This window comes from Cuculus canorus, chromosome 24 (assembly GCF_017976375.1).
Source record: "Cuculus canorus isolate bCucCan1 chromosome 24, bCucCan1.pri, whole genome shotgun sequence".
Lineage (NCBI taxonomy): Eukaryota > Metazoa > Chordata > Aves > Cuculiformes > Cuculidae > Cuculus > Cuculus canorus.
The window spans coordinates 3902174-4031965 of record NC_071424.1 but is presented as its reverse complement, the minus strand read 5'-3'; the positions used below and the strand labels follow the sequence as shown (position 1 = coordinate 4031965).

Here is a 129792-nt window from a genome sequence, read left to right as displayed (position 1 = left end):
GAATTAATCCTGGGGAATGTGTATGGGAGCCCTGGGAGGAGAGAAGCTGAAGGCTCTGGTTATAAATTGCTGTAGAAAGAGTTGGGGCTCAGGCTTTCCACACAATCAGCCAGTAGCAGATTAAGCATCGGAATCTAAATAAATATTTACCCTCTAGTTCCTGGGCTCTATAAATAACCGGATGACACAGTTGCCCGTTGGTACTTTGGGATCGCTGCAGTGCGATTCGAGCAAGACGAGAGTATTCCCAAGCACGCAATCCGGCGCGTACCTGGCTGACCTGACACCGCACACAAACCCACGCTGCGTGCTGTCACTGCTGCTCCGTGCAAGTAAAGGTTAAACCTTGACAGAAGATAAATGGTCCTAATTAAAGAGCCTGCCGCTCCTCTAATCCACCTTGTGTCCTGCCCCCAAACCAGATCAAGCTCCTAATTAAATTACCAAAAAAAAAAAATAAATTAAGGCCACAATATTATTGAAGTATTTGCCTTTGGCCATTCAGATAGAGTTGACCTTAAACCAGAATCCAAGACCCGATGGCAATTGAGATCTAGATCTGCTATTGGAGACAATGACCTTATCTCTAAAACTGGGTCAAACTCTGAACCACTCAGAGTTTTATGAAAACAAAGGGTTTTCTGATTTCCAGGATAAGAAATGGGAGTGGGAAACCACACTTGTGTTTAAAAAATAAAGATGACGGAAACAAATCCCTCACTCTCAGGCAGTTTTTCCTTTATTCGGGATGTGTTTGAAGATTTGCAGCCCCTGGCTAGGATTCCGCACGCTCTCATTACAATGTCAGGGATACGCTGCCTCCCGCAGGGTTTGTTCCCATCCATTCATCCCACGCATCGTATCTACCGATATTTGAGATTCCACAAAGGATCTGGCTGCATCGACTCAAATGAATTGAAGGAAATGGACTTTGATCCATTTCCCAGCTGAAAGGGGAACATGTGCAGCAGTAAAACCCGATGATGGACACGAACGGGCTTTAGCACCTCTGGCAGCGGGAGCGCTGTTGTGGCACCGCTGTGAGAATAGCTTGCAAAGAGTTGACTACACCAGTGGAGTATTCTACTGGCAGCCAGAGATATGTGTTCTTCTCCAATTTATTCCTAATTCCCAGATCTCTCTGATTTTCCCCCTTCATAAATCGTGGTGGCACGGACACAAAGTCAGGAGAAGACAGCCCTGGAGGTACATCTACCAGCTAGACCATGAGATGAGCTTGTTCCAGCAGATGTGAACATTCTCACACGTATGAAGCTGGGCTCTGCTCTGCTTTGCTTTCCTGGCAGTCATACAGCTTTCTGGATCAAAGCTGGAGTCTGTCCAGATATCAAGAGCTCTGGCAGAGCAATTTCATGTCTGCACTCAATATACCATTCAGACGTACCCTTCTCATCAGATGGCTGCAGGGAATACTGCAGTAATTCAATGCCCTTGATGGGTCTCTGTTGTAAAAGGAGAAACCTCTTCTATTCAAGTTAAAAGACTTGATTCAGCACAAAGCAAGCAATAAATTCACTTTTCTACTTACACCAGTTGTTGAAGGACATCAACTCATAACACTGTCTTTATACAAGTTGCATTTCTAATTCAGAACTCCCTCTCTCCAAAATGCCCTCACATTTGTTTGAGCCACAGCTCTGCCCATCAACTTGTTCACCAGAATAGTCCAGGGAAGCGCCCTGGCATTTACCATGTGCTGATTGTGCTCCTCTGGGGGGATTTACACCCGTGATTTAGGTGGGGTTGTTATCCACTTGCTCTGCAGAACCTGGACAAAAGGTCAGAAAGCTGAAACTGGATGAGGTTTGCCTGGCTCAGATGTCACCCTCTATGAAGCATATGGCAGCACACAAGGAGCTCCAGATCTCTCACAACCCTTCTCTCCTTGCCATCTTCTTGCAAAAATCTGTAGCTAAACAATGGCAACGCATGCAATGACCACGGCTCAGCTGCCTTTGAGGCTATCTGAGGAGGCTATGAGCAACCTCAGCCAGTGGAAGGTGTTCCTGCCCATGGCGGTGGGGTTGGATCTGCATGGGCTTTAAGGTCTCTTCCCATCCAAACCATTCCATGCTTCTATGATTTCCTTCAAAATAAAGAAGTCCCACCACCAAGGACCCAAGCAGCCAGGGGTTGCTAAGGCAGCAGGATAGCTTTCTAAGATTAAATAAGTCGTTTAGATCAGATCTTGGGAAGAAATGTTTTCCTATGAGGGTGGGGAGGCCCTGGCCCAGGTTGCCCAGGGAAGTTGTGGCTGTTCCATCCCTGGAGGGGTTCAGGGCCAGGTTGGATGGGACTTGGAACCCCTGATCCAGTGGGAGGTGTCCCTGCCCATGGCAAAGGGTGGAACTGGGTGGGCTTTGAGGTCGCTTCAACCCAAACCACTCTATGATAATAATAACAGCAAGGTGAGAGCTGTTGACTCCAGAAAAGGACGTGCACTTCAGAACAAATAAATGAAAAACTCACATTTGTCATATCTTCCAAACGTTGCTGTTTCTCTTCCTTTTATGAAATCTCGGTTCTCTGGAGAATCTTTACCTTTATTGCCCCTTTGCTAGGAATTCCCTCCGGTCCCTGTGTGTCTTCACCTTTTCAGTTTTTATTTCTGCTACGACTGAAGAAACACAGAAGAAAAACACAGTTTTTATCCTAACAAAACCTTCTCAAAGCATTGTTTTGATCCTTTTGACAGATTCACAGTTCTCAGAAAAAAAGCACTTAGACCAAAAAGAAGCAGCCACTAAAGTTTTTCCTCCTACTACAAAGGGCATTCCTGTTAAAAGAACAACAAAACCACTTTGATATAAGTTTCTCAGCCAATATAATCTTGTGCTGAACCGTTTAATTAATGCAGGTTGAGCACTGGTGCTTCTCAGGTCTTGGGGAAGCCTTGAATTAATAAATTAGGGTGGAAAACTCCTTCTACTGAAAATCCAAGACAGCTGGTTCTTTTCTTCTTCATATTCACCACCAAGAGCAACCTTGCAGGCTGACTAATGCCTTCCCTAATGCTCGGACAAAGCTTGTTTCCAAGTGCTTCCTAAGCCAAGGGCTTGACAGACCCCTCAAACCTGGAAGAGCCCTTAGGAAGGAGGGTTCCTTCCTAAGAATGGGTGGGAAAATGTCTGAGAGTTTTTCTTGCACAAACTACAACTACGGGGCCAGAGGTTACCTCCTGCGTTTTTAAGGACCTCAGGTAAGCAAGTGCTGCCCCTCAGTTTCTGGCTTTCCTCTGCAAGTTCCAGCAGGAAAACCCTCTTCCCAGTTTTTCCATAACTGGTGAACATCGCACCGTCGCTAAAAAGCCTTGCCTGGCTGGAGATCCGCACCAGGGTAATTTAGGACACATCGGCACATGAAAGTGAACTTGATTTAAGTGAGAGCATCACTTGAAACTGCAATAGCTTTTCTCAATTAACTCCACATGTAGGAAAGACCTTGAAAAGCATTTTTAAACTGCTATATTTAGGCTTGATAAAACCCTTTGCGAACACTATTATTCTGGCTCACTTTAAACCAAATACTCCAACCTGACATTAATACAAGGGTTGCAACCATGACTTAGGAAGACATAACTAAGCAGCTGAATTGTGATAGCACTTAACCCACCGCAATACTACACCCTTCCAGGGACTTTGTATCATTGCTGCAGCTTTTTTTTTTTGTCTGATGCAAGGGCTGAGTCCTTTGAGGAGAAAAAAAGCCATTCCCAAGTATCATCGTCGCAGTGCCAGAAGCCCATCACCCCACCGTGTACTGTCCAATAAGAGTGGACAACACAGCTCAGCGTGGTCAGAGGTACCGCAGTTCTGTACTCTCACAAATTTGACTGCTGTGGGTCAAAATTAGTGCTGCCAAGCACTCTGGTTCAGCAGGTATTCCTGGTCGTGGTAGTTGAAGGCAAAATATTTAATGCCGCATTAGTGCCGGGCAGGGTCTGTGCATGTGGTTAATTAAAGAGGCTCAGCTAGAGAGCGGTAATTTGTTAAGCTGCATAACTTAATTGCTTGCAATCATCTGCCTATCCCCACGCTAAGCTGCTCCTAATGTGAAAGCAGGTGTTGAACTGTGTCCGTTAAAATTGATTCTTTTGGCTACTGAGGTGCAACATCTGCGTAGAGATAAGACTCAACCATTCCCCTTAAGGTTATCAAATGGGGGCAGCTCTGTACAGCAGCCCTCACCAGCTCTGCCGGTGAGGAAGGAGCAGTGCTACGAGAGGCTCCAGTAGTCAAAATTCACCCTGAAACTCAGCTTGGCCTTTTGGCTCAGAGTTGGCCGGGAATAGAACCTGGTGGGATGCAGAGACCTCAGCCATAGGTGAGCCCTTAGGGGTGTCAGGAGGGAGCAGGGTGTGCCTGGGCTGCAAGAAGTCAAAGACTGAGCCCATCCAAAAAACAAGGAGATTTTTCTGCTGTTCATCTCACAATCAGAGTTGTTTGTTCTGCCATTATAATCAGCCAAGACTGCGAAAAGGTCTTCTGCCTCACAGAAGGACCAGTGCCTCTGGATACAGCGGCGTTCCGCAGGCGAGGCTTTATAATATGCTGAAAACTGGGCTTAAATCCTAAGAAAGAGATGATTTAAAATTCCCTCTAGTGGAGAGAGGGTGGAAAATCAAGCTGCAAGATTTAGCTCACACAGCAATCCACATCCAAGTTTTGAGGGGCTGCAAGGTCTCCCTGCCCAGGGCCACCTCAGCCCATATGGAAACAAAAGACCCAAACAAGATGGGAATTCCTGTATCATTTCATATTATCCAGAATTTTTATTTTAACATAACTGAAAGCTTTTAAAGACAAGCTTTTATTCATTCCAACTAGTAGAGTCCAGAGGAGGCCACAGAGATGATCAGAGGGCTGGAGAACCTCTCGTATGAGGACAGGCTGAGAGAGTTGGGGTTGTTCAGCCTGGAGAAGAGAAGGCTCCGAGGAGACCTTAGAGCAGCTTCCAGTGCTGAAAGGGGCTCCAGGAAAGCTGGGGAGGGGCTCTGGATCAGAGAGTGCAGGGACAGGATGAGATGAAATGGGTTTCAGCTGAAAGAGGGGAGATTGAGATGAGATCTTGGGAAGAAATGTTTTCCTGTGAGGGTGGTGGGGCCCCGGAACAGGTTGCCCAGAGCAGTGGTGGCTGCCCCATCCCTGGAGGGGTTCCAGGCCAGGTTGGATGGGGCTTGGAGCCCCTGATCCAGTGGGAGGTGTCCCTGCCCATGGCAGTGGATTGAACCTAGATGGGCTTTGAGGGCCCTTCCAACCCAAACCGTTCTGTGATTATTTTTTTTTAATGACTTTTCATACTGAAAACTAAATGTTTTATTCTACAATGTCAAAGGCTGGCAGGATTGAGTTGCTCAGAAGATGCTGATTGCAATGAAGGTTCCTCCCCAGCCACTGCGTCCTTGTGGCAGCTCGGCGAGCACACTCATGCTTCCATCAGTGCCAGACAAACCAGGACGCCTTTATTACCGATGTAAATCAGAGAAGCTCCGCTGGCTTCCAAGGAACATTGCAGATTTATGCCGGGAGCTGACCCGGCATCTCTATTTTCAAAACTAGGGCAGATTGAAATATGCTGTTTTTCAATAATATATTCAGGTTAACAGGGCTTTTATATTTTAGCAATTAATCTTGCATGGACTGAGAACCTCTTGGGACAACGTGCAAAGGTTGCTAAGAAGAGGAAAACAAACACGGTTGTGTAACTCAGCTCTCCCGTGTCTTTTCTTTCATAAAAAGACATTGCAGTGATAGGGCAGCGATCAGAAACTCAGCAGTAACATTCCTTTAATGTAATCGGAAGCAAACCAAGACGCGGTATAGAAATGATTGTACTAAGAGGTAGCGTTACCTCATCTCGTATTACTGTAAAATGATTCAAACCAGAAATATTGAGCCATAAATCTGTAGTAACAGAGGAAAACCAATGCTGTGTTAAAGAAAGTCTTTCCGGTTTACTGCCAAATGCGTTCCCTCCGGCAGCATCTGCTCACATCCTGGAGGGGAGGCTTGGGGCATGAAACACGCATGTCTCCGTGTGATTGTGCGTGTGCTCACAGGGTATTTAAAATCACTCAGTATTCCAGCGCTGAGCCCTGGTTGGGGACACCAAAAGCTCTTCCCCAACCGGATTCTTGTCTTTCTGCACTCCCTCTCTGCCCAGCAGCCCCCCTGACAAACACCGTAACTGATGCTGTGCAGAAGGCCGGATAAGCAAGGTGTAGCACATCCTCTTGTTTGGGAAAGACATCTGCCTAGGCAATGGCATCCAGCCTACTGTCATCCAGTTTGGACAAACAGCTTTCACATTATCCCATTTTTCCATGCCCCTCCATACCTTCACTTATCCCTTTCTTTGCTCTCAAGCTTGAGTAGGACTGATGCATGACTTCTAGACCTGTCATTGCATCTGCTGTTTGTATTCTCTTTACTCTTCCTATTCCCTGTTCATGCAGCATCATCCCCAGCTTCACAGGTTTACCGAGAACCTTGTGATCGATCCTTAGTTTTTAATTCTTTGAATCATAGAATGGTTTGGGTTGGAGGGTCCTCAAAGCCCATCCAGTCCCACCCCCTGCCACGGGCAGGGACACCTCCCACTGGATCAGGGGCTCCAAGCCCCATCCAACCTGGCCTTGAACCCCTCCAGGGATGGGGCAGCCACCACTGCTCTGGGCAACCTGGGCCAGGGTGTCACCACACTCACAGGGAAACATTTCTTCCTAAGATCTCACCTCAATCTCCCCTCTTTTAGCTGAAAACTCTTTCATCTCATCCTCTCCCTGCACTTTCAGATCCAGAGCCCCTCTCCAGCTTTCCTGGATCCTCTTTCAGTCTTGGAAGCTGCTCTAAGGTCTCCTCGGAGCCTTCTCTTCTCCAGGCTGACCAACCCCAACTCTCTCAGCCTGTCTTCATATGGGAGGCGCTCCTCTGGATTCACTCCAACAGATCCGTGTCCTCCTTGTGCTGAGGGATCCAGAGGTGAACGCAGGGTTCCCATTGGGGTCTCACAAGAGCAGAGCAGTGGGACAGAATCCCCTCCCTTGCGCTGCTGCTCACGTTGCTTTGGATGCAGCCCAGGAGACGGCTGCCTTTCTGCATATTCTTCCAGCATATTACACTCTAAAACGGCCTGGGAATACAACTGCTAAATGCTTAGCAAACCAGTAATCACGGTTTTGTGCTCAAGCCCGGGGAAGGAAACACTACCAGCTAAAAACCTGTTAAACTATTTGCTTTCCGAGCAAGTTGCCAAAGCCTTGTGGAGGCACCGCGACGCAGCAATCTGCACATTGACCGCTTCGGCGGCGAAGTGGCTGAAACCATTCCATCACACACAGTAGCTGCATCGCTGCACGACAGAAGTTACCAGTCACAAATAACACCAGATTCCGAAAGGATATGCAGGTGGCTGCTGCTTGATTAATGGGTGCAGCATCTGTTATTTCAAAGTGGCACTTACACTCCATAAACACAGCACTGCAATAGCAGTGCATTGATTTATTCTAGCTGAAAATCTGTCCCTTTACACCGTTTTTTTTTTCTCTCTTTTGTTCACATCTCACATAAATAATTTCCTTGTGAGCCCAGTAAAACAGAAGATCTCGTGTTATAACAGTAATAGCACATTCTGCTAGGAACCAGCAATTCTACCCCTGGCCATGAAATTCAGGTAATGACCCGTAACTGAAGTAAATTAGTGTTCAATTTCCCATCGCTTGCAGACAGCTTTCTAATGGAAATTGATTTCTAGCTTTCTTCTTTTACATTTAACATGCTTGTGTAATGTCTTTATTTCAGATTCAAGCCGTTTCCAGTGCGTTTTAGCCAAAAGGCCAGCGGCCAGGCGACCACTGAAAGCATCTGGTGAGTGGATGTCGTGTTCAACGGTGCAGGAGAGACCGGCGTGGCAGGGAAGGTTGCATCCACGGAATTCTGTCCTGCACTCACACCCATGGATGCGCACTGGGACAGACCCTCAGGCGGAGTAAATCATCAGAGCTGACATCTACATAGCACACACCAAAGTCCTAGAACCATGGAATGGTTTGGGTTGGAAGGGACCTCAAAGCCCGTCCGGTTTCAACCCCTGCCATGGGCAGGGACACCTCCCACTGGATCAGGGGCTCCAAGCCCCATCCAACCTGGCCTGGAACCCCTCCAGGGATGGGGCAGCCACCACTGCTCTGGGCAGTCTGGGCCAGAGCCTCACCACCCTCAAGCAAAACATTTCCTCCTAAGATCTCATCTCAATCTCCCCTCTTTCATCTCAAAACCGTTTCATCTCAAAACCGTTGCATCTCATCCTATCCCTGCGCTCTCAGATCCAGAGCCCCTCCCCAGCTTTCCTGGAGCCCCTTTCAGTGTTGGAAGCTGCTCTAAGGTCTCCCCGCAGCCTTCTCTTCTCCAGGCTGAACAACTCCAAGTCTCAGCCTGTCCTCATGTAGAAGCTGCTCCAGCTCATAGATCATCTCCATGGCCTCCTCTGGACTCTCTCCAACAGCTCCATGCCCCTCCTATGCTGAGGACTCCAGAGCTGGATGTAGGACTCTAGTTGGAGTCTCACAAGAGTGGAGCAGAGGGGCAGAATTCCCTCCCTCACCTGCTGGTCCCACTGCTTTGGATGCAGCCTTTGCATCCTCTGTTACCAAGTCCTGCCGTCATGGAGCTGATCCCTTATGCACAACCTCTTATCCAATTACCACATTAATTTATGTGACACACTTTAATTACCCTTTCCCCTGCCCAATGCACTCCCAGACAGATCAAAGGGTTCTTCTCCGTCCCGTGTAGCCACTCTTGGCTCTAGAGGCCAGATCATTGTCCTTAAACCAAGCCCACAGCCTCAGAAGTCACACCTCGGTGTTTCTGGACCCAGCAGCTGGTCCTGCCCCCTGCAGGGTTTCTCAACCACCACCAGATCCCTTGTAACTCTTGCAGAACGTGGGGCTTTCTTGTGTAATCTGATCCAGCCACCACCGCACGCACACACACCCTTTTTCCTCCTATTTAGGTAAAACTCAGCCGTCAACTTCTTCATCGTAGAGCAGCACCAGCATCCGAGACAGAGGTGGTCTTGGATGTCCAACCCTTTGTCTCTGCGCGGGAGAGACAGGCAATAAGAGACGGTAAGGTTCTACAGCTCCTAACCCATTAAGTTATAATGGCTGAGAGATAAATCATAGGTTTATAAATGTTGTGTTGTTTTCAGCCCTCGGTTACCTCTGCAGCCTATCAGGTTTGTCTGGCAACTACGAAGGCGTTGGGAGGAGGGAAAAATCTACTTTTGCCATTTTCCTTCTTTTTGAAGTGTTATGGAGGAGCTCAGCTGGTGCCGTTTTACGCTTTAAAAGCAGGACTAACTGCTATTATTTTTCTCAGCGTTGGGTTGATTTTCTGGTTCCATAGATGCTTTAATAGCGCTATAAATTGTCTGGTAAAGGAATTGTTAGTTAGAGATGGTGTCTGGGGTATTTGTTCCTTACTGATGTGTAAATTGGCTTGTGCTGCTGGCGTGCAGTTCTAAAGATGAATGCTTTGTAGCATGATGATAATAATGACAATTAGCCTAGGACATAGCAAAGTGGTAATTGTGAATTAAAATCCCAAACAGAGTTGCCTGTGCAGATCACAACTCTCCTCATGTTCCCTTTTTATCTGACCAGCACTCAGAGTGCCAGGGACATTTCCCTCGGTGAGGGAATTTTCTGTGCCTGTTTCTCTCTTCTTGCATCGCTAAAACCAACATTTCCCGAGTGCATTTGCTCAGGAGCATTTTGTGTTTGTGCTGATAGCACAGAACTGCTCTGCTCCTGGTGAATCCTCTGCCTTAACTCCAATGAATGCTAATTTGGGTTGAATGCCTTAATGGATTCAAAGGGCAAGTGAAAAGAGGACAGAAGACAGAGTGGTAATGGTTTCAAGCTGAAAGAAGGGAGATTTAGGTTAGAAAACCGGGAAGAAATGCTTTCCTGTGAGGGTGGGGAAGCTCTGGTTTCCCAGAGCAGTGGTGGCTGCCCCATCCCTGGAGGGGTTCCAGGCCAGGTTGGATGGGGCTTGGAGCCCCTGATCCAGTGGGAGGTGTCCCTGCCCATGGCAGCGGTGAGACTGGATGGGTTTTGATGTCTCTTATCGATTCTATGAAGACTGTCAGGTTCAGAGTCCACTTGAGGACAACAGCAGAGGAGGTTTGAGATGAGAATAAATGCTAGATGTTATCCTTATCACAGCTGTCTTGTGTGGGAGCATCATGTAACTATTAAAGTAAATGCTCCTTCCTCTTATGCAAGAGGAAGACCATGAGCAACCAAGAAACTATTCTTATGCCCCAGCTTTGCAGAGGTGAGGATCCACCTCTGTCTGCTAAGGCTGCAGGGAGGGCTCAGCAAGGTTTGTTGAGCACTTAGAATTTGCTGTAAGGGTGTTGCCTTGTGATAGACTTTATTTAAAATAAAAATCCACGGTGAAAAATGAGATGAAGTCAGTCAGGATAGGAGTTTCTGGACATGATCTGTCTGGTTTTTCACATTCAGAATAGCATGCAGGGGAGAGATAACGGCTCTGCTGGGATGCGTAGCCTCGTGAACATACATTAAAGTTTGCATGCTGTCTGACCGGGGCAAGCAGAGAAGGAATGATAAAAGTGACGGCAGTCTTGTCTTCTGCAAATATAACCACCTCAGCTGAACCCTGCCACATGAGTATTGTATGAAATAGCAGGGGGGAGCCACTTTGCTGGGTAGATCAAGGAGAAAAACGTAACCATGATAGAAATAATTACCCCTATTTCGGAGATGGGCAGAGGGGAGGCAGCAGCAGAGCTGAACACAATCGTAAATACTTGCCTTCTGCATTAAAGACTGCAGGAGAATACGAGCAATTAGCCAAACAGCTTGAAAGATCAAAGTAGGAAAAAAAAATGTCCTTTAACAGTCATAAATAATTATTGTTTTTAACTTACAGAAGGCAAAAGGCTACTTCAAGCCACCAAGGAAGGATGTGGGCTTATACTGCTGGTTTTACTGTCCTGCCTCATGTTGGAGGTTTCCTTGGCTGGTTCATTAATCGAAAAGAAATCCCTGTTTGGTATGAGAAGCTGAAAAAACCTTCGTGGTGTCCATCCCGCAAAATATTCCCTGTTGCTTGGACTGTCCTGTACACTGGCATGGGGTAAGTTCTGCTCCCTTATCCTGCTGTTTCAGAGAAGGACATTTCAAACGCTCTTAGAGTCACAGAATCATGGAATGGTTTGGGTTGGAAGGGACCTCAAAGCCCATCCAGTTCCACCCCTGCCATGGGCAGGGACACCTCCCACTGGATCAGGGGCTCCAAGACCCATCCAACCTGGCCTGGAACCCCTCCAGGGATGGGGCAGCCACCACTGCTCTGGGCAACCTGGGCCAGGGCCTCCCAATCCTCACAGCAAAACATTTCTTCCTAAGATCTCATCTCAATCTCCCCCTTTTCAGCTGAAAACCATTCCCCCTTGTCCTCTCCCTGCAGTTCCTGATACAGAGCCCCTCCCCAGCTTTCCTGGAGCCTCTTTCAGTGTTGGAAGCTGCTCTAAGGTCTCCTTGGAGCCTCATCTTCTGCAGGCTGAACAACCCCAACCCTCTCAGCCTGTCCTCATACAGGAGGACCTCCAGCCCTCAGATCATCTTCACAGCCTTCCTGTTTGCTTTTGGGATATCCCTTGTGGCTAAATCAGCAGGGCACGTCAGATGTGCTTATTCCCAGGAGAGGAAGGACAGACTAAGCCAAATTGTGGGCTGAGTTCCTCAAATTCACGCTAGAGGCAATGCTTTTGGCCAGGGACACAGCCCATGGAGAACTGACATGACCCGCGCAGGTCTGGCACAGGCGATGGGTTTGAGAGCAGTGAGGGACGTGGATGCAGCCCCCATGCAAACACGACTTCCCTGCAAAAAAAACCCCCAATCTTACATGAGAAGAGTTTGTCTGTATGAAGGGTCTACTCACTGCAAATGCTGATGTGTTGCCCCTCTTCACAGCTACGCCTCCTACCTGATCTGGAACGACCTGGGTGGCTGCAGCAGCAAAGCCATCATCCCGCTTGGCCTCTACGGGGCTCAGCTGGCCTTGAACTGGGCTTGGCCTCCCCTCTTCTTTGGTGCACGTAACCTGAAGATGGTAATGTATGCTGCCATCCATTCATCTGCTGGAGGCTTCTTTGTCTGTGTCCCTGTCACAGTGGTTTTAGGGTCGTTTGGAGGTTTTTTCTAACGAGCATTATGCAACTGTAAAGAGAGCCGCAAGAAGAGCTTTTGCTCAGGTCTAGTTCATACTGCACGTGGCTCTAGACAATGGTATCAGTCCCTTGCACCCCTCACCCAGCTCTTGCCGTACAGATAGCTCGCCCCACCAGAGCAGGGTGGGAGATCAGGGAGTCGATAGTCCAACTACTGCATCTCCTAGTTAAGAATTCTGGGTTGGAGATAAAACCTTCTGGGAGACACACCCTGCGCGGCAAGCAGCAAGGTTAGCATCTCTGGGCAGGGGATATTAGCTGTGAGTGGCTTATCGAACAAATACAAGGCACTGTGCGCTATTGAGCCTGTTGGAGAATGGGCGTGAAGGCACAGCAGGGGGGGAGTTGTGGTATATTCAAAAAACACTTACCGCGGTGCCAAGGCCCAGAGATGACAGACAGAGACTTCTGTTTCCATCTGAATTTTTGCACTCTGTGGATGAAAGGTATATTTAGAATCATGAAATGTTTTGTGTTGGAAAGGACCTCAAAGCCCACCCAGTTCCACCCCCTGCCATGGGCAGGGACACCTCCCACTGGATCAGGGGCTCCAAGCCCCATCCAACCTGGCCGGGAACCCCTCCAGGGATGGGGCAGCCACCACTGCTCTGGGCAACCTGGGCCAGGGCCTCCCCACCCTCACAGCAAAACATTGCTCCCTAAGATCCCATCTCAGTTTCCCCTCTTTAAGCTGAAAACAATTCCCCTTCGTCCTTTCCCCACACTCCCTGATCCAGAGCCCCTCTCCAGCTTTCCTGGAGTCCCTTTCAGCACTGGAAGCTGCTCTAAGGTCTTCCTGTAGCCTGAACAACCCCAACTCTCTCAGCTTGTGCTCGTATGGAAGGTGCTCCAGCCCTTGGATGATCTCTGTGGCCTTCTCTGGACTCATTCTAACAGACTTCAGGAGGTTTGTTAGGTAACGATAGCCATCGGCCACAACACAAGCATGTTTCTGCTCCGCCTGCATAAGCGTTATCAGTAGACGCAGGCACTGATCATCATAAACAATGAATTAACCTGTGGAACTTGATGAACAAAGCAAATTAACATTAGTCTGAACTCCTGATGTGATACTTTCAGATCTCACTGATGAAAGTTTAGAGCCAAAGCCCTTGGGTTTAGAATCACTCCAGGTGACTTTTCAGTGCTAAATCTCCCCCAGTCCTATTCCATCTCATTGCCTTTAGCTGGGTAATTTATAGTCATGCCTGGGAAGACGACTGTGTGTTCCAAGAGCGCGTATACCAGACTCATTGTCTTCTCCTGCTCTCCAGGCCCTGGTCGACATCCTGTGCTTGGACAGCCTGGCGATAGGCATGATGTGCTCCTGGTACCGCATCAACAAGATAGCGGCGCTGCTGCTGGTGCCGTACCTGGGCTGGCTGGCCATGGCGACCTGCCTCACAATCCGCATCTGGAAGGATAACCCTGAGCAAAAACCAGGAAAGAGTGAATAAGAGCAGAACAGAAACGAAGGCGTTTTGTGAAACTAAACTCTGTTGATGTGAATCAAGATGTAATCATTTGGGGGATTCATTTTGAGACAGGCGTGTGAATGTGCCTCCTCCTCCTCCCACCTCATCGTGGTTGTGTAAAAGAAAGCTTTGCACTATGCACCCCTGTGTTTCTTTAAAGTAACCGTGCAACCTTATCCTGGCACCTGTTTTCTCCAGCACCGTTGAGGTTTGGGAGCCACAGCTCTTTAAGGACCTTAATGCTATCAGGTGAAATTCCATTAGCCAAACTAGGATCTCATGATACCGGTGTAACTCAGAGTAGTGACCCTGGACACCCCTTGAGCCTCTACCATTCCCCCAATGAGCAGAACTCATTCACATATGTGGTAAATCCTATCACCTCTTCTGGAACCAAACAAAAAATGCCCTTCTCTCATGCACACCAGTTTTTAAGAACTTACTTGATTTGTTGCTATTTGTGCTGTTGCTTCATTTTCATCTATCACCTGGTTCAGGCTTTGTACCATTAAATTTTTTATCTGTCACCTACGGAGCAAGCAGTAATCTGTCTTGTTCTGCTGGTGAAAGGAGACTGGGCACTTTGACTTCTATTTGTGGAGTATCGCACTTCTTGAGTTTCACGCTCCAAGATAAAGCAGCAATGATTAGAATGCAAATGCTTCTCCCAAGAGGAGATTTCTCTTTTCCAGCTCCCGGTGCTATTTCTCACCAGAAAAGGAAAAACTAACATCAGTGCCTTTGAAAAACCTTCGTGAAATTTAAAAACTTGCTCACATTGCCTCGAAGGTTGTAATTACGATTGGCAAAAAGCCTTATGCCAAGTCTGTCAGGTGCAGTACAGGCACCTCATCTCATAGTCTTCCCATTTCTGAATATTATTAATCAGGAAAGGTTCAAACACAAGTTGTTCTAGAGAACCCTACAATCACTAAGGCTGGAAAAGACCTCTAAAATCATCAAGTCAAACCGATGATGAGAAATAGGACCAAGCCATGACAGAATCGGACACAAAAGGTGCACAGAGTAGCCTTCCCCATCGTTTATTCTGACTCTTGCCTTTGATAAAGCCGAACCTGTTGCTGCCTACAGAGAATATTTACTATTATTTTGTAATTGATAGAAGCACTGGATGTGAAGGGAAGTGGGAAGTGGGTCTTCTTCCAGCTGACTGCAGATTGAGCTGCGCGGGTGCAAGGGGAGGGTGGGTAGGAGGGCTTAGCTCGGGCTGTAAAATAAATTGTATTTGCTTTTAATAAAAACAAGCCAATTCTGTGGGTACAATAAATAAATCCAAGTTATTCTTGTTTTACTGGTTGGGCATGAGGTTTGCAAAAGCTCAGGGCATCCTGTCTGGAGTCAGTGGTTTGTGCCACAGCTCCAAAGGGAGAAGGTCTGGCAGCCAGACTCATTCCTAGGTGTGTGACAGGAGTAAATCATAGAATCATAAAATCATGGAATGGTTTGGGTTGGAAGGGACCTCAAAGCCCATCCAGTTCCACCCCCTGCAATGGACAGGGACACCTCCCACTGGATCAGGGGCTTCAAGCCCCATCCAACCTATCCTTGAGCACCTCCAGGGATGGGGCAGCCACCACTGCTCTGGGCACCCTGTTCCAGGGCCTCCCCACCCTCACAGCAAAACATTTCTCTCTAAGATCTCATCCCAATCTCCCCTCTTTCAAATGAAAACCATTCCTCCTCATCCTCTCCCTGCCCTCCTGCTCCAGAGCCCCTCCCCAACTTTCCTGGAGCCCCTTTCAGCATTGGAAGCTGCTCTAAGGTCTCCTCAGAACCTTCTCTTCTCCAGGCTGAACAATCCCAACTCTCTCAGCCTGTCCTCATACAGGAGGCCCTCCAGCCATGGGCTGTGTGGGTTTTGAGCCTAAAGATCCTAAAATTTCCTTCAGCAGATTTAATTCCGTGGAGTTCAGAATGATTTAAGGCAGCTGAGCATCATTACTGCCGCCCTTTCCTGGTCAGCATGGGGAAGCCAGAAGGAATAGGGATGAGCAGAGCCATCTAGTGAAGCCAGGAGGGATAAAGCAAATCCTTACAGTGATTCCTGCTTTTGAATAGAAACATTATTTAAATCAAATTTGTGTTGGTAAGTGACTGCGGTTCAAACCTGCGACATTTTAATAACATTTCCTAATATAAATATATGGATACACATTTGATCAGCTTTCATAAATTAGATCTCTTTCCCCTTCTTACCTTTTTTTTCTGCAGGTAAAGGAAAACCTGGAATTAAGACTATCAATTTCTTTTGATCTTTTCGTGTTTCCCTCTCCATTTTCCCAGTTGCTGTGACTCGGCTGACTCGTTCTCATCTTGATTTCAGTTCCTTTTCCTTCCAGCAGGCAGCAAAAATATCAAATGTTCCTACACATAACATACATAATGGTTTGAAATCAATTGACAGAGATAAATTCACCAAAGCATCCTCTTCTATTAATATTTAAAGCACCATTTAGTATATTTGCTATTTAAACACATGGACTAAAACTCCTTGCATAAAAATAACTTTAATGACATTCCAAAGTCAGTCATCTAGAAAAGTTCTTAGTTACCTTGTGCAGTGCAGACCAAAATCAGCCCCTGACCGTGCAAATCGAGAGGGGTCCCGGTTTCCCATTAGCGCTGTGTAATGGGGTTTGTGCTCCTGGTCGCGCCATGGCTGGAAGAAGCCACACAAGTCTTGTTTGGATCCATCCCTGTGTTACAAACGGACCATAAGGAATTATAGAAAGGTTTGGGTTGGAAGGGACCTCAGAACCCATCCAGTTCCAACCCCTGCCATGGGCAGGGACACCTCCCACTGGATCAGGGGCTCCAAGCCCCATCCAACCTGGCCTGGAACCCCTCCAGGGATGGGGCAGCCACCACTGCTCTGGGCAACCTGTTCCAGGGCCTCCTCATCCTCACAGGAAAACATTTCTTCCCAAATATCTAACCTCAGTCTTCCCTCTTGCAGCTGAAAACCATTCCCCCTCATCCTCTCCCTGACCCAGAGCCCCTCCCCAGCTTTCCTGGAGACCCTTTCAGCACTGGAAGCTGCTCTACGGTCTCCCTGGAGCCTTCTCTTCTCCAGGCTGAACAACCCCAACTCTCTCAGCCTGTCCTCATACAGGCGGTGCTCTCAGCCCTTGGATCATCTCTGTGTCCTCTTCTGGATTCGCTCCAACAGCTCCGTGTCCTCCGTATGCTGAGGGCTCCAGAACTGGCCACAGGGCTCCAGGTGGGGTCTCACGAGAGCAGAGGGAAAAAACAAGAGAGAGATGTGCTAAAAATCCAAAGCACCAATCTGGTTTGTTAAAACCAGTGATATTGTGCTTCTGAGTGAGAAAAAGGATTTCACTTGAGGTCTGCTGGGCATGAGCTCAGGGGTCTCTTCCCTACCACACACCAGCTTCCTGAGTGGTCCTTTTTTTCCCAGGGGATCCAGAAAAAGTCCTGGTAAGTTTAGCTTGTGCATTAGCGAGGCGGCAGACAGGCTGGATCCCCTTAGCAGGCATGCAAGGTGTTTGTCCATAAATTACCTTGTGGAATGGACGCGATCTCCCAGCTGGTTTCAGGAACATTCATAACCCACGACGGGATGTGTTGCGGTCTACAAGAGTCAAGCGGTGACTCAGACAAAAGGCTGTGCATTAGCGAGAGCTTTCGTGGGGTTGTGGCATTTAGAGCGAGGAGCCACCTCACAGAGCACTGTGTCCAACCATGATCCCTCTCTTTGGACTTCAGCCAGTCTTTCCAGAAAGACGTATTTGATATTAAACTGATCGTTAAGGCTTGATCTTAGCCCAAAGGGCACATCCCCGGCTGCTGGATACACAGTATTTGTACATAAACAAAATCTTCCTGCTTTCAGGCCGGCCTCTTTCCCTAAGCCTTGTCTCATTCAATAATTTACAAGGTGTTCCAGAAAACACTCTGGCTTCAGGAATAAGGAACTTTAATTGATTTGCTGATGTCTGGAGCTATGTTAAAATACAGAGGGAAATGTCCGAGAGGATTTGCTGCTGTGCATGTGTAAACTTCAGAGAGCTGATGACGGGCCAGCAGCTCTCCCCACCACCCCTTCGTTAGCGCGAGGTGATGTGGGATATGAATTCCTGTGGGTTTTAAGCACCTGCAGTATGGTTGGGGCTGACCTTCCCCTTGAATTGCTCCCAATAAAGCTGCAGCAGAAGCTCAGCAGGAAGGAGGTGGTGCTGCTGCTTGGAGCTGTCATGAACTTCCAGTTGGGCTTTGATTAACCGGACAGCCAGCAGCACCTCTTCCCGGCTCCCCGGCAGCGTGGTACTGGGTGTGTGAGGGTTGGGGAGGTCCAGGCTTTAGCTGTGAAGATAAAACAGGCAAGGAGGGGAGAGCATCGCTTATCTCTGCCTCCACCACAGCTCCATTTCAGCCCTGGTGCAGTGGGGAGCTTCCACCCCAAGCAGAGGGATGTGGGTACCGTCCAGGTCAAATCTTTGGGGCTCTGCACAGCCAACACAGTGCTTCCTGCTCCTTCTTTTAAATCCTGGTATTGTGGTCCTGCAGCAGGAAGAGAGGGATGGGTGAGAGCCTGCAGGGGCGAGGGAAGGAAAGCTGCCTCTACACATCACTGTCAGAGTGTTTATTTATTTATCACGTAACGGTAGTTACAGCTGGAAAAAGCAGGAGGGGGATTGCTGCCAGACAATATATCCAGGGAGATGTTTTGTTAGTGCCACCAGCTGTCCCCTTGGAATAGAGAGCAAGTCTGAGCCGTGACTCACACAGCCAGGGTCTTATTTCACTCTCACATCTCTCCAAAAATGTTCCTCCAGCCCGAGAATGCAATAAAAGCCTCCTTTTTCCTAGCAAGGACTTTCGCAGTCAGGTCTCCTCTATTGTCCCTTCTGTGATTGGGAAATGGCAACAGCCAATTAACCTCAGGAAAGTAATTCCTGCTGCAATTAGAGGAACAGCACGCGACCTGCCTGGGAAACAGGTTGAGGGAATACAGTAATGTCTGTGTGAGATCCCTGTTTAAGATGGGGGAAGAAAGCCAATAGACTTTGGTCAGTTGTTCAGAGATGGCTCTAAAGTCAGTGGAGAAACTCTTCTGGATCAGACCTCACCATCCAATGCTCAATCAAAGCCAGAAAGCTTCTCCCAGAACAGGTTGTCGTCTTAAACCTTGCCCTTGCTGGCAGTGCAGACAGGTCTTCACATCTTACTGCAGCTCTGATGCCTTCAAGATCTACTCCGTCCCAATACTTTATCTGGCTCTATTCAGGCATTCTGGTCTCAATGTTGAAAAATCGAAGCCAGATCTGTTAAAACACAGGGAGAGAAACTGCCAGATGTTGCAGGACACATCTGTCAAGGGTTGAACAGCCTTTGACAGGAAAGCTTGGGTCTGTGCCACTGAGATGGAGTCAACTCTACATCCGATCCCATGGGATCCCATGGGGCAAGGTTGTGGTCACTCTTGGAGGTTTCCCCACACAAGAGAAGCAGCTGCTGAAGAGGATTACTTGCAAGGTAAGTAAGAAAGCGTCTGCACCAACCAGTTGTATCCAGGGTGTTGGGGACAAGAAGAGGCCATGGGGTTCTGCTGCAAACGAGCATCGTTTAGCCCTTGCCATGGGAGAGCAAACGGGAAGAGGCAGAGGGCTGATTTTCTTTCTCCCCGTGCAAGACCCGATGTGTGTGTAGACCTCTCGTGCTTGTTCTGTGGCCGAACAGCGATTCTGCTGTGCAGGGCTCTGTGAGCAGAACAAAATTCATGATCCTAAACCATTAGATCAGTGGAGAGAGGGGCAGGGTGCAGGGAAGCCTCAATAAAAGCCGCCGGTTGGCAAGCACGGGGATTTTAGTTAACCTAAGTGCCATTGGGAGGTTCTTTCCTGAGGGTAGTCAGGTGATTTTAGTCAACCTAAGTGCCATTGGGAGGTCCTTACGTGAGGGTAGTCACATCCCAGGCACCTCTCGGCACCTGTGTCCCAACTGAAGGAGCTGATGGAAAAAAAGTTTCCATCACTGGCTTCAGTTCTTCAGCCTGTGCACGCATGCACTTTGGGAGAGGTAGGGTCACTTAAAACCAACTAAACAAAAAGGATCAAAGCTTTCATCCCTATGGTTATAACGCAAAATATTAGATTGACAGCAACTTGGTGGTGTCTCTTTATATTTTTGGCAGAGGCAGACGCTGCAGGGGGGTGGCTCATGACTATTTAGTGCACTGCCCTAGATGGAGCTGTGAAGCAGCTGGGGAAGGGCTGGAGAGAGGTAGAGTCTCAGTGCTACATTCCCGAGATTAGATTAGAGCCTGGCCCTGCAGAGGGGCCAAGCCAGTGAAAGCTAAAGGCTGCAGGAAAGATGGGACCCTGGCCATCAAGAGCTTCCAAAAATAAAGAAAAGTGGGTCAGAGGGACTGAAGAGGGGTCAGAATGCTTCTTTAAACTCTAAGGGTAAGAAGGAAACAAGCTGTCACTCATTAGGAGAGGATTCCCATCCCCAAAAATGCTGCCTGAAATGTCAAAGGTGAGAGTAATTGGACAGGGGAGCTGGAATTTGAGCATAGTTACCATGCAAGAGGAAAACTACTACACCTGCCTTCCAGGAAAGAATTTTAAGCTTAAAAATAAATAAAAGTCTGTACCGTGAAAATGGAAGATATATGTTCCATGGATAGGATGTCTTAGAACTTGTTAAATCCTTGATCACACCGTTGACACAATCCTCTCCACGCCAGCTGTGTCAGTCACCAAATAAACAACTTCTCATCACTAGCAAACAGTGCGGGAGCACAGGGGGCTGCTCAGCCCCCAGAACGACTGCATTTCGGTGTTGTCACTAAGGAGATGCTACACAGGATATGGCAGCATGGAAAAGCGAGCGGTGGTTAGCAAGGGGGCTTGAAAGTGTAGCTAGAATTAATTATCTATGATAATATATTATTTATTAGGATCATAGAATCACGGAATGGTTTGGGTCAGTAGGGACCTTGAAGACCATCCAGTGCCAACCGCCCTTCCATGAGCAGGGAACACCTCCCACTATGATAATAAATTATCTGCCCAATGGCGTAGATTTATTTCCCTTAATGACAGTGCAGGCCCCTCTAAAGTCTCTAAAGAGCTGACTACAACTGTCACAAACACCAAGTTTGGCCTGAAACCAAGTATTCACACCTATTTGATTTCTACGGAACACAGTTTATGCTCCTCTAACTAAGTTTTCCACTAAGTACAGAATGAATACTCAATATTCCTACTTATCCAAGTCTTGATGACATCCAAGTCTTCTGAATTGAGTGTAGAACCCAAGATGCCGAAGATTCGATTTCCAATATGCTTTAGCTAAAACATGAGCTCTGCACAGCCACACATTTTCCATTTACTTTCGCTCTCATGGCACAGCAGGATTAGTCTCTTTGAAAGAGTCCCCAGGTTTTCGTTAGGCTTGACGCACGTGGGATTTATATAAACTTGAAATTATTTAAATTTAGAAGAATTGAAAGAATTCCACATAATTGTGAATTAAAAAAGAGACAACTCCCCCAACCCAAACGCATCAAACTCTTTTCGGAGGTGATGTGAAAGCCACATTATCCCCACACACCCTTCTAAGCTACCAGAGCTGCTTCAAGAAACCCACTTGATACAGCGCCGAGCAAACCAAACATCCCAGGCTCGTGTCAATAAAACCTTTAGAGTCCTTCTCATTTCTGTTTGTATGAAAGGCAGACTGCACACCGACATTAGCTTGGGCAATTCCCATTAAATACCTTCCCAGGATGTCTCCAGCACTCCGTCCTCGACATGCTGCTCCCACTGCATAACCGCACACACTCCACTTCTCCTCACACCTCCACCACAGTCTGTCCCATCCTTTGGCTCCAGCGCAATCGTTGATTCAACATCTGCATCTCCTGCAGCAGCAAAGGTGAAAGAAATGAAGAAAACCTGCAAGAATCGCTTAAACCAAGCAGTTTCCAAATACTCTCACCTAGCTCTGTGATGGGTCCCAGGGTGCCGGGCACTTCTCAAACGTTCAGACAATGGAGATTAAAAACACAGAACCCTGAGCAGATGTTCAGCACACGCATTTGGAACTGCCCTGCACCAGAAATACTGCCCCACTGTCAAATATCAGGCTGACTAAAAAAATCTAGGAGAAGGTTGTGGCTTGCATTTACACCGGTACGATCTTTACACCAACTTCAACAAGCAAGATTTCACCCTATTCAGCTCTTGTTTGCTGTGTTTCTGCATGGATGAGGAGGGTGGAAGGAAAGGTCTCCTGCTCCTTCACATGCTCCTGCTGCAAAGCTCCAGGTGGCCCATGAGGCCAAACCCAGAACAAAAGGGATTTTTCAGTAACCCAAATGGGCACTGCCCCTTTTCCCTCTTGCTGAAGCCAAAACAGTGGTCCTTCAAGGTCAGCAGGATAATAAACTGGCAAAAGAAGGGAGATGGAAAAGCTGCCAGCTCCGCATCTTGCCAGCTTTCTGTCACACTAATGGATAAATAGACACTCATGCTTCCAGGATTTTCCATCCATTGCTTAACCCGCCCACAGCGAAGTCGTCACTTAATTTTAAATTAAAAAGGGAGCAAGAGGGATTGTTAAAAAGACCTAGAGAAAGCAAGGGAAGGCGGCGACACCCGAGAGCCCTAGGTCATCCTACCCCATCCAGCCTCTATCCTTGCTGCTTTGTTCCATATTTAGCTCCCGACAACTGTGCCGAGTGCAGGAACTCCCAAGCTCTGTTTTTCCCTCCTCCTTCTGCTGTCTCCTCTCCCTTAGAGCTCTCAGAAATTGCTTTTTTTTTTCCCCCCCCCATTGTCCATAACTTAATATATTTCCCTATACTTAAGAAGATGGCAGAAAAGCAGGAGGAGCCCAGCAACACCCAGAACGGTGAACCTGACAACGCAGAGGAGGGCGAGGAGAAAAAGAAGAAGAAGTTGAAGCGGGAAGACCTGCCACCATTTGAAATCGTGACAGGGTAAGAGTTTTAGAGATAAATATGAGGGGGCAAGAGAGTGAAGTGCAGGTGGTCACAGGTCTCTGCCTCAGTTCTTAGGTTGGGTAATTAAAGGCAGCATCTTCAGCCAGCGCACTTCTGAATATTCCCAAGTGGTGTAAGAATGGCTTTCAGTATTGGGGGATTTTGTTAAAAGTTTTGCTGAGTTTTATAGAGCACAGATTTTGCTGAGTTTTACAGAGCACAGATTCACACCAAGCAGGCAGATGATTCTGTTTGTCTTCTACGAGTGGGTTTGTTTCTATAGCATTGATTGATCCCCTTACAGCACAAGCAGTCCCACTGCCCTGTGATGGGATCACTTGCCTGATGATACCGGGGTGGAAAGTATTGGCCCTTGATGAGCACTGAACATTGATTTCTTGGTGTGATCAATGGCTCTTGTCCGAAAGTTTCTCTATCTGTGGATTAGAAAAAAAATACCCCTGCTATGGCTGATTTGCTTTATGGACCTACGGGACAGATTTTTCAAGAGAGCTGAAAATCCACATTTTCAAGGGCTCCTCACCCACAGCTGGAAGCTGACTTTCTAAAAAGTCCAGCTTGCAGAAAGGCAGCAAAACAACAGACAGTTTTCAAGTCAACAAAGCAGCAAGCAGCTCCTTTTGCTCTAGTGAGCCTGGCTTTTGAAAAAGGCAGATAAAACAGAGATCTACTACGAAACTGAACTCTGTCAGACATAATTGATGGCTGCAACTAGAAAAAACTCTGTAATCTGCTATCTCCAAGCACTTCAAAACGCTCACTGTAGCAGCAGCAAGATGCCCTGTGTCATCCTTCCCATAGCAGTCACCAAAGCAGTGCTCGCAGCATGTAAACCAAACCCATGATTTCTTCCAGGTGCCTGAATATAAAGCTCAAACCAGACTCTAAAATCCCACTTAGAATCCTTCTGCCTGTGATGTGGTCACTGGTAAGAAAGATTCTGCAAATAAAATCGGGTTGGCATTTCTAAAAAGGATGCATGAAGCAGGACAGCAGCTCTGTCTGATCTCACGCAATTGGGTTAGGTTCCTGCACAGGGGTGAAAACATACATTTTCTTCTTGAAATTGTGTCTGCTCTGAAAAATCACTTCTTGGGGTGGGCGTGTTGAGGTCTCTGGCACACTGAATCATGGGGATATTAGAGGGCTGCTAGAGCAGGGACTGCTAAGAAAAGCACACCCCTCTGCTGGGAACGGAACCAGGACACCAGCATGATTTAGTGGGATGTCCCTGCCCATGGCAGGGGAGTTGGAACTGGATGATCTTTAAGGTCCCTTCCAACCCTAAATATTCTATGATTCTATGATTTACATACCTTAAGCTGATTTTCACTTTCTATATCTTGATACCAAGCAGGATAGAAGTTTAAGGCTCTGAAACAAAAGTATTCAGGCATCTAATGAGGGCTCATAGCGCTGTCAGTATGTGAGTATCCACACTGTCCCCATCACGTGCTTATAAATACCTGGTGAATTCCTGCAGGAATCATGACCAAATCCCCTCTAATTATTTGTTTATGACTAATGTGCTGGCTAGTAAAGGTGAGAATGAGGAAGTACAGCAGAAACTCTGAAGGACCTTGAAAGAGATATAAAAAAATCCAGCAATTTTTACCTTTGGTTAAGTGAGTTCAGGCTGTGCCTCACTCTGCTGTGATCACTGTTTGGATTTCTCTAATTGTTTACAAGTTTTCAGCCAGTAAAGCCAGTTATGTGAATTATGAGAGAACACATAACTGCAATGGTGGAAGTACTTAAATTCAATTACATCGCATTTCAGTTTTAGCCCTTGGATTAGGGACATCTTAAGAGACACAGCCAAGTTTTCAAGCTGTTGCTTATAACTCCAAGGAGCCTGGTTTACACAAAAAGTACTGGGAACCTATTCACTCTGTTTAAGAACATTAACCTCTTTTTTGTCAACATTTGGCTCAACCAGTCCTGGATAAATACAAGCCCCATCTGTGTACGTTTCATGACATTTAAGTAGACTCATTTATTTACTCTTTCCCCAGGGTGTAAAAAGGAGGCTCCTCCTAGCAGAGAGAAATCCTTGATTCCTTTTACCACTGATCATTATACACTTCCTCTATTCAATGAACGTGTTTCTTTGTGAATAGCTGTCCAAGAGCAAGCAAGGGGACACACTTTTATCAGCTCAAATAGCCTGAGATAATTGTATTAATAATCCCTGAACAAATATTTAAATCTAAAGTCTATGTCCTACCACTTTACAGCATCTTTTAGATAATCCCACATTTTTATTCTCTCATCAGAAGCCCTCACTCTGTGCCCACCCAGCAGCCAGTAGTGCTGGGGTCTCGCCAAGCAGCCACTGTTTTCCTCCAGCCTAAATTAAAGGTGCATTGTTGGTTCGGTCTGGAACCATTCCTACAGACAGGCTTCTGCCTTAAAGTTTCAACCTTTTTCCTCCTGATATGATCTAACAGACAGCAAAACACTTAGCTACCCAGGACAAACCCTTCGATAAATTAGGTTTGAGGCATTTAGACAACCCCTAAAAATCACTGCTTAGTGAGGATCTTCAAAGTAGTAGAAGAACGATAATTTCAACTTTTCTCTTCCAAGCTGTGTGACCTCCTGCGTCCTCTTGTTGGAGCAGGTGATGAGTAAGAGCATTGTGACAGTTCAGTGCCTGTAAACAACTTTTAAAAGAACCTTTCATGTACGTAAAAGTTACCTGCAAGCCTTACACTGAATATGATGCCTTTACTGAAAGGGTAAATGACAAGAAAATGTGACTAATTGCAGGAAAAAAAAACCCAAAACCAGAAAAACAATTAGCCTAGTCACTCAAATATCTGATATTTGTACATTCTAATAGATTGTGAAATCACATTCAAGATGGCACAACTTTTATGTTCAGCATTTATAGCAGTACAGCTTCCTGTATAAGAAAATATGAGAATGGAAGTCGCACCTCCTAGGCATATTTTGCTAGAATTATCTTTCCTCAATGTTGGAACAAAGGAAAAAAGGGTAAAATAGAGATAATATTAATATTTGTACACTACCTGTCATTCAAAGATGGGAAAATGGGCTTGCTAGGAATTTGTCATTGACTCAGAAATAGGCTGTTTGAAACTAGACTTGAGTTTCCAAAGAAGTTGGCTTACTCAGCCGCAGCAGTTCACACGGCTTTTTCAGGGATATGTTTTGATGCTCACTTGTTTGCGAAGAGTTCTAATCTACCAAAATCAACAAGACAATTACGATACTTCCCTTTGCAACTAGTTACGAGGGTCATCGGCCAAGCATGCTGTAACTCAGAGGTGAGATTATGCAGCGTAGAGAATTGAAGTATGCATGGAGTGTTGAGGGACATATGGTTTGTTCTTGCCCAGTCATTCATTGCTTATTCACTTGCTACGGGGCTTTGCAGTTACTCACAAGACTGGAGACACCTTGCCCAAGTCCCCACTGCTGGGCAGAGCCACATAGCAAGGACTCAGCCAAACCCTGTCAGGAACAGAAGTTTACAACTTGCACTTGTGCCGAAATGTCCTCCCAGCTCTGGTTTCTGTGGGATTACGCTGATCCTCACTAAGTAGCAAAAACAGCTCACTGGCTGCCTGTGTATCCATGACCCTCAGATTTTCCAAGCGCAGTCAGCCACTTATAGGCTTGGAAATTCCTTTAGCTTTGTTTGTACTGTTTATCAGAAACTTATTAATTAAGCTGATGCACATTCCATGTTGCTAGGAGGACAGATTTAGGTGAACATCCCAGATAATCCTAGTTAGATACCAAGATGATAAGCAATAAAATCCATCTAGAAGACCTGATTAAATACACCTCTGAGTCAATGCATCCTGGAGGAGATGGCTGCTATTTGAACAGTCCATCGAAACACGCAGACTCCATCTCGCCACTGATGGAACCGCTTCTCAGTCAAGAGAGATAAATCAGGAACAAGTGACTCTGATGTGCTGCATTTAAATTCATGACATTCCTTTAAAGCGACTTATTGTAGCCTTACAAACCTAGCTGGGAAACAAGGCAACGGGTGGCTTGTGTCAGACCCAACATAGCTGGACTCCAAAGAAATCATTAATTAAAGAATCGTTAACCAAAGAACCACTCATTATCTAGGATATAAAGCAGGAAAAGCACTATTCTCTGAAGCATGTGATTTCTTTTTTTTGTCTCAAAGAACAAGAGAAAGGTGTTCAGGGAATGAGGGGCACTATGCGAAACTGGAGTCTGATCATGCTCTTAAATAAATCAGTATAAGTCCCATAATTGATGTGAAAGCAAATAAGGCTCATTTAAACGGGTAACTTTAAGTTACCTAACGTAAGGGAACAGAGGTCAAGATGTTAAGAAAAAGAAATTAAAATAATCCTTCTGGGTAGTTTAGGATTTGTGCATGTTTCCCTTACTTAGGCTTGTGCAAACTCCAAGCAAACCACAGAAGCACAGACCTAACCATACCCAAACAGCATGATTCATTCGTTCATTAATCAAAATAAAAGTCTGTGTCCGCACTACTGCTTCCCACCCCTCATTAATACACTGCCAGCTAAAACAGTAATAGCACGGAAGGCTCCCAGATGGGCTTTTCCATCGTTTAAGTCCTGTCTTGTGCAGATCTCCTCTAAGTAGAATTGAACAATGTAAGGCTTTCATTATATCATTTAAGCAGCAGCTGAAATTCTGCTTCTAGTAAAATTTTTAAAGCTGAACTTGTTCTCTAAGCTTCCACTGTCACGAATTGGTATGTGAAAAGAATTGCAGTGGTCCCAGACTGACAGCAACAATGGATATTCCAGTGCAGATGCTATTCCCTGAATGAAATCGTACATCCTTTTGCATTTGCAAGACTAATGATGTGCCTCTCTCTCTGCACAAAGCACAACTGCGCCAACCCAGCCACATCAGCTCTCCCACCATTTGGCTGGTACAGCACGCTGATATTCCAAATGAAGTTAGAATATCAGTTGGAATATTTTAGAGATCACACTGTAAAATCACACTGTTGGGAAATCCAGACCAGAAGTGGGAACTCTAACTCCAAGCCTTTTACTGCAAAATCGTGTAGCTGGCCCAAACAGACCCTCAATACTACTGTAGTATCATATAAAATTAAATAGAGTGTCCTTTTCTGTTTTAATGTTCTCAAAAGCCAAAACTGCCAAAGGACTTTGGCAGCAAGAAAATTCCTGGCTGCATTAAGACTAGTATGGAATATACACCCAGCAAAGAGGAATTTCTGAAACTTTGTAAGTGGAATTAAACATTTGTGGAAAATTGTATTTAAACTTTTAAAATAACACAGCCAAGGCAGCTTGACAATAGCTGTAATTTACTGAGTTAAGTGTTTAGAGAGCACACCATTTTCAATTCTTTTTCCAAGCAAAGAGCCATTTGTTTACAGTACATAATGTAATATTTGCAGCTGGTTATTACATGAAGAACTACCAAATGTCTGTTCCCTGGCCTTTCTGCTCAGACATTCACACTCCAGTCCCTCTGATAGCATAGAATATTGTGCTATTTGGGGCTTTCATGAAGTCCTAGCAAAGCCTTATCTGTTGCACACTATAGGAAGACATCTGCTAATTTTAAGAGGCATCAGATCCAGCTCTTCATGGACAGCCCCGATTCCTGCCCTGCCACTATCTCACACTTTCACTGTGGTCCATATCATTTTCTCCCACGAGCGAACTGAGAGCAAACTCACCTGTGGTTCCCACATTACTAAGTGAGCATAACGTACCGATCTTGATTCTCTTCCCTCTTTTCCATACCCTTCCCATCCACCCTCTTTGGAGACAGCTTGTGAGACATTGCATCACAAATATTTCCTTCCCCTCAGCACAGTGATTCTTTGCCACTTACTCCAACAGCCTTATGGCTCTCCCCAATTAAAATTTCCACGAGTGTGAGAATCTATCCTGACCTTTGTGCAGGAAACCCCCTGGAGAGACCTGACATTATCATCTGACTGCAGATGAGACAGGGATGGATAAAACATTTGCTGTTTTACAAAGATTCATTATTATCTCGATGGGAATATCAAGGTTATAGGTCTACCTAAAGCTCAGATGAGAGGAATACAATTTGCCAGAAGATTAGCAGTGTCTAATAAATAAAATGTTGTGTTACTGCTTTTCATTATTTCACTTTGGCTACTCTGTGCAGCCTTCACTCCCATCCTCGGAAGCATTTAGAGTGGCTGCAGGAAAGCTGGGGAGGGGCTCTTTATCAGGGATTGCAGGGATAGGATGAGAGGGAACGGTTTGAAGCTGAAAGAGGGAAGACTGAGGTTAGATAATTGGGAAGAAATTTTTTCCTGTGAGGGTGGGGAGGCCCTGGAACAGGTTGCCCAGAGCAGTGGTGGCTGCCCCATCCCTGGAAATGTTCAAGGCCAGGTTGGATGGGGCTTGGAGCCCCTGAGCCAGTGGGAGGTGTCCCTGCCCATGGTAGGGAGTGGAACTATATGGGCTTTGAGGGCCCTTCCAGCCCAAATCTATGATTCAATGATGCAGCTTTCCTTTTCCACCTCTTTAGTCAGCAACACGTAAAAGCTACACATAGAATTCCACAGGACTAACCTTAACTTCCCTAAATAACAGCAGACTACTTACTTTGAGTGAGAGAGGACTGGAAACACATTAGTCACTGCAATGATTCACTTTGGATGATACTCATTTAGAAACGCAGATGGGAAGAGGTGCACAACATTAAAAAAAAAAGTATCTGAAGTTTATCAGAAGGATCTCTGAGACAGCTATCAAATTTCAGTGGGAAATATACTTTTTCATAGTGAAGTTAGATTTGATCTCAGACATTTTATTAAGCCAAAGTCACAAGATAATCCTGCTGACTATTAGTATTCAATTGATACAGGAAAAGTAAAACTAGAACACATAAGAACTGTAACTTGTTAGTCACGCCTTTGCTCAGAGGAAATCCAGACTGCAAAAGCACTGGGGGTAAAATATTAATTAGCAATGCTAAAGTTATCATCCTAACAATTTAGGAAAATAGATCCTGCAGATTCATAGTGCAACGCCATAGTGAAAAAATTATATTAATGGCCTAGAAAACAGTAGAACAGTTTGATCTATAGGTGTATTAAGACTGGGAAAATGCCAATTGCTGTCCAACAGTAAATACATTGCAGTAGAAAGTTCCTTTTCAAATACCTCAATATAGACACTGGAAATTCCCAGTATAAGTTTGTTAAAATTAAGAGGAAAACTAGTACTGAGAACAGGCTTGGAAGCTTCACCACAGGGCAAAACTAGCTGAGTATCTTGTAATTGTTAGTATATTTTTATCTTCCTACTAAAACGCATCTCACTTTAATACACAGAGAAATACAGCCATTGTAGACACAGCAACTTGCCCCAGATCATGCAGGAACTACACTAGTGCTGTAGCCCTTTATTATCTGACTCTGAGATGCTTCTCTCCTTTCTCCTCTCCATAGGGAGCGCCTCCCAGCCATATTTTTCAAATTCCAGTTCAGGAATGTGGAATACAGCTCAGGCAGGAACAAAACCTTCCTGTGTTATGTTCTCGAGACCCAAGGCAGAGAGTCAGTGACTTCCCGGGGTTACCTGGAAGATGAGCATGCGGCTGCCCATGCAGAAATGGCTTTCTTCAACACGATCTTACCAAAGTGTGAATCGAGCCTCCGCTACAATGTCACCTGGTACGTCTCCTCCAGCCCCTGTGTGACCTGTGCCGACCGGATTACTGAGACCCTCAAGAAGAACAAGAACCTGCGCCTGACGATCATGGTAGGGCGTCTCTTCATGTGGGAAGAGCCAGAAATGCAGGCTGCCCTGAAAAAAATGAAGTCAGCTGGCTGCAAGCTGAGGATTATGAAGCCTCAAGACTTTGAGTATGTCTGGCAGAACTTTGTGGAACAGGAGGAAGGAGAGGAAGCAAAGGCTTTCGTGCCATGGGAGGACATTCAAGAGAACTTCCAGTATTACGAGGAAAAGCTGGCTGAGATTTTGCAGTGAAGCTCACGTGAGTGGGGACTTCCACTTGGTCACTTATCTCCTTGTATTACAGACTCCTTTTTCAGGTTGTTATAGGCACAACCCAGAGCCAATTTCAGTGGCTCTTACTGTCATATGTACCTGGCTGGGTTTGCCTGTCCCCAACTAGTGAAAATAATCCTAAGCAGAACCTTACCCTTCAGGGGCAGCAACACTGCAGTGGGCTCCTCTGCAGCAGATCCCCAAGGGATTTAGAGCTGGTGGGTTTTTTTCCTTCTCAGAGTAAACAATTCTAGGAATAAAGAATAAAAATGTACAAGGATCACTACGTGCAACAAGAACACTTCATTGTTCCCCATATCCATGATATTCAGGACATGCGTGTAAGCAGTAAGAAGAATGTAGAAAAAAGGGGATTTCACCCCCCAACCCAAAGCCTAGCCCTCTAGGAAAAAAAACAAACACTGAAGGAAATCACAGTTATCACTGCAGAATTCTCTTTTTCTTTTTAAGGAGTACTAAAGAGTCCCCTATTTAAGCCATAAAACACGAGGTATTTGAAGCTTGTAACATCTCTCTCCTTCCTTCCCCAGGACCAATTCAGAAAAGGTCTATTAAGAGAGATTTGACAGACCTTACCATCTGGGACACTCCTGTTTTCCATAGCTTTGATTCCAGCCGGATGGAGCATCAACTCCTGGAAGACTAGGCCCTGAGGGACTACAACACAGATCTTTGGCGTTTGGAATGTTTTCGGTTTATTTTGTTTCTCCCCCTGAAACAAACCCATGCTGCTCCTGCTGACAGGGAAAGAGAAGGTGATGTACCGTGCAGTTCAAGCCCTGAATAAAAAGGATCATAGTGGACCTACAGGAAAGACTGCAGGCCTCCCAAACTGGGATTATGAGAAAAGATCTTAGAACAAAGCTGCCAATTAGGTAAATCCATTTAGAAAGTCCCTACTTCATAAATAGTGAAAAGAAAAGGGGTTGAGATGGGAAAAAAAAAAGTTTCCTTTCTCTGTCCTCCTCAGTAATCAGAGCTGTGATTCAAATTAGGGCTAACTTGTTCATTCGAAATTATGATGGAGTCCTAAGTACTTGATTTCAAATACGTCAAATACCTTCTCCCCCTGTTCAACGATGTTTGCGATATAAAACTGGGAAACGCAAAGTGAAATAAAACTGGAAGTCACTGCAAAACCTATAGCTCTGTTTATTCCTTCTTCTCCATTTGCAAGAGGTCCTAAATTTAATCTGACAAGTGAGACATCCTGGGACAGCTACGGATGAAATATTTCATCGCTGAAGTGCAGCATGATGAGAAGGGAGAATTACTATACGCCAGAAAAATTTCTAGAGTACATACAAGTGTGGGAGACAGAGAGAATATGGGCATATCACTTTCCACACAAACCAAGCTGTGGACCAGATAGGGTCACAGGGATGCTCAGCAGCTACAAAACAGTGTCCTGGTTTAGCCTCAGCTGGAAACCGAGCACTGCACAGCCACTTGCTTACTCCTTCTCCCTCAGTGAGTACAGGGATAGGATGAGGGGGAACAGTTTGAAGCTGAAAGAGGGGAGATTGAGATGAGATCTTAGCAAGAAATATTCTCCTGTGAGGGTGGGGAGGCCCTGGCCCAGGTTGCCCAGAGCAGTGGTGGCTGCCCCATCCCTGGAGGGGTTCAAGGCCAGGTTGGATGGGGCTTGGAGCCCCTGATGCAGTGGGAGGTACCCCACTGTTCTTCCAAACCAAGTTCTCCACCTTGGTTTCTCCCACAGTGTCACAAGCTGGAACAGCGCTAGACCCAAACACATAAAACTGCTGACCGCACCACCTCTTACCTCTGTCAGCTGCACTAAATCCTGGCATAAATTTTCAAAGCAGATAAAAACAAGTGGCAATGACAACACCTTTGCGGAACCACTGTGCATTTAATCTCTCTGCCACTAGATTTAAAAGATAAACATAAATAAGTGTAAGGACTAAATCAACAAGCAGTCTTGATGTCCACTCCTGATGAGCTCAATACTCCCAAGTTTTTACTTCTCTTACTGAGTTTATTTTTTTTTCCAGTCATGTATTTAGCTACAGTAATCATCCACCAAAACCAGGGTTTACAAAGGATGGTCAAAAGAGAGAGTAATAATACGAAACTCTTAAAGACAGAAACTTGATTTGCAGATCTGCATCAGTAAAGAAACCCACAATGCAGAGAACAGAAAATGCTCCACCTGTTCAGTACACAGTGAAAACCAATTATGTTATGCTACAAACTTCAGCTTATAGTCCATCTTTTAGATTTATTCAATGTATCTGGCATTTTTCTGGGCATTCACTACAAGAGAAGTCAAGAAGATTTATTATTATGGGAGGCTGGGGAAAACCAAACATAAAGAAATGTGGAGAACACAATATTCTTCAGTACTGGAACCAAACTTTGAAAAAATCAAGCATTTACCAATGATTCGATGAACTCAGTGTTACTGATTTGCTCTTGGTATAGGTGACATCAAACACCAACCTACACAGAACAGCTAAACTACAAACGCAAAAAGAAATATGAGAAACAAACCTTGAACTCCATGCTGACATTTAAAGCACATCTGTCATTCAGATGTGTGGATTCTCAAACACCAGGTTCTGCAGCCTATACCAATTACATGGTATAAAATGCATTATCCACCTCCAGCATTCCCTTCAAACCCCAGCTTTCCTTTGGAATACAGTCACGACACAGAGTATGTTTATCAAGAAGGACCATGTAGTGATCTGACAGCAGGGTACTGAAGAACTATTTATTTAATGGTTACAGCATGATTCTTCCTGAGTACAATCTCATAATAAAAAAAATTCTACGTGTTGCCAGAAGGTGGAAACTAAATGCCTAATCCTGTAAGGAACTGAGTCAGTGAACTGTATGCCACATAGGAACACCGCAGAACTTCAAAAAATAAACAGTGACAGGGCTGCACAGCTCACCGTTATCAACCGTAATGACAAACCAACAAATACCTAGGCTACAGACAGCTCCAGTTTCACTCTGCACAGGAACTGTCACTTCAAGGAGGAGCTGCAGTGCAGTCAGGTGCTCCGTGGAGGACCAGTGACATCTGGTGGCTTACTGGGATAAACTGGTAACTGCCAGCCAGTTACCACAACACTCTGCTGCCTCAACAGCCTCCCTGAAAGCTACATCCCAAATTAGCAGCTCAGGAGCCTTTTTTTGCTGTCCTTGTTGTTAAAAGCCCACTGCCCCTGCCAAGACAAGAGTGAGCTATGCTCAGACAAAGAATGTGCTCAGCATGCAGTTTGCCCCCTCATCAGTTCACATATTTATTTCCAGGGCAATGGGGCTCTCTTTATTTAGCTCACAGAGTGTAAACTGTGATCTTTATATCTGTGCCTTCAAACACTTCCTCAAGTATTGCTGAAACTTTATTCCAATCCAGGCGATCAAGTCCACATCCAATCCTGAAAAATAAGACATCAACACAGTGGTAAGGGCCTCTTGTGGAGCACTCGATGAACAACCCTTCAGGCAGCTACAATTTTATGTGGCACTAGCTCAGCACACCATAAATCCACATAGTACAGTTAAAGTAAGGAGAGAACCAAGGCTGTATGTTTTGCTTACATTTAAGCACTGGGAAATTCAAGTTTCATTTACACAATTGAACAGAAGAGTTAAATAGAAGAGAAGTGGATACTTGAACTCTTATTTCATGGCAGGTATCACTCCTCTAATATGCTTCCATGCCATAAACACTGAAGTATTCACACTGCATTAACTAATTTTCTTACCTAGGCATGGAAATGTCAGTAACGCCATTGTTCAGACAGTGAGTTTTCATGGCTTCTAAACTCTTTCGCATATCCTCATATGTCGGTTTGTGAGAAACCTTCTTCTTTGTAATCTAAACATAAATGGAAAAGGTCAGTTCTGCCTTTGGCATCACCACTGCAACCTTGTCCGTTATTAAAAATATGCATTCCACTACACTCTGTAACTCCATTCCCAGACTTGCTACTGTGAAGGGGAAAAGAACTAAGTCTCACAGCTTAAAGCAGCAGAATTTGGCAGCTAGTTCTGTTAATTCAAGTTTAAATGTAGATACACAAGAGAGCTCTCCTTAGCTGGGAGTTTTTGATCAATACATCTCACAGCTCGTGTAGAGCAGCACACTCAAAACCTCACAAGTATTACAGTGCTCATCACCTTATCTAACTCAGTTTAGTTACAGGGAAGCACTGAGTGATATCTCACTCTTACCAGGTAGTAAATGTATCGGTCCTCTCTTTGGAGAACTGCGACTTCTCCGGTCTTCTTTTCTAAAGTGAAGAAACAAAGAAGGTATTTTTAAAACAGTTAGCCTCCACTACATAATGCCCTCTGCGCCCAAAGTAGCTTGGAATACCCTTTCTGCTGGAAATCAAGGTTTTCCCTTCAGCTCCTGCATGTCCACCCCAGGGTTATCACTCACGTTGATCCAACAGCTCTTGCACGCCTCCAAACTTTTTCTTAAAAAGAACAGCTATGCCTGCACCCATGCGACAGTCCTCGCTGATGCAATGAGCCAAGGCATCCGTCTGGGGGCAGGAGAAAAGGTCCCCCTTAACACACTTGATCTGGAAAACACAAACCAGAAAGACGATTAAGAGTATGCCCAGAGCACAGACTGAGATAACACACTACTCAGACAGCAGGGAATCTGGCAAGCCTGAGCAGTAAAGTGCCTAAACATACAGTTCAAAATGCAATTCAAAACTAAACGAGTTAGCATGAATTATAGACTCAATAGATAGATAACCATCTTTTCTATAAGATCAGCTACAATTATCACATGCCAGCTTAGCAGGGCTAAGAAAGGAAAATTATGTAATAGCACAATTGTATTAGCACACCTCTTCTGCACGCTATCTGTATCTGCATTGGATATCCCCAGATATTTAGTTAGCTCTGTGCTGGCGTACAGCATCTGCATCACCGATACAAGCACGAAAACTAAAGAAATACAGCAATATCAGCCACTTTCCTCTAAAAAGTTACACAGGGCAGCAAGCTCCCATGTTTATTAAACTTCTAGTAACAGGAAGGCCACTTCACAGAGACCACATCACAGCAATAGCCCACATAAACCATTTTCTACGCACTCTCTCCTCCTGATCCGTGGAAGAGTGGGAGGCCATGGTAACGTGGGCTATGTTGAAGACTCCTCCAGCTGGAAAGATGACAGAGAGAAAGAAAGTTATTAGGAATCCCAAACTAGGCAATAACCTGCTGTGCCAGAAGGCGCAAGGCTGAGCCTATTTTATGGGACAGCTAGGACAAGAAGGATAGCCTGTGGGAATTACAGAACAGTTTGGGCTAGAAGGGACCTTAAAGATCATCCATTCCAACCCCAGCAATGGGCAGAAACATCTCCCACTAGATCAGGCTGCCTGAGACCCATCCAACCTGGCCTTGAACACCTCCAGGGACGGGGCAGCTACAACTTCGCTGGGCAACCTGATCCAGTGCCTCACCACCGTCATGGAGAAGAAATTCTTCCTTATGTCTAACCTAAATATGCCCCTCTGCAGTTTATACACGTTGCCCCTCATCCTATCACTAAAAGCCTTTGTGAACAGCCCCTCCCCAGCTTTCTTGTAGCTTCCAAGCCGCAAAGGAGAGGGGGCACTCCTGAAAAGCGTGGTACAAGCTTTCCCTGCTGCAGTTCCACGAGGTGCCAGGAGGCTCCAGCCCAGGGTCACCTCACAGCTATCATCCCCAGGCCTTCCCCTCCTCCTCCTCCCCATCACCCCTTCTCCTTCAGGACCCACACCCGCAGGGGCGGTGGGAAGAACGATCCGCCGGGCCGGGGTTCGCAGTACCAAGAGTCTCCCCAGCGCTCCCCACATCACCCAGCCCACAACAACCCTCCCCAAGCTCCGCCACTTGTCGCCTCAGCGTCACACCAACATGGCGGCCACCCCCTCAGCGTCACACCAACATGGCTGCCTCCACGCGCCGCTCTAGGCAGCCCGGCGGACCCCCTCCTCTCTATGGTGCCCGCCCAGAACATTCCTCCCGCCGATACAGCCCCGCGCATACGCAAGACGCTCGGAAAAAAGGGGCGGGACCTCGACTGGCGCATGCGCATTACGGGCAGCAGGTGCCCCCAGAGGTGCGCGAAAGGCTTTAGGCGCATGCGCAAAAGCCGCGAATAGGCAGGGAGGTGACTGGGCGGAGCCTAGAAGTGAGGATGGGCGTAGTCGGTGGGGGCGTGACCGGCTCCGCGCGCATGCGCCGCCGGCCCCCGCCCCCTCGCTCGCCTTTGTTCGGGGTTGGGCGCCATTTTGCGCGGCGGCTGAGTGGAGGCGCTGATTGGGTTTCGGGTACCGGTAGCGGAGCCAATCAGCGCGGGACCCGAACCGGGGGAGCGAGGCACGGTGAGTGCGAGCAGCCAATATGGAGCCCCCGAGCGCCGGCCCCAACGCCGGGATTGGCGGGGCCGAGTGACCAGTCAGGAGGCCGCGCGCGGGGACGGGCCCGGGCGGGCGCTGGGGGCTGAGGGGGGACGGGGCCAGGCGGGGCGCACCGGGAGCGGCGGGGGCTCCGGGCAAATGGGGGTGGGGCAGGCGGGACGTACCAGTAGCGGTGGGGTCGGAGGTGAAGGGAGGGGGGACACGACCGGGAAGAGCGGAGGCTCCGGGCAGGGAATGGTGGGGAGTCCAGGCTGGAGGGGTGCAGGCAGGGCGTACCGGGAACGACCGGGAATGATGGGGGCTTTGGTCAAGCAAGGGGGCGCAGGCAGGACGCATTGGTAGTGGTGGGGTTGGGGAGCGGTGCGGAACGACCGGGAACAGCGTAGGCTCCGGGCAGAGACCGGCGGGGGCTCTGCTTGGGGGGGGCAGGCAGGACGCACCGGGGACGGTGGGGTCGTGGGTGACGGGGCGCGACCGGGAACCGCGGAGGCTCTGAGTAGGGAACGGTGGAGGCGACGGGCAGGGGAGGGTTATGTGACGCGCACCGGGAGCAGCGGGAGCTCAGGGCAGGTGGAGAGCACGACCGATGCGGTGGGGTCAGGGGCGCGCAGGGAAGGGTGGGGGCGCCGAGAGAAGAGTGTGAATTGTCAGGCGGGGAGCAATGGGGATAGAAGGGTTCGGGGAACGGGGCCCGGCGAGCTGTGACCGGGAGCTGCGGGGGCTCCGGGCGGGACGGAGGCACCGGGAGTTCCAGGTGGGGATGCCGGGAGGAGTGGGATGGGGGTGGTGGGGTGGAAGGAGGAGGGAGAGGAGGCGCAGCCCCGGTCCGGCGGCGCTCGGTAGGGATGGGATCCGGTAAAGCCCCGCCCTGGAGCCGGGAGGAGCGCGGCTGGGAGCCTCCCGGTGACCCCGCTGACAGATGCCCCCCAACCCCCTCCTCCTTCTCCGCTTTGCTCTGGGCTCCGTGCTCCTAGTGCTGCCGGTGTGAACGTGTCTGGAACGTCGGCAGCTGCCTGCTCCTGACGAATATCAGCCATGGTGTGCCCAGCAGGAGCAGGAAAGGGATTAACCCCCGGCGAGGCCATACTTCGAATCCTGGGTTCAGTTTTGGGCCCCTCACTCCAAGAAGGACATTGGATAAGCTGGAGCAGGGCCAGAGAGGGAACAGAGTAGGGGAAAGAGCTGGAGCCCAGGGGTTCTGGGAGCAGCTGGGGGTCCTGGGGCTGTTTAGCCTGGAGATGACGAGGCTGAGGGGAGACCTCACCACTCTCTGCAGCTCTCAAAAAGGAGGTTGTGGTGAGGTGGGTGCTGGTCTCTTCTCCCAAGTGACAAGTGATAGGATGAGAGGAAATGGCCTCAAGTTGTGCCAGGGGAGGTTTAGAATGCGTATTAGGAGCAATGTCTTTACTGAAAGGGTTCTCGGGCAGTGGCAGAGGCTGCCCAAGGCAGTGTTTGAGTCTCCATCCCTGGAGGAGTTTAAAAGATGGGTTGATAAGATGCTCAGGGATATGGTTTAGTGGTGGACAGATGCGGTTGGACTCGATGATCTCAAAGGTCTTTTCTAACCAAACAATTCTATGATTCCTCCATAAGGGGAACCCACTCCGGGGCACCTGGTGTTCTCCCTCAGGAACTGTGGGGCATGATGCTGAGGAAATTCCTGTGTCCAAGCCCTTCTGCAGTGAAATAAAACCATCCCTGGGTGAACTCCCTGTCTGGGGTGTTGGATAAGGAGGTCAGAAACAAGTCTGGGTGCCACATGTTTGGCTGTGCTGAGCAGTGGGAGATAGAAGCGTGGCCTGGCTGTGCTGCTGTTTGCTTAAATCCTGCCTTTGCCTGGGTGTCCATGAGGACGGGGCTGACCTATAACCCCTTGCATACTTAATGACATTTTTTCAGGGTGCAGCACTTCTTAAAATGATGCTTTCAAGCTGGCTCAGGTCCTAGCATGGTTTATCACCCTGATTTGCTCTGAACATAGCTTATTTTCACAGGAAGTGTTGATGCAGCTTGTATAGCCTTGTGTTTGGGTATGTATGGGAATACATGCTGATAGAACCAGAGCACGAAGTCATTCCCAGTGCAGACAAGGGCATAGTGGAGAGAAACTGCCTGTGTGGTCAGCTGTGGGAGAAGCGTGTCGCTAGACCACATCACCCGGCTTTAAAATGTACCTGCCATGCCAGAATGGTGGTTCTTGGCCTTTTAGAGAAGAGAATAATCCCTTTGAGAACTGTGGTCCTGCACGTCCCATCTTCTCTCTGTAAATTTAGCCAGCCATACCTTGGGCAGAGTTGGGATTGCAGTGCTGCTAAAGCTCATCCAGTTGGATGGGGCTTTGAGCACGCTGATCCAGTGGGAGGTGTCCCTGCCCATGACAGAGGGGTGGAACTGCATAGGCTTTAAGGTCCCTTTCGACCCAAACCATTCCATGATTCTACAAAGCATTAAGCAGGACGGTAAACAGGACAGGGGCTTGGTACGAGGTCTGTGGGGAGGCATTCCCGAGTAGGATTATGCCTACACTTGACTACTGGTTGTTGCGTTAAGGAAGCCAGAGAACTTCTGGCAGGTATGGTTTACTGGCATACTGTGCTTGCTATTGAAATCCTTCCCTAGAGAATGACACGTGGGAGCTGTTTTCGGACAGGCCTACAGGCATTTAGGGCACAAATTAAGTACATAGTGCAAAATTGAAATGAGAACCTTGGTCAACAGCATCATTTTTAGAAGTAATACTTTATTCTGTCAGGCTGTAAAACAATATTACTAAATGGGCCAAGGGTAGAGTTAAAATTGCTGAAAAAACCTAGTGCCTTTCAGTGCAGTGACTCAGATTGGCTTTGTGGTCTCCAGGGATAGTGTTATTCCATCCTTATTTGAACAAAAGATCTGTTAGGGACTGAGAAGGCTTTCAGGTTATTATGACGATGTTAATGGCCCTGTAATCATCATGCTTGTTGTCTGTCCTGATATGGACTAGTAGATTGTTTGTTTTTGTAGGTGGATGTTAATGTGCAAGAAAACAAGATGTGAAATCATTGAGTGTTTTCTTAGGTCACTGTGAGGAGTCACTTGATGGAAAAATGAAGGGTTCTTCAGAAAAATACAAGACACAAAGTACAAAGGATGGTTTAAAGAGCGGGAAGTGCTTGAGGTGTCATTACAGTAGTAACCACAGCAACAGTTAAAGTTGTGATTGAATTTTGTGTGCATCTGGGTTTTTGTTGATTTAGACTTCAAAGATTAAAGTTATAGGCTGCTTTATCACTGATCTAGCAGGTACTCCTTCATAGCGTAAATCAAATGCCTCATTAAGAGTAGTAGTAAGGATTCTTTCCTTGTTGATGAGCTGAAGAGATGTGAGGGAAAAGGAGGTAATGGAACCAAGTATTTTATTTCAACAGGCTGTTCTTCATATCTGTAGGCAAGGGTCCAAGAAATGAGAGACGGTGAAAGGATGGCAGCAGCGAGAAGACTGCTGGCTATTTTCAAAATATATGAAAGCCAGGAGGGAAGAAAGTGACACATGGAAGGGAGCATGGTGTCGCTGGGGAAGGAGAGACAGTTCTGCTTTGCTTTGTTGAATTTTTAAAAGTAGTTTGCCTTTGCACCTAAACTTCTTATTTTGTGAGTTTTTTTTAGCGGTAACACCCCTCTTCTCCACCAATATGCAGTATAGGTAGCTGTGTAGCCCAGAGAATGCAGACTGGAGGGGTAAAACAGGAAGAGAAAGAGGCTGTTCGGTTCACTGCAGATAGTGACAGCATTGAGCTCGAGATACTGAGGAGCAAAAAATCAAGTTCTTGAAATTAAAATTCTCATTTTGTTGCTCAGTGAAAGTGAGGTGACTTTGCAAAAGAAGCAGGTCTTTGATTAAACAGCAGCTCTCATGTGTGCTTCTGACCTCAGCGTCTGCTGACCTCAGGCTTGCTTTTCAGCTACAGTAAGATAATGCTGATCTCCAAACCTGGGGACAATAATAACATGCTTTTCTAACTTGTCCTCTCGCCAGATACACAGCCTGAGGTGTGCCTTTTGCTGTATCAGAGCCAGAGCGCTATGGAGCAGTACACTGCGAACAGTAACAGTTCCACGGAGCAGATCGTTGTGCAGGCTGGGCAGATTCAGCAGCAGGTATGGAAGGTGGTGGCGGGGGGAAGCTGGCTTTGCCAGAGCCAATGGACCAAACTGTTTGTGCTTTTCAGAGTTTCACAGAACCAGCAAGATGCTTCATGATACTGTCTGGGTACGGGCTTGCCTGACTCATGCTACTTGATTAGTGATCTGACTTGTCTTGAAGTGGGAGTAAATATGTTTTTATAATAATACTTATAAAATTAAATTAATAAAATTGCAGGTATACAAGTTACTAAATTTCGGTGTAGTTGGGAGTTTGCAGACTGGTAGTGACATAATGAAATTAATGAATCCTCTCTGAAAATGGATGAAACAGAATATTAATCCAAATAATCACACAGGGAAAAATGTAGATTCTGCCCAAAATTGAAACAGGTTTTGTTCAAGGCTGTAGAGACCTCTCCAGCTTTCTCAAAAGAAGTATTTATTGAGATCCTTTGTTTTAGAAATACAGGTGGACCAAAACAAACACTCAGTGCAGGTACTGCAACAAAAGGAGTAGCTTTGGATTAATTGATCCATTCCAGAAAGAAGTTTCTAAGATGGGTAGGACTGTGATCTTCAAGGCATTACAGACTTTTGCTGCTGTTAACTTTCACCCATTGAGAACCAATAATGCATTTTCGGATGAGCTGTGCTGCTGCTGAATGTTTGTCACATCTTATGTTTGTTCCAGTTCAAGGCAGGAGTTTCTTAATCTGCTGTGCAAATGAATGAGCTGGTGGGTTATGTTTCAGAGAGGTTCGCTTTGCTTTGTCATCAGCCTGTTGGAGGGTTTGGTAGCAGGACCAGCTTCTTCCATCGAATTCAATTGAAGTTGGCTTTTTCAATAAGAACAAGATTGTACGGGAAGTTGATAATATATTAAGAGTTATCAAAAATGCTTATGCTTCCAACAGGTAACCAAAGTTATATTAAAAATAGGGTAAAAACGTACCTTGGCTTCTTTCATTTTCAATACCTCCTTTTAAAGCCTGTTTAACATGAAGTATTTTTCTAAAATAAATGTTTTCATAGACCTGTTGTACAGGTTTTAGTAGTGAGATGTCCTTCACCTCCCAAAATGCTAACACAGTTAATACAGATTATTTTGGGGCTCTTACTAAAGAGGCTAAAGATAGACAAGGCTTTTCGATTTAACTGCTCTTGCATCTTCCTGAGATTGTCCTTCAAGGTCAGTGGTGTGAAGATGTTGATGCGGGGGTGACTGAGATGGAGTTTAGGCTTCAGTCATCTGTGCTGCTGTTCTGTTCAGAAAGGGATTCATGGCCTTTGTTGTCGTTAACCAGTCTGAACAAGTCTGGAGCCTCTTCCAAGTGAAAAACCTGGGAAGGAAAATGGAAACAGCCTTGCAGTACTTGAAATACTTAAAGCTTTCCAGTACTGAAAGGGGCTCCCGGAAAGCTGGGGAGGGCCTCTGGATCAGGGAGTGCAGGGATAGGATGAGAGGGAACGGTTTTCAGCTGAAAGATTGGAGATTGAGATGAGATCTTAGGAGAAATGTTTTCCTGTGAGGGTGGGGAGGCACTGGCTCAGGTTGCCCAGAGCAGTGGTGGCTGTCTCATCCCTGGAGTTGTTCAAGGCCGGGTTGGATGGGGCTTGGAGCAACTTGATCCAGTGGGAGGTGTCGCTGCCCATGGCAGGGGGTGGAACTGGATGGGCTTTGAGGTCCCTCCCAACCCAAACCATTCCATGATTCTGTGAAGCATTAAGCAGAAAGGTAGTGGTGTTAACCACCAAAATCGAGATGTTAAATTCTGCAAAATAATCTCTCATATTCTTTGTAAGTATTTTTTTAGTTTGGGACCCCAAAGCCCGTCAGTATCACACACAGTTTTGTTGGTTCCGTCCTTAGGTTTGCCTAATGTATTCACATTCCTTCTGTTCCAAGAGCAGTGTGTATAAATTTTAAATTCACCCTCTTCCACCAAAGTGTCGATGTCTCTTGTCAGAGCTGTGCGTTTCCGTGTTTCAAGCTATTCCTGTTCCTATTCCCAGCAGCAGGGTGGTGTCACTGCTGTCCAGCTGCAGACTGAGGCCCAGGTGGCATCCGCCTCAGGCCAGCAAGTCCAGACCCTCCAGGTAGTGGTGATCTCTCTGATTGTGTTTGTGAGCACTGCATGACTCTCACCATTGCCTCATATCTAATGCTGTGTTTTTTTCCAGGGTTTGAAATAGGAACAGGAAAATTTGTTAGCAGTAATATCTGTGCTTTATGCCAGCAGTCAGGTTCTGTGAGGAGTATGGGATTATAGCTTTTCATTGGATCTGAGGTGTATGCCAGAAACCCTGATGCATTCAGGAATTCCTGCTGCTGTAATTCTAAAACTGAATAGTGGTTGAAATGGGACTTGAAAAAACACCAGGGTGAGGAAGTAACAGTCAAGAGATGTAATCCAAAGATTTCCTGTATTGTTAAGGATGTATTTCTGACATGTACTGTGATAGTTCTGAGTCTTCGCTACATGAAAGAAAGGCAGAGAGGTGGTAGATGACCCACCAGCTTGAAGAGTGAAACTTTCCCATCTGTAATTAATAAGGGGACAATATTGGCCTCTGTGGGACCGAGAGATCTGGTTTCTTATTTATGCGTGAACAACAAAAGGAAACCCAGAAGTCTTTATCCTAACAGTAGATACATCACAAATTGGAAAGAAACGCAAGGTTATTTCAAACCCTGATGTGTTTCAATGTGAAACGTCATTTCATTAGTTCACATAGGAGGCTATTGAAGGAGTTGGTAAACCCGGCTGTAGCAGTTCAGTAGCACATTGTTCAGTTGGTATTTTGGTTTTCTTTGCTTTTTAATCCTTCAGAGGAACAGAGTTCCAAGAGGCTGGAAGGATCTCGCCAGGTGTAACATTGAACACAGCATTTTTTATGTTCAGAGTTAAAATACGAAAGCTGGCTGACCTGAATTGCCTGGGTCACTGTGGCCTGGTTGTCATTGTGTGTGTCCCCCTTCTCTTGTTTTTTTTTTTTTTTGGCTTGCTCTAATACATTAACAAGAACCCTGGAATGTGTCATTTTTCTTTGTGCTTATTGGCTGTTGTACTGCTGGCTGTGCTGCTTTATGGCTGCCATGAGCATGCTTATCTCTCTTTCTCTCTCTCGTAATTCAGAACAAGTATGACCAAATTATGTTAGGATCTTGAAAGTGATAGTTAACAACATTGGGGAGCAGAACAGTGCCTACAGCTGATCTGGGAAGTCACATTATTCTGTGCAGGGTGTTGATCGCAGAGGTACAACTGTGATTGTTTCATGGATGCATTGGTGTAGAATTCACTCACATGTTTGAACTGTGCAAAGTGGGTAGTTGGGGTGATGGTTGGACTTGATGATCTCAGAGGTCTTTTCCAACCTCAGTGATCCTATGACTTGGCACAACGAGGCTTACAGCAGATTTATAAATTTGGCATAAGAAAGAGTCTCTGGATTCCTGGACCAGGTCCATCTCTGGTCACTAGGGAAAAGACCAATGAAAAGAAAAGGAGAAACCTCTCTATTTAAACATCCTCACCTGCTAAGTCCCCAAACTGCCCAAAATATAGCTTTGAAAATACTATATTTCTGTGGCTTAAATGTGAAATGAGTCTTACAAACTAGGTAATCACGCATTACCACGTTCTAGGTTGTTTAGCAACAAGAGCAACTCAACATGATAAAAAGTCACTGAGTTCTTGGGGTTTTCTACCTGCAAATTGCTAGAGTATGCGATATTGAATGCTCACTCTGCAAACACTGTAGGTAGATCAGTGTGTGCTGAAAATCTGTTCAGGCTGGTGTTTTACAGTGGTTGGTCAGCCCAGCACCACCCATCACTGCTGCTCATTTTCTTTCACTCCTTCTTATTGAACTAGGTTTTGTGTTGTTAGATTTATGATTTTGCTTAATAACCATGATAAGGTTCTCTTAAGAACATCACGCACAGTCTACCGGCTAGGAAACAGAAATGTAAGCTTCTAATTGGAGAGAATTGAAGCTACCTCAGAATCTGTCAGAATAGATCAATAATAGCTTATTGAGACCTTTTTCTCATTAGAAACCGCAATTAAAGATTAGCACTAGTGATGTTGGATAATGAGGTTTCTTTTATTACACTTTGCTCTCAGACTGTGCATGAAGATTTTTACTGTGTCTGGAAAATTTAGCCATGCTTTTCATGCTTTATTGCAATTAGACTTGTTTTGGTTAGACTGCAACAGAAAAAGATAATTTACTGAAGTCAGCAGCCCATCATGGACAAAGCTTTTCAAATTAAAGATATTTGATGCTGATTATGAACCCAGGTTAGTGACTGTTGCTCAGTTTCTCTGGTCACCACATGAAAATAGGTAAGCATTTAGTATCACTTCAGTTTCTGGCTTCATGTCACCAGCTTTTTTCATTGTCGTGTTTGTTTTTCTCCTGTTTCCCAGGTCCAGGGTCAGCCCCTGATGGTGCAAGTAAGCGGAGGGCAGCTGATCACATCCACGGGCCAGCCGATCATGGTGCAGGCTGTGCCCGGAGGTCAGGGCCAGACAATCATGCAGGTCCCGGTGTCTGGAACGCAGGGGCTGCAGCAGGTGAGATAACCATCATATTATTTAAGATTAATTGCAGCAAGTGTACTATGGTGTTCTTGCTTTGTCAGATAAGATGTTTTCTTCAGCGCTCTTGAAATAAACTGGGTAAAGACTGTTATTCGCCAGCTATGAGTCTGGTAGTGAGCTTTGTGCTCAGAATGCAATGAAAATTCTCTTTGTATTTGATTTTTGTGTTTATGGGATGGTGCAAACCTTTTAAATGAAGTCTGTTAAAATACATTTGGAGTCAGTTTTGGGATTTTTGGGTGTTTATCTTAACTGGCCTCTGCAGTATAGTTGATGATCTGGTGCCTACTCAGTGTATGGCACAGGAAGAGGGTTGTTTTTATTTAAGAAATCTACTTGAAAATAACACTGGTGCTTGAGTTCATCTAATATGGGAAGGCTGGAGGTGAATTCAGACATTTTGATTGCACAGAAAGTAATACTGTGAATGGTATAGAAGATGGATTTTATTAGAAGAAATTATTTTGAAATATTTGTTTAAAAGACAGTCTTAAAATTCAAACTAGTACTCAAGAGTGTGTTTCTGAAAAGCAGGAAGAGTTCTTAACAGTGGCATAATGGAGGCAATGTAGTGATTTGAGAACGGAATCAGGGATGCAGTTCAGCACAGTCCAGGAAGGCACATGATGTCTTGGTATTTTGGGAGGTTTATTTAGTGTTTATTAAAAAAATCTTTTATTGAAAGACAATATATTTTGTGTTAGCTTCTGCTAGAGGAAAATCTATAACTGGGTTTTTAAGAACAAGCTTTGAATCATATTCCAGTTCCTCTTTTTTAACCTAAGAAAGGTTCCACACTGGTGGGCCGACAACTTTGCAAACCTGGAGGCAACTTTTTGTATATTCTGGAGTCTTTGCGTATGCTGGATAATTAACGATCTACAGACACCTCAAATCTTAGGCCTCTTTTTCTTTCCTGAGTGTTGTTAATCATAGTTTTATGTGAATAATTTATATCCGTGGAATGTTTCATTGTGTAAGTGGAGGAGAAGTGCTTGGGCATGATGATGCCAGTGCACTATGTTTTTTTCTTGTGCATGACTGTGACTGCTGTGTCACAGGCAGGAATCAATGAAATCTCTTCCTTTTAAAATGGAAAAAGAGAAGAATCACTGCTTTCTTTTTCTTTGCAACAGTCAATCATCCTCAGCGATGCTTTGGTAATGCTGAGGCCAAGGAAGGAGAAATAAGAGGCATAGTTAATGTTCCTTTCTGACTCTTTCTTCCACAGATTCAGTTGGTCCAGCCAGGTCAGATTCAGATTCAAGGTGGGCAGGCTGTGCAGGTACAGGGGCAGCAGGGCCAGACCCAGCAGATCATTATACAGCAGCCCCAGACTGCAGTTACTGCTGGCCAGACACAGGTAACTGCACCAGCATGGAAGGGTTTTCTGGAGAGAAAGAGAAGGAGAAACTTGACAAATGACTTAAGGGAAAAAAAAAAAAGGAGGAATTATTAATACTGAGGAGAACTTGAGAATAAATGTCATGTTTTTGTAGTGTTTTCATACATAACTCTGGGGCAGACTAGATAGATTGCATGTCTCTATCCATTGTGTTTCTGTATTTTATTGGTCCATGGGTTTTGTCTGTTTGTTGAAGTTCGAAATCCTGAAGTATTGCTAATTTCATACTTGTACCACTTTGTGAAATGCTTTAGTCATACCTGGGTTTTCTCCTGATTCTTTTGTTTAGGAGCAGAATTAAATTTCTGAGCAGTATAGTTCTTCCTTTCACATTGACAGTGAGACAGGAAAACTAGAACACGTTTCTTTCAGTATTAAATATTAGACTGTAAGAAATAGGTGCTTTAGGTGTTTTCTCTACCACTCTGTTGGTTTGTGCTCCATCCTATTTCTTGATGCTGGTAACAAAGCAAAAGAAATAGATGCCTGAACTACCTTAAACACCATGTGTTGTTAATGCAGGAATTGTAAAACTTGAAAAAGCAGCAGTTTGTGAAGTTCCTGTGTTCTCTGTTTTGTTTAGGCACAGCAGCAAATAGCAGTTCAAGGGCAACAGGTAGCACAAGCCACTGAGGGCCAGACCATAGTCTATCAGCCAGTTAACGCTGATGGAACCATTCTGCAACAAGGTAAGAGCTTGGTGAGAAATGAGTTGGGAGTTGCTGATGTATCTTTGATTGGGTTTTATTGCCTTATAATATTTGTCAAAGCGGAGATGGAGTCTCAATGCTGGTAGCACTGTGAGTGCTGTGGTGGGAATTGTGGGCACAGGGAATGGAAGAGGAAATGTTTTTGTTGTTATAGGGGAGTTCAGACTGTGATTCTGTCCCCAGGAAATTAAACAAGTATGTCTTTCCATGGCTGGGGCAGTCAGACCGCACCCAGTTGAGATGTCAGAGTTGGGGTGCAGGGACAAAGGAGGTGATGGAATTCAGTTAGTGGCTTGCAAAGCGTTTGTAGATGTTTGTGCATATTGTAGGAGGCTGAGTGCGTAAAAGCCAGAAGCGGGACTAATGGTGTTCCCTTCTTTCTGTGTGCGTGTTTTTGGTTGTTTTGTTTTTCCGTTGTGTTTTATTTTCTTAAAGTTACAGTCCCTGTTACAGGCATGATCACCATTCCTGCAGCCAGCCTGGCTGGAGCCCAAATTGTCCAGACAGGAGCCAACACCAATACAACCAGTAGCGGTCAAGGGACCGTCACAGTGACGCTGCCAGTTGCTGGGAATGTTGTCAATTCAGGTGGAATGGTTATGGTATGTATTTGACTTTCCACTGATGTTTTTAAAGGTTGAGCTCTAAGGTTCCCCTACACAAACTGTTATTGGAGATTGATGTCGCTTTAGCACGGTCAGTCTTCTTGGTAGCTACCGTTACCTTAAAGGTTTTCTGTTCTGATGGCCTGTGTGCTGTTGCAGTCTCTGTATCCTGTACTTTCTCCTCGAGCCGGTCTCTGAGGTCAGACATGTAGATACTGAAATTCAAGATTAACTATTAAGTGACAGGCAGAGTTTTGAAAACATTGACTCGACAATAGTGTTTCTGGAGGATTCCTCATTCTTTGTTTCATTGATTCAGCAGAGTGCTTTTCCTGCCAGTTCTTGTTTCTTTGCATTGAGGCCTTTTGACTTGACCGTTATTGTTTGTCCCCAGTAGGTGTCAGCAGCTCTACGAGCTGTATTGGCTGTAGAAGTGCCCTGAAACTGTCACATAAATCAAATAATTGGTATCCAAAAAGAAAGGGAAGCAGTGGGCATATTCTGTGTGCTGAATTGTAAAAGGAGCAGTAACATGGGTGTAGATTTGTGCATTGTGCTGAAATTTACCGTTATCAGAAAAAAAACCAGACAGAATTGATATGTAATTGGTTTAAATCTGCTCTGCAGTTTGAGAACTACTTTACTGAGTACTACTATAATCTTTTCAGTTTTAGTAGCTGCAGTATCTGAACAAAACCCAAACACTTGCAATTTTAACTCTTTTTATAATTACTTTTTGCATTTGCTTTGTGTTCTGACCTGCAAGAACCTTATTCTTCTCCGCACAGATGGTACCTGGAGCTGGGTCAGTCCCTGCTATCCAGAGAATACCTTTGCCTGGAGCAGAAATGCTGGAAGAGGAGCCTCTTTATGTAAATGCCAAGCAGTATCATCGGATCCTGAAGAGGAGGCAGGCACGGGCTAAGCTGGAAGCAGAGGGAAAAATTCCCAAAGAAAGAAGGGTGAGAATACAACTGGGATCTAATACCGTGTTGTAGAACACCCCCTGTGCTGGAAAATGAGATCTTGAATCTTAAAGTGTTCTTTGGTTGTTATTTGTTGTTACTTTTCATAAGCTACATCAGAGTAATTGTTTAACCTTGGTGGCACTCCTTTCATGCTTTTAATTCTTGAGTGTGTGTGTGTAGCTGTATTGCAAATAGATGTTTATCGTTAAGGTTTTTATATTCAGGGAATGGTGGGAACTGGAGAGGCTTTTCTAGCAGTCAGGAATGTCCCTTACTGGAAGAACTGCACCAGAAATAGTAGGCTGGTCTCTCATTACCTCCTTCATATTGTTGCAGAAATACTTGCATGAATCCCGGCATCGTCATGCCATGGCCAGAAAGCGGGGAGAAGGTGGACGTTTCTTTTCACCAAAGGAGAAAGACAGCCCTCACATGCAGGTGAGTAGAATTTTGTCTGCTCTATGGATAAGTGCCAGGTTCAGCCCTTCAGAATATGTTTTAGAGGTATCTTTGTGTTGTGTTGTTTGTTCTGTATTGGGCTGGGCTGCTTGCCTTTGTCCCTCTGCCTTTGGATTTGTTTTAAGCATTGTAAAGAAACCTGATGTCTCATTTCTTGTGGAGAGCAAGTGTCTGTTTGCCTTGAGTAATGAAATTATAGAGGTGTTGGTAGAAATGTGTTCACTTCCTTTTACCAATTGAGAATGGTTATATTTCTCCCTAAGAAGTCCAGTCTCTACAGCCATTCTGGTTGCGTACCAGAAGTGTATTTTTAGGGTATGACTTAAAGGTAGAAACACCTTATCTTGCATCTGATGGAAAATAAAAACTGTGATTTTTCTGAATCTTAGCTGCCTGTTAATTTACATAACATGTGCAAGGACATATTTTCAAAGAAATGGACACAATAGAGTAGAATTTAGCAAATTTTGTTGTCGATTAGTGCTTTACAGCAGTCATATGGCTTGAGTGGAAGATATTTCTTATTTTGAAGTGGAATCCTTCCCAAATTCCAGACCAGTACTGAGTCTGCCCTGTTAGCAGAAACAACATGTTACCAAGAACATTTAGGATTTGTATATTCCACTTCATACTCTTGTGTAAAAGCCGGGAATAATGTCATGCTCAGAGAGAGTGGGAGCGGGCAGGAATATTTGCTCTTGATTGTGCGCACGTTTCTCTCTGCTGTTACGGAAAAATGTTGCAGTTACAACGTATGTGCTTTGTATCTGTAGGATCCAACTCAGACCAACGAAGAAGCTATGACACAGATGATCAGAGTCTCCTAACCACTGCTGAAAGAGAAAAAGTAACTCTGTAAAATTCCCATCCCTTCTGCGAGCCTGTCCTACCTTCCCAGTGTGTCAAGTGAGTCTTTCAATGGGACAATCGTCATATCACAGCCTACACTTTTCTACAGAACAAGCACCACGTTTTCAGTACGTGGTTGAGATTTTAACTGCGGTTGACTCAACAAATAGAAACTTAACAACATTCTTGATATACTCTTCTGATCCAGTGCAGGGATTTCGGAGTCTGACTTCATGCCTTTTTTTTTTGTTCCCCTCTTCAACATCCTTTGCATTAACTGACCGTGGATGGATGGGAATTGAGAGTGCGCCGCTGATGGTGATCGACACTGACTCTGGCATGCCGGAGGGCCATCAGAGACTTCTTGGGGTGATGGTCCTTCTGTACAGTCACTGCTGTTTGTAGCAGGCTGTGGCTACACAACAGTATTCTTATGTTCCTGACAAAGACTCGGTTTCCATCCACTCCCTACACTTCTGGACTTCATTGTCAATGGAACTGTTCCCTGTTGTTGAACGTGCACTTCGGAAACAGGCAGAAACTGAAGGGAGGTTCTCTTAAGTCTAACTTGTAAAATACGTAAACAGCAAACTTCTCTGGGAAAAGGTCAGCCAGCCCATCCCAGTGATAGAAATGTTTAAGGATTATTGCAGGACTTGAGGTACTGTGCATCCGTTTCAAGAAATAAGAGCAGAGAGGGCAATGTGGGGATAAGGATTTGATTAGTGAAAGCAATCTTGTGGTGTTTTTTGGTATGTTTATTGCCAGTAGGTAGTGCTTTGGAAGAAAAGGAGATGCTAGTCTAAAAATGGGTAAAACAGTGAAGGGAGTCACTTCCAAAGGATTGTTTTTAATCTTCCTTCTGACCTGTCAGTCTAGTGCATGGTTCCTCTAGAAAAGAGAAGATCTGCAGTCTCAGAGTGACAGCACTTGACCAGCTGTGTGACGGTGTTCCTTGACGTCTGTCCTGAATCAGTTCTGCAGTTCTCATTCTGCACAGAGTGAGGGATTGTTTCGTGACAGCAGAAGCATCGGGTGACTCAGCTCAGCTCATCCTGATGTGACTGGAGGATGATTAAACAAAGGAAGGCACAAATTGATAAACCTTCCAGGCTTTTTATAGACTATTGTCTTTGAAAAAAATAGCACTTAATGAAGGAGCAGTACTTACATTTTGAAAAAGGATTTTTTATCACCTCTAGCTGGCTTCTGGCTGAGTAACTTGACAAAACATATCTTTAACTCCGTAGCTCATTATAGATTTTAAGCTTATTCCATTCTTACTGATTTGAAATTTGGCGGTGGAAGCAATTGTTCATAAGCATTTGAACAGGAGATACTTGAATCTCCCCATGCCCAACTCCTCTCATCTTGAATGCGTTTTACAGGCTCTCCGTGTGTCACCTGCACGCGACAGTCCCATCCCTTCCACCTTTTGTATTCTCTAAAACATAAAACTGCATCCCAGCAATTAAGTGTGGGATTGGAAATACTGACTGACATCGTCATTGAGGGAAGTGCTAAAGTAGCAGAGAATGGGGGTGTATTTGAAGACGGTATTCAAGGGTGGGAGAGACAGGTTTAATTTCAGTGGAGTCTGTTTTCAAGCGATAAAAAAGAAAATGCATCTTGATAATTGCAATCTGTATTATCTCTCTCCCATGTTTTTCCCATTTGTTGAAAGGTTATGACTAAATGCAGCAAGGAGGATAAATGAGCAAGTTGTAGAAGACTGGGAGGATACAAAAAGACACAGCCTTGAAAATTGAATTTGCTTTGGCTAAAAGAGACCAATATTGCACCTAGGAGTATGAGACGATGGGACGGAATGCAAGAGGATAGAGCAGAAAGGTGCAGTGCTAGAGTCTCCGTTGGCAGCGGATAATCTTGGAGGAAGAGCACACCTGCCTGCATACGAAGGGTGACAGTGTTTAGCTGAGCTGTCCGTGGAGGTGCGTAGCCAGTGAAAGAGCAAAGCAGCAGCACAGGTTTGGTATTAGTAGTTAGGCAGCTGGCTTTTCTAAATGCAGTTCAGTTCATGTTTCTGAATGTTTAGTTCCATGTCTTTCCCCTTAGACAGCTGACGTGGTGAGCTGAGGGAGAGCCTGCTTGGCATATGTTGGGTGGCACCTGAAACGATTCGAGGAGGTAGCCTGTTCTTGATGTGTGAATAAACTTCTAATTTTGTCTTAAATTACCTTAAAAATCTATCACTCTGCTCACAAGTCTTAGGATTTTTTTCTACTGATGGAAAAGGTGTTTTTTAACCTCCATTGCTTTGGTGGCATCTTTGGTGCCTTTGGTTGCTTCCGCCTTAAAATATGTGGCCAATTCGAGCATGGTGCTTATTCTCTTCAGTTGGCATCTATGAAATCCTTACCTCGTGTTTCTCGTGAGGTCACCCGTTTCAGGAAATGTGTAGTTCTCTTAGTGAAGGAATAACAAAAAATTGGCTTTAGTTGAACTTGCAGCATTTTTGTATATAGTACTTGAGAGCACCTGTACATTTTGTCAGTGCGTATTCATGTGCTGCAGTTTTTTTTTTTAATGAATATTTAGTTTTCTTAAAGAACTTGTAAACTTCTAAATCGCTAGGACTTTTTTTCCCTGCTAAGCCCTTCATATATAGGTTCTGATCCATTGTTGTAGAATGCATTTTAAGACCTATGGATTCGTTACATAGGAAGTTTTGTCGTTACTGATGTGAAAGCCTGCGTGCTGCCGTTCTGTTTTTCATTTGCTTTGGGTTCTGTGTGTTCACTTCTAAAGGCAGTGTTTGCTTGTTGAGATTGGAGTCACCAGCCGTGCTGTGTTACTAAAAAAATCTGCTTTCTTTGTCCCTGGTAAATCATAATTGGAGACATCCTCAAATTCAAACCTGTTATAATTAAATGAGAATTCTTTGTGGATTTGCCACACTAGAGAAAAAAATATACTTTGGGAGTGCATAAAAGAGTGGATGAGGATGACGGAGAGGCTTGCGGAGAAGGAAAAGTGTGGTTAATTGACTTAGAGAGTCTTGGAGCAGTGAATGGCTCGAAATGCAGTTTAAATGAGTGTAAAGAAGGGGATGTGGGAAATGCTCCTCTAGTGATGCAAAATAGTTTCAAATCCTTCCATTGTAAAAAGAGGGGGGTGAATAATATCTTTTCTTTGTGAATGGCTGTGGGAGGGTACTGAGGGTAATGTCGTGTCAGGCAAAGTTTGTATATAGTTAAAAGTTTATAATTTCTTTTATACGATGCATTTTTTCAAGTGTATTTTGGTCTTTAATAGAGGCTATTGTAAGTACTGTTTACACTATTCAGCTAATAAAAATGTATAAACCAAGAATGAGGTTTGGCTCCTTCTTTCAGATGTTCTGCTCTTTCCAGCCCTTGACAGAGGAAGAACACAGAGCTGTTGGAGAGGGTGCAGAGGAGGCCACAAAGATGATCCAAGGGCTGGAGCACCTCCCGTACAAGGACAGGTTGAGAATTGGGGTTGTTGAGTGTGGAGAAGGCTCCCGGGAGACCTTATTGTGGGCTTTTAATAATTAAAGAGGGTTCATACGAAAGACAAGGGGGGAAAAATGTTTTAGCATACCCTATGGCAATTGGACAAAGAGAAATGGTTTTAAAATGAAAGAGGAGAGGGATAGACCAGATACTGGGAAAAAATGTTTTCCTGGGAGGGTAGGGGGGCCCTGGCCCAGGTTGCCCAGAGCAGTGGTGGCTGCCCCATCCCTGGAGGGGTTCCAGGCCAGGTTGGTGGGTCTTTGATCACCCTGACCCAGTGGAGGTGTCCCTGCCCATGGCAGGGAGTGGTACAGGATGGACTTTGAGGTCTCTTCCAACCCAAACCATTCTGTGATTCATCAGGTGGCAGCAGTGAGGAGGGGATGATGAGGGGAGGCCGTGAGGGCCACTGAGGAGGGAGCTGTGAGGGCAGGCAGCAATTTTGGCACTGCTGAGAAACACCAAGCAGCCAGCAAGCTTCCCTGGCCTCCATGAGAGCAAGGAGGAGATAGGACCAGCTCTGCCTCCACCCTTGCGGTGTCCGAGTGCGCCCACTGCCCCTCTGCACTGTGGGGAAGGTCTCAGCGCCCTGGTGTTCAGCCCACTCTACCTGAGGGGATGGGTCCCATCACCCTGGCTACAGGAGAGTGCTGAACACCAATTGGCTGCGGGGAGCTGGCATTTCCCTCCCTGGGTGCTGATTGGGCGGGTGTTGCTCTGGGGTGCCTCTGCTTGGCTGGTGCAGGTGCCTCCATCGTGCCCTGCTGCTCTCCCTCCCTCCAGATGGGCTCTGCAGGCAGGGGCTGGGCTGCCTGAGGAAAGGCTGTGGGCACGATGGAAAAAAAGGCTTTGCCTTTCCACTTGGAGACCAAGAGGGTTGCCACAATCCTCTCTGAGCAGGGAAGTGGCTGCACTAAGCTGGGGAAGGAAAGGAAGGCAGCACCAAGCTGGGCACCAGGGCCTTTGAGTGTCCTTCAGGTGTGTGAAAAAGTGTGTGGTGAGTCTGGGCTCGGCGGAGAGAGGATGCGCTGCAATTGGTGTTTGAAAGGAAAAGTTTCTATTCTGATCATGAAGTGCCCAGTAGTCACAATGCATCCTGTCTGGGCAGCTCCTGGGTATGGAATCCAGGGAGGGGATTCTGCCCCTGGACTTGGCACCGGTGAGGCCGCACCTCGAATCCTGTGTTCAGTTCTGGGCCCCTCACTCCAAGGAGGATGTTGAGGCTCTGGAGTGTGTCCAGAGAAGAGCAACAAAGCTGGGGAAGGGGCTGGAGAACAAGTCTGACGAGGAGCGGCTGAGGGACTTGGGATTTAGCCTTGAAAAGAGGAGGCTGAGGGGAGACCTTATCGCTCTCTGCAACTGCCTGAAAGGAGGTTGTAGAGGGGGATGTTGGACTTTTCTCCCAGCCCAGGGAGATCCCCATCCCTGAAGGAGTTTAAAAGACAGGTAGATGAGGTACTTAAGGATATGGTTTAGTGGCAGATAAGAATGGTTGGACTTGATGATCTCAGAGGTCTTTTCCAACCTGGTGATTCTATGATCGTGGAATCATTAAGGTTGGGAAATGCCTCTAAGCTCATCCAGTCCAACCACACTGTCCCTGCTAAACCACGTCCCCAAGAGCCATGACCGTGTGGTTTTGAACCCCACCAGGGATGGGGACTTCTGTGGCGTGTACAGGATCTGGGCTTCTCGCTCAGAGACCATTACGTGTAGCGAAGTGGTTTGTGCTCCATCCTATTTCTTGATGCTGGTAATAAAGCAAAAGAAATAGATGCCTGAACTCCCTTAAACACCATGTGTTGTTAATGCAGGAATTGCTAAACTTGAAAAAGCAGCAGTTTGTGAAGTTCCTGTGTTCTCTCTTTTGTTTAGGCACAGCAGCAAATAGCAGTTCAAGGGCAACAGGTAGCACAAGCCACTGAGGGCCAGACCATAGTCTATCAGCCAGTTAACACTGATGGAACCATTCTGCAACAAGGTAAGAGCTTGGTGAGAAAGGAGTCGGGAGTTGCTGATGTATCTTTGATGGGGTTTTATTGCCTTATAATATTTGTCAAAGCGGAGATGGAGTCTCAATGCTGGTAGCACTGTGAGTGCTGTGGTGGGAATTGTGGGCACAGGGAATGGAAGAGAAAGTGTTTTTGTTGTTATAGAGGAATTCAGACTGTGATTCTGTCCCCAGAAAACTAAACAAGTATGTCTTTCCTTGGCTGGGGCAGTCAAACCCCACCCAGTTGAGATGTCAGAGTTGGGGTGCAGGGACAAAGGAGGTGATGGAATTCAGTTAGTGGCTTGCAAAGCGTTTGTAGATGTTTGTGCATATTGTAGGAGGCTGAGTGAGTAAAAGCCAGAAGCGGGACTAATGGTGTTCCCTTCTTTCTGTGTGCGTGTTTTTGGTTGTTTTGTTTTTCCGTTGTGTTTTATTTTCTTAAAGTTACAGTCCCTGTTACAGGCATGATCACCATTCCTGCAGCCAGCCTGGCTGGAGCCCAAATTGTCCAGACAGGAGCCAACACCAATACAACCAGTAGCGGTCAAGGGACCGTCACAGTGACGCTGCCAGTTGCTGGGAATGTTGTCAATTCAGGTGGAATGGTTATGGTATGTATTTGACTTTCCGCTGATGTTTTTAAAGGTTGAGCTCTAAGGTTCCCCTACACAAACTGTTATTGGAGATTGATGTCGCCTTAGCACGGTCAGTCTTCTTGGTAGCTATCGTTACCTTAAAGGTTTTCTGTTCTGATGGCCTGTGTGCTGTTGCAGTCTCTGTATCCTGTACTTTCTCCTAGAGCCGATCTCTGAGGTCAGACATGTAGATACTGAAATTCAAGATTAACTATTAAGTGACAGGCAGAGCTTTGAAAACATTGACTCGACAATAGCTTTTCTGGAGGATTCCTCATTCTTTGTTTCATTGATTCAGCAGAGTGCTTTTCCTGCCAGTTCTTGTTTCTTTGCAGTGAGGCCTTTTGACTTGACTGTTATTGTTTGTCCCCAGTAGGTGTCAGCAGCTCTACGAGCTGTATTGGCTGAAGAATGCCCATATAAAAGAACTGAATGCAATTGGTTTGTTTGAACTCCTTTCCATTTTGACAACTACTTTATAACTACTTTCAGTTTTAGAAGCTGCAGTATCTGAAAAAAAAAAACCCAAACTCTTGCCATTTTAACTTGTTTTTTTAATTACTTTTTGCATTCGCTTTCTGCTCTGCGCTGCAAGTACTAAACCCTTATTTTTCTACCGTATTCCAGATAGTTCCTAGAGCTGGATTGGTCCCTGCTCTCCGGAGAATACCCTTGCCTGGAGTAGAAATGCTGGGAGAAGAGCCCATCTATGTAAACGCCAAGCAGTATTATCGGATCCTGAAGAGGAGGCAGGCACGGGCTAAGCTGGAAGCGGAGGGAAAGCTTCCTGTAAAAAGAAGGGTGAGAATACAACTGGGATCTAATACAGGGTTGCTGAAATCCCCCTCTACCGGAAAATGAGGTCTCGAATCTTAGAGTGTTCTTCCATTACTGTTTGTTGTTGTTGTTCATAAGCTACATCAGAGTAAATTTTTAACCTTGATAGCAGTCCTGCTTCCTTTTGTGCTTCTAACTCTTGAGTGTGTGCATAGCTGAAGTGCAAATGGGCACATACTGTAAACATTTTACCTTTGGGGAAGGACAGGGTCTGGGGATGCTTTTCTAGCAGTCAGGAGTGTCCCTTACTGGAAGAACTGCACCAGAAATAGCGGTCTGGTCCCGCATCACCTCCTTCATATTGTTGCAGAAATATTTGTATGAATCCCGGCATCGTCATGCCATGGCCAGAAAGCGGGGAGAAGGTGGACGTTTCTTTTCACCGAAGGAGAAAGACAGCCCTCACATGCAGGTGAGTAGAGTTTTGTCTGTTCTATGGGTAAGTGCCATGTTCAGCCCTTCAGAATAGGCTTTAGAGGTGTCTTTGTGCTGCTCTGTTTGTTCTGTATTGGGCTGGGCTGCTTGCCTTTGTCCCTCTGCCTTTGGATTTGTTTTAAGCATTGTAAAGAAGCCTCGTGTCTCATTTCTTGTGGAGAGCAAGTGTCTGTTTGCCTTGAGTAATGAAATTATAGAGGTATTGATAGAAATGTATTCACTTCCTTTTACAAATAGAGAATGCTTATATTGCAGTTACAACATATGTGCTTTGTACCAATAGGATCCAGCTCAGAAGAAGCCATGACACAGATGATCAGAGTCTCCTAACCACTTTTTAAAGAGAAAAGGTAACTGGATAAAATTTCCATCCCTTCTGCAAGTCTGTCCTACCTTCCCAGTGCATCAATTGAGTCTTTCAATTCGACAATCATTGTGTCACAGCCTACCCTTTCTACAGAACAACCACCACGTTTTCAGTACGTGGTTGAGGTTTTCACTGCAGTTGACTCAACAAATAGGAACTTAGCTGGCTTCTGGCTAAGTGACTCAACAAAACATATCTTTAACTCCGTAGCTTGTTACAGATTTCAAACTTATTCCCTTCTTACTGATTTGAAATTCGGCGGTGGAAGCAATTGTTCATAAGCGTTTGAACAGGAGATACTTGAATCTCCCCATGCCCAACTCCTCCCATCTTGAATGCATTTTACAGGCTCTCCGTGTGTCGCCTGCACGCGGTAGTCCCATCCCTTCCACTTTTTGTGTTCTGTAAAGCATAAAACTGCATCCCAGCAATTAAGCGTGGGATTGGAAATATGGCATCGTCATTGAGGGAAGTGCTAAAGTAGCAGAGGATGGGGTGTATTTGAAGAAGGCATTCAAGGATAGGAGAGACAGGTTTAATTTCAGTGGAGTCTGTTTTCAAGTGATAAAAAAGAAAATGCATCTTGAAATATGCAATCTGTATTATCTCTCTCCCGTGTTTTTCCCGTTTGTTGAAAGGTTATGACTAAATGCAACAAGGAGGACAAATGAGCAAGTTATAGAAGACTGGGAGGATACAAAAAGACAGAGCCTTGAAAATTGAGTTTGCTTTGGCTAAAAGAGACCAATATTGCACCTAGGAGTATGAGACGATGGGACGGAATGCAAGAGGATAGAGCAGAAAGGTGCAGTGCTAGAGTCTCCATTGGCAGCGGATAATCTTGGAGGAAGAGCACGCCTGCCTGCATACGAAGGGTGACAGTGTTTAGCTGAGCTGTCCGTGGAGGTGCGTAGCCAGTGAAAGAGCAAAGCAGCAGCACAGGTTTGGTATTAGTAGTTAGGCAGCTGGCTTTTCTAAATGCAGTTCAGTTCATGTTTCTGAATGTTTAGTTCCATGTCTTTCCCCTTAGACAGCTGACGTGGTGAGCTGAGGGAGAAACGGTTCTGATCCATTGTAGTGGAATGTGGTTTAAGACCTATGGATTTGTTATGTAGGAAGTTTTCCTGTTGCCACTTTAAATAGGATGTGAAAGCTGGAGTGTTGCTGTTTGTGTTTTTTGTTTGCTCTGGGTTCTGTGTGTTCACTTCTAAAGGCTCTGTTTGCTTGTTGGGATTGGAGTCACCAGCCACACTGTGTTAAAAAAATCTGCTTTTTTTGTCCTGGGTAAATCTGTTAAATTGAGACGTCCTCAAATTCAAACCTGTAGAAATTAAATTAGCGAAAACTCCACTTGGGGAGTGCATAAAAGAGTGGATGAGGATAACAGAGAGGCTTGGGTAGGAGGAAATATGTGGTTGATTGACCCAGAGCACCCTGGAGCACTGAACAGATCGAAATCCATTACGAGTGTAGGGAAGGGGATATGGGAAATGCTGCTCCAGTGATGCAAAATAGTTTCAAAGCCTTCCATTGTAAAAAGAGCAGGAGAAGAAAAACTTTTCTTTGTGAACGGCTGTGGGAGGGTACCAAGAGTAACGTCGTGTCAGGCAAAGTTTGTATATAGTTAAAAGTTTATAATTTCTTTTATACGATGCATTTTTTTCAAGTGTGTTTTGGTCTTTAATAGAAGCGATTGTAAGTACTGTTTACACTATTCAGCTAATAAAAATGTATAAACCAAGAATGAGGTTTGGCTCCCTTTTTCAGATGTTCTGCTCTTTCCAGCCCTTGGCAGAGGAAGGACACAGAGCTGTTGGAGAGGGTGCAGAGGAGGCCACAAAGATGATCCAAGGGCTGGAGCACCTCCCGTACGAGGACAGGCTGAGAGCTGGGGTTGTTGAGTGTGGAGAAGAGAAGGCTCCTGAAAGACCTTATTGTTACAAATTTTGAAAGACTTGAGAATGTTTCTTGCTTATTTCTTATTTATTTTAAATCAGGCAGTTCCACTTTTACTTTTTGCAGCAGAGGAACGATGTCTCTCAGAGAGATAAACAGTCTCTAGAAACACCCTCAAATGACTCATGTGAGAGTAGATCACCTTCAGCAAGAAGCGTACCTCTATGAAGTTAGTTATTTAATTTCTCTTACTTTAGGATCTGAGGCCCCCAGAGCTTTCACTGTGTATACCATTGCACCCAGATGAGGATTTAAGGCATACAAAGTTTTGGGTGCTTTTAAAGATTCAAGCAGGCCATAAAAGGAGTTGAATTTGTCTTTCCTGATGTGTATCATTTTAGACCTTAATGGTACGGTCCCCACACCAACACTTTTGACATTTCGGAAAGTGACCCGAAACACAAAGACGTCTATCATTAATTCTTTCCAAAGTTGGTCAATGTAGTGATGGTCAAAAAAAGGGGAGAGATAAAAAAAAGGAAATAGGAGTACGCAAGAACAAAAAATGGGAAGCTGGGACAGGAAGCACAGAATGCAATCATGCAAACCTCTTTAGGAAGCCGAAAACTGATTTCTTTAGCTATTAATATGCTTTTTTTCCTAGCTTTATTTTCAGAGAACTTGCAATAGGACAAAGGAATCTGAGAAATAATGGCAAAAAACCCTGCTATACTGTAGCCACATCAGATCAGTCAACAGATTCCTTTTCTCCCCTTTCTCTCTCCCTACCCTTCAGAACTGTTCAAGCACTCAGAAACAGAGGGGAGTTCATATGATTCGTGGATATATTGCCTGCCTTTTGACATTCCTCCTCTCCCATACCACTCAGTACTCCCTAGGCTGGAGTCTTCTTGCAATCTTGATACCAAAAAATTAAAACCATTTTTGTATCATATTCATAGAATCATAGAATAGTTTGGGTTGGAAGGGACCTTAAAGATCATCCAGTTCCAACCCCCCTGCCATGGGCAGGGACACCTCCCACTGGATCAGGGGCTCCAAGCCCCATCCAACCTGGCCTGGAACACTTCCAGGGATGGGGCAGCCACAACTTCGCTGGGCAACCTGTTCCAGGGCCTCCTCACCCTCATAGTAAAGAAATTCTTCTTATGTCCAGGCTAAATCTGCCCCTCTCCAGTTTATACCCATTCCCCCTCGTCCTATCTTCACAAGCTTTTGTGAACAGTCCCTCTCCAGCTTTCCAGTAGCCCCTTCAGGTACTGGAAGGTCGCTATAAGGTCTCCTCAGAGCCTTCTCTTCTCCAGGCTGAACAACCCCAACTCCCTCAGCCTGTCCTTGGATGAGAGGTGCTCCAGCCCTCAGATCATCTTTGTAGTCCTCTTCTGGACAAATGTATTGTTTCTAACTATAATTCAGCAAAATTTGGTGAATACACCCATTGCTTTGTGCTGCTTTGTTTAGATGCACCTATTTTTCTCTTTTCAGTTCCAGAAGGTGGAGTTGTGGCTCTGAAGGTAACAGCATCATATTCCGCAGCCACTGAGGGAACTGGATTGCCTGGTGGGTCTCGAGCATGGAAGAAAACTTCTGGTGAAGGCTGTGCACTGACATATCTAATGTCTTCACGTTAACGGCTGAGGTTGGTGCCCTGTGACAGCTTATATTGTACTGTCATTCAGTTCCCCACCTGACATTCTACTTGCTTTGTTTCTTCCGTCCTTTCGAAGGTCAACAAAGAATGAGAAGTTCAAAAGAACTTCAGCATTTTTTTGCTTACTAATATTAGGCTTAGTTCATCTACAAACACATGTATTTCCTCCTTGCATAATGAAACTGGGGAAGAGGGGAGGGGACGCATGGGAACAGGGAATGTGTGCTCAAAGTGGTTTAGGAAACTTCTCTTACACAAATTCTACTTCCTCAGCTTTAAGGGATTAGGTAGAAAGATGCAGCAACAGCTGACACAGTAAATATTTGTTTTCTGCTTTCCTTACGAGTTTGGGTCCTGTGACAGATCAAAGGGAAGGGACAACTCCTGCCGAAGGCAGGTTTTGTAGAAGGTATACGCCAGCCGTGAAATCTCTTACCATTTTAGAGAACGATATGAAAACCTAATTGCTTATTTGGGCACTTGAATGCTGTTAGAAAGGCAGCGTCTTAGAAAAAAACTGCATCTTGTGATTCAAATGCCCTTTTTTCAGTCACATCAGAAAAATCTAAGAATAACTTCCACTAAGTGTCTTCATTTCTCCTGCTTCCCATGCTGCCTAAAAGCACAAAAGGAAGCAAATTGTTAAGACAAACACAGAAGCTTATTAAGGAGCAGTGGCAGAGAGTTGAACTCGGGTAGAAATTTAGGCAGATATTCAGATTGCCTGGAATCTGTTTCATCTGCTGACGTGAATGTAAAACTTCATCAGCCAGTGGAGCCAAGCCATCCTCCCTCCAGCTGGCTGCGATGTGTTTGTACCATTACTCTCTATCAAAAATCTGTTTTTAAAAAAAAAGAAATTCAGGAATTATCTGTGTCTCAGGAAATTTCCAGGCTCAGAAAAGAGCTCTTTAACATTGACCTGTAATCTTTCTTGTCAAGTGGTAAGAAATTGCTGATTTCTAGAAGATCATTAATTCTTTGATTAACTCCCCCCCAACTTCCAGCAAGATCCTATTCAGTAGTTTGTTTCTCCTCTGGAAATGGCTCTCAAGATTATATTCTCCTGAGTCATTAAGTCAGAGCTTTTTCAGCCACACTCTAATAATTTTCCATGAGAAGTAATTCATCATTTCAGTCCTTCCTACTTTAATGATGCTTTGATCAGAGTTACCTCTGATAATAGGTTGGCATCTAATTCGGGACACCATTTGCACCAAATAAAATATTGGAGTTTCCTGATTAGGCCATCACAGAACAGGACCACTGGAGGGACAGGGAGTTCCTTTCCTTTTTTGCAAATATCCTTACAAGTCCTAAAGAACATGGTGGTGATTCCAAGGAGGCAAGACTCCGAGGAGACCTAAGAGTGACCTTCCAGTACCTGAAGGGGCTACAAGAAAGCTGGAAAGGGACTGTTCAGAAATCTCTGGAGGCATTCAAGGCCAGGTTGGATGGCCTGGGGCAGCCTGATCTAGTGATGGGACAGCCACAGCTTCCCTGGGCAACCTGTTCCAGTGCCTTACCGCCCTCATGGTGAAGAAATTCCTCCTTATCTCTAGTCTAAATCTGCCCCTCTCCAGTTTATACCCATACCCCCTCATCCTATCCCCACACGCCTTTGTGAACAGCCCCTCTCCAGCTTTCTTGTAGCCCCTTCAGGTACTGGAAGGTCGCTATAAGATCTCCTCGGAGCCTTCTCTTCTCCAACCCCAACTCTCTCAGCCTGTCCTCATATGGAAGGTGCTCCAGCCCTCCGATCATCATTGTAGCCTCTTCTGGACCTGACCCAACGGCTCCATCTCCTTCTTATGTTGAGGATTCCAGAGAAAAATGAGAACCCCAAAGCTTATGTAATTAAAAGAGGCAAATTTCGGGCTGAATAATTCCCTCCCCTTAATGACTTCTGGGAATCTCTCTCTGTGCCTGGCTAGAGATGGCCTTGAATAAGAAGTGCTCAAGCAAGAAACAATGTGCAACACATGCAACAACACGGGGAGCATCCTGTTCCAAGCAGAAATAGGGGTCTCTGAGAGTGCCAGCAAGAGCAGTTGGGCTGGAAATTCCCCCGACCTGAAGCAGATAGTGGTTTAGGGCACAGAGGAAAAAAGTATATCCTAGAGCTGCTTTATCACTGAAAAATTCCCTATTGCAGATGAAGATAACTTGCTCCGTCGCTTCAGTTGTTTGCTGCCTAGAGTGATGATGCCAGTTTGGAATAGCTGAGCATCTCTTTTAACCACAATCTGAATGTTACTTCTTGGGTGGGAAGGCTGCATAATGTTTCCTGGCTGCTTTTTCGCTTTAAATGTGTTGTTGTCTTGATAGCCATCTTTAACTGTATGGTTGGAAGTGAAATAGGCATTTTCAACCCCTAATGCCACCTTGACGTGTTTACAGAGCAGCTTTCAGCTGGATGCATTCATCCTTACTGCTCCTTTGCCCTTACCAGGTGTTACATCCCTCCCTCCCAAAGCCCTTGCACAGCAGTGGAGAAGCAGCGCTGTGCCCCCTGGCATCACAGAGGCAGTGGATGGCCCTGCCTGCAGTCTCTGGGCAGGCTGGAGCTGGAACTAGGACCTGGATCTCCTGGTTAGAGCTGTCATTCCCTTGTTTTATAGCAGCCCTGTATCATGAATCCACACCAAGTCAGATAATCCATTTGATTTTATTGAGCGCTGCAAGTTGTGTGAGGAAAAGAAGTGTTGTGAATGAATGCTCTTGGGTTTGGGATCTTCCTGGGAGAACAGCTTCACTTTAGGGAGTGTTGAACAATGATCACGTGTTGGTAACATCCCCAACAGGGTAGAAAAAATACAGAGAGATCTGCAGAGAGACAGTTCAGTCTTTGCTTGCAAAATCATTTGAGAAATAAGGAAGCGGGCTCAGAGCTGGGTGTAGACCGCACATCCTTTTCTTTTCTGCAGTTCCTTACACCTTTCCACAGTGACTATTGAAGGATCCACGCTGTCCAAGGCAGTCTTTGGGACTTAGCCTCCATCAGCTTGCAAACACAGAATCTCACATGGCACTGCTCCGAGATGCCGTGAAGCTGGTGGGTCCAAGTTCAGACCCTGGTGGGATGATGCTGGGCATGAGTTGGAGTGACTGCCTGGTGGCATGGTGCTGCTACTGGAGACATAGCAGAGCATTGCATTGCCAAAAGTGTGTCAAAATCTTTAGAGGGTGGATTATGAGTTAAAAAGCTGATTTCCAGACGAAATATTAGCTTTCAATATAAACTATCAAGTTCTGGTTATACTTCATGGTTTGGGGGAAGCATTTGAGTGTTTTGCAGAGATGTGTGGTACACCTTGAAAAAAGTTCTTACTCCTTAAACATTAATCTTCAGAGAATAAGAAGTTTCTTGGAGATTTAAGACAGAACATTCTTTCCGTTTTTACATTATGTGGTTGTGTTTCTGAGTTGTTCAACACAAGCTCGCTGAGATGTGTTACCTGAAGTTCTATTTATGTTAACTGGTAGTTTTACTTACAACAAGGCATTTCCCAGTAGCTGTATGGAGCAGCAAAGTTTTTTCTGGCTTAGCAATGAGCTGGCCGAAAACTGAGCAGAGCTCTCTCAGCTTTACTGTGCCTGGGGAAGCATCTCTGCACAAAGTCTGTGCTGGATCTCTTGACAGAAAGACTTCATATTCCTCCTCTTCCCCTCACCCTCAATCCCATCATCTTCCATTAGGATCAGGTATTACTGGCAGCATCTTTTCAGTTCAGTTGCGTTGGGAAAAGTTGGTCATCGCCAATGAGAAGAGGTGGTAGACAGTGATGTTCCCTCTCTAGATGGATAGGTTCATCAATACCTATGTTTAGTAGGTGATCCTCTTCTTGCGGCAGGTGGCACAACTGCATGCAAATACCTGATATTCATTTTCCTGTGGATTCCTTTTGGTTTGGCCCTAAGCGGTGCTCTCCCAGGCAAAGCTGATTCCATCACGTGTGAGGTCACCAGTGAAAGAGAGGGCCTGCTGCTCGTTCAAGTCTGGGATCTTCTGCTCTGTTTCTCTGCTCTTCCAAATGTTGCCCATGATAAAGATCAGCACAGCCACCAGGAACTTAGTAACCAGCATCCCAGCGATGATATAGAAGACAGTGAAATCAGCTTCAGGAGGGATGCTGTGGGGAACCATAAATACAACAATAAAACTTAGCCGTGAAGGGTGTAGTTAAACCTTTAAAGAAACTCTTGCAATGTGAAGATGGTAAGATCTCTTGCAACAGACAGTCCCTGTCTATGCACAACAGAGCCTGGGAGCTTAGAACAACTATAATAGCTTTTAAATGCAGCATCTCGCATATGGATAAATTATGATCTGCACGAGTTGTTTTGCTTGGTATTGAAGCACTGCATTTTCTGGATTAGGAAAAAGCTGCTGTTCAGAAACCATGCAGCAGCTCTGAGTGTTGTTGTGGATAAGGAAGAGGTAGAGAATATGCCTGTGGTGGTATTCCTCTCAGGTTCAAATGAGATTGGTGATCCTAATCTGGCTTAATCCTTGCAAGGCTAGAGATTACAGTTTGAGAAGGAGTTTTATGGCTTACCTGGAGATGCTCTGCACAGCACGGGGCTCCTCTGGCACCTGAGTGTCCAGGACAGCTGGTGACAGAAACAGAACAGTTTAGTCTGCAGATGTTTCTGGGTGGTATCAGTGATGCCAACACCAGTTCCTCAGCCCCGGCGTAGATAGCCAAGGTGAGATTGGGCAATGGGCTGCTAGCAATAAGGGGATGATGTGTCCAACAACAATGAGGTCATGTTGCTGTAAACCAGGAACTAAAAAGAGGCAATGAAACACGGTATCTCTTTAGAGTAGGACAAAAGTGGATGTTTATTAAAGTACATCCTTGGCATCTGCCTACACCTGTGAAATTTAAGTGGGAATCCAGGAACTCATCAAACTCATAGCCCCAGGACTTACCTGTCAGCACTTCCACCTGCACCTTCCTTAAGCTGTTTGTTTCCCCCAGGAAATCAGTTTTGCACTGGTACAACCCAGCATCCTGCTTCTTGAGTTGCTTCATGGTCACCGTCACGACTCCTTCATGGACATTGTCCCTGATGGAGGTGGTGCCATTCCTGTTCTTTAGGAATGGCAGCCAGAAGCGTCGGGCGCTCACCACATGTTGACACTTGGTCTCATCAATCTGCTTGCACCAACTTTTTTCTCTCCACCGCTGCTGCCAGGGATTATAGGTACAGTTGACAGAAATGGTGCCCCCCTCCATTCCGTACACCACGGTGATGTTCTCTGCACCGCAAAATGCTAGAAGAGAAGAAGAAAGTGGTGAGCCAAGACTCTTTCATATCCATTCTTTACCACTATAATGAAGTTAAATGTCATTTTCAGCTTGTACAAGTCCGGTGGTGTCTGTTGTCAACTGTTCGGCTGCCCCGTTTGCCTCCCCATGAAAGGTACAGCATGCTCAGATTCAGGGTCTTGGTTCAGGCTTCCTTGAAATACGTCTGTAGTGATCCCTCTGCCTGCTGTTGTCTGGCTGTCGCTGTTCTTGTTGGGGGGGACTGAGGGAAGGGAAGAGGTATCAGCTTCGTTCCTATTTGCACATTCTCTGATGCTCAGGAAATGTTGGTCCTTGCCTTTCCTTCTGGCCCTGTGGTTACTGGTTTGGATTGCAGTGTGAAGCTCAACCACATCACACTTTGTGTGATCGCTGGGCTCCTGCCCAGTGAGGGGAAGCAGTTTGTCAGCATGATTATGGGAATAAATATAAACTTGAGTTTTCCTCTGGTCCTGAGGAGCACGAAGCTGGGCATTCAGGTAGATTGGGTTGGCTCCAGGCAAGCTGTCTTGGTTTTTAAAAGCTCTGCTCACAAGGCAGCTCATGAAAACATAGCTTGACCCAAGAACGACGAATGGTTTCTGTGTTCAACTGGTCTTGCTGTAACACCCCTGCTTTGCAACCTCCAACCAGCTTACTTGCATACAGCTGCAGCGAGGCAGCTTGCAGCGGGGTTTAGCCTTGAACTTGGCCCTTCCACTTATGTTCATAGGCTCTGGTTTGACTCTGGAGTAACCACTGCAGCAGGAAAGGTCTTTTGCAGTAAATACCCATTAAGTTTGTGACCATTTTAAGGCTATTTATAGAGCCAGAAAGAAGCAACACAGCCTTAAAAAACACTAGAATCAAAGTGATCTACAAAGCAGGGCCCGGCTAGCTCTTTAGTTTACTTCTTAATCCCACTCCTAATATCCAAATCCACTGGTTAGCAATTTTTTCCCCTCTATCTTCTAACATTCTATTATTCTTGATCGTCTTGACAACTGGTCCTTGGCTGCTTGCCTTTTTGTTTTTGCCTTACATCCTTATTTCTAATTTTCATTCCTCTTTCTAGCAAGCAAAGGCAGAAGGAACAGTCTGAGCTATTAATACTTCCAGGCAGCAGAGCAGTGTGGTATTTGTGGAGATCTCTTATATGTAGTGGAAAGATTCAGAGGCTAGAACCTTCTGTGAAAACCTAAGTAATGATAGAACAGAAATACGTTAAAAAAATGGGCTCTTGTGAGGACTTTGTGCTGGCTCAGCCTCTGAATAACGCTTCTTATCATAATATCAACCATTTGAAGTGAATTGTAAACTAAAAAATCTGAAAGTCTTTCAGGATTGACTAGAAGTAGGCATAAAAATGGATCTGTGCTCTCCAAGTATCCAACACCTACTGTTCTTTATGCTGTGTTGCTCCACTCAGTTGTTTCAGTGAAGGCATGTCCAGTCCTGGCCAATCCCGCAAAACATAACCCCCTCTCCTCTTTCTTTTGTGGACCAATCCTCACATCCAGTTCTGCACCTTCAGTTCCTGGAACAGCCCTAGGGTTTAGTTTTTTCTCTTTGTTTTAAATAGAAAAAGCATTGCCAAAACTCTTTTGAACAGAATCATAGCAGTTAAAGATTTGCTGATGCCCCTGTGGAAAACTTTGTGTCATTATCATTTCAACCAGTTCTGCTGACAGACCATTTGCTATTTGGGTTCCTCCTCCCTTCTTGTGTGCTACTGAAAAAAAGGATAGTGGACTTTTTTCCAAACTTATTCAGATTTTTAAGACACGTTTCTGTGCTCCCAAAGCCTGAATCCGCTGCCTTTCTGTGCAGTGGGGATCTCCAAAGTGTGGCTGGAGGGAAAAGGCTGCCAGCTGGGAATACCGACTGGGTCCTGTGCCTTGCTTCTCATTTCAGATGAACTTTGCTTTCCAAGCTGCTAATTGTCAAGTGCCCAAGATTTCAGAGATGTCCCCTTCCTTGAGTTTTAGTTACGTCCTCTTGAGCCCTACATGCTGCAAATTACTTTCAAAGCTCTGCAAGTGTAAACAAATAAGATTTTGCAATTTCACGTGGCATTCTGAGAAGGCACACAAGACTGCTGTCAGCAGCGTCTCCTGTTCTGACTGGAAAGGATCCCTTCGAGAAAAGCTGAGTGCCTGGATCACTGATGGCCCTTCCTTAAAGAACAAACTCCAAGGAAGGAGCTTGACATCTCTGCAATAAAGCTGAGGAGGAAGAGTAGAGGGAAGAGCACACTGCAGGGCTCCAGTTTCTCTTTGCCTGCCTTGCGCTGGACCTTGCAACACATGGACAGGCAGTAAGTCTTTCTATCCATAATAACTCCTTGCATTTGTTTTCCAAAGAACTGCACCGTGATGCCTTTGAATTCAGCCAATGCTATTGTGTTTCCAGTCCTGTGCAGCCTTTTCCCATAGCATTGTCAGTAATCGCATATGAGGTGCAGGTAGAGACTAAGTTTTGCCCTAATCCTTTACCCTGTCTTTCACTGAAACCCAAGATCATGCACGCTTTCTTACCTGGCAAGAAGACCAAGAAGATGAGGTGCACAAGCTTCTCCATGTCAGCTGAGCAGAGAAGGGGAAAAGAGGAGTCTGGAGAAAAGTGAAAAGGGCTCTTGCCCAAGAGCAGCTTGCTATTCTCCCCTCCTTGCTCTGCCGGAAGGAATGAGCACAGGAACTTGGCATCTTTGTCGTCCTGCATATTAAGCAGTTCACCAGGGACAGGCATTTCTCTCATGGGCTGAAAATTCAGGCATCAGCATTGCCCACTCGCAACCACAATTTAGTCCAGACAGGCTAAAAAAGAGCATCATGTGATGACCTGAAACCATGGTGCTGGGAGCCCCTCTCAGCTCAGGAACGGTGCCCGTCCATCGGAGCGGGCTTTGCATGGGGTGCATTGCTGGAAAGCCAAAAAAGATAGGGTAGCTCTCACCAAGGCTCTGCAGTAGCTCAGTCAGCATCGGGAGGGTGAAGGGAGGGCAAGGATATAATCTTGGCTTATATCTTCAGGTTTAGAACAGCCTGTGCATGAAACAGTCCCATTTAACATCTAACCTAGGACCAGAACGCTGGGCTGGGTGAAGCTGTGAGGTGCTTTAGATGAGCAAACCAGACATCTATATTTTGTAGGTAACTGAACGGGTGCAAGATCAGGGGCTGAAGGCTCCTGAGGGTTCAGGGCCCCTCAGTTCAGGACGGCAGTTAAGGGAGCCTCCTTTAGCGTTCGCAAACTGGTGTGATGTGTCTGGGCTAGAACTTTTTCTTTTGAAAATTTATTTATGTGGGAATCATCCATGCAATTACCAGTAGACCCTACCTTCCTAACTTGTGTGTTTATCTGCTTCTTACCAGGGAGACAAACCTGCAGGTCTCTCCATTCATAAATGTGCCTTTTCCTCTAACAACGGTTTAACAAAAATGCTGCCTTGCAGTGTCCAAAAATATTCTGTGAGGCTTTACAGACCCCAGGTTTTGGTCACTCTGGCTCCAGTAACCACAAATCTCCATTCTCTTTGATCAGAGTAACTGTCCTCCTCAAAGTTTCTCCCTTCAACTCAGTTATTTCCTATTACTCTTCCACTCTTTGACCTTCTGTAAGTGACTGCATGAGTAGCAAACAGTTCAGGGAATCTTGGGCTGAATGAACCATTTCCAGAACCATTTTCTTTTTCTTTCTTTCCTTTCAAGTTAAATACATCAGCTCTGAAACCTGAGCAGCTTTCCTGCCGCAGATTAAGCCCATGGGGTGTGACTGGCTTGTGAACAGGGAGTGCTCCAGGCCCCTTTGATTTGCCACCTCTTTGCAGAGCTTGGTGCAGCCCAATAAAGCATCAGGGTTTGTGGTTTTTTGGAGACATTGAGCTGAGCCCCAGTAAACTCTTTTTTATCTCTCCCCACATGACTGCTAAAGAAAGGCCGCAAATGTGTGATTTGGAGAATTTCCAGCAGAGAGAGGGAAGTAGCGGTATCTCTTTGGAAGGCCCTGGCATGTGAATTTCTGTTTTCCTGTGACTTTAGAAGAAGCCACAGAAGCTTGCTTTTAATGGTGTAACCAAAAAGAGAAAAAAAGTGCTGGAAAGAGGTTATAGTGAGGTGGGTGCTGGTCTCCTCTCCCAAGTAACAAGCGATAGGAGGAGAGGAAATGGCCTTAAGTTGCACCAGAAGAGGTTTAGGTTAGATAAGAGGAACAATTTCTTTACTGAAAGAGTGACGAAGCACTGTCAAAGGCTGCCCAGGGCAATGGTGGAGTCCCTGTTGCTGGAGAGGTTCACAGAGTGTGCGGTCGTGGCACTTCAGGGCATGATTTAGCAGGCACGGTGAGGTTGAGGTGGTGGTTGGACTTGATGATCTCCGAGTTTTTGTCCAACCTCAATGATTCTGTGATTCTGTAAAGAGGCACGCTGGTTCTTAGTGTCTTCCAAAGAACTTATGAAGAACAAGCTTCACTGGTGAACAGCCTGGGAAGGGCTGTTTAAATACAGCACAATGCTGCAAAAGAACAGAGCTATACCTGAGACTGGCTGGATAGTAATTGCTGAAGAGATGCACAGGTGCCTCATAATAATGAAGGCAAGAGACCAAGGGCACTGCATAAAGATGATTGATAGTTTATGGTGTAATTATTCAGGACAGCAGGGTCTGATGAGGTCCCAGCAAGTCTAGTGTTGCTGTGGCAGCTCTTGGAAATTGCCAGCCTGCATCGTAGCTGCACTGTAGATCACAGAATCATGGAATGGGTTGGGTTGGAGGAATCATGGAGGGGACCTCAAAGCCCATCCAGTCCCACCCCATCCATGGGCAGGGACACCTCCCACTGGATCAAGGGCTCCAAGCCCCATCCAACCTGGCCTGGAACCCCTCCAGGCATGGGGCAGCCACCACTGCTCTGGGCAACCTGGGCCAGGGCCTCCGCACCCTCACAGGAATACTTTTCTTCCTAAGATCTAAGGTGTAAGTAAAACTGTGAAGATATTGTACCCCTGACTTCGTTGGACATTTGCATCTGTAAATAATCCACTCTTAATTACTATCATATCCCTTCTGTTCTGTCAGCTTATGTTGACACCAGCTCTCTTAGTCTCATTCTTCTTCCTCTGCTCTCTGTGTCATACTTCCTGCAGCTCCTCTGCACAGCCTCCCATTTCTTGCTCTGTGCCACTGTCCGCACAGACCTTCCTCATGGCTGTCTCAGGGCTCGTCCTCGCAGTTAGCACAGCAAGGCAAACTCTGTCCCAAAACGTCCCAGCACCCCATCTACTCCTTTAGTGCAATACCACAGGGTGTTCCCTTTTCCCCTTTCTTTAGAAACACTCATGTTTGGTTGCTCCTCCTTATGTTGGTTCTACACTGCCTCAGTTTAAACAGCCAGTTTGTGTGTTGGTGGGGAGCAGAGGGCAGAGGCCAGGCAGTTGTGGAACAAAGTTAAGGGTCTTTGATTAGCAGGTGGTGAAAAGATCAGTCTGCACATGCTATCGAGGGGAAGCCACACCTGTGATTTTGGATTTCAGCTCCTTCCTTCTGTTTTCTGTCATAGAATAGTTTGGGTTGGAAGGGACCTTAAAGATCATCCAGTTCCAACCCCCCTGCCTTGGGCAGGGACACCTCCCACTGGCTCAGGCTGCCCAAAGCCCATCCAACCTGCCCTTGAACACCTCCAGGGATGGGGCAGCCACCACTGCTCTGGACCGCCTGTTCCAGTGTTTCACAACTCAGAGTGAAGAAATTCTTCCTAATGTCCAATCTAAATCTGCCCCTCTCCAGTTTATACCCTTTGCCCCTCGTCCTATCCCCACAAGCCTTTATGAACAGCCCCCCTCCAGCTTTCTTGTCTCACCTTTAGATACTAAAAGGTCACTATAAGGTCTCCTCGGAGCCTTCTCTTCTCCAGACTGAACAACCCCAACTCTTTCAGCCTGTCCTCATATGAATATACAGACCTCAAAGACTACATAAGGATCCTGTGGCTGTAGATGAACCTGAGAGCAATTTCAGCTCTCCAGCTTGGAATTGAGTTGTTTGGAGAGTGCAGTGTTGGAGGCTCTTGCTGGGATAAGCCCCATAGCTGCAATGAATCCATCCCACAACCAGCTGCACTCTGTAAAGGAACTTTTGTGCATCTACTCAGAAATGACAGCACTTTCGTTCCCTCCTACCTCAAATCATTGTGTTGCAACACGCTCTCAAGCTATTTGCCTGCCGATAGCTGCTGGTTCTGCTTATTCCTCTAGTCCAGCACTCATATCACTCACTGCATGGCAAATGAACCCGGTCACAGCAAGGTTAGAGTTTTATCCCTACAGCACTGGAATGAGTTTGTTTGGCCGTAGCAGTTGAACTCTTAGGAGTGGGATAGTTTCTACCAATGAACATAGTTGAGATACCAAACCCGTCCAGACACATATTGCTCTTTTTCTTAAGGTCAGTCCTCCACACCTGCCTCTTCAAAAGAGTCTGTATTTTAATGGGATTGAAGAAAGCAGATATGCAAAAGATCTGGAGAATAACCTTTGTCTGACCTGAAAGAATCTGCACACTTGCAGCAAAACTCTCTACTGACCTCTAAAAGGAGGGAGGTCTTAAGATGCATAGGCAACATTCACATGGCAGCAAAAACTGAAGTCTTTCCTCAGTGTCCATCCACAAACCTTCTAGTCCCCATTCCCACTTTGTATTCCAGTTCCTTTTTCCCATTTCTGTACTGGTTTAGTATTCCTTGCTTCATCCTTTGTCATTTGTTGGTAACTGCTTGAGTGCAATGGCAGCGTATTCCACATATTCATCACTGGATTTTCTGTGAGCCTGACTGGGTTCAACGTTACAGTAGAGAGAATTCTCAGGGCTGGGTTGGGGTTTAAAGACCAGGGTAGCGTATTTTAGGTCTTTGCTGTCATCCTTAAGACTTTCCCTTCTTTCGCTGCCATTAAGCTGTGAAAAGGAAAACACTTGTCAGTATGATGCAGTGCCAGGCCACAGGTTTGATCCAAAGAACAAGATTTCCGCAATAGAAAAGGAGAAGCAATATATAAGATCATGACAGAGGGGTAAGAACAGAAAACTCTTTCCTTCATCACCTCTCCTTCATACAGGTTACAACCTCAGTAACCTGGGATTCTAGTTTATGAGTAATTTCTCAGGGATTTCTAGAATTTGGCCCACTGTGGTTTTTTTGTACTGGAGTTTCCTTACATTAATTAACACCCGCCCCCCTCCAGCTATTAACCTTCTTGTCTCTGGTGACATTAAATACCATCTCCCCTCCTGCTCACAAGCAAAAAAGAGCACCAAGGTCCTCATCAGGTGGGTCAGCCACCTCCTCGCAGACTTTTGTAAGGGATTCGGGTACCACATAGGAAATCTATCGTTTTTCTTACCTGTGTTGTGTCCTGTGGCTTGCAATAGGTGTCCTCTTCTTGTCTGTTACCTTTGGAATGAGCCAAAATCAAAGGTTTTAGAAGTAGGGAAGTCCATTAAATGCCTGAGCACTGCCTGTGCTTCAGGAGTTGTGCAGAAGGCTGTGGGAGGCGATGGGTGTGCCAGTGGGACCCATCCACCCTGAGGCTGGTGAACATGTTGCTCTCACTTTACTTCTCTAACGTGTTAGGAGATGTTCTGGGCAGACGCTGAAGGAAGATGGGATTGACTTATTGTGAGAGGAGAACACAGCAAAGAGCCCACCTTGAGGCTTCCGAGGCTGCACCCTACCTTATGTTCTCCAGGGCACTGTAAGACCTGGAGTGGGAAAGTGGTGGCCAGAGAAGACCCTGTTTAGTACGGACTAGAACACAAGGCATCACCATTCTCCACGTACCTCTTCTCTTCAGCTGCTTGCGCCACCTGATGCACAGTGTGATCAAGCTGATGAGTGCCAGGATGAACAGGATGCTCAGGACCACAGAGAGCAGGATGAAGGTGTTTACGTTTGAGCTGAAACCAAGAGAGCAAAGGAGATACTGGTGTTAAATGGTAGCACAGCATAGCGCTGGCACAGCTCATTACCAAACAGCAACGAATAAAAGGGACAGGAGTAGCTTTTATGCACATGGAAAGGATGGTCTGGTTCTCCTGCAGCAATGCTATCTTGCTTTTTCTACCTGTATGTGCCTTTTGAGCTATTCGTAAACTACTGTGATTCTATGGTTCTACTTTCCAGGCTTTAAAAACAAGGCACCGTTCAAAGTTCAGAGCACGATTCCGGGCTCTCTGGAGAACGTGCTGCTTTTTCCTCCTGTGTTTTTGTTCACCTGGTGCACGGGGAGCTGCTGTGGTGCTCGTGACAGCAAATGTCCAAAGGGGAAGGAAATCCTTTACATTTAACAGCCTAATAAATAGAAGGATAAAATAGCAGCTGAGGACTATCTCACTCTTAACTATTCCTGGCCAGGAGGGAGCAAAGTTGAGACAGAAACACAGAGGGGCAGAATACGGGTTTTTTCTTGCTGCAAAGAGATAAAAAAGAAAAAGTGGGTAGGCATCTACATCCTGTGACTGGATTTCATCAGTCTGCTTCTCCCTTTGTCACCGCACTCTGGGCAGAAGCTGGAAGAGGAGAGGCTATCGTTGGAAAGGTTGCCTATCATAGCTAATTCCCCTGTAAGCAGGAGCCTTCAGGATGGCCAGAGCCTGCCTATCCCGGGGAGACAGGCATGCTGTGGGCAGGGCATTAATAACTCTTGTCTGTGATCAAGCTCAGAGCCTTTCTCTAGGCCTTACCTTGGTGCTGGGGTGCTGCCAGGAGGCACTGATTGACTGCTGTTCGACAGAGTGGTTTCAGGCAATGCTGCAATCACAAACATGAAGAGGAGAACAATCACTACTGGGCTGCTTTGCATTTACCGGTAAACTCCGCTACCATTGCTACCACTGATGAAACAATACAAGATGTTGCAAGGGCAGGAGTAGGACTCGATGATGCTTGTGGGTCCCTTCCAAATCAGGACCTTCAATGATTCTATGAAGCTGCTCACAGATAAAAGATGCAGCAAAGCCCACGCCTGTGGTTCAGCCCTGGACCCTGCTGCAAATCCATAGTATGGGCGGTGTGAGAAGGTACAAGGAGGTGGTTTTGGGCAGGGAGGTGCATCCAGATGGAAGGTGCGAGGTGGTGTCAGCTGAGCAGTGCACAGACTAGCAGGGGAGAGCAGGAAAGTGAGTCTAAAGCCCACAACCAACCCCATTTCCCTACAAGTCAGTGCTCACCCTCAGAAATATTGAGTGAAACCTCCTCCATCCGGAAAAGCTGACCCTTTTCATCAAGCGCGCACCAGTAGATGCCAGAGTCCTGTGCCTTCAGCTTCTCCATGGTGATGGTGACAATCCCCTGCTGGGTATCATCCTGGATCCTGACTCTGTCTTGCTGAAGTGCCTGAGGGTTCCCAGAGCGCTCCAGATTCGTGGTAACCAGTAAGGTGCATGCTTCCCTCTCTCCCTCTTTGCACCAGGCTTTACTGACAGCCCCATAGTCTGTGGTGCTGTACCGACACTGGACAGAGACATCGTCCATCTCCTTGGCTGTGTGTTGCTGGGTCCCTGGAAAAGACCAGGCATGCTTGGGGAGATCCCAAAGCAGGCACATTGGCACCCCTTCCCCATCACTGGAATACGGGCTGTGGGCTGAATGCTCCCAGGATCTCTTTCTCCCTCCAGACATGAGGAACACAAGGGGACTGGACCCAGGAAACTCCTGCGGGGGTGAGTCCTAGACTGGGTGGGCTCCTGTCCTCTTGCTCTGGTTCCCACAGGACCACAGGCTCACGTGTGACATCACCCACAGTTGGTGCCAGTCGGTACTCACTCTTGGACACAGAGAGGCTGATCTCCATTATCCAGGTGGGAGCAGGGTATCTGTAGATTGCACACCAGTACATGCCGGTATCCTGGGCCTGCAGCTTCTCCACGGTGATGATGATGGTCTTGTTCTGGGTATCATCCTGGATTGTCGATCTAGCTTCCAGATCTTTGATGTTGCGCCATGATGAAAGGAAATCTGTCCTCACCACGGGTTTACACTCATTCCGATCTTCTCTCCGGCACCATGCTTTTACCACCCGGCCACGCTCCATCTCGCTGTACGGGCACTGCACCGAGAGCCTGTCCAGCTCTGACTTGTTCAGCTCTGTAAAGTAGTATGTGTGGTCTCTGCCTCGCGAGCGGTGGGCACACGGGCAACAACCCCTGCCCTGAGCTGGGCACCTGGGCCAAACTGTGCCCTGGGCAGCTGCGTCGGGGCTGGTGGTCAGCCAGGGCAGGGCTGAGGCAAGGCAGGAGAAGAGGGAGCTGAGACACCACAGGGACAGATGTATTAGTGGGGCTCCTTCCCACCACACCTGCATGAGCAAGGCTGGGGAGAGTAGAGGCTGTGAGGATCGGGGAAGCTGCTCAGCTGTGTGGGAGAGGGGGTTGGAGCAGGAAAGGAATGACATTGCTTTCTGACAAGACTTGAGTTTGTAAGGGGGAAAAGGTACTCACCTTTGAAAACTCTCAGTGTGATCGTCTTTAGTGGAATGTACCTGGAATAGTCGGAACGGTAAGCACAGGAGTATGTGCCCGAGTCCTCTACCTGCAGGTTGCTCATGGTGATGGACACGCTTGTATTCCGGCGGAAGTCCTGTATGGTAACTTTCTGCTTTGTGGAACGGTTTCTGTACAGAGTTTGCGTCTCTCTTAAGAGCTCACATTCATCATTCCTCACGCGGCACCAGGCTTTCTTCTTCTCGGCAGCCACTGCCGTGTAAGGACACTGGATTTGCAAAGTGCTTCCTTCCAACAGTGTCTCTTCAGCATCAGGTGCTCGGGCTTGGAGAGCTGTAAATAACAGACGTGATGAGGGAGAGGATGCAGGGCTGCCCAGAGGCTCTCAACGGGCACAGGCAAACTCTACCTCAGGTGGGGTTCCACCAGCGCATGGGCGCTTGTGTCTGGAGTTACTCTGAAAACGGAGATGCGTTTCCCTGCTCAACACACCTGCTTGGAAAGGGGAAGGTTGGTTTCTGGTGGGCATTGTTGAGTTTTGAGCTGGGACCACAATTATGGTTTAATCCCCACTAACTTTGATTGAAAACCAACAGACACGTGTGCTAGAGGTGTTGGAGCTTCAAACCTACGAGGAGCCATGCATGGCATAGTGTCTGGAGCTGAGCTTCTCTTCTTCTGGCAGCTATGGGGGTCACGAAAGCTCTCAGCTGTGTGGGAGAGGAGGGACAGAGCAGGGAAGGGATGATGTTGCTTTCTGACAAGACTTGAGTTTGTGTAGGGCAATAGGTACTCACCCCTGAAAACCTTCAGTGAGATCGTCTTTAGTGGAGTGTAAGTGGAGCTGTTAATGAGGTGAACACAGGCATATGTGCCCGAGTCCTCTGCCTGCAGGTTGGTCAAGGTGACATACAGTGTCCTATATGTCCTGCTGTCCTTTACGGTTACTTTCCCCTTTGTGTCCTCTGTTACGTATGGGTAATAATTTGGGATCTTCAGCTGCACTAAGATCTCACATTGTCCTTTTGTCATGCGGCACCAGGCTTTTCTCCACTGGTCAACCTGTTCTGTGTAAGGACACTGGATATACAGAGTGCTTCCTTCTGGCCGTCTCTCTTCAACATCAGGAGCTTGGGCTTGGAGAGCTATAAATAATAGATGTGGTGAGGGAGAGGGGAGCGGGTGCAGGGCTGCCCGTAGGCTCCTGAATGACATGGGCAGCTCTGCCTTCAACCTTCCTCCACAGGCACTTGTGTCTGGAGGTGCTCTGAAAACTAGAGATCTATTCCTGCTGCTCAAAGCACCTGCTTGGAAAGGGGAAGGTTGGTTTCCCATTGGCATTGTTGAGATTTGATCTGGGACCACAGCTGTGATTTGATCCCCACTATCTGTGATCAAAACCCCACAGACACACACGTGCTAGAGGTGGTGTCGCTTCAAGCCCGGATGGAGCCGGTTGTGGTGCAGTGTCTGGAGCTGCCCCAGCAGCTCACCCCGTTGCTCCTGCCCTTTGCTGCAGGAGAAGTGGAGACCAACCCTTGCAAGGTCGCCACCCGGGGCTGCTTTGGAGGCCACAGCTCCGTGCTGCCAGGGTGCTGTGTCCCGGGAGCCTGGAGGAGCCAGATGTGTGGTGGTGATGGGCAACCAGGACTGCCCCTTCCCTCCCCATCTGTGCCGCGAGTTGCCCAGTTCGGAGTCCTACCAGTGTGGGGTGGGTGTCCCCCTGCCCCTGGGGGCGCAGAAAGCCCGAGGGGTGCGCAGCCCTTCTCTTACCTGGGAAGCAGAGCGGCAGCAGCAGAAGGGCTCTCAGCCCCATGTTGGTCCTCAAGCCGAGGGAAGGGGCATTGCTGGGGGCTGCCCAACCCGCCCCGGCCGAAGGCATCTGCCTTGTGAGCGCTCCCACCTCCAACAGGCACTGCCTGCGGAAGTGCTGAGGTCCTGTCACTCTACGGAAATCCTCCACCGTGCTTTGCAACAGATATTAAGATAATTTCAAGGCGCTTTTGGGGAAGTGGCTGGGAGCAGAGCTTGCCCCATCCTGATGGCAAAGGCCCTTTGCTGCTCTCGCCTGGCCAGTGTCACGCTCTGCCCTCATACCAGTGGCAGTGTGACACTCCCTTGGATGTTCTGAGCCATGAAAAATGGGGCAGATCCTTTGCCCTGGCCTGGCCCTTTCCTTTGGGCTCCCAAGGCCGCCTCTGCCCAGGCTCTTGCTCGAAGGTCTCCTCAAAGCCAGGGTGGCAGGGAGTCCAGGCCATTTGGGATCCCCATCTCCCCGACTCTGGCCAGTGCCCTCGTGCTCTGGGCTGTGCCATGCACGGAGCCCTTTGGGTGCCACCCCCAGAGCGCCCAGCGGGAGAGACCAGACTAGAACCGTTTGGCTTTTGCACATTTTATTTGGTGGGGGCAAGCTCATAGAGCCCTGGCGGGCGGTCGTGGGGAAGCTGAGAGTGTTGCTAGAGCTCTGTGGGAAGTGTGGTTGCTCCGGGCTGAGACCTTGCTCTGTGGCACCAGCGAGGCTGGTCCAAACTGGATGTGGCGCTACGGGAGCGCTGGTGGGTGAGCGCGGGCAGGCTGCCAGGGCAGCTCCCAGCAGCTGATGCTGCCCACGGCATCCCTGCAGCCCTCATCCCTCCTGTGCTGGTCAAGAGGAGATGAGGAGGGGAGGCTGCAGGCTGGGCTGGGGATGGAGGGGTAGAAAGAGGAGGAGGAAAGGGAGCGTTAATTGAGGCAGTAGGAAACTGTTTTTTTCCCTCTCTCAAAGTCTCTTTTGACTTTGTGGTGTTCCGTGTGGGAAGATGTTTAAGGCCTGGCCTGAGGAGAGGCTGGCAGGCTGGCAGCGGGTATAGCTTGGGCTCTGGCTTGCTGGAAGAGACTTCTTCGACAAAGGGCACAGAGCTGCTTTTGGCACACGGTGTCCCCTCATCTCCTCTCATAACTGCCTCCTCTCCTGTTATCTCCTGCCCTGGACAGAAAGAGGGAAAAGCCTTTCATGAAACATCCATTAGCCAGGAAATGCTAAAACTTCAGTCCCACAAGGGGAGAAGGTGGCTGATGTTTCTTGGTGGGGGAAAACAATTCCTGTGCTTTGCAGAATCATTGGAACATCCAGGAACCAGGGACACATGGACTGCCTGTAGAGACCAACCCTGAGCCTTGTGGAAGGGAGGCTTTATGTGTTTGGAAGTATTTAGGCTGTGGGAGAGTTTGACACCAGGGTGCTTGGTGCTGAGCAGCAGAGGGAGAAACAATTTCCTGCCTGCTTCCAGACCCAGTGAGATTTAAACCACACTGGGGTCTAAACCGGTGTGGAGCATCAGCCCTAGCAGCCAAGAGCGGTGCAGTGGGAGGAGTTTGAGGAACGCAGTGGACATCAGGGAAAAAGAGGGGAAAACCTCCCCCTGAACAGCACAAGGTATTTTCTCCCCAGCCTCTTCACCACTTTCTTCCTTTTCCTTCTCTTATCGGTGTGCTCAAGGGCAGCATTTCAGTGGGTCTGTCGGTGTCTGTCTCCTGCCGTACCCAATTTCATTGCTTCTCTGAACGGGATTCAATGACGTGCGCTTGCCCGCGTGGAAATGCTTTGGTGAGCAAGGACTTGCCTTGTTTTGGGCTAAGCACCCACACAGCTTGCATCCCACCAGGAGGGTGGTTCCCCTCCTGGAGGTGACTTGTTCTTTTGCACTGTGATTTTGCTGCTTACTGTCCTCTGGATGCCTCCAGTGTGGAGTTCCTCATCCTCATTCTGGTGAGGATCGCTAGGATGACTGCTGCCAGGATCTTGCTGCTCATGAGACCAATGTAAGGCCAAACGAACGTCTGCAACCTAGGAAAAACAAACAAAAGTTATGTAAAACCACCTCTAAACTGATAGAGATTAACCCCCGCTCAGAGCAGTAGACTTGATTCAGAGAAATGGAGGGGTTCCCCAAGAAGGGAAAGGATTTCATAGAACAGGAGCGCTTTCTTCATCCAGACGGAATCCAGCAGGGATCATGTTTCAGTGAAACTCAAATGAGTTTACAGAGAAAGTCAAATCTGTTCCAAGCACCATTCTACTGGTGTTTGTTTGGCATCATGAAAGTCTAAGCTCTCCTCCTGAGCATGGGCAGTTGGGATTGGGCAGATTGATCATTGTTGAGGTACCTTCCCAACACAGCAAACTGCTGTAAGGAGCTCGTTAACAGCTCATGTCAGTGACGGAGACGGAGAACTGGAAAGCATGTGGGTTGTTTTACTCGGAATGTAAGATGTGTGAAGACTCAATGATGCAAGAAGGATGGAAGATGATGATAGCTATGCTATAAGTAAAGGTAAAGAGCTCCAGATCCTCCTGCTTCAGAGGCCCAGGTTCCCCATAAGGATCAAGAACTTTTTGGATTTTGAGTCAATTCCATTTCTGATATTTGTTTCTGTGGTTTCTCCTCTGTTTTCATCTGAGGGGGAGGCACAGAGAAATCCAGCCAACCGCTCCTTCTGGTGATGTGTCTAGGATGGGACCTTTGCAGCTGTTTCTTTTGCCGTGTGGATTGCAATGTCACCTACTCTTTTTTTTTTTCCCTATTCTTTTCTGCTTGCCACTTTCTAGGTGAGAAACGTTTTCTCTTTACTCCAAGATGTCACAACTTCTTGGTCCCTGTTTTTGAAGGACTTTGTCAAGTTCTTTCACGGATGTGAGTTAAATAAGATTACCAAATTCCGTCTGACTGTTTGCTGATAAACAAAGGGGGTTCTTTTGTCTCCTGGGAAAAGAGGGATAGATCCTGTCCTTTTGTCCCCTCCAGTGTTCGGAGGAGCCTGTGCTGCCACTTGCACTTGGCAGCAAGGGACAACTCACCTATTTTCCTTCATTTCTTCCTCACTATTAACAGTTGTTTCGGTGGAGTCAGAGGGATTCATTGCAGAAGCACTAGGAAAGCTGTTTGGTATTCCCCCTGCAAGTAAAATACATTGAGAGAAAGGACTGACCCATGCAGTGACAGGAGACAAAGCAAAACGGTGTAGCCAGTCAGGTCCTCACCTTTCCAAACTAGCAGCGAGATCGTCTTTAGTGGAATGTACCTGGAATAGTCGAAACGGTAAGCACAGGAGTATGTGCCCGAGTCCTCTACCTGCAGGTTGCTCATGGTGATGGACACGCTTGTATTCCAGAGGATGTCCTGTATGGTAACTTTCCGCTTTGTGACACGGTATCTGTACGGCGGTTGTGTCTCCACTAAGACTTTACATTCATCATCCCACACGCGGCACCAGGCTTTCCTCCTCTCAGCAACCACTGCCGTGTAAGGACACTGGATTTGCAAAGTGCTTCCTTCCAACAGTGTCTCTTCAGCATCAGGTGCTCGGGCTTGGAGAGCTGTAAACAACAGACGTGGTGAGGGAGAGGATGCAGGGCTGCCCAGAGGCTCTCAACGGGCACAGGCAAACTCTACCTCAGGTGGGGTTCCACCAGCGCATGGGCACTTGTGTCTGGAGCTGCTCTGAAAACGGAGATTCATTTCCCTGCTCAAAGCACCTGCTTGGAAAGGGGAAGGTTGGTTTCCAGTGGGCATTGTTGAGATTTGATCTGGGACCACAGCTGTGATTTGTTCCCCACTATCTGTGATCAAAAACCCACAGACACACACGTGCTAGAGGAGGTGTCGCTTCAAGCCCGGATGGAGCCGGTTGTGGTGCAGTGTCTGGAGCTGCCCCAGCAGCTCACCCCGTTGCTCCTGCCCTTTGCTGCAGGAGAAGTGGAGACCAACCCTTGCAAGGTCGCCACCCGGGTCTGCTTTGGAGGCCACAGCTCTGTGCTGCCAGGGTGCTGTGTCCCGGGAGCCTGGAGGAGCCAGATGTGTGGTGGTGGGCAACCAGGACTGCCCCTTCCCTCCCCATCCGTGCCGCGAGTTGCCCAGTTCGGAGTCCTACCAGTGTGGGGTGGGTGTCCCCCTGCCCCTGGGGGCGCAGGAAGCCCGAGGGGTGCGCAGCCCTTCTCTTACCTGGGAAGCAGAGCGGCAGCAGCAGGAGGGCTCTCAGCCCCATGTTGGTCCTCAAGCCGAGGGAAGGGGCATTGCTGGGGGCTGCCCAACCCGCCCCGGCCAAAGGCGTCTGCCTTGTGAGCGCTCCCACCTCCAACAGGCGCTGCCTGCGGAAGTGCTGAGGTCTTGTCACTCTACGGAAATCCTTCACCGTGCTTTGCAACAGATATTAAGATAATTTCAGAGCGCATTTGGGGAAGTGGCTGGGAGCAGAGCTTGCCCCATCCTGATGGCAAAGGCCCTTTGCTGCTCTCGCCTGGCCAGTGTCACGCTCTGCCCTCCAGAGCAGAACCAGACCAGAATGGATTTCACACATTACTCAGTAATGCCTCCACAGGCACGACCAAAGTGATTTTAAGCACAGAGGAAACAACGCAAATATTGAAATAATCCATTCAGAGCCTCTCCTGACAGAGCTGACTTTCAGCTCATTGTGAAAGTGGACAGCTAAATGCAACTTCCTTGCTTTGCTTGTCCTTCTGTTTCCTCAGTGTGATTCGTGATCTGAAGATGATGCGGGGAGGCAACTGGGAGTTGGGAGCAGCCCGGTGGGTAAAATGAACTGTGGAGTGCAGAGAGCCGATAAGAGGTGTAGTGTGTGGGCAACCATCCTGGAAAGTGACTTCTTCTCCAAGGAATGTGAGGAGAATGGAGTTTCTACATTTAAGAAAAAAAAAAGAGACACTCGCCTATGAAACCAGCTGGCTTAATTTCCTTAATTTGGAAGATCTGAGAATCATCTGTAAGAGAACATCATTACTGCCCAATGACTTGTGCAGTGAGCTTTTCCTTGGTGATGCTGAGAATTCACCTCTGCGTGTCATCATTGATGGTGCATCTTCCTTGCTGATCCTGGCTTGGATCAGCCATGGGGTGGCCAGCAGGAGAAGGGAAGGGATTGTTCACCCTGGACTCGGTGCTGCTGAGGCCGCGCCTCGAATCCTGGGTTCGGTTTTGGGCTCCTCACTACAGGAAAGGCATTGAGGGGCTGGAGCGTGTCCAGAGGAGCGAACAGAGCTGGAAAGGAACTGGAGCACAAGTTTTATGAGGAGCAGCTGAGAGACCTTGAGCTGCATAGTCTGGAGAAGAAGAGACTGAGGGGAGACCTCATCACTCTCTACAGCTCCCGGAAAGGAGGTTGTGGTGAGGTGAGCGCTGGTCTCTTCTCCCAAGTAACAAGTGATAGGCCAAAACCAAGTGGCCTTGGGTTTCATGAGAGGAGGTTTAGATTGGCTATTAGGAACAATTTCTTTACTGATAGAGCGGTGAAGCCCTGGCAGAGGCTGCCCAGGGCAGTGGGGGAGTCTCCATCCCTGGAAGTGATGAAAAAATGTGCAGCTGTGGCATTTTGGGACAAGGGCTGGCTGGTGGGTTCAGGATGTGTATCCAAGAGAAAGGGAGGGATTGGGCTCTGTGGTCACCAAAAGACGAGGAGAATCTCCAGCTTTGCTTACAGCTTAGCACTGGGCTCGGGGACAGATTGTTTCATACCTCTTCAAGCTTTGTGTCTAGAGATAGTAAGCACAACTATTTATGGAATTCTAGTCCCTCTACGGAATAGGCCCGAGCTGGCTCTGCTGAGGCCTCAAGAGACTGAGTATATAAAGGGTTAGGTAAGGAACCAGAAGACTCTGTCAGTCATATGTGGTAGTCATGGTTGGACTGGATGATCCCATGGGTCCTTTCCAACCTGGTGATTCTATGATTCTACGATAGCAATTTGTGCTACTCATTCCTGGGGACTGTGAAATAGTATCACACTGCTGTCATCTGGTTATTCCCACGTTCAAAAGTATTATCAACTCTTATGTATATCTGCTTCCTTGCTGCCTCCCGAAGACTGTCCTTTTCCTTGACAGAGGATTTGAGAGAGATCGTTCCCCTCAGAGTTGCTTTTTGTGCTAGAGCAAAGTTAGTGTGCTCTGAGCACTTAATCTGGTGTGCCTTAGGACCCGGGATTCTGCAGCCTAAAAATCCACTCCTAAGAGGCATTTAACAGCTAGGAAACAAATGCTTTAAGACCTTCCTATCTTGATTCACACAGATTTAGCCTGTCCTTAAGGAGCTGTGATTTCTCTAACATGTTGCACGTGCAAATAAGGAATTGCTGCCAGAATGACAATGTGGTCCTTTCAGGGAGTGCTGGAGCTGGGCTCGGTGGTGCCATGGGATGTGTTGTCTGCTTGACACTTATACCTGTTTTTGAAGAGGCGAGTTTGCCCAGAGTGACTTGGCTTACGGTCCTGGAGAAGCCAGAATCTCCAGGTAACAGCAACCAAAGCTGGCCCATTTCCTTTTGTAGCAGTGCAGAGAATTTTTCCATCTGAAAAGAAATTTGCTTTGGGGGCAAAACTTTCAGAAGGGTTCCTCTCCCAATGTATGTTCTACGGTCTTAGACAAATGGAAGATGAACACTTTACTGAAGCTCCCCTTTGCTCTTGTACCACCTTACCCCTTATCTAACCCAAAAAACAGAAGAGCAGGAGGAATTTCATCTCCATGCAAGAGAAGGAGCAACACTGAAGGCAGATCAGCAGATTAGTAGGGGTCTTTTCTCTGTACCCTCCTATCCCTGTGCCTTTTCCTGCCCTTTCTGCCCTTCAAGGCAGTGACAGTAAAGAAGTGCAGTGCAGTAAATTCTGCCTCCCCTCTGCCAGCAGATGTGCTCACCGTTGTGTCCCCTGGGCTGGTACCTACCTGTCTCGCTCCATCAGAGCAGTGCAGAAAGATTGTGCTGACACCCTGGCTGCAAATAATTTCCAATTATATGAATAAGCAGCTTATTAACGATACATTCTGGCTAATCATTTTGTGCTAGATATCTTTGCATTGTCTTGTCCCCAAATCCCTCTCTCATCAGGCACTTGATGCTCAATAACAAGAAGGGGGAATGCACCACTTCTCTCACGAACAAGTCCCAAGAGTCTGTGATTAGTTGAGTTTCTGCAACTGGTTGCCTACAAACTGAGCCTAGAACTGTGCTGCATCACAATGCTTCATCCTTTCTCATCACATCTGTGTTTACCATGTCCAGTGGAGGTCCTGTCTTTGAGGAGAGAAACTCCTTGGGGCAGGACAGGTAATGGAGAGATGTCTGTCCAAGACCCGGTGTGTTGTTCACTAAGGAGCTGCAGGAAGTAAAGGAGTTGGTCCTTTTGTTGCTTCCTGTTCAGTCTGGAGAAGAGAAGGCTCTGAGGAGAACTTATAGTGACCTTCCAGTACCTGAAAGGGCTACAGGAAAGCTGGAGAGGGGCTGTTCACAAAGGCTAGTAGTGATAGGACGAGGGGCAATGGGTATAAACTGGAGAGGGGCAGGTTTAGACTGGACATAAGGAAGAATTTCTTCACTCTGTGAGTGAGGAACTAGATGATCTTTAAGATCTCTTCCAGCCCAAACTGTTCTATGATTCCCTGGCAGAGAACCAATGTGGCTTTTGGTTATAGTATCACAGAAAACAAGATGAATGTTATCTCAGGAGGTCACTGAATCTAGCCTAGTGACACACAGTAGGATCAGCTCTTCGGATGTAGTTTCTAAATATCTCTGATGAGTTTAGGTTGCCCAGTGACCTATTCCAGTGCTGCATCATCCTTCTTTCAAAGCTTTCCCTAACATCTATCTCTCTCTGCTATTTAAAAGCCTCACTCCCTTTTGTATCAGCTGGGAACAGATTAGTCCCTTTCTCTTGCTTTGCATGCATTGAAGTGTGCTGTACCTACCTTCGCTCTTTCCATTCCAAACTAATCAACCCCAAGTCTTTGAATTTTTCCTCCTGGACTGTGTTTTTGATGTCTTGCGTAGTTTTTTCCCCTTCTCTGAACCCTCTCATCAATCCATTTTCTGCCTGTTTACTTGGAGTCCTCAGCACCTCTGAAGTTTCTTCTGAGCTCGTCATCCAATTGAGGATGAAACCATGCGCTTCTCTGTCACCTCCTATAGAATTTCTTGCTTCGTGTTGGTTTATTCTCATTGCTGTGAATCATAGAATCATGGAATGGTTTGGGTTGGGTTAGAAGGGTCCTCAAAGTCCATCCAGTTCCACCCCTTGTCATGGGGAACATCTCCTGCTACATCACGGGGCTCCAAGCCCCATCCAACCTGGCCTTGAACACCTCCAGGGATGGGGCAGCCACCACTGCTCTGGGCAACCTGGGCCAGGGCCTCCCCATCCTCACAGCAAAACATTTCTCCCTAAGATCTCATCTCAATCTCCCCTCTTTCAGCTGAAAACCATTCCCCCTCATCCTGTCCCTGCCCTCCCTGATCCAGAGCCCCTCCTGTGGGCAGGGCTGGTTTTACCATGTGGGGACACTAGAGGGCACAGGAAGATCAGGAATACGGTGTAGAGAAGGAGAAGGGGGACTGCAGGAAGGGGCTTCAGCAAAGCAGCCCCATCCCTGCTTGCCAGCTGCCTGGAGCTGCCTCTGTGTCCCCTGGCTCTGGGATGCAGGTGCCCACAAAAGCCCCTCTTGTGTGCGCTGTACAGTTCTCAGAGCAGCTGTAGGTCGCTGCTCATCATGCAGTGTTCCTTAAGAGAGATCTTGAACTCCCCTAGACCTTCCTTCTCAAAACTGTAAGGAGGCTGCAGTCCTAAGACCTTCTCTTTCAGATGGTGGAGACTGCCAGGCTCTTCCTGGCAGCATCACCTCCAGTTGCTTCTTCAGCAGAGCAGCACAAGCAAGTTCTTCACCCTCATCCTGACCTGCTGCTCCACGGGGACGCGAGACAGTAGGGAATTGGTGCTAAATAGTCCTGGAATCATAGAATAGTTTGGGTTGGAAAGGACCTTAAAGATCATCCAGTTCCCCCCACCCCTGCCATGGGCAGGGACACCTCCCACTGGCTCAGGCTGCCCAAGGCCCATCCAACCTGGCCTTGAACACCTCCAGGATGGGGCAGCCACAGCTTCCCTGGGCAACCTGTTCCAGGGCCTCACCACCCTCATGGTGGAGAAATACCTCCTTATGTCCAGTCTAACTCTGCCCCTCTCCAGTTTATCCACAGTGTCCCTCGTCCTATCCTCACAAGCCTTTGTGAACAGCCCCTCCCCAGCTTTCTTGGAGCCCCTTCAGGTACTGGAATGTCGCTATAAGGTCTCCTCGGAGCCTTCTCCTCTCCAGGCTGAACAACTCCAACTCTCTCAGCCTGTCCTCAGATGGGAGGTTCTCTGATCTTCTTATGTTAAGGATTGATAATGGTGAGAAAGGGGGGGTGCTGGGATAAGGGAGAAGGTGGTAGAAATGGCTCAGCGAAATGGTAGCTTTAGTGAGCAGTGAGAGCAGAAGCGTGGCTGGGGGAGCCAGAGCTGGGGCCAGAGTTGCTGGCCGTGTTGCTGGCCATTACTCCTCTATTCCTCTCTTGTGGGACCTCATCTGGCATATTGTGTCCAGTTCTGGAATCCTCAACATAAGAAGGGGATGGAGCTGTTGGAGCGGGTCCAGAGGAGGCTACAAAGATGATCCAAGGGCTGGAGCACCTCCTGTACGAGGACAGGCTGAGAGAGTTGGGGTTGTTCAGCCTGGAGAAGGAAAGGCTCTGAGGAGATCTTATAGTGACCTTCCAGTACCTGAAGGGGCTACAGCAAAGCTGGAGAGGGGCTGTTCACAAAGGCTTGTGGGGATGGGACGAGGGGGAATGGGTATAAACTGGAGAGGGGCAGATTTAGACTGGACATAAGGAGGAATTTCTCCACCATGAGAGTGGGGAGGCCCTGGCCCAGGTTGCCCAGGGAAGCTGTGGCTGCCCCATCCCTGGTGGTGTTCAAGGCCAGGTTGGATGGTGCTTGGAGCCCCTGATCCAGCGGGAGGTGTCCCTGCCCATGGCAGGGGGTGGAAATGGATGATCTTTAAGGTCCCTTCCAACCCAAACTATTCTATGACTGTATGTGCAGGCGGGGGCTGCGGGGCACAGAGCACAGGCACTCTGTAAGCAGGACATGGCCCATGGCTCGGCTTGGCTCTAAAGGAGAAGAGGCCCCACAGCAGCAGCTTAGCGAGAGGCCTGGTGTTTGGTCTGTTCCACATCAATGGGGCGTCCAGCTGTGGCTGAGGATGAAAGCAAGCGAGAGAGAGAGAGGATTAAAGGCTCCCAGGGTCTCCTCTAACCCGCCTAAGACTCGCCGAGAGGGCAGTGTGCGGCTTCAGGAAGGCTTCTTCATATGGAAAATATTATGTGAGGGAGAGAAAAAGAAGGGGGAAGGGAAGAGGGAGAAAGGGAGACTTTTGTCCAGAGAGCACTGAGGAAAGATGGATCACAAAAAGCATTTTTGAGGCTCGGACCAAACCCAGGGAGAAAGTGCTGAGCTTTGCCACGGCAGAGAGTGTGGTGGGACACAGGTGTGATGAGTTTGGGAGGCCTGCAGACAGGGAGGAGAACGTGAGGTCCGAGAGTGCTAAGAGCACGCAGCAGCCAAAAAATAAAGGGATGAAAGAAGAGAGGAAGCAGAGAAAAGAGAAGAGGAGGCTGGAAACAAGGAGGAGAAAGGAGAGAAATGGAGAAGGAGGTGGTGAAAGGCAGGATGAGGGACAAGGAGGAGAGCGAGAGGTGGTGAAAGGCTGGCTGGCTGCTCCGTTGTGGTATTAACCAGGTTGCCAGGTGGAAGCACCCTGTACGCAACCCTCCTGGCCCGTTCCCTACCCCGCCACGCTTTTCCCAGGAATGCTTGTGATGGGGAACAAATTGCTAACAGAAGCGAGGCGTTTTGCACAGAACGCAAGCAAGATTTCCAGTGAAAGGTTTTCTGTCAGCGGGTTGGGCCTGGAGGCTGGGGAGCCTTTCTGCCTACTCTGGTAGAATAATCCTGTGAGTTAACACGAGGCATTGGTTATAGCACAGGATAAAGGACCTGAGGCTGGGCTTTCCTGCCTTCTGTTTTGGCTGCCACCGTTTGGCTGCTTTCATTCACTGTTACTTCCCGCTTCACCCGCGTGTGGCATTCCCGGTCTCATTAGCCCTTCCTCTGTTTCCCCCCGGCCACCCCCTGATCTCCTGAGTATTCACAGGCTTCCACTCGACTTTCGTCCTTGATTTATGCTGTTGAACTGGATACCCTTCCCTGACCTCATTTTCATGACAGTGTGAGCGCACACAGCAGCACTTGGCAAACAGCAAAAAGAGTCTCTGCTTTGCAGCCCTGCCCTCTATGCTGCAAGGATGCCAACTCTCCTGTTTACACCTGGGGTAGGATTGGGGTGCCCAGAGTCCAAAAATGTGGAAGGTGCAGGCTGGAAAATGCTGATCCATGGAGCTCTGCACATCTGGATAGTGTTTGGCTGAGCTGGCATGTGTGCACAAGCGGTGTGCAGGACAAGTCTGTGGGTAGTCATGCAGAATTCTTCCTTTCTCCATCACCTATGCTTCCAGGGAGCCCCCAGATGATTATGGGGGTTGGAACCAGATGATCTTTAAGGTCCCTTCCAACCCTAACTGTTCTATGATTCTATATGGTCTGTCCCCACGAGAAACTCACACCAATACATTCTCTCCTTTCTGTCTAGGTTGCTGTGCTCTTGGTCATCACCACTGTAGCTGAAAACATTTTAGATGGGCCAGACAAGCCAAATCAGTGCTGGGTGATGTGTGTTTACTCCCCCGTATGGACATACCTGCAAGGTGAGGGAATTTATATTATGACAAATGTCCTACGCCCTCTGATTCTTGATGGGATGAGTGGATTTTAGCAGGAGAGAGGAGAGATCACTCCTCCCTCCTCCCTAGAAAAGACATAGCCAAGGCTCTGCTCCTGGTTCTGAGGAATTTCAGACAAAAATCTGAAGTTCTTAAGCATAAGAGGAGCAGCCAACCCAAAGGTGCTGCTGGATTTTGGAAGAGCAAGTCAGCTATCCTGTTTGCCATACTCCAGCTGCACCCCACCCAGACTCCACTCCAACATCCCAAAGCCAAGTCTCTTCCACTCTCTTTCTAAACAGTTGGCAAAGCAGTTTTGCCCCCTTCCCTAGCCCAGCGGTACATAAATCCCTTTGTCCCCTAGTCTGGAAATCTGCCTTCCTGTCCCTCCCTTCCCTGCCTTCCTGGGAAGTTAGTGTGGATATGGTGTTGCCGTCTTGCCTGTCTGAGCTGCTTAGTTAAGAATAATAAACAAACTCCTAAATGGAAGGATATTCTTTAAACCTGCCTTGTGCTGCCTGCCAGGGAATGCAGGCAGCAGAGCCCACCTCCTGCCCCCCTCCAGCCCAAGCTCCAGGCTCTCCTGAAACCTGATCTGCTTTGCTGTGGAGCTGCACCATGGCCTCTGTGTGCACCTTCCCCCCTGACCCTGTCTGGATTCTCCTGTCCTTTTCCTGACACATACCCAACACTCTCCTCTCTCAGACACACGCATACCACAGAGGGGCACCCAGCCATGCTGCCACATCCAGACCCATGGAAGCAGAGGTGGCTTATCCCCACCACGCAGATGGGCACGGAGTGGGTTTACCCACGGCTGTACGCGAACATGTTGGGAAAAGCAATGCTAACACCCACCGTGCCAACTCCAAGAGGTTGCTCGCCGCTTTGGGAACCCTTCTAGGCAGCGCTAGGGAGCTCAGAGGTGGAAACGCTTGGAAAAGTGCACAGACTTATGGAAGAAGTGCCCACACAGCCCCAGATGTGCACAGATGTATCACAGCGTGACAGCAGAGGCGCCCGCTGATAAACCCAGCCAGCGTGGGCCTCAATTTCTCTCATGTTCACCTCCTTTTGCAAAGGTCTCCGTCCATCTCACTCACCACTTTTATCACTTGGCTTTGAAATATGTGCACTCTCCCTTCACTCCAGCTTTCCTAGGTGTACCTGGTGGTCCTTTCTCCCATCCCCTGGAAGTTTAGCTCTCACACAAGGATATTGTACACCACCACCACCCCCTCCACCCCCTGATATGTGCTTGAAATGCAGACCTCCCTGTATACATTCATTTTGCTTTCATACACTCTGCTCTTCGCAGCATCTCTGACACAGGTATGTCCTTCACTGTCTCTCCATGTTGCTCCCACATCTTTTATTTAGGCACACAGGCATCTTCTCCTGCGTCTCCCCTTCCAGCTCTCACGGCTTCCCGGCTTTCCTTCTCTGTGGCCCATTTTCCTCATGCCAGCATTCACAGCTAGCAGGAAGAGGATGTCAGTTAGAGGATAAGCAGTCCCTGGGACCCTCTGGCCCTGCCACACTTTTCAACCCACTTCTCATTTTTCTTCTTCTCTTTCTGTAATTTATTGTTTTCTGCTCTCCTTCTCCTCAGTGCCTGCTAAAGGGAACTCAGCTCCTTGCTGCCTTTTCTCTCTGTTTTTTTTGCCTTAAGAGAAAGGGAAAAACCCATTTTGCTCATTCCCCAGCTCCAATTCCCCTTCTACCCTCACCCCCTTCCCACCCCCCTTCCCAGCCCTGAAACCTTTTCCTGATAGTGTTGCTGTAACTGTTCAATTAAACGAGCAATTACAAAATCAATCAAACCGAAACGTGTGCTGTGCGCTGAGGGGGGACCGACTGCAGAGAGGGGACGTTGCCTGAGCCCGTCCCAGCCTGAAGGCAGCTCAGCTCACAGCTCAGCTGAAATTGTCTCGTTTGCTGGTGAGACGTTGCTCTGAGGACAGGAACTCTGTTTCTGCAGGGTCACATTCTGCATCGCAAGCTTCACCCCACCTGCAAATTCCCCCTATCCGAGAAAATCCTGGCAAAGCTATCCATGTCAACCACAGCCTTTGGTTTGAATTGCCCGGGGAGATGGTGCTGGTTGCAAAAGGGCATTGAGGATGTTCAGATGATAAAGGTGGTTTCTGCAGCAATAGGAAGGAAGGAAGGTGTTGTGGTGAAAATGGTAAACCCAAACCCAAGGGTGGGTCATGTTGTGTAACTTCATGGGGTTACACATGCTGACTTCCTCTCCCTCTGTAGGTTTCTGCTCCTGCTACACATTTACCACGTGTCGAGTGAGGCGGTGTGTGCCATGGCTCTCTGCCACTCTAGGTGTCCTCACCAGGTGACACTCACGCTGTCATATTCCCCACTACATCCCTGATTTTCACAGCAGGAATTCTCTTTTGACACCTGCAGCCACTTTGGTGCGGTCAGAAGCAAGCAACGAGGCTGTCCCCTATGCAGAGGCACAAGCTCTTCCAGATGGTCACAAACAAGAAAAGGTGAGCTAGAAAACAGGTTGGATTAAGGGGGAAATGTGCAAAGTGGATGAGATTTGGTTCATGTGTGGGGAGAAGCATAGCAGCTTTCCAGCACATGGCATTTACCAAGGTCCTGCTCTTGGTTACACCAGGAAAACCTCTTCACCACGGGGTTTACACCAGGCTGAGGCAAACTGAGGAGAATATGGGACCAGAGAGCTTAATGGGGAGGATGGAAAAGGCTTTCTTGTCTTCCTATAAGCAACATATGTGAAGGGAACCCTTTCTGAAAAGCCCTCTGCCATAATATAAGTATTTGGGTTGCCAGGAGTACACTTTCTCCTTGCTGGTTGGTTCTGGTCTTGCTCTTAGAGGAATCCTTCCCTCTGGATTTAAAGGAAGCAGGATTGGAGCTATTTAATGAGGAGCTCTTATCCCAGACTTGACCCTGATTTTGCACAGTCAGAAAAGCAGCATCCCAAAGGCTTATCATTCCTCTAAGAGCAGATATCTGGCAAGTTTCCTAGGGCTGGAGTCCAGTTTGGCTTTAATTTTTCGTGAGTAATACTTAAAGCCTGGTCACCCTGGAGGTCCTATGGAAAGACCAGGCTGTGACACACTCCCTAAGGCAGCAGAAGGGACGCAAATCAAGTTGCAAAGGTGCTTTACAGAGATCCCCCCATTTTGGGGTTTTTTTTTTTTAGCTCACGCTTTGATTTACCAGTTTTATATATATTAAAATATTGAAGATTTTATATTAAAATACTGCAGATAAGCATCAATACACAAGTGCTGCTATTTTAGTGTATGTTTTAAAACGCTCTAAAGTCCATGGCACCACCTCAGCTGCATGGCTAGACGAACCAGCGGCAGAGCCTAAAGCAGATTCCTGTTTTTCTTGGTGGTTTTGGGAGCCGAGGACCTGAGGGAGGACTCATTTGTGGAAAAAATCCAAAATCATAGAATCATAGAATAGTTTGGGTTGGAAGGGACCTTAAAGATCATTTAGTTCCAACTCCCCCTGCCATGGGCAGGGACACGTCCTACAAAAGGCCAAAGCAGGACAGGGAGGGATGTTATTTTGCATCCCTTTTGTCCCAAAGCTACAAATCTCACCCCCTGTTCATGCCAGGTGTGTGCAATTGCTGGTGTGATATGGCCAAGACCATCAGTCAAGGCACATGTGGGAAGAACCAGGTTACAATTTGCTGATTAGGTGAGAGAAAAAACCCAGCTGGTTCCTTGGAGGACAACCCCCCCGGCAGCAAATAAAGGGGCTACAAAGCCTATAAAGAGGCTGCCCAAGGGGAGAACCCTTTCAGTGGTTCTGGTTTGGTGAGGTGGTTGCTGGAGCTTGATGGAGGTGGATGGATGGAGCTGAACACCCTTGCACTTGGTTTGTGTCAGGTGGGCTTGCAATAAGATGAATAACAGGGAAATTTGGCCCCCGCTTATGGTAGTGCGTTGCCTGCTCCAAGAGATAAACACACGTCTCCCATACTTGTGGATCACGGAATCGTGGAATAGTTTGGGTTGGAAGGGACCTTAAAGATCATCCAGTTCCAACCCCTGCCATGGGCAGAGACACCTCCCACTGGCTCAGGCTGCCCAAGGCCCATCCAACCTGGCCTTGAACACCTCCAGGGATGGGGCAGCCACAACTTCCCTGGGCAACCTGGGCCAGTGTCTCACTGCTCTCATGGTGGAGAAATTCTTCCTTATGTCCAATCTAAATCTGCCCCTCTCCGGTTTATACCCATTGCCCCTCATCTTATCCCCACAGCCTTTATGAACAGCCCCTCTCCAGTTTTCTTGTAGCCCCTTTCAGTGTTGGAAGCTGCTCTAAGGTCTCCTCTGAGCCTTCTCTTCTCCAGGCTGAACAACCCCAACTCTCTCAGCCTGTCCTCCTATGGGAGGTGCTTCAGCCCTTGGATCATCCTTGTAGCCTCCTCTGGACCCGTTCCAACAGCTCCATCTCCTTCTTATGTTGAGGATTCCAGAACTGGACCCAATCCTCCAGCTGAGATTTCATCAAAGAGGAACAGAGGGGCAAAATCCCCTTCGTTGCCCTGCTGGCCACGCTCCTTTTGATCCCACCCTCCCTGTAGCCCCCAGGCTCCCACTGGCTTTGCTAATGTTCTTCAGGGTCTGATCCTGCTGAGGAAGCCCTGGATGAGATAAACACAGCTGAGGTCCAACAGATTTCTCCCACTTTGGTCCAACGTGCTCTTGGTGCCGCAGAACACCAGACGGGTGGCACCGTGTCAAAGCCCTCGGTCCCATCCAGCTGCCTGTTTGCCAGCTATATTTGGTTAAAAAGGATTTGGAATTGTTTGTTTGTGGCTCCTTGGAAACCCTCTTGCTTAAGAAATGGCATCTTTGGTTTGATTACTCCCCTCCTTCTTTCACTATTTTAAAACATTAAAAAAAGCAAAGCTGTAAAGAGCCAAAGAATATCCAGGACGGGCTGTCAGCAGCAGCCTCTGGATCTCCCCGCACGGCTCCGTGCTTGCCTTGGTCTCTGTCTCTTCCCGACACTTTGCTCCACCTTCCTGTAAATTTTGACAATGAAAACACTATTTAAATGTCCTCCAAGTTTCTCTTTCCATTGAAAAAGGGGATTTATTCTCTTTTTTTTTTTTTCTTTTATATCAGAATTAATGTGATTCTAATGTGTTCCTTTTGATCTTCAGGGGATTTTTTTTTTTACGCTGATGATCCCTAATTTTGAAACTATTTTTTTTTTTTTTTGTTTTAATTGTTTTAAAAAGCTTTAGTGAGTGGGGGAAAAGAAAAAAAAAAAAGAAAAAAAATCCATCCTACTTCTTTGGCACATCTTTAACCTTTAAGTACCTCTGGAAAAAAAAATATTTAAAATATATTATACATTTTTAAAGAGGGTGCTTTTGACAGGTCAGTCTCAAACCTCTCTTCCTTTTTCTTGTGCTGTGTTGGAATAAGACAATTTTGCAGCTTGGATTTTTTTGACAGTTAAATTGCAATGTAGGCAGAGGGTGGAATAGGGATCCTGTCTCTTTAACTCTCTAACTAGACAAAGACTTTTCCCCTTTGAGAGCTGAGCCCGGGATCAGAACTGTCAGATGATCTCCTAGCACTTGGGAGAGTTTGCAAAGTCATAATTATATCTTTTAACCTGTCTTGCTCTTTGCAAAAGAAAGGTCCTATTATATTGAAATGAGATTATTAGCCATCAAATACTTGCTTTCTTGGGATTCTTCTTCTTTAAAAAAAAAAAAAAATTCAAATACCTTAACTACTTTGCAATTGAATTTTTATAAGATTTACTTTTCGCTAAATAAATGTTCTGTAGCAGCTATTTTTTTTTAAGTATTTTTAAAAGGGTGTTTTCAATATGCAGATGCAAAAAAAAATCAGACTAAGTGTCTGAAATGTCACCTGTATAATTAAAGGAAGGTAAAGTTTCAGAGCTCAGGTTTTTTTCCTCTGGCTTAGTTGCTGAGCTTCACTATTCAAAAACCCTGCTGCTTTTCCTGATTTCATTGCCAAAAATATGGTTTTTTCCCCTTAAACCCAATCATTTTCAACCTTCCATTTTTTTTCTCTGTTCTTTTGTGTCTTTTCCTCATCTCCAAATGAAAAAAAAATGAAAATGAAACCCTAAATAACTGGAAAGCTAGTTTTTCCTTTTTTTTTTTAAGCCACACAATTAAAATCACTGCGATGTGTGTTTTAACAAAAGGTGACAACTGCATTAAAGCAACCGGGGCAGCACCAAAAGCTCAGGAAAATGAGATGAAATTCAAGTAAGAGCCTCTTTAAACCATTTCTTGAGAGTACCCGTTGGCAAAATAGTTACACCCAGACCTAATCTGAAACATGAGAAGGGTTCCAGGTCACACAAACAATCAATATTTAGCGTGTGTTAAAATATCTAGCTGAATAAGGATTGAAATGAATATAAAAGAGTTGAAATCCATGAACGCTCTGGGCCCTCTAAAGCCGATGGAGGATCCTTCCACCTGCTCCACCAGCTCTGGCTCCAGCTCCGCTGCGTTAGAAGTGATTGGTCACTTTAATCGGATGATTAAAGTGCTGTCATTTATAGCTCTATAATTCAGATTGTGTCAGCCTTGCCATTAGAAACTCTCTCTCTCTCTCTCTCTCTTCTCAAGGGTGGGTTATGTCTTGGCCATAAAAATTCATTCTGAGATTAAATTCAGCATGTTCCAATCTAACAAAGGAATCGTTCCTTGTGCAGACAAAACTCCTCATTAAACTCGCAGGATGCCAGGAGGTCACAACTGGTTTGCATTTTTTTTTTAAGAGGTTGGATATGTTTCTTCACGATGAGGGTGAGGAGGCACTGGAATAGGTTGTCCAGGGAAACGGTGGCTGCGCCATCCCTGGAGGTGTTCGAGGCCAGGTTGGATGGGGCTTGGAGCCCCTGATCCGGTGCGAGGTGTCCCTGCCCATGACAAGCGTTGGAACTGGATGGGCTTTATGATTCCTTCCAACTCAAACTATTTTATGAGATTTCTAAAACAGCTCTTTGGAATACGCAGGGTCACGGGGGTCACTGTACCCATGTGAGTCATTCAGGATGATGGCGACTATGACCATGAGTAACATTACTTATCCGTGTATGTGTTTGCTAATGCACAGTCCAGTATTTGTTGGTGCACACCTCCAGGAAGGTCCTCAGCTGCACTGCTCTTATCATGCACATACATTTTCTGTTGACTGTGTGCTGCTTCTTTTAATGCTGAAGACTAAAGGCCATTATTTAATTCACATTTCCTTACCATTCTCCAAAGGATGTCTCGGTCATGATGAAAGCCAGGAGACTGACAAATCAAAAGAACCTCCCCGATGGTAAATTAGGGAGGTTTCTGAATGAGGCCCACCTGGAGGAACCCTTAGTGAAGAACCTCAGGACAGGAAAGTGTGGGAACTCACTGAGCTGCACTTTATGTAAACCTAAGCACCTGCAGAACGTTAAGCACAGGTTTTCTGTATCTGTACAATTCAAGTCACCTGTTGCTTTGGTATTGAAACTCCTCCCTATTTCACCTGGCTTTAATACTCACAAACTAAAGGTTTGGTTTCTTCTGGTTTACAGCATTGACCCAGTGCCTCCAAGGAAGGACTGTATCAGCAGATGTGCTTTGTCTCTCTGGCTTTCCATCTTCGTGCTAAAGCTGCGTGACTGGCTACCTCTACGTTCAAGGTAGGAGCAAATGTTTGGGTTTACTTCCACGTTTGCACCTTTATATTCCTTTTCCAACCAGATGTCTTGGGAGGAAAAAGCGGCGGATATTTCTATAATACCTCAATAAGCTGCTTTGAATTGTCTGTGTGTGCTGGAGAGCCAGGCAGGTAAAACTGGAGAGCCTACTCAACCTGTGTAAATTGGCAGTGTCCCCTTGAGTCACTGGAGCAGCTCCAGTTTACACCCCAGAGTATCTGACTTGGAACGTTAAGGCTTTTCAGTCCCCATCATAAATATCTCTTCTTTTTCTTGGCAGTGAAATAATCTATAGAGTAGTTCCAAAAAATTAAAAGAAGCTGTTGGCAGATGTGTCTGTTAGTTTGAGCTGGAGGGGTTTGGCTTATTTGAGATTTGAACTGAGACACGGGGTAGCGCAGAGACTTCTTAATGTCCACAGTAGCTTTACTGTCGTCAGCTGAGCTGTCCCTGGAGGATGACGCTTTGTTTCCCTGTGATGGCTGTGGAGAGGTTTAAATGAGAGACCCTAGAAGTACAGAATAAGAGGAATTTCAAAGCTACCCCATGTGTCTCGCTGACAAACAACCCTGGTGAGTCCGTAAGAAGTCAGTACCTTCGTTCCAGCTTTTGACAGAGATGGTGTGTGGCTTATGGAATGTAAGCTGCAGATGATGTCTCATTTTGCGTGTTTGAAACATGGAAAATAGCGCCTTTCTCAACTGTAGATTCCTATGGAAAACGTTCTCAGCCTTCTGGGAGTAAAATTCCTTTGCAGGGCAGGAGGTGTTATGCCTTTGGAAGCCCTGCAAAGCCAGGCCTGTCATTGCAATGGAAGGAGATTGGGCTTGGCGCCTCTGTGGGTGTGGGTGTAAACATCCAGCTAGGTGTGCCAACTAGAACGTGCCCTGGCTTTGTTATTCCTAAGGCCCGGCTCCACTTAAACTTTCTCCTGAGTGATTATCGAAGTGCTTGCAGTTCCGGGGGACGTGGAAATTGGCTTCTTTACTCTTATTTGGCAATGGCAAGCCCTCAGCCCTTTGAGGCACTGGAGTTCTTCCTTGAAGTCAAGAGCTGCTCTTCAGCAACTTGCAGAGCAAAACTGAGCCCATATTTTGGACAGAAAGTTGAGGTCTCGGTCGGTATCACCTCAGCTGTAGCCCTTTGCAGTTCTTCCTGCTGATCCTCCGGCTGCTGTCACCAGTTTGTGCTCAAACTCCCCAGTGCCGGCATGAATCGAGGTGAAAGGTTGTATAAATTCCTGATCAGAGCTTAAATAGCCTAGACTTTTTAATTTTGGTCATGGGACTCTTTCAGGAAAAAAATGTCAAAGCTTTCTGCTCCATTATTTGTGCTGAACTAAAAATAACTTTGAGGGCCCCACCTTAACTGAACACACTCCCTCGAAAACAGAGCAGAATGCAAACTCGCGTGTGCTGGATCTCTGGCAACCAGAAACCAAAGTCATCAGGAGCTGGGAAACTATCGCTCTTTGTGGTCTCATTCTTCCTGATAAAAATCAATTGGTCTTTTGGAACGCAGCAAGTGGCAACTCCAACACGTGAAGGAAGGACTTGCCTTACTTCCATGGCCAAGCCTTCAATCAGACCCACCAAAATGGTTATTCACGCTGTCGATATCTTAACAGGGCTTTGCAGTAGGGGAGCTGCACTCTATATTGTCTTTTTCTTCTAATAATAGTGCAAATCCGAACTAGGATTCTGGGCAGCAGCTTGAGAGCCCGTCTGCCTGCTCTCCTGGCCACCTTCCAAAGGGGTTGTGTGCTCAAGCCAGTCATGGGTCAGTGTTTCAGTTGAATTTACATTATCAGAGGGGATGATGCTCTCGCCCTCCACATTCTTTATCTGTGGGCACACAGATCCTGAAGAACCACGGTGTGTTATGGTCCTGAAAATGTATTTGCCGTCTGTTCTTCTCCTGAAGTCTCTGGGATGACCTGGAGGGGAGATAGTTGGTGGTGGGCTGCTCAGCTACCCAACCAGATCTGTGTGCGCCTGTAAACGCCTTGTCCACAATTCCTGCTGTGGTGGTGAGATGGGCTGAAATAGCTTTGCTGGGCACCAGAGACCAGTGCAGATGAGATTTTAGTTGGTGGGGCCTTTTCAATCCAGACTAACTTCCTAAACTTTGTGAAGTTGAGCATTTCTCCTAAAGCAGCTCCACTTCTTTCTCGCAAGAGAGTCCTATCGCCCTCGGACACTCAGTGCTTCGTAGGCTGGATCAATAGGCAAGTGTTACAGAAACACATTGAACACAGAACGCAGTCTGAGTCTCTTTTTTTTTCCTCTTTTTCAGTTTTTAACAAAACCTCCAGAGATTTGAGAGAAAAAAAAAAAAAAAGAGAACAAATAAGGAAACAAATTCCATCATAATTTTTGTCCAGGGCAGAGAACTAATTTCCCAGCCTGCTCCACTCCTTCCCAGCCCCAGAAAGGTTTTATGAGCTGCAGCAATCAGTCTCTCAGGAGGTGCTTGAGAGGAAAAGAGAGACCACGAAACTGGGGCCATATTTCTATCTGGTGTAAAATAGGAGTGTTTCAGCCAGTGGAAGCTGGATGCTTTCCCCCGGCCGTGGACCATGCCAGCTGAGCCCAGCCTGGGGCAAAGCTCTTGGAGCAACGTCCAGGAACCAACACCTGGCTCCTCTTTGTGGTGACCCTTCCTGGGGACCAAATACAGCTTGATTCCATATTTTGATTTTACAGCCCCTGCACAGTAATCACCTCTTAACTCCCCCTCCCTCCTCTCCTCTCTGTGCTGAGGAACAGCAGACGGGAGGTTTCATGTGCCATAAATATTTAGATTGTGCCTGTGTGTTTATAACACTTGCTGAGAGTGTAACCGGAGCAGCTCACACTCAGCAGCAACACCTGATGCTGGGGAAAGTTTTCCATCACCTCATATGGACCAAACTGCCATGCGCCACAGGCTGACCGTGGACCGGTAGCTGCATTGTCCCTGCCCCTTTCTCTGCCTGAATAATAACAATAACGATATGGATGTAGAATCAGAATAGTTTGGGTTGGAAGAGACCTTAAAGGTCATCTGGTTCCAACCCTGCTGCTACTGGTAGGGACAACAGGTGGAGAGCCCATACCAGCACCCCATCCGTCCAACCATTGTCTGTCCTTCCACTGCTTGTCGTAGGCCAGCCTGATATCCTCCTCCTTCTTTGCATCTAGTTAAAGCCTTCTCTACGAGCCCAGCAAGCTCCTGAGCAAGGACCCTCCTCCCCCTTTGAGAAAGGTGGCTTCCATCTGACCTGACATGCTTTCCTGTTCCTTGGGAGCTGCTGCTCTAAAGGACCTCGGCAAAAAAAGCTGTAGCTGAGAGTGAATGGAAACATTCTACAGTGCTACTATGGGTGTATGGCACGGGGAAGCAAGTGTGGTCCTTAAGTTCTAGGTCGCTTGCTAGGAGATCCATAATGCTTGTATGTGTCTTGGCCTCTCCTCTGTAGCGTGATTGCTAAGTGTGGAACAGTTACAGAATCATAGAATAGTTTGCGTTGGAAGGGACCTTAAAGATCATCCAGTTCCACCCCCCTTCCGTGGGCAGGGACACCTCCCACTGGATCAGGCTGCCCAAGGCCCATCCAACCTGGCCTTGAGCACCTTCAGGGATGGGGCAGCCACAGCTTTCCTGGGCAACCTGGGCCAGTGTCTCACCACCCTCATGGTGAAGAAGTTCTTCTTAATGTCCAGTCTAAATCTGCCCCTCTCCAGTTTGTACCCATTGCCCCTCGTCCTGTCCCCACAAGCCTTTGTGAACAGCCCCTCTCCAGCTTTCCTGTAGCCCCTTCAGGTACTGGAAGGTCACTATAAGGTCTCCTCGGATCCTTCTCTTCTCCAGGCTGAACAACCCCAACTCTCTTAGCCTGTTCTCAGATGGGAGGTGCTCCAGCCCTCGGATCATCCTTGTAGCCTCCTCTGAACCCGTTCCAACAGCTCCATCTCCTTCCTATGTTGAGGATTCAGTTGCCTTTATGAAGATGGAATACCTAATGCAGGAGCTTTCTGAGAGTAGGTTAGAACTTGGGAATGACAGAAGAGCTGATCCTTCCTTGGGAACACTGTAGTCCAGTTGAAGTTCCATTCCATAGGTGTCTGGATCAGGCTGAGCTGGGCTGTGCTGGTCGCCCTGGTTGGGTGTGGGGTGGGTGGACTGGCAAACAAGGCTCTCCAGCTCCTCCTTGCAGGAGCAGCGAGCCAGCATGGCTCACAGCCGCGTCTCAGCCTCGCTGGCTTACACACAGCGGTAAGCCCTGCGCTTTCCAGAGCATCAGGTCTCTTAAGTGTTATGGAATTTTTTTGTGCTTTAATAAATGTGTTTTCACTAATGTTTCTTTAGGGGAAAATATTTTTCTTCTGTTTCTCTGTGTAGCCTCTTTAGGACTTTCTAGGGAAGCGGAGCCAATAGTACTAGTTTTGGCTCTTTTTTTTATCCTGTCCTGTGTTTTTTTTCCCTCTTTTCTTTTTTTTGGGAGAGGAAATAAATCTCTGTTTGCAGTCCCTTCCCTTGCTCCTATTCCGCTTACCTGCTGGGTTCTCCGTTCTGGGGCTTTAGAAACAGGAGGAATGACTCACTCACAAACTTCGGGAGCGTTTTGCTCCCTGCCCAGGCAATTTGATACTTGTCTACCATGGGCATAGCTCAAACCTCTTTCCTGAAGTCTTTAATACTTGTCGTGGTCAGAGGTAAGACATTACTAGAGAGAGATTGTAAATGATGCCCAACTGGTAATTGTTGGGTTCTTTAAAGTTTGGTCTTTACCACCAAGGGCAAATTTTGGATTTGATGCAGTGAGGACTGGACCTAAGAAGGAAAAATGGGAGAGAGAGAGAAAACCCTTCCTCCTCTTGTTTTAGAATCGGTGGATGGAGAGGAAACATAAACTCAATTTTATGTGGATTATAAGGCACCCATAAAGAGAGTCATATGAACTGAGACACTTGGCTCCGTTACCCTAATGATACCTATGGAACAATATGTGAAACCTATTACACTATTCTGGATATGCGTGTGTGTGTGTATATATATATATAAATATATATGTGTGAGAGAGAGACGAAATATGGGGCCTTTATTTTTATTGGCTTCTGCAAAGAATAAATTACACAGCAAGGGCAAGGTTAAATTATTGTAAATGTCTGTATGAAAGGCATCACTTAATTATTAACAGTCCGCTACAAATAAAAGGTACATATGCTAAAATGGCCTGACCTGCTGGATTGTGGGTTTTTGTTTAAAATTGTTGGTGAGGCCCACAGCTGACTTGTTCTCTGTCAGACAGGCTGGAAAAAGAGGCAGGGTAAGATTTCATTGCGGAGCAGCTTATAGCCCTCTCTACCAGATGTCAAGTGAATGCCTAGAAAATGGGTGAGGGGAAGGTGGGGGCTTTTTGAGAGCAGGGACAAACCACTGTGAGGAACAGAGGATGTGTAAAACCACCTGGAGGGACAGGGAAAGTGGGAAATGATGAGAAGTGACTGGTATTACTCACTGTAAGGTGTGTCTTAAAATATTTCTTATGACTTGTTGTGGCTGCCTCATCCCTGGAGGGGTTCAAGGCCAGGTTGGATGGGGCTTGGAGCCCCTAATCCGGTGGGAGGTGTCCCTGCCCATGGCAGGGGTGGGACTGAATGATCTTTAAGGTCCCTTCCAACACCCAAACTATTGTGATTCTATGACTTGCCCACAAAGGATAAGTTTCTTACCATTGAGTTCTTCATTCTGTCCCAGTTAGGAAAGGGTTGGAACCCCTTTAAAGAGTTGGTTAGCCCCCACATCCTGTGGCCCTGCTCTCCGTGTTGCCAGGACTGGGTGCTGGACAAGGTGAGCAATAAACCCAGGTGTTCTTTCTTCTGTTTGTAGAAAGAGAAGACAAGGTGTCAGTCCAAGCTGCCTCAACTCTTAGTTTTATTGCTGAAGGCTCACAATTTGGCCATCAGTGATGGATGTTGCTTTAGTTAAGGTAAACTAAAGTGAAACCTGAGGCTAGTGCTGCCATGTCACTACCACTTGCCATAGCTTGTCAAAATGTCATGGCTCTGGAGAAAATTACTGGGCTTGCTGGCTGCAGCTCCCCAACTCTGGCAATTCCTGTGTTAACAGAAGCAGGAGGCGAGGCTTGCAGGATCTTTGTGCGATACTTGTATGCTTTAAATGGTCTTTGGATACGTAAGGTACTTCTTTAGTCTTAGTTTTTATCTCCACAGTATTTCTGTGAGCAGTGGGCAGAGCCACCTTCCCTCCCATCCACAGTCATGGGTGACTCCTGTCCAAGACAATCCTGTCGAAGGCAGCTTGAATGCATGACTAGGGCATCTCCCTATTTGCATGCACTTAAACCCACAAAGCTTTTCCATCCCCGCCCCTGGAGGCCTTTGGGTTGCACCTGAGGAATCTGTAAAAGGTAACTCAAAGAGAAAACCATCCCAGGATGGAATTTCCAGAGGGAAACTTGGAGGCTTCAACGAGTTGGTGGGGGAAAACCACTAAAAATCCACAGGTCTCTATGAATGAAAGAGCTCAGTAGAAAGTTCTCTTTTTCATTCTCCTTGCAAAATTAAAACTGCTTTTGGCAAGAGAGGAGCCGTTTCTGTGATTTCAAGTTCAGCTGCAAGGCCAGACGGAATCCCGTGGAGCGGCTGGGCTGACCTCCGGCGTACAACCGGCCAGGGATTTCCACCCACTGCTCCTGCGCACTCCAAGCAGACCCTGGTGGAGCTGGGGCATTGTCTGTTAGGGAGAGACATCCAGTCTCGCTTTAAGGATCCCAAACAGTTTGAGAATTTACTGCCTCTCCCCGCCTGGGTAAGCTCTTCCAAAGGCTGGATGTGCCAACAACACCATTTGCTCATATGGAAAAACAGGATGACTAAGAAAATACTCGGTGTGAGTTTGATCCTGATGGATTTAAGTGCAGTTTGGTGCCTGAGGAGAAGGGACAAAGAGGAAGAGCCCAAATCATCACTATCCAATGGTCCCTATACCCATCTCTAAGTGCACTGCAAAGCATCCCTACCCTTGTCTTTGGCACTCAGGTTTAGTAAAGACACAGCGTGTTGTTGTACTGTGCTTTAGCGTCCTGTTCATCTGCTGTGCTCTGTGTTGGTGAGGCATGTTGACAAAATGTCCAACTCTCCTTCCATGCCACTGAAATTCCCATCAGTGGCTGCATCTCCGCTTTCTTTTTGTCAGCTTGATTTTGGCTGCTCTCTACAGGCACACACAAAAGCTGCCCAGTGTGTGCTGGGTGGCCTTGCTCTAGTTCCAAGGCTAAGGTTCGCGTAGAAAGTGTTGAGGAAATTGCTCCAGAATCATTGAATTTTGGTGCACTTTCTCATCACATCAGATTTCTCTCCTGCATGAAGGTTTGAAAATGTGAACCTTGAGCTGCTGGGGAAATTTCGAGTCCAGGTAAAGACTTGTTGGATGGAATCCAGGTCCAGAGGAGGGCTACGAAGTTGATCAAAGGGCTGGAGCACCTCTCAAGTGAGGACAGGCTGAGAGAGTTGGGGTTGTTCAGCCTGGAGAAGAGAAGGCTCCAGGGAGAACTTACAGCGACCTTCCAGTACCTGAAGGGGCAACAAGAAAGCTGGGGAGGGGCTGTTTAACAAAGGCTTTGAGTGGTAGAATGAGAGGCAATGAGTATAAACTGAAGCGGGGCAGATTTAGACTAGACATAGAGAGGAATTTCTTCATTATGAGAGTGGTGAGACAATGGAAGAGGTCGCCCAGGGAAGTTGTGGCTGCCCCATCCCTGGAGGTGTTCAAGGCCAGGTTGGATGGGCCTTGGGCAGCCTGAGCCAGTGGGACATGTCCCAACCCTAACCATTCTATGATCTTTAAGGTCCCTTCCAACCCAAGCTATTCGAATCAGTCACAGGTAAATTCTGTGTTCTACAAGATTCTGTCCTGTCTCTGTATTTTACCTTTGTGAGAGTCAGATGTTTTCCCATAAAGCCCTTGATGACAGTGGGAGCAAGAAAACACTTAACCCACTGCTTCTTTTTGTTTTGGTCACATATGAAAGAAGAGCAGAAAGCTTTCGCTCTGCTTGCAGACAGGAATGGAATTCCTCACTGTGAAAACCTGCCTCCACAGGAGGTATGTCTTCGAACAAGGGGAAAAGCGTGTCGTGACCATGCGAGCTAACAGTAGCACAGCCTGCTACAGACCCCATGGGCTGCTGAGAATCTCTATCATTCACATCTTATGAACGGGTTTGGCGCATCTCCAAAGGATGTTGGCAGCGGTTCAAGGCCTCAGAAGGTGCTGAACAAGCTGGAGTTCCTATTGTCTCCAACACATAGATGTGTGGGGATGGATTACTCGAGCTCGCCTGTGGGAGCGGGACTGGGATTTGGCTGGGCTCAGACCTATCGATGGTTAGGTAGAGCTGCAGGTGAAGGTTTTGTAAGGTGGCTTTTCACCCTGCATGCGAGTTGCAGCTGTATCTCCAAATGCAATAATTTCTCATTATTGGTTACAACAATGTATAAGGGGAGACCTTAGAGCAGCTTCCAGCACTGAAAGGGGCTCCAGGAAAGCTAGGGAGGGGCTCTGGATCAGGGAGTGCAGGGACAGGATGAGGGAGGGGCGGTTTTCAGCTGCAAGAGGGGAGGTTGAGATGAGATCTCAGGAAGAAATGTTTTGCTGTGAGGGTGGGGAGGCCCTGGCCCAGGTTGCCCAGAGCAGTGGTGGCTGCCCCATCCCTGGAGGGGTTCAAGGCCAGGTTGGATGGGGCTTGGAGCCCCTGATCCAGTGGGAGGTGTCCCTGCCCATGGCAAGGGGTGGAACTGGATGAGCTTTGAGGTTCCTTCCAACCCAACCTATTCCATGATTCTGTGATTCTTGTTGTCGATTATGGTTGCCACTCGTAGATGCAGCATTAGCTGGCTGCTGGTAAGGCTCCGGCACAAGTATCAGGACTGTTGCTTAGGTCAATATATAGGAGGATGAGGATGGAACTGTGTTTCTGAAAGCCCCTTGGGTGGAGAGGCACGACTGTGGGGTTTTGGGTTGTGATGCTGTTCCGTGCTCGGGGCTGGAGCTGCCAGGGGTGAACTGCTGTCGATCTCAACTGTGGGGTTTGCTTTTTGGTAGGGTTGTGAACAGGTGGAAAGGACTGATTGCTCCTGAGGAACAGAAGATCCGAGCTAGGAGTGATCTGTGAGCCCTAGGAGAGGAAGATTTTTGTTCCATGGGTGTGGTGTGTGAGAGAGAGAGTCCACGAGCGTGTCTTCACGCCGTACTCTCAGTAGGTCCCAAAAGGAGCTGCGACTGGGAATAAAATGTCATGGTAGCAGCCGGTGGCTATAAAATCCGGGGTCTAATCGAAAAGGAAAAAGTGACAAGGGGAAAAGCAAGGTCTGCCCCACCTTGCAGGGTCTGCTCTGGAATGTGTTTGCACTCCGGGGTGTGTAGTGCCTGAGAGTGCCTTAGCAGCAGTGTTGAGTTAGTAATATGAACCCTATACAAATACCTCCGGGGCAGACAGGTCCATTTCAGGCTGTGTTTATTTAATAAAGAGCCAGTGAAGTAACTGCAATTTCATTGTCAATTTACTAATGCGTTACAGTTATGTTTCTTAACCTCATTGTTTGGACTCAGGAGCTTGCAGCGCCTGGCCAAAACTTTCCTTTTTTTCTCCCCTTGTTCCCCTCCTCAAGTGTAAAACACGTTTTATTATGACTAGAATGTCTTCTATTTATCAAAAACCGGGATTAAAACCCTCAACTGCCCCCTTCCACACACACATCCAACTTGGCAGCAGGTTGGTTTATTAACCTCCAAAAAGCCTCTCTCGTTTGCTCTCCTTTTATTCTGTTCTGCCTTTTTTTTCTTAAGGGAAAAAAAAACACACGCGTTCACGCGCTGACACACATCCTCACACACATATATGTGTTTTAAAAGTCCATCTGGGAAGAATACAATGGAAACTCAGGCTGGAAAGGGATTGAGCTGTGTGTCTTTGTGGTCTGGGAAGTCTGACTACGGCCTCCTACTCTTTTGGATGGAAATCGGGGTTTGAAACACGCTCGCATGTTCTCAGTAAAAAAAAAAAAGCCAATGACCTCTCCCCAACGCTGAATTGCAAAGAAAAATGGGTTTTTGGGTGAAGATGGAAAGAGGTGGTCAGAGGAGCTACTGAGGAGCAGTTTGGGGCTCAAGGCTCAGCAGGTCCTTCCTGCAGTGGGGGAATGGGGTGAAGAGCAGGGGGGGTCACTTTCAGCTGAGCTTTGATGGGTTTGTGGGTCCCACACTGGCATGTTTTCCCAGACAGTCCCTGCAGGAGAGGGCATTCCACCTCTCAAAGCCATAAGAAGAGCCTTGGTCCATCCAGGAAAAAGAAACCAACCCCATCGTGTTTTCTCTCCGTGACTGCTCGTGTAGCAGCTGATTTCCTGGCCAGGCTGTGGGTTGGAAAGGAGGTTTTCCATGGTGCAAATTGGTGTGGCTACCTTACACAATCAGATAATCTGGCAAATTCACCATACTTTTGTGTTCAGGCCAGGAGGGTTTTATTTCAACCTGTTGCTTTGCCCCCAAAAGATTTAGCTACACTGGAAGGAGACAGAGGTTGGACCCTGTGGAATCACAGAATCACAGAATCACCAGGTTGGAAAGGACCCACTGGATCATTGAGTCCAACCATTCCTAACACTCCCTAAACCATGTCCCTCAGCACTTCATCTTAGTCACTAGAGAACTAGAACGAACTGCGAGAAGCTCCCTTAGTTCCTCCCTTTCTCCTCCAGGCATTCTTTAGGGATGTGCACCTTTGGATGGTTCTTCAACTTCAGTCAGTGTGTCTTGGTTCTATCTAAGATTTGTCCATCTGATGCTTTTGGGCAATTCTGGCTTCTCAGCAGGCTCTCGCCCTCCGGAGACAGGTTGACAGTGAAGTTGTGAGTGGTAGAGGTGGGATGTGGTATCATAGAATCACTTGGTTGGAAGGGACCCACTGGACCGTCAAGTCCAACCATAGGACTTTCCATCAGGAGTGGAAAGCTCTAGATGGGGCACAGGGACCTCCCGGAGCTCCCACCTCGGGAATGTTTCTGCTCTGAAATACTGAAAACTTTCCTACCCCGCTGTTAGTAGGGACTGGAGTTGTTTTGGGGAGTATCTGTGGGTACGTTTAGTGTCCGTGTGTGTGAGAGAGAGCGTTGTGTGTGTCTACATTTCCCTCAGTAAGACAGGTGACGTTCCATAGGCAAAGCTCAGCCTGTCTGATTATTTTTCTACTCTTTACACGGCCTCAAAGCAGCAACTCAGATTTGGGCTTCCCACATGCTGCCCACAATACTCTGGATTTTGCTCATTTAAACAAAGCGCTCCAGGCACTATTTCAAACAGCGTATCTATGTGCTAACTTCCCACCTGGTGGTTTTAGCAGGACCTTAGGAGGTTTGTCCCTCCTGCACGCAAGCCAACATTTTAGCATGAGGCTTTCCCCACATCTCACTTTGAACCTATCCGAAGACCAAATCCACTTCAGGCAGCTGGAGCGCCCTGCCCTAACCTCTGCCGTGACCTAGAAGAACCGCGCTGTCTGTTCCGTGAAAGGATTTGATTCAGCCCTTCATGGCAGATCAGCGGTCAGTCCCCTTCCAACAACACAAGCTACCGGTCATGACAAATTACACGGCTTGCTTTCAGAAGGGAGCTGAGAACTGACCCCGCTCGTCTCACCCCAAAGCCTTTGAAGCAGCGGTTGAACCACACCTCTGGCTGGAGGGTGGCTTTGTCAACCCAGCGGGCCCCATGCCTCCTGCCCAACGCGGCCAATTCGGAGCTCGCTGGGCTTGTTCTGTAATTAAAAGGAAGATTTCTGCTAATCTCCTTCTAAATGAGGGTCTAAATCCTAGAGCAGAAACTTGTCAGCTGCTTGTTAACAACCCCTCCGACCCGCGCTCACGTGGCCTTCATTATTTTTAGGAGCGTTTTTTCGTTGTGCCTTTCTGCGTTGGAACAGAAGCGTCAACTTTGCTTAAATGTAGGCTCGTGTCTGTTCGTTCTGACCGCGGTAATAATCCGCTGCTTAAATCAGACTCTTTGAGAAAGAAAGAAATACAGCAGCAGTGGTAGTGGGGAAGGGGGACATTTAATATTGAGTTTGCTGCCTTTTTTTTTTTTTTTTTTTCTTTTTACAAATGTGGAAACTTTTAGACACAATCCCGGCCCTGTGTTTAAGTCATTAAAACATCTTTAAGCATTTTCTGGTTTTAGTTTTCTTAGCAGCAGTCCTTTTCCTGGAATGTATTTTATTTTTCTTTTAAGTTGATGTAAAAGAAAAAAAGGGGGAAAAAAAAAAAAAAATCAACAAAACCCACCCCTTGCCTTTCCAGGCAATTTTTTAAGGGGAGTGAGGAGAGGGAGAACTGGGGGAGGTTGAGAGATGAGGAAAGTGAGAGAACAGGGCCCTTTCTGTGTTTTATTTCTAATCCACAGGAATCCATTTTAGCCTTTTATGGCTGTTGCACTTGCTGACAGGATTTACATTCTCCGTATGTTATCTGAAACATCACAATCTGGGGCTGTGGGATTGTTTCATGGCTGGGTTAAAAACACGCCAGTGCTTCTGGGAGGCTACGGGGAGGCAGACGGGGGGCAAAGGAAGAGCAGGGAGGCAGAGAGAGAGCTTCTAAAAGGAAAGGGGGGAGAAAAAAAAAAGAGCCAAGCACTTTGCAGGAGCTGCTGTTGGCAGAGTTCATGCCCCAGACACACTGATGTTTAAGTGAACCAGGGAGGGGATTGCCATCCCTTTGGTTCCAGCAGCGTTGGAGCACGGTTGTGGTCTAGAAAAGCAGCTACAGAAAAAACACCGAACTCAACCATCTTCTTCTGACTTGCTGAAGTTGCTCTGTGCCGGGTGTCTTTTGAGCCACTTCAGATTTTTCACATCAGATTTTTTTTTTGCTGGGTGTCTTTTCAGCCACACTGCAGATTGAGAAGGTCGATATGATCCGATATGATCGGGCAATGTGTGTTCCCAGCCCAGAAACCAACCGTGTCCTGGGCTGCATCCAAAGCAGCGTGGCCAGCAGGGAGGGAGGGGATTCTGCCCCTCTGTTCCTCTCTTGGGAGACCTCAGCTGGAGGATTGTGTCCAGTTCTGGAATCACCAACATAAGAAGGAGATGGAGCTGTTGGAACGGATCCAGAGGAGGCTACAAGGATGGAGCACCTCCCATCCGAGGACAGGCTGAGACAGTTGGGGTTGTTCAGCCTGGAGAAGAGAAGGCTCTGAGGGGATCTTATAGTGACCTTCCAGTACCTGAAGGGGCTACAAGAAAGCTGGAGAAGGACTTTTACAGAGGCTTGTAGTGACAGGACAAGGGGCAATCAGTATAAATTGGAGAGGGACAGATTTAGACTGGACATAACAAAGAATTTCTTCGCTGTGTCTTAGCTTGGATACCCCAAATATCACTTATCTCTTTTTAGTGTCTTGGCTGTTCTCCTTTGGCTGTGCTGGTCCTGCAGTTCCCTCTGATATTCCTTGCTAAATCAGCAGATGTGTCTCTGAATGCACAAGAAGGTGCCATTCTCAATAGCTGGTTTTCTGATCATGACCAAAATCTAAGCTCTTAAGGTGGGGGACTTCAGGTTTTTTAATAACTTACGGGAGAACCCAGGGAAAATGTAAGTTATATGGAGTCTAGAGAATATTTTTAAAGGATTTAGATGTCTGGAAAAAGTGTCTTAGGAGGTTTAACTGCTTTTCATTGGAAAAAAATAAATTAACAAATTCTTATTTCTTTGTGAGTCCCTTCCGGAGCAGAACAGCAGCCACGTGTTCTGGGAAGGTCTACGATCTGGAGATCAGATCCCACATCCCAAATCGGTGCAAAGCAGCACAGCCCAATGTAGGCTGAGCTGGAGCTTTGTCCCATGTGTTTTCTAAGGTAAAAACACCATAATCGCTAGAGCTTCGAGAGATTATTATTTTTGGGGTGGTGTAAAACTCCCTGGGCTGTACAAAGCTCTGTGTTTGAGAAGCAATGAAGATATCTCAGATCCTAATCTAAACAAAGCGGGATTTAGGCTCGATACTCTCTTGCTTGTAGCCCCCTCTGTGCTTAATGCCATTTTATCCATTTAGTAGGGATGAAGTCCTGCTCTCCAGGAGACACTGGAGATGAATCAGAGCTGGGCATCAGCTGAGGCTTTCTGCCAAAGTGGGAGGTGATCTCAGGTTGATCTGTGGTATCTTAGGTTGGATATTGGGAAGAAACTCTTTACTGTGAGGGTGGGGAGGCCCTGGCCCAGGTTGCCCAGGGAAGTTGTGGCTGCCCCATCCCTGGAGGTGTTCCAGGCCAGGTTGGATGGGGCTTGGAGCAACTGGATCCAGTGGGAGGTGTCCCTGCCCGTGGCAGGAGGTTGGAACTGGATGGGCTTTAAGGTTCCTTCCAACTCGAGTGATTCTATGATCCCGCCCCACAGTAAATCCGTCGGCCAGCGGTGCGACCCACGGCACCCTCTGTACACCCTCCAAACCATGGCAGAGCCTCTACTTCTCATTGCCTTCTGGTCTCCCCTTGGCAGAGGGAGTTGGGTTACTCTCCCCATCCTTGTGAGTGAAAGAACCCACCTGTGTCTGCAGGGCCTGTTTTAGATTCTTGGGAAACTTTAACCTCTATTAATACCACTAAATTATTTCTTCATATGGCAAAGTACTTATGTAAACCGATCTCCTCCCGCCTTCCCCTCCTGACTTGGAGGAGGCAGGCGCTCTCGCTCAGATGGATCTACCTGCTCTCAGGGGGCTTTCAAACCCTCCACATTCCTCTGCGGCGCTGCTTTTTGTTGCAGAAGGACGTGCGTGTGCTGGAAGCGAGCACGTGATGGGAAAAGGGGGAGAGAAAGAAGAAGGAAGGGAGGAGTGAGATCACCAAAATAATTGGCTTGGAGGCCTCTGGAGCAGCAGCAGGTTGTGGCGTACGTTTGTCTGTCTCTCCGTCAAGCTTTCCTGAGCTGATGTCTGACTCGGACCTCCCCAGAGCTGGAGTAAATTAAGAGTAGGCTCGATGGGGTCAAGTGGGCTTAGCTGTCATTTACACCAACACCTCTTTTTATATCCCACCAGCTTCCAACGGTGCCAGACTGAGCTGTGGAGGGACCTTCGTGTAAATGAGAACCAGGCCCGTGAGGTTATTTTTACCAGTGGCAGCACCAGATATTCCCAGCCGCAAACATCCAGAAATTGTGAAATTCTGGAACTGGCCTGAAATTCCTCAGATTTGATCGGTTTTCTTTCATTCAAATTTTAGGGCTCATGGCTTCTGCCCTTGGCTGCAAAATCTATAAATGTGCTTTTTAAATATGAAGATAAAACTTGTCATAAAATCATGGGACTCCAGCAGATGGGGCTCAAAGAAAAGAATGCCAAAATAGCTGGAAGCTGACACTCCAACCTTTCCCAAGTGGCAGGGCATTTCACCGGGCGCTTTGCCTTCTTCCTGGCTGTCACCTGGATGACAATCCCTTGTTTCAGAGTCATACAACTAAGTCAAAGCTCAGGAACGGGTCCTGGTTCCAGCTACCAGGCATCCAAACTTGGCTCTTAACCTGGTGGAAAGCCCAATGTGACAAATAATCTAGTACGCTTGCAAAAGACATAAACTTTTCAAACCCAATGGAACAAGTTGGAAAAGGAGGAGTGAAAAGTTCTGCAGTGTTTTACCCACCTGATCCCCCAACAGATGTTTTGTTTAGAATTGGGTGGGGTTTTTTTGCAGGCAGATCTGAGATTTTAAATCCCACCCATTTGGAAATTCAGAATCTATTTTCCACTTCTGCGATCACTCTTTCTGCATCGCCAAAGGAAAGGATCTAGTGACAACTTTTTACTTCAGGTTATCACCAGGATAGAAGTCAGCTCTTGGTCAGGTCATACTGTTCATAAGATGATTTAAATCTCTGCACAGGTTCTTCTGAGCATGGAATCATAGAATGGTTTGTGTTGGTAGGGACCTCAAAGCCCATCCAGTTCCACCCCATCCATGGGCAGGGACACCTCCCACTGGATCAGGGGCTTCAAGCCCCATCCAACCTGGCCTGGAACCCCTCCAGGGATGGGGCAGCCACCACTGCTCTGGGCAACCTGGGCCAGGGCCTCCCCACCCTCACAGGAAACCATTTCTTCCTAAGATCTCATCTCAACCTCCCCTCTTGCAGCTGAAAACCATTCCCCTTCATCCTATCTTTTCACTCCCTGATCTAGAGCCCCTCCACAGCTTTCCAGGAGCCCCTTTCAGTGCTAGAAGCTGCTCTAAGGTCTCTCTGGAGCCTTCTCTTCTCTAGGATGAACAACCCTGACTCTCTCAGCCTCTCCTCATTCAGGAGGTTCTCCAGCCCTCACATCATATCCGTGACCTCCTCTGGACCCAATCCAATGGATCAATCTCCTTCCTGTGCTGAGAACTTCAGGCTGTCATTCAATCAAATTCATGCAAGGCAACTAACACTGTACGTATTAAAGTAGTGTTAGAAAATGAAGCTTCTTTCTCAGCTTCCACAATGTGTGATAATGTGTAATAATGCATAATTAGTGCAAAAATATGAGATTTTAAGTAGGAAAGTCAGCTGTGTTGCCTGGATTTCACCTGCTCTTTGGCACCACCCAGAAGAGAGGGTTCACTGCTAGTGTCCACAGGCTTTAGGACTATGAGGTAAATCTAATCTCTGCACCGTATTTTAGTAATGCAAAAAACCGTGTGGATGCTCTTCCTTTAGTCCGTACATCCCACTTCAATAGAATGAAGAAAGCCTCTCAGACCAGAAGTACTCTGTCTGTTGCATATTTTTCCAAATCTAAATCCTTTTCTGTTCCCACGTTGTTATGTCTCTTACCAATAACTTTTTGGTGAGTGGTTAACGATGAAAATGGCTCATGATTATCCAGTCATCAGGCTCTAACTGTTTAATCTCATCCTCTACTGGCTCACCAGCCTGACCCAGCAAACAGAGCACAGTAGATTTTTGAGAGTGGGCTGGAGAAAAGCGAAGAACCACCATCGTCTCCACATGTGGGAAAGAAAGACCAATGTGTCTGTCCAAGAGTAGCTAAGTCATCGTAAGTCTGATACAAACTCAGATCAGAAGTGCTGGGATTTGAAAGCCTCTAACCTCAACGCAGGCAAAACGCCGGTCTCATGGGACATCAGCACTATCAAACAGAGCTGCTTCCGTGCCTGGCTTGTCCATATTTACTGGGGAGCTCTCTTGGGTTAGCATTCTCCTCTAGGTGCTTAGGGACATGGTTTAGTGGCGGATAGGAATGGTCAGACTCAATGACCTAAGAGGTCTTTTCCAACCTAGTGATTCTCTCTCTCAAGCGCAGCGGGTACCAGGTTTCAGCTGAAGCTGTGAGATGCCACCATGAGAACAGGCTGGATCTGAGTACCCATGCTGTCCCTCCAGCTGTTCCTACCTCTGCCCGTGCCCACTCCAGGCGAGGGATGATTACTCATTGGAACTTGCTTCCCTAGGAACTAGTGACTTGCATAATTCTTAGCGTCTTTGGATTGAGACCGCATTTCTGGAAGGGGTATTTTAGTCAACGCAAGGTATTGGGTTAAGTCTGGACGATTCGAGACACAGGAATTACTGAGTAAAATGTCCTGGCCTGTCTTCTCTAGGAGGTCACCTAGATGATCTGTTTGTCCCGTCTGGCCTTTAAATCTACTAATCTATTTTCCCTTCCAGGAAATAGAACTATATTCTGAGAACAACAGCCCCTTAGGAGAAAAAGAAAAAAGCAAGCAAGCATGCCTTTGAAAAACAACAGCAAAGAAAAAACCCCTTCAACTCTAAAATAAACTAAGGTACAAGGTGCAATTAACAATGCACAAACAGCAAAAGCCTGGAATGTAAATTGTATTTAAATAGGGCTATGAAGAATGTTTCAGTCCCCTAAATGGTTTCTCTCTCCTGCTGCCTTGAACCTCCAATCAAGCCCTGCCTGGGAGTAATTTGGTGCTGGAAATTGTTGCCACACGAACAGCTGAAGGCTGGCAGGGTCACCGGCCCCCCGTGTCACACCCTGTCATTTTAGATTAAGATATGCAAAGGCGACATGGCTGCGAACTTTCCCTTTGCTGCCGTGGTTGCGTCCATCCCCTCGGCTGTAATGAGAGGAAAGCGTAATTGGAGTCAACTGCTTGATTATGATAATTGCTACTGTCTGGGGGAAGAAACAGTTGAGTCCTGGAGCTTGATCCGGGCTGCACCTTTTGGGTGATTGCTGTCTGTTCACCAGCAGATGGGCCTGGCAGAAAGCATCCTTTTTGGCCTCGCTTTGGCCTCTTGACCTCTGCTTGACCACTTGTTGACTCCACGGTTTCAGGCAGGGTCATGGGGTTTTCTAGTTGTTCTCTGCTTCCCACCAGAGGATTGGTCCTGAAGGATTTATCCCCTAAGAGGGAAAAGGCCTTCTTAAAATTTATCCCCAGCTCTTCACAGCGATACAAGCGGGAGATGAGGTGCCATATATTTTCCACTGGGATATTTATCGCTTTCATTGTATGTCTGAGCAACAATCTGTGGGAAATACCTCCAGGAAGCTTGGCTGGTCAATCTGTCATACCCTGCCTATTTTCATTTGCCGAGAGAGCAAAGATGGTCCTGGAGGTCAAGGCACTGGGATGGGAACAAGGAGACAGGCGCTCGGATTTCAGAGCTTCCAGCAAATCTTAATGCGATCTTGTCTGAGTTACTTCATCTGTCTCTTTGCATCGGTGCCCCTTTGAGAAGCAGAGATGGCCCCTTTTCTGCTTTAGTTTGTTTATTAATGCTTTTAAATGGTCTCGAGATCCTGAGATATCGAGAGGAGGTTCTCGCAGTTAGGGTGTGAACCTGAGGGAAATACTGTTGTACTCCACAGGCTTGGGCAAGTCTCTTAGGCTGGGAGCCTCGGAGCAATTTGCAGTTTCAGTGGGAGTTAAACTCTTAAATATCCCTGGGAAGCTTGGCTATAAGCTCCACGTGCAGCGATTTCCCCTCCGTGTGAAGGAGCCGGTTCACCCTGGCCGGCAGTGGTGTGAGCGCAGAGGCATGTGAAAGGCCTGGAATGGAGATCACATCTATAATTAAGGTGGCAAGAGACGTATTGTTGATTCATGGCTATTATTTATTAATATCAACCTTAAGTGCAAAGCTCAACCCTAGCTGGGAAGCATTAAGCACAACCAGAGCAACGCGAGTGAATAACCGAGTGACAGGATCGTTGTTTCCTTGGTGTCTTAACATTTAAGTTGAAGATTTGGGTTTGAAATGTTCATTTTCCAATGGATGGAGGAGAAAGCCCTGTTTGCATAAAGAGAGATTTAATGGGAAAGACCAGAGCTGTGGGTGATGCTGTGGGGTTGCAGTTGTGAACGTGGAGTTATGCTCAGCCGTGAGGGCCAGGGCTTCAGGAGCTGGGGCTCGTAGGATCCATGCTGGCAGCGGAAAGGGAAGCCTTTTGCAGCCTTTCCTCTGGCGGAGCGATGTGGGCAGAGGGAGGTGTGGGCAGTTGGCGCTCTCTCATTCTGTTAAATTTAGAACATGAGCTTATTGGGATGAGTATGAATTTTTTATTCATGAAGTGCATCTACAGAGTCCCCGTGGCTCTGCGTTAGCGAGCAGCTCACCCTGAGCGTGCCAGGCTGCTTGTTCTGAGCTTGGCGAACACCCTGTGTTTTAGGGTCAGGTAGAGCAGGATCCTCTTGCAGTTTGGTAACAGAAGAGGAAGTTTAATCTGCTTTCCAGGGTGGATTAAGGATCTCTGTAGACTCCAGCTATGCAACAGTGTTAGCCTGGCAGAGCAGAGACCTCTGAGCAAAGGTGTAGCTGGTCGGATGAAACAGCTACCTGGATTTCTTTAACAAATAGCGGGCTAAAATGTCATCAAGCATTGGAGTGCTCTGAATAACCCTGTGATGTTGTTTGCAGGGCAGCCAGCTTTTCTTAGACTGTAGGTCAGGAAGAGAGTAATGCAGCCGCCTGGCTTCGCATACCTAAGGCTGGAGACTCAAATCCAAACAGTTTTCCCACCAGACCATACCATGGGACAGAGCTGGAGTTCTGGCCCTAGAAATATGCCCGCCTGAAGATCTGGGACCTGTGGCTTAGAATAGCAATTATTATAGAATCACCGGATTGGAAATGATCTCTTGGATCATCGAGTCCGACCATTCCTATGTGCCACTAAACCATGTCCCTGAGCACCTCATCCTCTCATCTTTCAATCCCTCCAGGGATGGGGACTCCACCCTCACCCTGGAAGCCTCTGCCAGTGCCCCATGGCCCTTTCTGTGAAACTTTTTTTTCCTGATATCCAGTCTGAATTTTTATTTCCAAATAAAAAAAGCATGAAGCCACTTTGCAGGCGTTTGTGTTAACACAAACCTGCAGAGAAGAGCATTTGCTCTGAACCTCAGCTGCTCCTCTCCATGCAGGCAGTGGTGGCAATAACTTTCTGGCCTGAATAAACACTGGCGATTGCTTCTAATGTGTCTTAAGACTTGTACGCATCCTAGGAAACCTCTTGCCAGGTCTAAGATACAAGATCAAAGTCGAGTCAGGCTTTCGTTAGAGCTAGCACCCTTTCCCCCAGAGCACATCCGTGTGGTTTCTCTCTTTCACTGCTACGGCCTTTTTTCAGCATTGCTTTGAAATGGGTGGATGGTCAGTTTGGAGCTGGGCTCCATCTGCCCGGGGTGCAATCTCTGGAGTGACCAACCCCAGCTGCTTCACGGAAGGTGCTCACACACTTGTAGCACTTAGTGCAATGATTCCGGACCCTGTGACCGAGGTCTGCGCCACTATCGATTCTATTAATTTATGGGACAACCAGTCCTTTGGGAGAGTTTCCTCCTAATCTCCATTAGTTGGAGACTGCTTTATCCTTTGCAGCAAGGAACTTTGCATCCCTTTCCATTATAAGCTTTCTTTTCTTCGACATGATCCCTATGATTCTGGGTGTCATTTATTTAAATTTCCATGTATTTTTTTTCCTTATGTTTTTTTTCCAACTGCACTGAACCTTGGCCTCAAGAATATCGTGGGGAATAAGCACAATAAGGTCTGCAGTTGAACTCTGCGTCTATATTTAAGTACAAATCCTTTTGACAGCTTTGTTTTCTTTCACCAAAAATTGCCAAAATACGCTCAGAGCCTGTTCTCTCACTACATTTTGATTTAAAATAGGAAACTCCAAAGGCAGCTGACAAAAACCTCATCTCATATATTTCCAATTTTATTTTACCAAATTCTGAGTCATCTCTTACTGCCAGTGATTTCACCTCTTTTATCCAGGAGTTGGTGACACCTCTGATGCTGCTGCAATGGACTTGCAGGTGTGGGGTTAGGAAATGAAAGCTACAGGATCATAGAATAATTTGGGTTGGAAGAGACCTTAAACATCATCCAGTTCCAACCCCCCTGCCATGGGCAGGGACACCTCCCACTGGATCAGGGGCTCCAAGCCCCATCCAACCTGGCGTTGATTGAACACCTCCAGGGATGGGGCAGCCACCACTGCTCTGGGCAACCTGTTCCAGTGTCTCACCACTCTCATAGTGAAGAAATTCCTCCTTATGTCCAGTCTAAATCTGCTCCTCTCCAGTTTACACCCATTCCCGCTCGTCCTATCCCCACAGCCTTTGTGAACAGCCCCTCTCCAGCGTTCCTGTAGCCCCTTCAGGTACTGGAAGGTCGCTATAAGGTCTCCTCAGAGCCTTCTCTTCTCCAGGCTGAACAACCCCAACTCTCTCAGTCTGTCCTCCTATGGGAGGTGCTCCAGTCCTCGGATCATCCTTGTAGCCTCCTCTGGACCCGTTCCAACAGCTCCATCTCCTTCTTATGTTGAGGATTCCAGAACTGAACCCAATACTCCAGACAGGTCTCGCAAGAGAGGAACAGAGGGGCAGAACGATGCTGCAAACCCCTGGCTGCAGAAGCTGCTTCTCCTTTTGCAGAAGTCCCTCTCTGGAAGCTGGGTTGTCACAAAAGCAGCGTTTTGCCTAGCACCATGAGGCCAGAGAGAGCCCTTCCATAGGAAGTGTGGGATACCACATGGTGGAGCTGCTCTTGCTGTGTCGGTCAGGGCATGGGGGCCACCAGCACCCTCTGAGCAGAGGACTGACCTCTGGGACCCCTCGCGTGTGCCGGGACTGCCGTGTCCCTAGCGCTGTACATCATGCAAATAAAGCCATGACCTCAAGCAAGAGGCAGGTCAAGACATTGGGCACTCAGGAGCGTGGTGGCCGCAGTGGGATGGATGCAGAAATCAGTCATTTCCAAAGCTGTTACAGAGAGTGGGAGTCTGAAAACGGTTACCTCCGAGTTCGTAGAGGATTTGCTTTTCTTGAACTTTCTTTTGCAAGTGCTAAAGCAAACCTTGGCCTTGGGGGTGGTACTTTTCTTCCTTCTTTGATCACAAGTCAAACGTAAAGAAAACTTTTCACGAACCTTTAGCACTCGGAACACATCGTCTTGCTTCTCCAGTGATGCTGAAGGAGTAAAGAAAAACCTCTGCCTTCCCAGCCACCTGCTTGCCCAGCCCAGCTCCAGGACTGGGTCTCAGAGAGGGGGAAAAGCAGCGTCATGTCTGGTAGTTGGGCTGAGATGGGAAATGCGTTCTGGCAGCTCTGCCCTCACCTGCACGGTGGTTCTGAGGCTTTCAGCACCGGTTTCCCTTCGAAGGTGGAAGCAAAAGTCATAGCCTCCTCTTTGAAATGTTGGATGCCAAATGCTGCCAAAGAGCAGGTCGGTGCTGCTGCCCTGGAGCATTCCGGGAGCCAGGCTCCCTATCACTGTCCCATTTCTTTCTCTGCACCTACTGCAGCATCACACAGTTTGAGGAGGCTGTATTGTTCTCCATTAATTCAGATCATAGCTCAGGAGGAGGTTGAAGCTGGCCGTTCTCTTGGGTTTTGGTGATTAGGGGTCGGTAGTGCCAGTGCGGTGCTGGCAGCATCTTCGGGCTGTGGTTGTGCTGTGGCTGGGAATGCCGGGGCTGCGGTGGCACACCACGCTGGGCTCCAGCCCAGCCTGCCTGGAGAGGAGGCACTGCTTTAATGCAGGCAGGTGCTAAGCCAAGGCGCTTTAAAGTAGCTTTACCTAAATCCTACTCAGCCGTGGACACCTAACTTCCCCAGCCGCCTTTGATGTGCTCACGGAGGCCTCTTGCTTGAGCTGTGGCGTCTGCGATGTTTATCCAGAGCTGTTTCCTGCATCTGAGGCAGGAAGGGAAAGGAGACGCAGGCGCTGAATGCGGATGCGTGGATAGAACCCACTTCTCCTGAGTCCCCGACCAGGTTTAATCTACAGTCCTGCAAATCTCCTTTCAGCTCCCAAAGCCCAAGGCAGGAGCGGCATCACCTCCGTCTCCCATCGGCACCGCCAGCCTCCGTGCGTGCCTGGCATGAGGCGAGCGGCGTCGTGCTGGGGTGGCAAAGGTCAGTTGTCTGCTGAGCATCAGATTAAAAAAGATGGGGAGGGGAATGCAGGTTGTTTTGCTGTTTTTTTTTTTTTAAAGAGCAAAAAAGAAACAGTAAATGCATCAAATAATAATAAAAACCCACCCTTTTCTTTGAGCCTGAATGTATGCTGGTGCAGTGCTTAGGGGATTAATCTCTTAAAAAATAAGTGCCATGTGAGTAGACAGGCAGTGATTAAGGTTTTAACTGATCAGTCTGCGTCTGACAGTGAACCAGCTATTATCTTAACGGAATCAAACGAACGTTCAGAGCCTCCGCTCAGCCCCAAACATGAAAGGAGATGTCATCTGCTGGCAGTTGGCAAGCCGCAGGGGAAGGGGGAGAGAGAGGAGAAAGAAGGAGGGAAGGAAAGCAAAACAAGGGTGAGAAAAAGGGAGAAAGGGAGGCACAGCCAGAGAAAGGAGGGGCGGGAAAGAGGGAGGAGTGAGAAAGGATGAACAGAGAGAAAAAGAAAGATGAAAGGGAGAGCATCGGGGAAAGTGTGAAAGTCTGCTCTGCTCTTGCATTTATTTCCTTCCTACTTTCCTAAATGGTTTGGGAACTGTTGCCTGAGCCACCTGGGCCTTTGGCAGCCCTCTCCAACTCTTGCCCTGCCTTTTCCCACAGTGGCTGTTGCACTCGCCTCCAAGGTCTCCTCTAAACCAGGGAGGTCTAGCACTCTTGAACCTGAGGTCAAAAACAAGAGGGAGGAAAAGAATGGCCTTCAGGCCAGAGGAAGAAACCAGGGCAACCAAGCTCTTAAGCGATAAAAGGGCTTTATCTCAAAGCACTTAAACAAAACACACAAGCCTGAGAGAAGAGGCTCTGTCAAGTATCCGCCAGGGCCACAGGGGAGATTGCAAATCCCTGCAGGATAGAGGGGCTCTTTCTTTACACTGTGCAGACCCCAGAGCTGGGGCCAACGCAGGTGAGGGGTGTTGGGGAAGGGAGGGCAGGAGGGATTTACCTTGGCCACAGCCTAGCAGACGGTGTAGAGCTGACAGTAATTCATGGGAGCTGCTTAACCGCAGATCAGAAAGGAGCAGCCTGGAAGTGAGCGGCTATTAAAGAAAAGATCAAGGGTAGAGGGAGCAAGAGGGAAGAGGAGACATCCAGGAGTGGGTGGACGCTGTCCCATTCCCTTCCTTTGGGGGTTTAGTGTAAATCGATGTCATCTCTCTGTAATCAGTGGGTTGATTTTACAGTTTACAGGAGCAGCCCTTGGCAAAATCAGGAGCTGGCTGGCCTCAGGGACAGAGCATTTTCCCCTGGGACGTGTTGGGAGACATCAATGGAGCAGCTGCGGTTTTCAGTGCAGGGAAACGTGGGCTGCAGGAAGGAGAGGCTGCCTGGCAGAGAAGCAGGAGCTGCCTGGTCGTGTTTGCATGGTCGGTTCACATCAAGGTGGACAGTAGGATTTATGGTCTTGAGGGCAAAAAAGTAGCTTGGGCTGGGAAAGGATTGGAGATCCTAAATAACAGGGGCTTGTTAGCTCAGGAGCAGGACGGCACAGGTGGGAGATGACCGAGGCCAAAGGGCGTAAGCTAGGAGAGGAGACCCAAGGTGGCCTGGGACTTGCTTGTAGAAGGTTAAAGACAGGTTTGTGCCACAGAGAGGAGAGGAAAGGTCTCAGGGTAGTTCTCTAGTGCATGGGAATGGCAGTTATACGTACTGAAAAGGGCCAATGTCTTGCAGCAGAGCTGAAGGTCCCAGTCCTAGAGAGCCAGCAGTGTCTGCTGTCCCCCAAACCTGCAGCCCAACGTCCCCAAAGATGGCACTCGGCAGCATTTGGTCTCTGGCACAGCTCCTCCTTTTTGGGCAGCCAAATGCCACTGACAGAACGGGCTAAAAGCTTGGAGGCAGTGTCCCACCTCGTCCCGCTGGGAGACCCCACCACTCCTAAGATCTCCAGGCTGCAAATTCCACTGCTGATCCACTTTTCCAGAGGAACCAGGACAGCTTAACTCCTTGTGGCAGCCTGCTCCAAAAGGAGAGGCTTTTTCATAGGGTTGATTTTCTCTCTCATCCATTTGGACTCGGCCACATCCCTCCCTATTTCTCAGTGAAAGACGTATGATACCTTGTTAAGCAAATACCCTTTTTTCAGGGCAATGTGTGGCCCTGGCCTGAGGTGCTGTGCTCCATCTGGCTGCCAGGCTCCCCTCCTTCTCCTGTGGATTTGGCACGGGGCACCACCTCAACCCCATCCCTGGAGCCCAGCACACCTTCTAGAGACAGGTGTCCAGGTGTCCTTCCTTATAGATCCCTCTCATCCCATACCCATCCTCGGGCTGACGAGGACCTGCAGCAGCTTGGTGAATCACAGCACAGTGTGAACCTCGAGGAACTGCCCAGCTATGAATTTCCCTCAGTGCAGACACCACTGCCAGGCTGTTATTCCTCCGTGCTCTCTCTCTTGACTCCATCTGTCTGCATGGTGCTACCACTCCATGCCAAGAGGGCTGCAGGACCGCCAGGGTCACGACTGCCCCATTACGGGGCGAGATTTATCATTGGCAGGTGTGCTGCGGGATGGTATATTATCCAGGATTATGAACTGTAACAGGATAATCTCTCTAATGTAATTCAAGCTCTCGACATGGCTTATGGCTCCTTAATGTACCTCAGACTGAAGAATTACAAGAACATTTTCCCCCCTCCCTACCTTGTCAGCTCCTAAATGATTTAGGCAATCGCCTGAAGCCAGATCTTGGCCTCCAGTCATAACTCAGAGCAGTTCAGTAAATATGATGGGGAAGGAGTTTTCCTGGCTTTGCTCTTTCTTCCTTCCACTGTGCTCAGCTCTCTCTTAGGCAAGGAACGAGCCGGGAGGCCCTGCAATCACCTCCCCACTGGCCTGTGGGCTCGCTTTGCTCCCTGTCCTTAGCTTTCAGGATGAATTGCTGCCGTGCAAAGCCTTGAGAGCAGGCGCAGAGCCCTGGGATGTTCGCTAGATGCTCTTTTGGGAGGATTGTGCCTTTGGTAATGCCTTTGAGGTTGTCCCATCCAGAGCATCGCCTCTCCTCCCAGCTCGCTCCAGCGGCCACATCAGCAGCACAATGTCCAAGGTGGGTAAACCAGTGCCTGCAAGAGATTTTCCCCATGAGCAATGAAAATCCCCTTGTGTGCTCCCGGGACACGGCACGCGGCCACCTTTAGCACCTTCCCAAGGTCTCTGCAGTGTCCCTGAGAGCAGAAGAAAATCCCTGCCATCCCCAGCAAGACAGATCTCCAGTCACCTGAAGGAGGGCTTTCATTCTTCTTTTACCCTTCCTGGAAGCTTCTCCAAGACAGAATCTCACAAATCTCACCTCCCAAATGCCTCAGGAAGCCCATTGTCTACATCCTTTCCATCTTCCTCTCCTTTCCCCACCTGGGAGGCAGATGTTTAATGCCAAGAGCCTGAGGTGGGAGGCCGAAGACCCTAGATTTTCTGTCCCTGCCTTGCCACACGCCTGCTGTGACCTTGGTGGCATCTGGCAGTGCCTCTCCCTCCCTTGTGTTGTGGCGTCTCCCAGTGGGAACAGAGTGGCTTAGAGGGGCCATCCTGGATTTTCCTGGGGCTACTTTAACACAAGCAATTAATAGCAACCAACCTCTCAGACCCAGGGAACCTACGCAGCCGCCTGCTGGATTCCCTTTCGGGTAACACAGCAATTAGCAGTTGGGTATAAAATCACCCAGTGGAGGCAGTTATTTGCGTGGATGTCCAGGCTTGCTCCGTACCCTCCTGCTAAGCCAAGAGGAAACTTTCCCATCTTTTATATAATTGCCTTTTAATTCTACCTCTCTGTTCATTGCTTTGACTTAATGGTGGGGTTTGCGGTGCTGATTTTAAGTGGAGTCGCGTTCATTTCCGTGGGTGAGGTTCAAGGTGGAAAGCATGGGAAAGATGAGCAATTAAGACAGCGCCGGGGCAGGCTCCTCTATCTCAGCAATCAGGGACTGCACCGAGGAGGTGGGGAGCAGCGGGAACCCAGTCCAACGCTTGCTGGGAGCTGCCAGGAGCCTTCTTCTGCAGTTCCTGTCCTCTGGTCACCTCCTCTCTCGCTCCAGAGGGCTCCCTGGGCACAAGCGTGGTCTCAATCCCCCTCCCCATACCTCCTCCTGCAGTTGCCTCGGTGACCCTGGTGACAAATTAAACTTTATAAACCCAGGGCAAGAGGAAGGAAAGAAAGCAAAAGAGGAGAAAAAAGCAGAGATTAAGAACAGGAACTACAGGGATACAGCTTCCACCCGGCAACCGACTTAAAATAAACATCAGATATGCAGAGCGGTGGCGGGAACCTGCCACGACTTGGAAAATAAAGTGATGCTGGAAAAATATATATCCTTTAGCATTACTGGTTTCAGGCCAGATGTGGCCCAGTTACCTGTTGCTAATGTGAGTGTGGCAGCTGTGTGAAGTGCTGAGGGGTGGCTGGAATGGAGAGGAAAAGGGAAAGTGCAAAAAGGAGGAAGGGGAAGGCAGGGAGAATGCACAGAGCAGGTAGAGATGCGGCATCAGGCTGATGAGCAAAGGAATAGCTGAGCTGCTCCTCAGCCGAGAATGGAGTGATTTTTGCAAGCAAGCATATCCTGCCCAGAGCCTCAAAAGATCAAGTGGGGCTGCCAAGGCCCAGCTCTGCATCCTGCTGGGGATGGGACCTCTGGCCCCCAAGGACTGCCCTGCCCACACAGCTGGACATCATCCCGCTGGGCCGCTGCTGGAGCTGCTCGACGAGGGTGAGGTCTGCAGTGCCACCAGGGGATGGTTCGGGGTGGAAGGGACCTCAAACCTATCCAATTCCACCCCCTGCCATGGGTGGGGACACCTCCCACTGGATCAGGGGTTCCAAGCCCCATCCAACCTGGCCTGGAACCCCTCCAGGGATGGGGCAGCCACCACTGCTCTGGGCAACCTGAGCCTCCCCACCCTCACAGGCAAATATTTCTTCCTAGCATCTCATCTCAATCTCCCGTCTTTCAGCTAAAAAACACATCCCATCCCTGCACTCCCTGATCAAGAGCCTCTCCCCAGCTTTCCTGTAGGATGAAAGAGAAAAAGAGAGAGCTGAAGTGCCTCAAAGGGAAGGAGCCAGTTGGTTGCGCTTGCTGGGGCAGGAGGCTTCCAAAGGACAAGTTTGGGAGCTGCTGGCACCCGAGCAGAGACCAGAGGAGAGGCAACAAGAAAGCAGAGCGTCCTCTAGAAATCTGGAGGCAGTGCGTGTCATGTTGAAGCGTGACGCCCTTCCTGATCCGCAGCCCGCGGGCAGGGCACCAGCCGGGAGCTCCAGGCAGCTGTATTTACTGTTGCTATTTGTTGTCGCCCTGGCAGCCTCCGCAATGTGAATTTTCTGTGTCACTGGCTGAGAGGATTCCAGGCAGGTTTTTGATAATGTGTTTTTTTGTAAACCAGGGAGGGAGGGGGGGGAGAGAAAGAAGCCACAGGCTAAAGAACTGCTCGGCCCAGAGCTTTTAACTCCTTCGTCGCCAGATGTGTTTGGCTGGAGTTAGGGGTTATCGGAGAGTTTTGCTGGAAATCTGGATTCTGTTGCCCGTTTTCTCTGTCTGCAGCGAGAGGAGCGAAGTGAGGGCACTTGAGTGCTGTAGGAGAGATGTGGCAGCTCGGCTGGCCCTCCTTGAGTGCTTGTGCCCATGGTTCCAGTTTGGGGAGCGGGGGGCCCTTTGGACCCTCCAGGGCCAATCAGTCCTACAGGGCTCTTTAGGGATCCCTGGCTGATGCCCTGTGGAGTGGTTGAAAGAAGGAGGCGTTCAAGGCTTTCCTCATGAGCCCGATGATATCTAAGGGAGGAGCATTTGGTGTGCGGACCAAGCCCAGGTTGAGGGTGGCTTTGGACCAGCACCAGCATATGTGACATTTCCACTACACGGTCTTTCATAACGATGTCAGGCCATCCCTTAATTCCGAGCATCAATAAATTAAATGAAAAGCATCCTTCGGCAGGTCCTCACAGCCCTGCCCACTTCCCCTGCTTCCTCCCCACTACCCCTATGAAGCTTTACCCCACCCACTGCTCAGGATGCATGCGCCGAATTACCCTGTGCCTCAGTTTCCCCTCCCATAAAAGGAGGAGAAAGCTGAAAAAGTACCTACAAGAAAGGAGTTTTCACTGCTGTAAAATGGGGAGAAACCAACAGCAGAAAACAGTCCTGAGCTTGGTCCTCGCGGGTGGCCAGAGGCAGAGCCACCGTTGTCCAGGCAGGTACCCACCTGGCCGTGCTCCCACAAAGCCTACAGTGAGGAGGCTGTATCCCTGCAGTCCGGAGCCTGAGGCTCTTGCCACTTGAAAGCCAGACAAGAGATTGCAGAGGGTTTGATCTCACCATAAACAAACTCGAAATCCAAGTGTAATCTTCTCGTCCTTTGTTTTCGGGCAAACAGAGCAGCAGCATCTGTCCCTTCCCCGCACTGCTGCCGGATCTCTCAATACAGGGTGAAAAACAGCACCAGAATCCGTTCTTTCTTCCTTTCTCTCTTTTTTCTTTCTTGTCTGGTTTGTGCTTTGGATAATTAGTGTATCACGAGAGATAGTGGTGGGGGACAGGAAGGAAAAGCTGTTTATACAGTGAACTAACTGGCAAAGCATCTTCAGACCTGTCTCTACTTCCCAGGTGGCACCTCCGGCTTAACCGCTTCCTTGCTGTGACACAGAAAGGGGATCTCTGCCAATCTTTGCCATCTCCTCCCCAGAAACTTTCTAGGATTAACCCTTCACTCATTCTCCCAGAAGAGAAAGGGGAAGTTTCCTTTTCGTCTGGCACCTGATTTTCTTAGTAGACCGTGCCAGAGGAGGGGACAGTGACCCCAGGGCCGTGCGTGGAGCAAAGAATAGATCCTTAAATCTGCATGCTCAGGAAAGCATAGGGCTTTTCAGCCC

At 47.3% G+C, this 129792-nt stretch overlaps 7 protein-coding genes across 28 annotated transcripts; 4 read left to right on the top strand and 3 right to left on the bottom strand.

Annotated features, from left to right (window-relative positions):
- The first annotated feature begins 8865 nt into the window (after positions 1–8865).
- Positions 8866–15048, top strand: LOC104067114 (translocator protein). Its single transcript, XM_054087953.1, has 4 exons — positions 8866–9148; positions 10983–11189; positions 12032–12170; positions 13563–15048. Exons 2-4 carry the CDS (start codon positions 11017–11019, stop codon positions 13743–13745), a joined length of 495 nt encoding a protein of 164 aa, XP_053943928.1. The 5' UTR covers positions 8866–9148; positions 10983–11016; the 3' UTR covers positions 13746–15048.
- A 7401-nt stretch (positions 15049–22449) lies between these two features.
- Positions 22450–31965, top strand: APOBEC2 (apolipoprotein B mRNA editing enzyme catalytic subunit 2). Its single transcript, XM_054087872.1, has 3 exons — positions 22450–22752; positions 30236–30783; positions 31349–31965. Exons 1-2 carry the CDS (start codon positions 22625–22627, stop codon positions 30774–30776), a joined length of 669 nt encoding a protein of 222 aa, XP_053943847.1. The 5' UTR covers positions 22450–22624; the 3' UTR covers positions 30777–30783; positions 31349–31965.
- A 707-nt stretch (positions 31966–32672) lies between these two features.
- OARD1 (O-acyl-ADP-ribose deacylase 1) lies at positions 32673–36850 on the bottom strand. 4 transcript variants are annotated; one of them, XM_054087539.1, is made up of 6 exons: positions 36720–36850; positions 35912–35979; positions 35242–35386; positions 35031–35089; positions 34562–34674; positions 32673–34231 (listed from the first exon to the last, which is right to left on the bottom strand). In XM_054087539.1, exons 1-6 carry the CDS (start codon positions 36847–36849, stop codon positions 34129–34131), a joined length of 618 nt encoding a protein of 205 aa, XP_053943514.1. In that variant the 5' UTR covers position 36850; the 3' UTR covers positions 32673–34128. The 4 variants fall into 4 exon arrangements, with proteins under 4 accessions (XP_053943514.1, XP_053943515.1, XP_053943516.1 ...); XM_054087540.1 differs by having other exon boundaries at positions 32677–34231; positions 36716–36788; XM_054087541.1 differs by lacking the exon at positions 36720–36850 and adding an exon at positions 36677–36695 and having other exon boundaries at positions 32677–34231.
- A 194-nt stretch (positions 36851–37044) lies between these two features.
- Positions 37045–54282, top strand: LOC104067084 (nuclear transcription factor Y subunit alpha). 16 transcript variants are annotated; one of them, XM_054087573.1, is made up of 11 exons: positions 37071–37189; positions 38819–38960; positions 41241–41362; positions 43364–43450; positions 45787–45933; positions 47192–47323; positions 47949–48054; positions 48511–48677; positions 49469–49642; positions 49985–50086; positions 50881–54282. In XM_054087573.1, exons 3-11 carry the CDS (start codon positions 41288–41290, stop codon positions 50932–50934), a joined length of 1044 nt encoding a protein of 347 aa, XP_053943548.1. In that variant the 5' UTR covers positions 37071–37189; positions 38819–38960; positions 41241–41287; the 3' UTR covers positions 50935–54282. The 16 variants fall into 16 exon arrangements, with proteins under 16 accessions (XP_053943553.1, XP_053943551.1, XP_053943552.1 ...); XM_054087574.1 differs by lacking the exon at positions 37071–37189 and adding an exon at positions 37248–37262; XM_054087578.1 differs by lacking the exon at positions 38819–38960 and having other exon boundaries at positions 37045–37189; positions 43367–43447.
- LOC104067112 (nuclear transcription factor Y subunit alpha-like) lies at positions 53922–60326 on the top strand. Its single transcript, XM_054087996.1, has 7 exons — positions 53922–53955; positions 54313–54413; positions 56329–56434; positions 56891–57057; positions 57709–57882; positions 58229–58330; positions 58637–60326. Exons 1-7 carry the CDS (start codon positions 53922–53924, stop codon positions 58658–58660), a joined length of 708 nt encoding a protein of 235 aa, XP_053943971.1. The 3' UTR covers positions 58661–60326.
- A 4628-nt stretch (positions 60327–64954) lies between these two features.
- On the bottom strand, positions 64955–70303 carry LOC104067083 (triggering receptor expressed on myeloid cells 2). The gene is made up of 4 exons (XM_009569785.2): positions 70120–70303; positions 67225–67569; positions 66848–66902; positions 64955–66421 (listed from the first exon to the last, which is right to left on the bottom strand). Exons 1-4 carry the CDS (start codon positions 70301–70303, stop codon positions 66205–66207), a joined length of 801 nt encoding a protein of 266 aa, XP_009568080.2. The 3' UTR covers positions 64955–66204.
- Positions 70304–74044: 3741 nt separating this feature from the next.
- Positions 74045–84230, bottom strand: LOC104067111 (polymeric immunoglobulin receptor). Of its 4 annotated transcripts, none has more exons than XM_054087889.1 (9): positions 84054–84230; positions 78870–79217; positions 78070–78405; positions 77396–77716; positions 76801–77130; positions 76315–76381; positions 75413–75528; positions 74976–75025; positions 74045–74529 (listed from the first exon to the last, which is right to left on the bottom strand). In XM_054087889.1, the coding sequence occupies exons 1-9, from the start codon at positions 84094–84096 to the stop codon at positions 74323–74325; spliced, it is 1818 nt and encodes a 605-aa protein (XP_053943864.1). In that variant the 5' UTR covers positions 84097–84230; the 3' UTR covers positions 74045–74322. The 4 variants fall into 4 exon arrangements, with proteins under 4 accessions (XP_053943864.1, XP_053943863.1, XP_053943866.1 ...); XM_054087888.1 differs by lacking the exon at positions 84054–84230 and adding an exon at positions 79846–80031; XM_054087891.1 differs by lacking the exons at positions 78870–79217; positions 84054–84230 and adding an exon at positions 79846–80031.
- Between the last annotated feature and the right edge of the window lie 45562 nt (positions 84231–129792).

Coding starts and splice junctions, on each gene's coding strand:
- LOC104067083 (XM_009569785.2), bottom strand. CDS start 70,303: ATGCAGGACGACAAAGATGCCAAGTTCCTGTGCTCATTCCTTCCGGCA. Junction 67,570..70,119: donor CTTCTTGGTCTTCTTGCCAG/GTAAGAAAGCGT, acceptor CTTCTCTTCTAG/CATTTTGCGGTGCAGAGAAC. Junction 66,903..67,224: donor GCAGGTGGAAGTGCTGACAG/GTAAGTCCTGGG, acceptor TTCTGTCACCAG/CTGTCCTGGACACTCAGGTG.
- APOBEC2 (XM_054087872.1), top strand. CDS start 22,625: ATGGCAGAAAAGCAGGAGGAGCCCAGCAACACCCAGAACGGTGAACCT. Junction 22,753..30,235: donor CCATTTGAAATCGTGACAGG/GTAAGAGTTTTA, acceptor TCCTCTCCATAG/GGAGCGCCTCCCAGCCATAT.
- LOC104067111 (XM_054087888.1), bottom strand. CDS start 79,954: ATGCCTTCGGCCGGGGCGGGTTGGGCAGCCCCCAGCAATGCCCCTTCC. Junction 78,406..78,869: donor CTCACTGAAGGTTTTCAGGG/GTGAGTACCTAT, acceptor TGTTATTTACAG/CTCTCCAAGCCCGAGCACCT. Junction 75,026..75,412: donor CAAGCAGCTGAAGAGAAGAG/GTACGTGGAGAA, acceptor CTCATTCCAAAG/GTAACAGACAAGAAGAGGAC.
- LOC104067114 (XM_054087953.1), top strand. CDS start 11,017: ATGTGGGCTTATACTGCTGGTTTTACTGTCCTGCCTCATGTTGGAGGT. Junction 11,190..12,031: donor GTCCTGTACACTGGCATGGG/GTAAGTTCTGCT, acceptor CCCTCTTCACAG/CTACGCCTCCTACCTGATCT. Junction 12,171..13,562: donor GTGCACGTAACCTGAAGATG/GTAATGTATGCT, acceptor CCTGCTCTCCAG/GCCCTGGTCGACATCCTGTG.
- LOC104067112 (XM_054087996.1), top strand. CDS start 53,922: ATGACGGAGAGGCTTGCGGAGAAGGAAAAGTGTG. Junction 54,414..56,328: donor CAAGGGCTGGAGCACCTCCC/GTACAAGGACAG, acceptor TCTTTTGTTTAG/GCACAGCAGCAAATAGCAGT. Junction 58,331..58,636: donor AAGACAGCCCTCACATGCAG/GTGAGTAGAGTT, acceptor TTGTACCAATAG/GATCCAGCTCAGAAGAAGCC.
- LOC104067084 (XM_054087572.1), top strand. CDS start 41,288: ATGGAGCAGTACACTGCGAACAGTAACAGTTCCACGGAGCAGATCGTT. Junction 47,324..47,948: donor TTACTGCTGGCCAGACACAG/GTAACTGCACCA, acceptor TGTTTTGTTTAG/GCACAGCAGCAAATAGCAGT. Junction 49,643..49,984: donor AAATTCCCAAAGAAAGAAGG/GTGAGAATACAA, acceptor ATATTGTTGCAG/AAATACTTGCATGAATCCCG.
- OARD1 (XM_054087539.1), bottom strand. CDS start 36,849: ATGCGCGGGGCTGTATCGGCGGGAGGAATGTTCTGGGCGGGCACCATA. Junction 35,387..35,911: donor CCACGGATCAGGAGGAGAGA/GTGCGTAGAAAA, acceptor TGTGTTTTCCAG/ATCAAGTGTGTTAAGGGGGA. Junction 35,090..35,241: donor GCAAGAGCTGTTGGATCAAC/GTGAGTGATAAC, acceptor TCTTCACTTTAG/AAAAGAAGACCGGAGAAGTC.